The sequence below is a fragment of the Acomys russatus genome, chromosome X (genome assembly GCF_903995435.1).
Source record: "Acomys russatus chromosome X, mAcoRus1.1, whole genome shotgun sequence".
Taxonomy (NCBI): Eukaryota; Metazoa; Chordata; class Mammalia; order Rodentia; family Muridae; genus Acomys; species Acomys russatus.
The window spans coordinates 52,289,290-52,425,660 of record NC_067169.1 but is presented as its reverse complement, the minus strand read 5'-3'; the positions used below and the strand labels follow the sequence as shown (position 1 = coordinate 52,425,660).

At 43.1% G+C, this 136,371-nt stretch overlaps 1 protein-coding gene and 1 pseudogene across 1 annotated transcript; both read right to left on the bottom strand.

Moving 5' to 3' along the window:
• Positions 1-35,832: 35,832 nt before the first annotated feature.
• Positions 35,833-36,728, bottom strand: LOC127185710 (microfibrillar-associated protein 1-like; annotated as a pseudogene).
• Positions 36,729-42,520: 5,792 nt separating this feature from the next.
• Positions 42,521-114,091, bottom strand: Taf1 (TATA-box binding protein associated factor 1). The gene is made up of 38 exons (XM_051141998.1): positions 113,886-114,091; positions 113,093-113,207; positions 112,832-112,948; positions 106,638-106,757; positions 104,798-105,039; positions 102,740-102,955; positions 102,118-102,336; positions 100,837-101,044; positions 96,954-97,130; positions 95,824-95,951; positions 95,623-95,730; positions 95,358-95,531; positions 94,729-94,902; positions 94,173-94,277; positions 89,347-89,547; positions 89,065-89,206; positions 88,590-88,720; positions 86,805-86,885; positions 85,297-85,446; positions 84,998-85,117; positions 84,572-84,747; positions 82,961-83,139; positions 82,427-82,640; positions 81,751-81,916; positions 79,780-79,991; positions 73,815-73,923; positions 72,802-72,900; positions 71,045-71,222; positions 64,986-65,053; positions 62,474-62,596; positions 61,054-61,146; positions 60,700-60,784; positions 54,538-54,605; positions 53,976-54,092; positions 49,898-50,020; positions 48,257-48,413; positions 47,088-47,265; positions 42,521-43,025 (listed from the first exon to the last, which is right to left on the bottom strand). The coding sequence occupies exons 1-38, from the start codon at positions 114,063-114,065 to the stop codon at positions 42,809-42,811; spliced, it is 5,670 nt and encodes a 1,889-aa protein (XP_050997955.1). The 5' UTR covers positions 114,066-114,091; the 3' UTR covers positions 42,521-42,808.
• Between the last annotated feature and the right edge of the window lie 22,280 nt (positions 114,092-136,371).

The window sequence follows — 136,371 nt, the reverse complement described above, 5'->3', positions numbered from 1 at the left end:
AGAGGCCCCTTGGATTTTGTAGCCAGTCACAATGAAGAAAACTGGTCTTTGAAGCCTTCCAGAAAGAAAGGGGAAAAAAAAAAAACTTCCAGAAATCTTTTTACATGTATTTATTATTGTTGTGTGTGTGCATGACGTGTGTGGGTGAGTGTGCCACAGTGTGCACACAATGTTATTCGTGTGGAAGTCAAAGGAAAACTTGATGGAATTCTCTCCACATTTGGTGATTGAACTCAGGCCACCAGGCTGCAGAGCAAGCATCTTCACCTGCTGAACCATCTCACTAGCCTCCCCCATATTTTTTTAAATTGGAATAAGATTAAAGAAAACCAAAACTGGTTTTGTGGTTATATAACACCATTAGCCAGTGAACTTGTGAAATGATCACTTCTTTTTTTTTCTTTTTCTTTTTTTTCTTTTCTTTTTTTTTAAATTTTTTTTTTTTTTTTTAATCATTTCTTATTTGCTGGGTGCTGTGATGAAAACAGTGACCAGCTGGAAAAACAACACAGCTGTAACCATGAAAGCCTTAGGAATACATTATGAAAGATAACTTTCTGCAAAACAAAAGCAGAAAAGCCTAGGGCAGGCACCCTGCTGAGTTCTACCCAGTAGTCTTTAAAGATGTGAGAAACAGTAAGATATTAGGGTTCAAGGACCTGGCAGGTCCACTTACCTCTTCAGTCATCACTTGATCTATAAACTAGTTAGTTTATCATAGTTTATCAAAATAAAGGCAATTTTGAACCTGATCACGGTCCTTCAGGCCTGGAATCTCAGCACTTAGGAGGTTGAGGAGAAGCTCCTACCCAGGGATGCATGAATGAATTCCAGGTTATTCTGTATTACAGTGTGGGACTCGGCTCAAAAACAAAACAAAACAAATAGCAGCCCAGCATGGTGGCGCAGGCCTTTAATCCCAGCACTCAGGGAGGCAGAGGCAGGCGGATCTATGTAAGTTCAAGACCAGCCTCATCTACAGATCCATTTCCAGGATAGCCAAGGCTACACAAAGAAGCCCTGTCTCAAAGAAGGAAAAAAAAGTCCAAAACAAAAAGCGATAGCCCAGGGGAGCTGGAGAGATGGCTCAGCCGTTGAGAGCACTGTCTGCTCCTCCAGAGGTCCTGGGTTCAATTCCCAGCAACCACATGGTGGCTCACAACCATCTATAATCACCTGCAGGTGTTACATACAGGCAGAACACTGTATACATAATAATAAATAAAGCTTTTAGAAAAAGAAGAAGAAGAAAAGTAAGAGCCCAGAACCTTGGTTCATCCTTCCAATCCAAGTCTACCATGTAATGTTGTCCAAAAAGATGTTCACAGTGTACAGCCTGAAACCATGTGCAAAGAGAGAATAAATAAATAAATAAATAAATAAAGCAAGCCACTGAGGAGCTCAGAATATCAAAGTAGAGACTTGCATCTTCTCCTTATGGCTATGTGCCTGTGGTACTATTTTCTGTGCTTGTAGCTAAGAGGTTATTGTCTGCTCAGTTCTCTTCCTGATTCTTTTCAAGTGGGAGCAAACTCTTCCCTAAAGAAGAGAATCACGGTTTATTTATTGGCACTAACAAGACTTTCACTGCAGAGGAGGCCTGGAGTGAGTCATGCCGCCCCACTAGTTTACCCAGTGCGGCAGAACAATGAAATCCAAAGGATCTCTAAGGGCTCTCCAGCCCGGAGGCTATGTGACTGACAGTGTGTGCTGTCCTTTAGATTTTGGGCCTGACTCTCTTCCTGTGGTTTCAGCAGACAGTGCTGATCATACGGTCCTGAGAAGCCTTCCAGACGGGCTTGCAGAGGACAAGGAAGAGAGTGGAGACAAATCACGCTAGAAGACAGATGGAAGAATAGCACAGGTGCTAGATAATTCTTTTGTTGTTTTTACTGGGTGGCTCTGAGGACCATTTTTTTTTTTTTTAACTGGAGCTTTCCTGTCCATGGTAGGCACTTCACGGTAGAACTGAACACTTAAATGGCAGATTTGGCTTTTCTGAACAACCAGATGTAGGACAATTGGCTGATCTAATTGAGCATTCTGGAAATGGAGCTCTTTGTTATTCAAAATCTACTTTGTCTGAATGTGCAATTTCCTCTGTTAGATTGACCAATCCAATATCACAGTGCATGTGCCATTTGCATTATGTCAGCATATCCTAATAGATTTCTTTCCAAAAGTACCTTACCAAAAAAGTGAAGATTTTCTAGTATTGCTGAGAGATTATGAAAACACTGCACCTTGCATTTTGTCACCAAGAAAAAGAGTTTTGAAGCACAGTTAACAAATTCTCAATGCTATAGAATTTTTTGGGCTGCTGTAACTATTTCAGTTATGTATTTGAAATTTTAATCACTTTCTCAGCAAGGGGGGTGGCATATTGCCTTGATATGTTTTTGGTTCTTTGTTTGGAGGCAGGGTTTCTCTTTGTAGCCCTGGCTGTTCTCGAATCACTCTGTAGACCAGGCTGGCCTCGAACTCACAAAGATCCTCCTGCCTCTGCCTCCTGAGTGCTGGGATTAAAGGCGTGTGCCACCATGCCCAGCTGGCTGTTTTGGTTTTTAAGAAGGAAACTCTAGCCAGGAATGGCGTTGAGTCTAGGCCACCCAAGGCCACACAGACAAACCCTGTCTCAGGAAAAAAAAATTTTCATGAGTACCCAAACAAAAGTTGAATTAAGTTTTTTTTTTTTTTTTTTTGGTTTTGGTTTTGGTTTTGGTTTTGGTTTTTCAAGACAGGGTTTCTCTGTGTATCCTTGGCTGTCTTGGACTCACTTTGTAGACCAGGCTGGCCTCATACTTACATAGTTCTGCCTGCCTCTGCCTCCCAAGTGCTGGGATTAAAGGCGTGTGCCACCTTGCCCAGCTGAATAAAGTTTTTTAAACTAGACATTGTCTCTTTTAAGTAGCCTATATTTGTTTATTTTGAGACAGGGTTTCCTGGCTGTTCTGGAACTTGCTATGTACACCTGACTTGCCTGAAACTCACAGAGATCTTCCCCAGTATTGAGATTGAAGATTTATGCCACCACAATAGGCCGTAGCATGTTTTTGTTGTTGTTGTTGTTTGTTTCTTTGTTTTAGAAAGGGTTTCTTTGTGCAGCTCTGGCTGTCTGAGAACTCACTCTGTAGATCAGGCTGGCCTCAAACTCCCAGAGATCCATCTGTTTCTGCCTCCCGACCTGTTTCTAATAAACCATGTAGCCAGGCAGTGGTGGAACATGCCTTTATTAATCACAGCTCTCAGAAGGCAAAGGCAGGTGGATCTCTGCAAGTTTGAGGCCAGCCTGGTCTACAGAGTAAGTTCTACCTAGGACAGCCAGGGCTACATGAAGAAAACCCTGTCTCGGAAAACCAAAATAAATAAAGAGAGCATGGTAGTAACCGCCTGTAATCCTAGTACTTAAGAGACAGAGGCAGGAGGATCAGGAGTTCAAGGCCAGCTTTGGCTATGAAGAGAGTTGGATGCCGTCGTGGCTACACAGTCAGATCCGGTCTCAAAAATAAATAAACCCACCCTGAGAAGCTGGATTTTTCTGTTGCTTTCATTTTCATCGATGTTTTGTACATTTTAAAAATATTTCATTTATTTATTTTATGTATAGGAGCGTTCTACCTGCATGTACACCTGCATGACAAAAAAAAGGCCATCAGATTCCTTTGTAGATGGTCGTGAGGCATGATGTGGTTGCTGGGAATTGAACTCAGGGCCTCTAGAAGAGCAGCCAGTGCTCTAAACCACTGAGCCATCTCTCCAGGCCCTGTTTTGTGTGTTTTTAAAAGTAGCTTTGTGGGCTGGAGAGATGGCTTAGTGGTTCCAAGCACCAGCTGCTCTTCCTTAGGTCCTGAGTTCAATTCCCAGCAACAACAGGGTGGCTCACAGCCATCTGTAATGTGATCTGATGCCCTCTTCTGGCCTGCAGATGTACATGCAGGCAGAGCATTGTATACATAATAAATAAATTTTTTTTTAAGTAGCTTTACATTTTTAAAAATCTTGCCAGCCAGGCGTTGTCTCGGAAAAAAAAAAAAAAAAGAAAGAAAGAAAGAAAGAAAGAAAGAAATTTTTAAAAATCAAAAAAGTAAATACATACATACATTAAAATTTGTTTTTTAGGGTTTTTTTTTTTTGTTTCTTTCTTTCTTTCTTTTTTTGTTTTTCGAGACAGGGTTTCTCTGTGTAGCCTTGGCTGTCCTGGCCTCACTTTGTAGACCAGGCTGGCCTCGAACTCACAGTGATCCACCTGCCTCTGTCTCCCAAGTGCTGGGATTAAAGGCCTGTGCCACCATGCCCAGCTCCTTGTTCCTTTTAATCTAGTAATTTGGGGTCATTTTTCCTCTGAATCAGTCATCAGGAGGACAATCAGCCCAGCAGTTGTTATTTTCAAAAGTGCAGCCTTGCAATTTGGCACTTCAGGAGGCCTTGCCCAATTTGAAAGAAAAATGTTTCCTTTTTACATGGGAAAAAAAAAAAAAAAACCCAAAAAACAAAAAACCAACTCTGAGATACTTGTTTCCATCCTTCTCCCTGTCCAATTCCTCTTTCCCACCCCCTCCTCCACCCCCCCCAAACAAATCCTAACAAAAAAAGACTGCGAAGAGGCTGGCTTCCATGAAATCGGATAAAAATAATAATAATAATTGAAAGTAAAAGCGCAGCACTGTGGGTTCTGCTTTCTTCTCCAGCAATTCCTCAGTGTGAGGACAAGCAGATGCTGCAGCTGCACGGCCATGGCTGATTTTTCCATGGCTGTTTAGTATTCTGAGCAATTAATTTGGATAGCCCTTAAGTGAAGAGTGTGAAACACACTCAGGTGGTCCTATTTACTGGCAACAAAAGGACTTTTCTACCAGAAGCCTACTTCTCCTTTCATTGTCGTCTGTCTCTTCTAATACTTTAATTGTACATCTGACAATGCTGCCTCTTTTATGTTGTGCTTGGAAATTAATCCACTTACAAAATTAAGATTGAATAGCCAAGCTTGAATTCTAGCTTTACAACCAAATGTGAATTTCAGTTTTCATATATTTATTCTTTCCACACCTTAGCTAGGAGGAAAGGGGGTTCATTATGTCTCCTGCAGTTAATCTCTGGTTATTTAAACAAAAAGGTTCAGGTTTGTCTTTGGTGTATTTGTAACTTTTAATTTTTAGAATGTCTCAAGGATCCCAATGCTTGTTCTTTAGGTTTGTTTGCGTAAAAACCAGCCCACCATCTTATCATTTCTTGGGAGAGGGCCATGCAAAGTTTCAAAAAAAAAAAAAAAAAAAAAGGTAAACAATAAAAATAGAAAAAAAAATTAAAACAGAAAAATTACCATCCTAACCATTTTAAAAATATTTTTTAAGATTTAGTTTTATTTTAAGTGTGTGTGTTACAGGTGCTTATGAGCCACTTTGTGGGTGATCAGAATCAAACCTGGATCCCTCTGAACGCCAGTCCTCTCAAGAGCACTTTGTGCTCTCTATTAACTGCTGAGTATTTTCCACACCCAAAGCAAACTTTTAAAAAAATTTTTTTTATGCAGGGTCTCACCATGTAGCCCTGGCTGTCCTAGAACTCACTATGTAGACCTGGCTGGTCTTGAACTCATAGACATCAGCCTGCTTCTGCTTCCTAAGTGATGGGATGAAAGGAGTGTACCACCACACCCGCCTTAACCATTTTAAATTACATCTTTAATTTTTTACGGGGGGAAAGGGGTCACATGTGTCACAGTATGCTTGTGTAGGTCAGAGAACAACTTTGAGGAGTTGGTTCTCTCCCTTTACCATGTGAATCCCCCAGGGAATGAAATTCAAACCATGGGTTTAGCCAAAACAGCCTTTACTACCTGAGCCCTCTTACTGGACTGTCTTAATCAGTTTTTTTTTTTCTTGTATTTTGAGACAGGGTCTCATTATGTAATCCTGGCTGGCTTAGAGCTCACTAAGTAGACCAGGCTGACCTTGAACACATAGAGGTCTGCCTGCCTCTGCTTTCTGAGTGCTGGGATTAAAGGCATGTGCCACCACACCTGGCATTTTAACCTTTTAAAGTGTTACAGTTCAGGACCTGAGAAATAGCTCATTTGGGTAAAAGTAGTTCCTATGCAAATCTGATGGCCAGGATTGGGTCCCCGGGACCCACAGTGAAAAAAGAGAATTGAGGCCAGGTGTGCTAGTGCACGCCTTTAATCTCAGCACTGGGGAGGTAGAGGCAAGCAGATCTCTGTGTGTTTGAGGCCAGCCTGGTCTACAAAGTGAGTCCAGGACAGCCAGAGATGTTACACAGAGAAACTCTGTCTCAGAGAGAGAGAGAGAGAGAGAGAGAGAGAGAGAGAGAGAGAGAGAGAGAGAGAGAGAGAGAATGAGAACTGAGTCTCACAAATTACAAATTACCCAGGCCTCTGTCCCTCACCCAATTGTAGCCCCCAACAAACACATACATACTGAAGGTCCTGTCTAGACCAGTTTCCAGGTTGTTAACCTTTTATCCAAAAAACTGAAAATAAGAACTCACACAGACTTGCATAAGAAACATAATAATCTTTTAAAAGACTTATTTATTCATTATATATACAGTGCTCTGCCTGCATGACAGAAGAGGGCATTAGATCACATCATAGATGGTTGTGAGCCACCATGTGGTTGCTGGGAATTGAACTCAGGACCTCTGGAAGAGCAGTCAGTGCTCTTAACCTCTGAGCCATCTCTCCAGCCCCAAAACATAATAATTTTATTCAGAGCAAAACTATAGTGCAGATTATAGAGGGCCACCAAGTGCAAGAGCTCCAAGTCTGGAGTCTCTTTTTCTGAGGTGTAAAGAAAAGAGGGGCTGGTTACTGGGGAGGGGGTGCAGTTTGGGTTGTTGTCTACCTTGATATGCATGCCCAACTATGCATGGGCAGAAGATAACGTGATAGGTTTGTCAACTTGACACAACCTAGAATCACCTAGAAAGAATCTCCCGGCTAGGCATACACTCTTAACAACTGAGTTATCCCCAGCCCCAGCATTTATATGTTTATGTATTTCTGGCCCCATCCTATAACTCACCCAGGTTGAGGCTTAGCAATTAAAAGCTCCAGCTGCTCCTCCAGAAGACCTGGAACTCGACTCCCAGCACCCACACGGGAGCTCACAAGCATCTATCTATAAGTCCAGTTCTAGGGGGTTCTGATACCTTCTAGCCTCAGCAGTCACCAGGCGCACAAGTAATACACAACCATACATGCATACTCCATACACATAAAACAGGTTTAAAGTCATCTGATTGACTTCCTTGATGCCTTCTACACCATTCCTTCATGGCAGCTCCTTCATCGGTGTTTTGAGTAAGTTCCTGGGAGAATATATGTGTGCCCAGACTGGGTGCGAACACTGGGTACTGTCCTAGAAGTCTGCCTACTCATAAATGACAATAAGTGCCGGATGGTAGTGGCGCACGCCTTTAATCCTAGCAATTAGAAGGCAAAGGCAGGTGGATCACTGTGAGTTCGAGGCCAGCCTGGTCTACAAAGTGAGTCCAGGACAGCAAGGCTACACAGAGAAATCCTGTCTCGGAAAAAAAAAGGCAATAAGTAACCCTGAAAATAGAGGGAGAGTGCCTACCAGGGTGGCGAAAGGCTGTCATGTAGTGTCATATACTAAGCTCAACTTTCTTTTCTATTATGTTTGTTTGTTTGTTTGTTTATTATAAGGTTTTTTTAAAAGATGTATTTATTTATACAGTGTTCTGCCCACATGTGCTCCTGCCCACCACAAGAAGGCACCAGATCTCATTACAGATGGTTGTGAGCCACAATGTGGCTGCTGAGAATTGAACTTGAGACCTTTGGAAGAGCAGCCAGTGCTTTTAACTCCTGAGCCGTCTCTCCAGCCCTAAGTTTGTTTTTTTAATTTATTAATTTTACATCTGGATTGTAGCTCCTTTCCTTGTCTCCTCCTGGTCCAACCCTCTCTCCCTCATCCCCCCTCCCCCTCCCCTAGTCCTCAGAAAGAGGAGCCCTTCTCCCCTACCATATGACCTCAGCCTAGCAAGTCTCATCTGGACTGCCTGCATCCTCTTCCTCTGTGGCCTGGCAAGGCTGTCCCACCAGGGGGAAGTAATCAATGAGTGAGCACCAGAGTCCATGTCAGAGGCAGCCCCTACTCCCCTTATTATGGGACTGAGATGCCTAGCAACTACATCTGAGCAGAGGGTCTAGGTCTTCCCCATGCGTGGTCTTTGCTTGGTGCATCAGTCTCTGCAGCGCACGCACGCACGCGCGCGCACACACACACGAACGCATGCACGCTCACATACACCCTGCCCAGATTTGTTGGCTCCATTGGTCTCTTGTAGAGCTCCTGACCCCTCCAGGTCCTTCTATTCCCCATCTCTTCCCTAAGACTCCCTGTGCTCCACCCCTTAGTTTGGCTGTGTCTCAGCATCTGCTTTGATCCCCTGCTGAGTGGAGTCATAGGCTCCCTTCCTGTTCCTCTCTTCAAGCACTATTACTTTATGTGATCATGGCACCTGCATGTACGAGGGTCAGGGCAGAGGACATGTCCATGCCAGGACATACCTGCAAAGGTCAAAGGACAACCTGGACAGTCAGCTCTCTCCTTCCACCATGTGAATCTAAGGGATCCAATTCAGCCCATCAACCCACTAACCTATTCACGACATGTGGAACTTGTATTTATTTACTCATTTATTTATTGTTGAGACAGTGTCTCTCTACATAGTCCTGGCTGTCCTGGAACTCACTATGTAGACCAGGCTGGTCTCCAATTCAGAAAGCTGCCTGCCCCTGCCTCTGCCTCCCAAGTGCTGGGATTAAAGGTGTGCACCACCACCCAGCCCTAGAACTTTTAGTTAATTGGTTTTTTCTTTTTACATGTATGGGTGTTTTTTTCACTACATGTATGTATGTATGCACCTGGTGCCTATGGAATCCAGAAAAAGGTATCAGATCTCTTGAAACTGGAGTTACAGATGATTGTGACCCACTATGTAGGTGCTGGGAATCAAACATGGGCCTTCTGGAAGAGCAGCCAGTGTTTGTAACCATTGAGCCAACTTTCCAGCCCCCATATATGAGACTTTAGGTATAATATAGCACTAAAAAATATCAGAATGCACACCTGTAATCCCAGAACTAAGGATACAGAGGCAGGTATATCTCTGTAAGTTCGAGACCAGCCTGGTCTACAAAGCAAGTCCGGGACAGCCAGGGCTACACAGACAAACCCTGTCTTGGATTTTAAAAAAGTCAGAACAGCTTGGTTCTATATTATTCGGGACTTTGTGCTCCTAACTGAAGGATTTAAAAGAGGGAAACAAGCAAGTTCAGAAAGCTAATTTTATCTGGCACCTGAAGCCCTTTTTGCTTTTGTTTCTTTTCTTTCTGATTTTTCAAGACAGTGTTTCTCTGTGTGTCCCTAGCTGTCTTGGAACTCACTCTGTAGACCAAGCTAGCCTTGAACTCAAAGAACAGCTTGCCTCTGCCTCCAAGTGCTGGGTTTAATCTCCTGTGCCACTACTACCCAGATGGTACCTGAAGAAAAATTTTTTTAAAAAATTTATTATTATTATTATCATTATCATTATTATTATTAGTTTTTTGGGACAGGTTTCTCTTTGTAGACCAGGCTGGCCTTGAACTCACAGAGACCCACCTACCTCTGACTCCTGAGTGCTGGGAATACAGGCATGTGATACCATGTCTGGCTGCCCCTGAAATTCTTTGATTATTTGTCTTTACATGTACAGACAGGATATATTAGTAATAGAGACCCCATTCCCAAAGATCCTACCAGCTACTTCTGGGTTGAAGAACTGGACCATAAAATAGCATCAGTGGAAAGGAAAAACACACCAGGCCTTATATTGCATGCTGAAAATAGGTGAAAGGGTGTGGGACCAGAAGAACACATATGAGATACCAAATTAGCTCTGGAATTCAGTCTGGACCTCCACCTCAGTGCTGCTCCCTGCGGTCAACTACAACTGCTCTCTATGGCTGGGCACTAGTATCACCTGACTGGTCTTCCACACTTGAACTTAGGCCACTGCAGATGCAAGCCAGAATGAAGCCAGTACCCTGCATAAAAGGCCTCGGTGGTCTTATGTCATCTAGTTTCCTGCACAAGGCCCTCCATATGTCAGCTCCCTGTACTAACAACAGCCACATCTGCTGCCATTTCTCTAAAAAGATCAGCCTACTTCACACATCCAGCTCTGCCTTTCCCTATCTCCTCCTCAAGCCAGAATGCCCATCCCCACCATCCTTGACTGCTTAACAAATTCTTTTATTTCATTTATTTTTTTAATGTTTTTTGAGACATGATTTCCATGGACCCCAAGCTAGCTTCAAACCTGATGGCTTTGAACTCCTGATTCTTCTGCCTGTATCTCCCTAGTTCTTGCATTATAGGTGTTGATAGTCATTTGATTTTTGATTTAGTTAGATTTTCTTATTTTGTAGGTATGGGTGCTTATACATCTGTACACAATATGTATGCAATGTCCCTAGATGCCAGAAAAGGGCATCACATACCCTGGGACTGGAGTTACAGAGCTGCATGTAGACGCTGGGAACTCAACCTGGGTCTTCTGCAGAGTAGTCAGTGTTCTGTTTTTGTTTTTTGTTTTTGTTTGTTTGTTTGCTTGCTTTTCGAGACAGGGTCTCTCTGTGTAGCCTTGGCTGTCCTGGACTTGCTTTGTAGACCAGGCTGGCCTTGAACTCACAGCGATTCTCACAAAGATTCACCTGCCCATGGCTCCTCAGGTGCTGAGATTAGAGGAATGTGCTGCCATGCCTGGGTAAAGTAGAAGCTTGGGTTTGAACCCAGCACCTCCAGACTTAAGTCTGGAGTCTTGCCAACTGTGCCATCTGAGGTCTCTAGCACTGTTTTTCTTTCTTTCTTTCTTTCTTTCTTTCTTTCTTTCTTTCTTTCTTTCCTTTTCTTCTTCTTCTTTTTTCTTTTTTTCTTTTCGTTCTTTCTTTCTTCCTTCTTTCCTTCCTTCCTTTCTTTATTTCTATTTCTGCCACTGTTTTATTTGTTTTGGTTTTGTTTTCATTTTTTTGAGACAGGGTTTCTCTGTGTAGCCCTGGCTGCCCTGGACTCACTTTGTAGACCAGGTGGGCTTTGAACTCACAGCGATCCACCTGCCTCTGCCTCCTGAGTGCTGGGATTACAGGGATGTGCCACCACTGCCTGGCTCTCCTCTGTTTGGTTTTGTGTTTATTTGTTTATTTTTCAAGACAGGGTTTGTCTGTGTAGCCCTGGCTGTCCTGGAACTCACTTTGTACACCAGGCTGGCCTCGAACTCACAGAGATCCTCCTGCTTCTGCCTCCGAAGTGCTGGGATGACAGGCGTGCGCCAGCACACCTGACTTTTCCTATGTTCCCTTCTTTCTTTTATTTTTCTTTCTTTCTTTTTATTTTATTTTATTTTAGGTTTTTCGAGACAGGGTTTCTCTGTGTAGCCTTGGATGTCCTGGACTTGCTTTGTAGACCAGACTGGCCTAGAACTCACAGAGATCCACCTGCCTCTGCCTCCCTGAGTGCTAGGATTACAGGTGTGTGCCATCATGCCCAGGTGAAGTAGAACTTTGGGTTTGAACCCAGGACCTCCAGACTTAAAGTTTGGTGTCTTGCCAACTGAGCCATCTGAAGTCTCTGCTACTGTTTTTCTTTTTTTTTTTTTCCTACCACTGTTTTGTGTGTGTGTGTGAGTGTGTGTGTGTGTGAGTGTGTGTGTGTGTGTGTTTTGTTTTTTGAGACAGGGTTTCTCTGTGTAGCCTTGGTTGTCCTGGAACTCCCTTTGTAGACCAGGCTGGCTTTGAACTCACAAAGATCTGCCTGCCTCTGCCTCCCAAGTGCTGGGATTAAAGATGTGTGCCACCATGCCCAGCTCAATATCTTAGTGTCAATAATTTACAAACAAAATATTTGTATTTAAATGATCCAGTAGTGTTATATAACAATGTTTTAATACTTTAGATATCAATTTATGCAATTTTTTCCTAGTAAAAATATTTTAGAAAATGCTCCATAATAATCAAGAAACAAAGATCACAGGCAACATTTTTTTTTCAAGACAGGGTTTCTCTGTGTAGCCCTGGCTGTCCTGGACTCGCTTTGTAGACCAGGCTGGCCTCGAACTCACAGAGATCCACCTGCCTCTGCCTCCCGAGTACTGGAATTAAAGAAGTGTGCCACCACCTCCCAGCCAACATTTTTTTCTTTTTTAAAAATTTATTTATTTATTTTATGTATATGAGTGTTCTATCTGCATGTACACCTGCAGGCCAGAAGAAGGCATCAGATCACATTATAGATGGTTGTGAGTCACCATGTGGTTGCTGAGCATTGAACTCAGGACCTCTGGAAGAGCAGACATGCTCTTAAGCCCCAACATGTTTTTTTTTCTTAAGAGGAAACTAAAGATATTTATGCCCAAAATTAATTGCATTGGAAAAATCCTATTCTAAAATTTAAAAAGTACTGCATGGATTGATATTAAGAAGCAGAGAGCCGGGCATGGTGGTGCACGCCTTTAATCCCAGCACTTGGGAGGCAGAGGCAGGCGGATCACTGTGAGTTCGAGGCCAGCCTAGTCTACAAAGTGAGTCCAAGACAGCCAAGGCTACACAGAGAAACCCTGTCTCAAAAAAACAAAAAAAGAAAAAAGAAAAAAAGGAAAGAAACAGAGGAAGTTGGGCATGATGGAATTAAGGGTATGTGCCACCACCTCCCTCCCAGCTTCTAGTTTGCTTTTTATTGCTGTAATAAAACACTAAGTTGGGAAAGAAAGAATTCCTGTGATTACAGTCCATCATCAAGGTAAACCAGGGCAGGAACCTGGAGGCAGGAACTGAAGCAGGAACCATGGAGGAATGCTGCTCACCAACACAGCCTGCTTTCTTACATAATCAAGGACTACCAATCACAATAGGCTGGGCCCTCTCACGTTCATCATTAGTCAAGAAAATGTCTCATAGACGTGCCCACACTGCCAATCTGATGGAGGCAGTTCCTCAGTTGACATTCTTCCCAGGTATCTCTAGTTCATGTCAAGTTGACAAGCATATGTATGTATTTAGTATGTCTATCTTCATGTGTGTATGCACATTGTCATGTGTACGGGTACAAGTGTGTGCGTGCCGGTGCACATGGGGGTGTGTCTATATGTGCATAGAGCCAAGATTGATGTCAGGTGTCTTCCTCCATTACTCTCCACCTTGTTCTGGGGATCATGGTTTCACTTCCCCCACACTGGGATGATGGGTGACCATGCCCACCTGGCTTTTACATGGGTTCTGGAGATCTGTATCCAGTCTTCACACTTGCAGAGCAAACACTTTACCCATTGAGCCATCTCTTTGATTTGAGAGAGGGTCTCATGTCACCTAGGCTGGCCTTGAATTCCTATCAACCTGCCTCGATTTCCCCGGTGCGGGGATTACAGGTGTGCACCACCACTCTTCATGTTTGTGATATTGGGAATCAAACACCAGCCTTTGTGTATGTCAGGTCAACTAAGCTTCATCGCTAGCTCTCTTTGTCCTTTTAGTATTTAGTCTGGGACCCCATCCTGTGGGACAAGTCCTGCCCACATTCACAAAGAGTCCTTTTTTTCCCTCTGTCAAATCTCTCTGACAACAAATTCAAGGCAAGCCCAGATGTGTCACCTCGATGATTCTTTCTTTTAAAATTATTTTATATATAAGTGTGTGTGCATGTCTACACATGCTCACTTGTATGAATGCAGCTGCTCAGGAGTCCAGCAGAGGATACTGGATGCCCTGGAGTTGGAGTAACACAAAGCCGTGAGCTGCCTCATATGGGTACTAGGAATCCAAACTGAGTCCTCTGCAAAACCAGTATGTACTCTTAGCTGCTAAGCTACTGTCCAGCCTCTAGTAGGGGCATCTAAATCCAGACAAGTGAACAATAAAGGTTAACCATCACAGCTAAACATTTGCTTATTTATTTATTTAGTTAGTTTTTTTTAAGACAGGGTTTCTCTGTAGCCTTGGCTGTCCTGGACTCACTCTGTAGACCAGGCTGGCCTTGAACTCACAGAGATCCTCTGGAGGGCTGGGATTAAAGGCCTGTGCCACCACGTCCCGCCCATAGCTACCCCTTTAGATCTGATCAAATTAACAAAAACACGACTAGAGATGTTGTTCCCGTTGTTTTTGAAAATGAAGCAGGCCTAGAGATATTGTTCTTTTAGGTGTATAAAAAGTGAAATGTAGCTAGGGAAAGTGAAAGAAAACCTTCTCTAGATTAAGCACGTAAGCAAGTAAGGCTTTTTACAGGGGCATGGAAAATTCCAGGCAAGTTTTTCTCCCCGGACTCAGGATTCTCTTTTCTGTCTTCCCATCCCACCTCACAGTCTTGCCCTAACTGCTACCTGAATGCTAAGAATGTCAGATGCCCTGGCACCTGCTAGACATCTGTATTAGGTCTCCAGACACCGGAAAGAGTACATGCTTCAAATGGAAACACACACACACACACACACACACACACACAAATACAAGGAAAGCGCTCTGTGTGGAGCTTCTTCTGCCCTCCTCATTCCCCCTCTCCTTTTATCTTCCTCAGCCAGGGAATTTCCAGTGGTCTCAAGGCTGACTTCTTGCAGCAATGAAAGCAGTTTCCTGCTGTCTTCTGTGTGGGCGAATGTGTGTCACTCAGTCTTCCTGGAAGCTGAGCCTCCAACAGGCTTCTCCACATCTCCCTGCATTCTGAAAGGCCACTCTTGGGGAAAAAAAGTCTTTTCTGCCCAGTCAGCCTTTGTCATTGTTGTTGTCAATAAATAGCTGTGACAAATGTAGACTTCATCAGGAAACAGGAATCTGAACTCATTCTCGACTCTCCAGAGACACATGTAACCAGTCAGTCCTGGAGTCCTGTTATTTTTATCTTCCAGTCATTTGATTCTTGTCCTTCCTGTTTATGCTAATTACCACTTCCCTGCCGTTTTTTTCAGTACAGGGGAATCAATGTAGGTCATTGGGCATACTAAGGAAGCTCTCTACCACTAGGCAACATTCCTTTTCTTATTTTTATTGTGTTTATGTGTGCTGTATGTGCGTGTACATGCATGTGCATATGCGTGAGTATGTGTGTGCATATGTGTGAGTATGCACATGCCATGATGCATATGCATAAGTCAAAGGACCACGTGCAGGAATTGGTTCTCTCCTTCCTCCGTACGAGTCCCAGGAAATGGACCCAAATCATTAGGTACATTGATAACTTTTCTATTGCTGTGATAAAGCAGCGTGACCATAGCAACTTATAGAAAGAAGGGTTCAGGGGCTGAGCATGATGACGCACACCTTTAATCCCAGCACTTGGGAGGCAGAGGCAGGTGGATCTCTATGAGTTCGAGGCCAGCATGGTGTAGAAAGGAAGTCTGGGACAGGGAGGGCTGTTACACAAAGAAACCCTGCCTCAAAACAAAATAAAATCAAAAGAAAGAAAGTGAAAGAGAGAGAGAGAGAGAGAGAGAGAGAGAGAGAGAGAGATATGGAGGGGGTGGAAGGAAAGGTTTATTTGGGGCTCATAGTTTCGAAGGACAGAAGTCATTCAGGGAGCACACATCAGCCAGGCAGGCATGGTACTGGAGCAGCAGCCGAGAACTCACATTCCGATCCACAAATGGGAAGCAGAGAGAAGGTTGGAAACAGCTCATTTCTTCTGAAACGTCAAAGCTCCACTCCCAAACCCCAGATCCAATTCCAGGGGATCTGAAATTGGACTTACAGATGGTTGTGAGCTATTATGTGGGTGCTGGGAATCCAAACCAGGTCCTCCGCCGAAAACACGGCCAGTGTTCTTATCCCTGAGCCATCTCTCCAGCCTATAGAGTTGCGCGTGTGCTCTTTGCATCTGAGTTCAGGTCAACCGACTCAGGTCTCATTTACTTTTTGACTCATCTCCCCAGCCCAGGTAGTCTTTCTCACAGAATTCCAAGGAATTTCCGTACTGCTCTCTACAGAGGCGACATCTTCTGACACTCTTATGAGGGCTTTCATTTCTCCACATCCTCACTCACTCTCGTTAGTGTTCCTTTCTCTTCCTTCTGATTGTTTTTGTTTGTTTGGTTGGTTTGGTTTTTCGAGACAGAGTTTCTCTATGTAACCTTGGCTGTCCTAGACTCACTTTGTAGACCAGGTTGGCCTCAAACTCACAGCGATCCACCTGCCTCTGCCTCCCCGAATGCTGGGATTACAGGTGTGCACCACCACACCCAGCCCTCCTGTTTGTTTTTTTGCTTTGTTTGCTATGTAGCCAAATTCAAACACTTGACAATTCTGCTGTCTCAGCCTCCTGAATGATTCTTTTAAAATTAAGTTTTAAGACAGTTGCAGTGACACATGCCTGGAATCCCAGCAGCAGGCAGCGGCAGGCAGATTGCTGTGAATTTGAGGCCAGCCTGGTCTATAATTTATTTTAATTTTATGTGCATTGGTGTATTGTCTGCATGTATGTCTGTGCAAGGGTGTCAGATCTTACAGATAGTTCTGAACTGCCATGTGGTTGCTGGGAATTGTACCTGGGTCATCTGGAAGAGCAGCCTTACCTCCTGAGCCATCTCTGTTGTTAAATTACCAGTACAGCCTAATATTGTTTATTATCAGGCTTATAATTATTATTACAGCAGTATAACCCACTAGCAATCAATCAAGACACAGCACCTGTTATATTTTTTGTTTGTTTGTTTATTTTGAGACAGGGTCTCTCTGTGTAGCCTTCGCTGTCCTGGACTCACTTTGTAGACCAGGCTGGCCTCGTCTCACAGCAATCTGCCTGCCTCTGCCTCCCGAGTGCTGGGATTATGCGAGTGCACCACCATGCCCGGCCCAAAATAGAATTTGATAGGAGAGTTTGATTCTGTAGAAGGATAGGATAACTGTATTCTATAACCATTTTGGCTATATTTGAAAAAATATCAAAAACAGTCTGGTGTGGTGTGATAGGGCTCACTTGCAATGCCAGCACTTGAGAGGTTGAGATGGAATTATTGTGGAAAGTTTACAGATGGCCTGGGCTGTCTAGTGAGTTTCAGGCCAGCCAGGGATACATAAGAAGATGCTGTCTTGGGCTGGAGAGATGGCTCAGAGGTTAAGAGCACTGGCTGCTCTTCCAAAGTTCCTGAGTTCAATTCCCAGCAACCACATGGTGGCTCACAGCCTTCCATAATGAGATCTGGTGTCCTCTTCTGGTGTGCAGGCAGAATGCTGTATACAAAATAAATAAATCTTTGAAGAAGAAGAAGAAGAAGAAGAAGAAGAAGAAGAAGAAGAAGAAGAAAGAGAAGAAGAAGAAGAATAAGAAGCAGAAGACGAAGAGAAGAAGAAGAGAGAAGAAGAAGAAGAAGAAGAAGAAGAAGAAGAAGAAGAAGAAGAAGAAGAAGAAGAAGAAGAAGAAGAAGAAGAAGAAGAAGATGCTGTCTTTAAAAAGAGGCAGAGGGAGAAGAAGCTGTGTCTGGTTGCAGAAGACTGTACTTCTAGCACTTGGGATATAAAGGCAAGGACCAGACGGTCAAGACTAGCCTCAATTATATAAAAGCATGTTGTCAGGATGGCTCAGAGGATAAAGGCTCTTGCCTACATGGCAGAAAGGAAAGATCTGCTACCTACAAACTGTCTTCTGACGGCCACAAACACTGTGGCACATGTGTGGTCCCCACACACTAATAAATAAATGTAACATTCAAAAACAAAACCTCGGGCAGGCAGTGGTGGCGCACGCCTTTAATCTCAGCACTCGGGAGGTAGAGGAAGGCGGATCGCTGTGAGTTCGAGGGAGGCGGATCACTGTGAATTCGAGGCCAGCCTGGTCTACAAAGCGAGTGCCTGAAGAGGTCAAAAGAGAGTGTCAGATCTCCTCGTACTGGAGTTACAGATGTTTGTGAGCCACTATGTAGGTGGCGGGAACCAAAGCCAGGTTTTCTGCAAGAGAAGCCAGTGCTCTTACTTGCTGAGCCATCTCTCCAGCCCCAATAAATAACTTTTAGTGGTGGTGATGGGAGTTTCTCTGCCATAAAATAAAGTACTATTTTAAAGGAAGTCACAGTGTGCAGCTTATACCTAATGATTAGAGAGTACTAGCCATCTCCTTAAAGTCAGCATCTAGTCCCCACAATTACTTGGAATGCCTCTCACATGAAGACTGTGTCTTTTCTTTCTTTGTTTATCTAGTTATTTGATCACTATTTCTATTAGTATGGACTCAGATGTATATACTTTTTAGCTATTTTTACTCTCATCAACCAAGCAGCAATATAGTGTTTTTCTATGACAGTGCTGGCACACTGCTCCTGACACTGGGAAACCCTTCTATGGGGCTAGGCATATGGATACCACCTCCTACACACACCCCCTCCTGCATGTGTTTGGAAAAAAAATGTTTTGTTTTTCTTTTTCGGGGGTGGGGGGTTCGAAACAGGGTCTTTCTGTGTAGCCGTGGCTGTCCTGAGACTCACTTTGTAGACTAGGCTGGCTTCGACCTCACAGAGACCCACCTGCCTTTGCCTCTGGAATGCTGGGATTAAAGGCACATGCCACCACCATCCACTCTGGAAAAAAAGTTGGGTTTTTTTTTCCTGAATAAAAAAAGATTTGGGGGCTGGAAAGATGGCTAAGAGGTTAACAGCACTGTCTGCTCTTCCAAAGGGTCTGAGTTCAATTCCCAGCAACCACATGGTGGCTCACAGCCATCTATAATGAGATCTGGTGTCCCCTTCTGGCCTGCAGGCAGAATATTGTTTCATAATAAATAAATCTTCAAAAAATTAAACAACTTATTAGCTGGGCATGGTGGCGAATGCCTTTAATCCCAGCACTTGGGAGGGAGAGGCAGGAGGATCACTGTGAATTCGAGGCCAGCCTGGTCTACAGAGCAAGTCCAGGCTAGCTAAGGCTACACGGAGAAACCCTGTCTTGAAACAAACAAACAAACAAACAAACAACAAAAAAGATTTGGGGCTGGAGAGATGGCTAAGAGGTTAAGGGCACTGTCTGCTCTTCCAGAGGTCCTGAGTTCAATTCCCAGCAACCACATGGTGGCTCACAACCACCTATAATGTGATCTGATGTCTTCCTCTGGCCTGCAGGTGTTATGTGCAGGCAGAGCACTGTGTACATAATAATAAAAAATTTAAAAATCTTAAAAGAAGAGATTCTATTAACAACAACAAAATGAAACCAAAAAGTACCACAAAAGGAGAAGGTGAGTAAGGGGAGGAAAGTAAAGAGAAAATGTGTAGGCAGAAGAGAAAAAGGAAAAAGAAGAAAGGGAAGAGGAAGGTACCTGGGAGGAGGTTGGGCAAGAATCAGGGTGAGGACTAGTACAAGAACCCCTGAATTTGAACAGTGCACAACACACAAAGCATTCTCTGTAAAGCGTTCGTACAGACCCACTAGACAAGATGCTGATCACACTGCTGCCGGGGAAGCGCTAGCTGCAAGTGTATGGCTTGTGACAATGAGACCACTGGAGAGGCTGAAGAGGTGGCTCATCCAGGAAGAGCACTTACTGCTGTTGCAGAGGAAATGGGCTGGGTTTCTAGCACCCACGTGCTGGCTCACATGTATCCATAATTCCAGTTCCAGAAAATCTAATGGCTTCTTCTGCCAGCACTCAGCACAAACATGCTACAAAGACATACAAGCAGGCAAAACCACTTATTCACACAAAATCATATATATATATATATATATGTCAACACTTTATATATATATGTATATGTATGTATATATATATATATATATATACACATACAGACACAGACACACACACACAAAGACATACAAGCAGGCAAAACCACTTATTCACACAAAATTTTTTATATATATATATATATATATATATATATATATATATATTTGGTACTGGAGAGCTGGTTCAGCAGTTAAGAGCTTTTGTTGTTGTAGCAGACCCAAGTTTTTTGTTTGTTTGTTTGTTTTGTTTTGAGGCAGGATTCCCATAATTTTGAGGCTAGCTGGAGTTGCACACTGAGTTTTATATTTACATGATGAGTTTCTTTTTCTTTTTCTTTTCTTTCTTTTTTTGGTTTTTCGAAACAGAGTTTCTCTGTGTAGCTTTAGCTGTCCTGGACTCGCTTTGTAGACCAGGCTGGCCTAGAACTCACAGTGATCCACCTGCCTCTGCTTCCTCAGTGGAGTTTCTTAATTATTTATTAGCATGTGAACATGTTGTGTACATGAGGAGGTTAGAGGACAAGTTTACAATGTTAATTCCAGGGACTGAACTCAGGTCATTAGGCCTTTGAGGCAAGTGTCCATACCCACTGAACCATCTCACCGGCCTTCAGGCAACTATCAAAAGTGACCATTGAGCCAGGCGTGGTGGTGCGCGCCTTTAATCCCAGCACTTGGGAGGCAGAGGCAGGCGGATCACTGTGAGTTCGAGGCCAGCCTGGTCTACAAAGTGAGTCCAGGACAGCCAAGGCTACACAGAGAAACCCTGTCTCAGAAAAAAAATAGTGACCATTGAACAGTGTGGTGGTGGCAGCACATGACTTTACTCCCAGCACTCGGGAGGCAGAGGCAAACTGATTTCTGTGAGTGTGAGGCCAGCCTGGTCTACAAAGTGGATTCCAGGACACCCATGGCTGTTACACAGAGAAACCCTGCCTCAGAAAACTGTGACCATATGGAGGCTGAAGAGATGGCTTAGCAGTTAAGAGCACTGACTTCTGCAGAGCATCTGGTTTCTATCCCTAACACCAAATGGTGGCTCCCAACCATCTGTAACTCTAGTTTCAGGGGATCAAAAGGCATCTTAGGGCCTCCTTGGATACTATACTTAGGAGATACATTTAGGGTAATATCCACACATGGAAACTTGTTTTTGAGACAAGGCCTCACTACATAGCCTTGGTTAACCTGAAGCTTCCTGTACAGACTGAGCTGGCCTTGAACTCACCTTCCTATGCCTCACAAGTAAATGCCTGGTTGAAAGAGGGGTTTTTGTTGTTGTTGTTTTGTTTTGTTTTTTTGTTTTCATGCAGCACAAGCTGTCTTTGAGCTCAAAGTAGTCCTCCGGTCTTAGGCTTCAGAGTTCTGGGATTATACATGTGCACAGTAACACTGGGTCACTTGGGAAGCTTTTTTTTGTTTTGTTTTGTTTTGTTGAGACAGAGTTTCCCTGTGTAGCCTTGGCTGTCCTGGACTCACTTTGCAGACCAGGCTGGCCTCGAACGCACATGGTTCAGCCTGCCTCTGCCTCACTGAGTGCTGGGATTAAAGGTGTGCGCCACTATGCCTGGCTGGGAAGCTTTTAATACTAGTTTCTGGACAGGTGAGAGGGCTCACAGGGTAAAGATGCTTGCTACCAAAGCCTGTTGATCTGAACCCAGGCCCCAGAATTTACTTTGTGGAAGGAGGGAACTAACTCCCAAAAGCCTTCCTTAGACCCCTACAAGTGTGACACTGAATGCTGTATGCCCCCACGGAATCAGTCAGTGGAAAACGTTTCTAAGACTCCATCGGAAGTGGCTGTGGTATCTATCTTATAGTGACACTAAAAGGGGAGGCAAATTGTAAGACTTATAAAATTATTATTGTAGAGAGAAAGTGTGTGTGTGTGTGTGTGTGTGTGTGAAACATACTTGGTTCTGGTATTCTCTAAAACGCCCAACTCCACTCTGATAATAACAAACAGTATGAGACAAATGTATAAAATACTACGGATTCGCTGGGCAGTGGTGGCACACACCTTTAATCCCAGCACTTGGGAGGCAGAGGCAGGAGGACCTCCATAAGTTTGAGGCCAGCCTGGACTAGAGAGAGTTCCAAGACAGCCAGAGCCATTACACAAAGAAACCTTGTCTGGAAAAACCAAAACCGGAAAGAGAGAGAGAGAGAGAGAGAGAGAGAGAGAGAGAGAGAGAGAGAGAGAGAGAGAGAGAGAGAGAAATACTATGGACTCTTCCAAGATAAACTAGTCATAAAAGGCACAATATCTAGATGTAATATGAGATCCCAGATTGGATCCTGCAATAGAAAAGATGACAGTACAAAAAAGCAGAAAAACTTGAACAAATGAACATAGCTCCTGAAACTGTGCTACTGCTCACTTCCTGGTATTATTTTTTTTTTAAAAGATTTATTTACTTATTATGTATACAGTTCTCTGCATGCATGTAATATCTGCAGGCCAGAAGAGGGCACCAGATCACACTATAGATGGTTGTGAGCCACCATGTGGTTGCTGGGAATTGAACTCAGGACCTTTAGAAGAGCAGTCAATGCTCTCAATCTCTGAGCCATCTCTCCAGCCCTCTTCCTGGTTTTAGTACCTGGATCATGATGGGTGCTGGTGTAAAGGAAGGCAAGAAAGGGGCTATATAGCAACTCTCTGCTGTCTCTACAATTCCTCTGTGAGCTTGGTGCACACCTATAATCCTGGCACTTCGGAGGTGGAGGCAGGAGGATCAAGATTTTAAATCACCCTTAGCTACTTAGGAGTTTGAGGCCAGCCAGGACTATATGAAACCATGTATCAAATGAACAAGAAAAGAAAAACTTCCCTGTGAGTCTAAAATTCTTTAAAAAGTAAAATTTACATTTTTGTTGTTGTTGGTTTTAAGACAGGGTTTCTCTGTGTAACAGCCCTGGGTGTCCTGGAACTTGCTTTGTAGGCCAGGCTGGCCTCAAACTCACAGAGATCCACCTGCCTCTACCTCTCAAGAACTGGGTTGAAGCTGGGCGGGGTGGCACATGCCTTTAATCTCAGCACTCGGGAGGCAGAGGCAGGTGAATCGCTATGAGTTCGAGGCCAGCCTAGTCTACAAAGCGAGTCCAGGACGGCCAAGGCTATACAGAGAGACTCTGTCTCAAAAACCAAAAAATAAACAAACAAATAAATAAACAAACTGGGTTGAAGCCGGGTGGTGGTGACGCATGCCTTTAATCCCAGCACTTGGGAGGCAGAGGCAGGTGGATCTCTGTGAGTTCCAGGCCACCCTGGTCTACAAAGTGAGTCCAGGACAGTCAGAGCTGTTACACAGAGAAACCCTGTCTCGAAAAACAAAAAAACAGCCGGGCATGGTGGTGCACGCCTTTAATCCCAGCACTCGGGAGGCAGAGGCAGGCAGATCGCTGTGAGTTTGAGGCCAGCCTGGTCTACAAAGTGAGTCCAGGATGGCCAAGGCTACACAGAGAAACCCTGTCTCGAAAAACCAAAAAAAAAAAAAAAAAAAAAAAAAAGAAAAACAAAAAACAAACACACACAAAAAAATAAAAAACAAAAAAACAACAACAACAAAAAAAAAAAAAAAGAAAGAAAAAGAAAAAGAACTGGGTTGAAAGGCTTGTGCCACCACACCAGCTTAAAATTACTTTTCTTTCAATAAAACTATTGAAGAAAAGTGATTTATCTAAGCTAGGCAGTGGGTACATTCAGTTTTTTAAAATTCTGTTCTAGGTGTGGGGTTTATTGATAAAGTATACGTTTAGTATATGCAAAGGCCAAAACACATAAAAGCAATAGATACCAGTTTAAACTCCCACCAGGACTGTATAAGAGTACACACTGGGGATAGCTCAGAGGTAGACCATATTCTTAGTGTGCAAGACATCCTGGGCTCTGTCCCCAAGCTTGTATATGAACAGGCTCGCACACATACACACACGCATACACTCATTCTTCACTGTGAAGCAAACGTTAATCTAAGCACTGCAGGATGGATTTTTTTCTTTTTTCCTTTTTGAGACAAGGTCACCCATGCTGCCTAGGCTGGCCTCATCCTCTCTCACTCAGCCTTTCAGATAGCTGAGACTACAGACACTCAGCAAAGTGCTTTGGACGCTCATGTTTACAATGATCTTATCGCCTTACATCTACAGAAGATAAACTAAAGCCCAGAGGATTTGCCCAGAAGGTCAGAATGTGAGCAGAGCAGCTTCCCTCCAGCTTCCCTCTAGGGACATGCCGGAAGGCAGAGCACGCTCCAGGAATTTTTTTTTTTTTTTTCTGCTTTTCGAGACAGGGTTTCTCTGTGTTGCCGTGGCTGTCCTGGACTCATTTTGTAGACCAGGCTGGCCTCAAACTCACAGTGATCCACCTGCCTCTGCCTCCCGGAGTGCTGGGATTAAAGGTGTGCATGCACTACCACACCTGGCTTTCCAGGGATGTTTTTAAAGTTGTTTTTGGCTTTGGGGTTTGTTGTTGTTGTTTTTGGTTTTCTTTGTAATTTGACTCAAAACTTACCCTGCCTACAAGACATGCAGGGATAAAGATAGAACAGATTGAGAAGACAATAAGGGAAATGTCCAACCAAAGCCTGGCCCAACCCAAGACACCCCTACCCCACCTCCCCATGGAAGAGAGCCAACTCCTGCTTGCAGACAGGAGCTTAGCAGAGTTGTCAACTGAGAGGCTCTACTCAGTAATGGTTAGAAACAGATGCTAAGACTCACAGGCAAACATTGGGCAAAACAAAGGGAGTCTTGTGGAAAAGTAGAGGCAAGGATAGAAGGACCTAGAGGTGACGGAAGCTTCACAAGAAGGGCAGCAGAGCCAACTAACCAGGGCCCAGAGGGGCCTGTGGCGTCTGAGCACCAACCAAGGACCTTGCATGGACTGGACCTAGGCCTCTACGTAGATGTAGCCGATGGGCAGCTCAGGCTTCATGTGGGTCCTCTAGTAATGGGAGCGGGCTGTCTCTGACATGGACTCTGTTGCCTGCTCTTCGATCACTTCCCCCTGGTGGGACTGCCATTGCCAGGCCACAGGGGAAGAGGACACTCTCAGTTCTGATATTACTTAACGAGCTGGGGTAGATAAGAAGAGGGGACTCCCCTTTTCTGAGGAATAGGGGAGAGAGGATGAGGGAGGGTGGGACAGGGAGGGTGGGACAGGGAGGGTGGGACAGGGAGGAGAGGAGGGAGGGGGCTATAACTGTGATGTAAAAAATTAATTACAAAACAGGTATCTTTTGTTGTTGATGTTGTTGCTCACTTTTTGGAGACAGGCTCTCTCCTGGCTGGCCTGTAACTCACAAGAAACTGCCAGCCTCTGCCTCCCCCAAACTCCTATTAAAATAAGGACTGTGAGGAGTGCTAGGATTAAAGGCATGTGTTACTACACTTGGCTATATTTTATATGTTTAAGTGTTTTGCTTGTATGTATATATGTGCAGTGCATTCTTGTCTTGTGCCCATGGAGGCCAGACGGTGTCAGATCTCCTGGAACTAGAATTAGAGTCACCTTTGAGTTGCTGTGTGGGTGCTGGGAACCAAACCTAAGTCCTGTTCTTAACCTTCTTTCCCCCCTTTTCTTTTATCTTTTCTTCCTTCCTTTCTCTTTTTTAATTTTTTTGTTTTGTTTTGTTTTTTGTTTTAAATATTTATTATTATTATGTACACAGTGCTCTGCCTGCATGTACACCTGCAGGCCAGAAAAGGGCATCAGTTCACATTATAGATGGTTGAGAACCACCATGTAGTTGCTGGGAATTGAACTCAGGACCTCTGGAAGAGCAGCCAGCGTAACCTCTGAGCCAACATCTCTCTAGGCCTTGTTTTGTTTTTCGAGACGGGGTTTCTCTGTGTAGCCTTGGCTGTCATGGACTCATTTTTTAGACCAGGCCGGCCTTGAACTCACAGAGATCTGTCTGCCTCTGCCTCCTGGGTGCTGGGATTAAAGGCATGCACCACCATGCCTGGCTCTCATTTTTCTTATTGTATTGGGTTTTTTGTTTTTGTTTGTTTGTTTGTTTTGAGACAAAGTCTCTCTTTGTAGTCCTGGCTGACCTGAAAGTTACTATGTGGCCTTAAACCCAGAGTCCACTTGTCTTTGCCTCCTGGGTGCAGGGTATGCAATAATCACTGACTTAAAATAAATAAATCTTTAAAAAAGATTTCATGTTGAGAATAAAATAACTCCAAGCCAGGCATTATAGTATACAACTGTCATCATAGCACTTGGAAGGTCAAAGCAGGAGGATCAGGAGTTCAAGGCCAGCTTCAGCTGTAAGAGCTTCTCTCTCAAACAAAACAACATGGAAAAACAAGAAAAGAATAACTCCAACTACTCTGGGTGTATGAGCTGCTTATTCTGAAAAGATGATTAGTGTTGACAATCACTAGATGCTTATTATTTGCCATTGCCCTAATAAAATGCACAAAGTTACAGTATTTTTCCAGCATATAAGATGACTTTTTAACCCCCCCCCCCGCAAAGTCAGGTACCTGCAAATAGACATATGCCCAAGTCTGCTGCACAGGGTGTGCATTGGAAGAGGAGTAGTCTTATACAGTGAGTATATTCCAAGTTCTATTAGTAATGCTAATATTATATCACTTGTCTTCTATGCCCAGTTGTCTTGTATACCAGAAAATGTGGTACATAGTTTTCAAGGAAAACAAGTTTATTTAGCTTTTGTTTCGGAAGAAAGCTCAAACTTGGGTAACCCCATCAACTAAGCCTCTGGTGAGATCTCCTTGGATGTGTCACATTATAAAAGATGGCATCATGTGAGAGTTAGAGGTTATGAGGTGAGATAGAGAGTGAGGAGGCGTTACTCTTATGGTCTTGTTCTTATAATGATTCACCATCTAAGGTTCTGGCTAGACTTCCAGATAGTATTTGACTCTCATTTCAGGGCAGCACCCCTAATGAAGTAATGAGCCTCAGTGAGAATGCCACAACCTCCTAACCATGGCACACTGAGAAGAAAGCTGACCACATGTGGGGCACACTCAAGCAAATCACAGCAGCCACATGCTTTAATGACAAAATCACCCCTGAGGAATGCAACCTGAACAAACTGTTCAAGGTCACCAACAGTGAAAGCCACTCCGCATAACAAAGACTGCAACAGCACACCTCACATTACAATCCTAAGACACTTGGGTCTGAAATGTGGAGTTTTTAAAAAAAAGATTTATTATTATTATGTATACAGAGCTCTGCCTGCACGCACATCTGCAGGCCAGCGGAGGGCACCAGATCTCATTACAGATGGCTGTGAGCCACCATGTAGTTGCTGGGAATTGAACTCAGGACCTCTAGAAGAGAAGACAATGCTCTTAACCACTGAGCCATCTCTCCAGCCCTGAAATGTGGAGTTTTGCTAAAATGTTTTCTTCCTTCTGGTCCAGATAGCACTTGAGCTAGAACCTGGAGCCCCAGCTGGCATTTCACTTAGAAGGCTGGAGGAGGTAGAACAAATGGAAAGTTTACTTCAAGCAAGAAAAATACGTTGGCCTAAATAATTGCCTACTATAAATCAGAAAACCCAGCCTGCAAATTGCCTATGACTCTTAATCTCAAAATACAAAACTATTTAACTATAGATGTGTATTTCTGTTTTCATGGTCACCTAGAACATTATTCTTTTTTTTTTTTTTTTTTTTTTTTTTTGGTTTGTTCGTTTGTTTGGTTTGAGACAGAATTTCTTTGTGTAGTTTGTAGCTTTGGCTGTCCTGGAACTAGTTCTGTAGACCAGGCTAGTCTGGAACTTAGAGATCTGCCTGCCTTTTCCTCCTAAGTGCTGGGATTAAAGGTGTGTGCCACTACAACCTGGCAGAACACTTGTTTTTTATTTTTTATAATACTTGAACAATATTAAGACTTCTGAAAAAAATTTCTCTTTTTAAAAATACTCTTGGGGTTGGGGATTTAGCACAGTGGTAGAGCAAGGCCCTGGGTTTGGTCCTCAGACTGAAGCAGCAAGCACGGGGCCTCTACTAGGTCCTCTGCATATACATTATGGCTTTCCGTTTAGTCCTTTTGGGGCGGGGGGTTTGAGAAAACGGTTTCTCTGTGTGTAGTCCTGGCTGTCCTAGACTCGCTGTGTAGACCAGGCTGGCCTCGAACTCACAAAGATCCATCTGCCTCTGCCTCTCGAGTGCCGTTTTGTCCTTTTATGGGACTCCTGAAGGTGTGAACATCTGATTCTTGTGCCTTCCCTTCGGGCTCTTTGATTTTTCTGTTGGCTTGTCCTGTCCAACTCCAGTATAATGGCTTCTGCTTTATATTATTTTAAAAATAAATTTAGGGGCCAGAAGATGGCTCAGTGGTTAAGAGCACTGCCTGCTCTTCCAAAGGTCCTGAGTTCAATTCCCAGCAACCACATGGTGGCTCACAACCATCTGTAATCAGATCTGGTGCCCTCTTCTGGCCTGTGGACAGAACATTGTATACATAATAATAAATAAATCTTTAAAAAATTATCTGGGGAGGGAAAAATGGGAGGAAACAGGGGAAGGGCTAACAATCGAGATGTAATATGAATAAATTAATAAAAAAATTATCTGAACACCTAGTCACGGAAAAAAAGTATAGCAGCTGCTTATTTTATTATTAGAGTTATTAACTAGCTGGGCAGTGGTGGTGCACACCTTTAATCCCAGAACGCACTTAGAAGGCAGAGACAGAGAAACTCATTCTCACCCCTTGCCCCCGACATAAAGAACTAGCAACTATTTTTTTGAGAATTGTGTTGCCCAGGCTAGCCTTGAACTCATGGGTTTTAGTTGCCAGTGATCCTCCCAACTCAATCTAACAATGTGGGGCCACAGACAATATGACATTCAGATTATATTTAGCAAATATTGTACTGTGGTTTCTAAGATCCCCAAACCTAAGAAAAAACTTAAGCTACAAATAGAAGTGACCTTCTTAGTTTTATTTTTTTCAGACAAGGTTTCTCTGTGTTAGCCTTGGCTGTCCTGGAACTCACTATGTAGACCAAGCTGGCCTCCAACTCAGAGATTCGCCTGCCTCTGCCTCCCTGAGTGCTGGGATTAAAGGTGTGCGCCATCACACCCAGGTATTTTAATTTTTTTAAAAAATGATTTTTTTAATGCGCGCTGGTCTTCTTCCTGCATGTATGTCTGTATGAGGGCACTGGATCCCCTGGAACTGGAGTTACAGACAGTTGTGAGCTGCCATGTGGGTGTTGGGAACTGAGCCTGGGCCCTCTGCAAGAGCAGCCAGTGCTCTTATCCACAGAGCCAACTCTCCAGCCCTTGCCTTTGGGGGGGGTGGTTCGAGACAGGGTTTCTCTGTGTAGCCTTGGCTGTCCTGGACTCACTTTGTAGACCAGGCTGGCCTTGAACTCACAGCGATCTACCTGCTTCAACCTCCCTGAGTGATGGGATTAAAGGTGTGCGCCACTACCACCCGGCTCTTGCCTATTTTCTTTAAAAAAAAAAAAAAATCTCCTTTTAAATTGTGCGTGTGGGTGGGGAGTTATATGCAAGAAGGCATGTGCCTGCAGAACTAGTTACAAAGAGTTGTGAGCTGCCGTGCTGGGGAATCAAACTCTAGTCTTCTCTAAGAGCAGAATATTCTTTTTTGTTCCCTGTATTGGTGGTTTTATCTAAACACAAATAAAAAACACAAGCCATCCACTCATTTTCTTCGCTGCGCAGGCTGGTGTTGGAATTGGTTTCTCTGATGGCCAGCACTGATCTTTTTATGATGGCTTTTTGCTTCTGGAGGAAACGTTATGGGCTATCAAAGTACAGCAGCGTTTCCAGCTCCTTGACATTGTGGATAAGAAACTTCCAGAAGCTGCCAGGCAGCATGTCCTTGGTTTTCTTGTTGTTCGTATAAGAATGTTGGGCATCAGGATCCGGCCCTTGAATCTTCTCCACACCCTGTTGTCCATACTTCTGGGTGCCCCTCCCTGTGTCACTTGATTTTGTCCTATCGGTCTCACTGGAGCCTGATGAGCTTCTTGGTCCTCTTTTGATGAATTTGGGCTTCACCAGAGGCTGCAGGGCAGCCACGATGCCACAAGAGTCGGCAGCCACCTCGCACCTCAGGAAGAAACACAGAATATTCTTTTAACCCAAGCCCAACCTAGTCAGTTCACACTGAATTGCCAACACAACGTAAAGGTCACTTTTCCAGGCTCTATGTCACTCCTACTGGTTTACCCTTCCTTACTTTTAGGAGAAAAACAAATCTTACTAGGATTCACAATGACCAGGGAGAAGAGTTTGTTTCTTTCCTAGTTTTTTGTTGTTGTTGTTGGTTTTTGTTTTTGTTTTGTTGTTCTTTTTTTTTTTTTCTTCGAGACAGGGTTTCTCTGTGTAACCTTGGCCATCCTGGACTCACTTTGTAGACCAGGCTGGCCTTGAACTCACAGCGATCCACCTGCCTCTGCCTCCCGAGTGCTGGGATTAAAGGCGTGCGCCACCACGCCCGGCTCTTGTTTTGTTTTTCAAGACAGGGTTTCTCTTGTGTAGCCTTGGCTGTCCTGGATTCACTTTGTAGATCAGGCTGGCCTTGGACTCACAGCGATCCACCTGCCTCTGCCTCCCCGTGTGCTACCATGTCCGGCCTCTTTCCTAGTGTTTGTAATGAATGAGTGTCTCTGTCTCTCTCTTTATCTCATTCTCTCTGTCTGTCTCTTTCATACACACTAAATGAATAAGTCCTTTTTAAAAAAAAGTAATCTTCCAACCCAAGGCTAATTATTTCTCCTTGTGTGAACATAAACACGTTTCCTCATTTTTAAAACTGAAATAGCTACTTTCCTAAAAAGTTCAGGGTTGGACAAGATCAAGGAAAGAACATACCCAAACCAGCGCCTGGAAATGATGCTGACTTCTACAAGCTACTTGCCTTCTACTTTCTGCATTCACCATTGCCAAGAACCCGATTTTCCCAGGCTCCTCAATTTCCACATCCAAATCACAACACTCAGGTCTTCTGTGTCTGGCCATTCATAAATATAGGAAATTGACGAGCACTCTGTCCTTTGAAAGACTCTCTGTAGGCTTTGAACTTTCCCAAACCTACTTTATTTGGGGTTCTTTAGAGCTTATAGTTCCCTTCCAACCCACCTATCCTAGAAAGGAGAGAAAAGAGGTTAATGGGAACACAAGTAGACCTTTTTAGACTAGCTACTTGGCGTGACTCCACTAATTGTCCACAGGACTCCAGCAGACTCGTTAAACAGCAAACCAGCAACTCAGCAAAGTTGACTGCAACCGCAGTAGCCAAAGACCAGAGCAGCACCCAGGACTCAGAACCTCGAAGTGTTCTCTGGAGCTGTTCTCTCCCAAGAGCGTCTTGAAGTGGAGCGATGAACAGCCAAATAATTGGAAATGGTGCCAAGACCAAAAGGTACAGCCTCTTGTTTTGGACTCATATATATACACATATCTCCTCTCAAAGTACATACTAGGATGTTTTTCAGCTGGCAAAGCCCATGCCCCCGAAAGAGAACATCACCTGTTCTCTCACAAGTCTGTTTTACATCCCACACTTGGAATCAAAACAAAAACATGTTTCTATCCACTCCAGCTCTTCCTTTTGCTTTCCTCATACTTCTCTGGCCAATTTTTTTTTTTTTTTTTTTTTTTTTTTTGGTTTTTTGAGACAGTCTCTGGTCAATTTTTTTGTTTGTTTTTTTGTTTTTTCAAGACAGGGTTTCTCTGTGTAACCTCGGCTGTCCTGGACTCACTTTGTAGACCAGGCTGGCCTCGAATTCACAGCGATCTGCCTGCTTCTGCCTCCTGAGTTTTGGGATTAAAAGCGTATGCCACCACAGCCGGCGCCAATTTTTGAGAGTTTTTTTTTTTTCTGGGCGTGGTGGCACACGCCTTTAATCCCAGTACCTGGGAAGGCAGAGGCGGTCAGATCGCTGTGAGTTCGAGGCCAGCCTGGTCTACAAAGAGTTCTAGGACAGCCAAGGCTACACAGAAAAATCCTGTCTTAAAAAAAAAAGTATGGCCAGGTGTAGTGGCACACACCTTTAATCCCAGCACTCGGGAAGCAGAGGCAGGTTGATCACTGTGAGTTCAAGGCCAGCTTGGTCCACAAAGCTAGTCCAGGACAGGGAAGGCTACACAGAGAAACTCTGTCTCAAAATACCAAAAAACAAAACAAAACAAAAAGTATTTTTTTCATTGCTTCTCATAAATTCAAAAGCTGTTTTCCCAGTGCTGGAGATGGGATGCAGGGTTTCACACACACTAAGAAAGCCTTCTATGGGTGGCCATTGGACTACACCAGCCCTACATCTCCTAATTGTAAAAAAGTGCTTTAATTTTGCCAATGTAAGCTGCACAGCAAAGCCTGCTCTGACCATTAACCTAGCACCTACATCTCACATTCTTCACAACACTTTTGAAAAGATGTTTTGGGGGCCAGACTTGGTGACACATGCCTTCAATCCCAGCACTCGGGAAGCAGAGACAGGTGGATCGCTGTGAGTTCAAGGCCAGCCTGGTCTACAGAGTGAGTCCGAGACAGCCAAGGCTACACAGAGAAACCCTGTTTCTAAAAACCAAATAAAAGAAAATCTATTTTGTGGAGTGAGGTCAGCAACATGGTTCAGCAGCCAAGCCTGACAACTTGAGTGGGATTCTTGGACCCATATGATAGGAGAGACTCCTGCAAGTTGTCCTTACACACACACACACACACACACATACACACACACACACAAACACAGGAGCACACACACCATAATGTCTATATACAATTACATAAAGCATAAAAAATTACTCTTTAAAAATTGAGGTGCCGGGCAGTGGTGGCGCATGCCTTTAATCCTAGCACATTGGAGGCAGAGGCAGGTGGATTGCTGGGAGTTCAAGGGCCAGCCTGATCTTCAAAGGGAGTCCAGGACAGTCAAAGCTACATAGAGAAACCCTGTCCCGAAAAACCAAAAATAAAAAATAAAAATTGAGGTAGGGTATTGCTTGCTAATATAGCCCAGCATGGCGCTGAAACTGCCATTACAGGACTGGAGCGATGGCTCAGTGGTTAAGAGAATTTATTGCTCTTGTAGAAGGCCTTGGTTTGGTTCCCATCACCCACATGGTGGCTTACAAGCATCCGTAACTCCACTTACAGGGGATCAGATACCCTCTCCTGTCCTCTGCAGGCACCAAGTACACTTTAAATACATACAGACAAAATACTAATATATAAATGAAATAAATTTGGTGCACTCCTTTAATCCCAGGCAGAGGCAGGTAGCTCTCTGTGAGTTGGAGGCCAGCCTGGTCTACATAGTGAGCCTTAGGACAGCCAGAGCTACACAGTGAGATCGTATCTTTAAAAAAAAAGGGGGGCAAAACAAAAAGTAAAATTGTAAACTTCTCGCCTCAGATAACCTTCCAAGTGCTGAATTAAGGCAGGAGCCACCATGGAGCTTTGTGACCAACCTATTTCTTATAACCAGGTCCCCTGTGTGTGTGTGGCAGAGAGAGAGTCATATTATTTAACCCTGGTCTAGCACAAAATGTATTTTCTCCTTCTATACCCTAACAACTGTGTTGCTAAGAACATCTGGAGAAAAAAAAGGGACAAATAAATTGGTACCATCTACAACGAACACTGATCTGACTGACCATAGTGGCAAACATCTGTAATTCTAGCACTTGAGAAGCTGGGGCAGGAGGGTCATTGAGAGTGCAAGGCCAGCCTTGACTGCTTAGTGTGTTCCAGGATAGCCAAGGTCTATAAACCAAGTTCCTACCTCTCCTCAAGCCCAAAGACACAAAAACAAAAGGAAACAGTACTTCTCCTGTATATTAAACGCACAGTAACTCTTTGATGGAGCTCTCGTCAGCTCTAGCTCCCGCTCATCCTTGGTGACCATTAGGGAAATAGCAACAAGAAAACCAGTAAGATGACAAGATGGCTCAGGGGCTAAAACAGTTTATGAGCAAGCCGGGCAACCTGAGTTCATTCTCCAGGGCCCACGTAAAGGTAGGAGAGAAACAACTCCCTGCACAAACTTGTTCTCTGACCTTCACACAGCTCTGGTATGCTTGTGCGTGCGCGCGTGCGGGCGCACACACACACACTGTTGCTACCTGTGGAGGCACAGACCTTTAATCCCAGCACTTGAGAGAGAAAGATCTGAGTTCAAGGCTAGCTTGGTCTACAGAGCAAGTTCCTGGACTACACAGTTCCAGGGCTATACAGAGAAACCCTCTTTCAAAAAATAAAATAAAATAAAATTAAATTGAAAAACTAACAGCCGGGTGTGGTGGCCCACACCTTTAATCCCAGCACTTGGGAAGCAGATCTCTGTGAGTTCAAAGCCAGTCTGGCTGACAGAGCGAGTCCAGGACAACCAGAGCTACACAGAGAAACCCTGTCTGGAAAAACTAAAAAACTAAAAAACAAAACAAAAAACAAAAACCTCCACAACAACAAGAAAACTAAAAACAAAAACTAAGGCATGGTGGCACAGGCCTTTGATCCCAGCACTTAGGAGACAAAGGCAGGTCGATCTCTGTGAGTTTGAGGTCAGCCAAGGCTACCCAGGGAAACCATGTCTCAAAAAACAACCAACCAACCAAAAACCTGACAACTACAGGACAAGAACAAAACCAAACCGGACTAGCCTGGACTACAAGTTGGAAGCCAGCCTGGGTTACCCAGTAAACATTTCTCTTAAAAACAAAAACAAAAACAAAAACAAAAAATCAAAGAAAGAAACAAACACAACAGTGCAGGGCAATAGCTGTGGCAGTAAAGCATCTGCCTCACAATCCTGAGGACCTGGGTTTGGATGCCCATAGCGCACGTTTATCTCACTAGTGTTCGTTCCTGCTCATGTCTGAATGCGCATGCGTGCTACACCATGCATGTGGAGGTCGGAAACATCTTTCAGGAGCCCTTTTCTCCTACCACGTGGGTGTCAGAGATTGAATTTAGGTCTTCAGGCTTGGCAGCAAGCACTTTCACCCTCTGATCATCTGACCGGTCCAGGAACCCATGTAAAAAGCCAGGCACTGTGGTGTGCGCCTTTAACTGAGGTGATGGTGAAGAATCGGGTAGGTGAGCCGGGCGTGGCGGCGCACGCCTTTAATCCCAGCACTCGGGAGGCAAAGGCAGGCAGATTGCTGTGAGTTCGAGGCCAGCCTGGTCTACAAAGTGAGCCCAGGATGGCCAAGGCTACACAGAGAAACCCTGTCTCGAAAAACCAAAAAAAAAAAAAAAAAAAAAAAAAAAGGAATCGGGTAGGCACAGGAAGAGCTCTGAGTGTTTTGGCCAGCTAGTCTAGCCAAATCAGTGAGCCTCCAGGTCACTGAGGCACCTTGTCTCAGAACAGAACAGCGGTGGAGCATGATTAGGTAAAGGCATCTGGCATTACCTTCTGGCCTCCACATGAGTTTGTACCTACACGTACATTTACACACACACACACACACACACACACACACACGCACGCACGCACGCACGCACGCACGCACGCACGCACGCACGCACGCACGCACACCCTGCCCATTTCAGCTCAATCTGAGGTGTCAACAGTTCAAAGGGCATCTTGTTCAGTACTTTTTATACTAAGTACATAAGCATAGACTAAAATCCTCCTTTGTTCAAAAGAAATCGAACCCTGCCTATTTTATGACTTCAAGATATCACTCCATACTAGCAGGTCATATACTTTCTTCTTTTTTTCCCTGTTTTTCTTTTTGCCTTTTCAAGACAGGGTCTCTCTGTGTTAGGCTTGGCTGTCCTGGACTCACTTTCCAGGCCAGGATGGCCTTGAACTCACAGGGATCCACCTGCCTCTGCCCCGCCCCTTCCCAGTGCTGGGATTAAAGGCGCGTGCCACCACCGCCCAGCTTATACTTTCCTTATTAACAGCTATATAGTTTTCCACTGAATGTAGGGAGAAGCTTCCTCCCACGGCAGAGGGAAACACAGAGATCCACAGGCAGACATTACACATATACATGACAAGAAGCGCCTTTCAACACAAGTTATGGCAGCAAGTCCAGAAGGCTTCATCTAAGAACTACGAAAATAATGGCTAAAGAAAATTGAGGACCAGATCTCCTTGTGACCCACAGTTGGAATAAGCAGTTGAAGCCTAAGTAGTTTTCCTCTTCTTGGCAGATGGTGCCTCAAGTACATTCTGTATCCCAGCTGCCTTTTGTTTAAAGAACTCTGTGTGCTGGGCACTCTATTGGCCCTACGCAGAGTCAAAGGAAGTGGTATCTTGATCCACAAGGTGGGTGTACTTGGTGTGGCCACAATGTCCAACCTTCTTGACCTGCGTGACCTTTGGAAGCACGGGTTTTGTTCAAATGGTCCTCCAGAGTTAGGTGCACTCCTTCACCCTCATCCATGAAGAAGGCACCCCGGTGATGATACTTTAGTAAGAACTTGTACTTGCCTTTAATAGCCGTGTTGGTAATGACTTTGCCATTTGCCCGAAGTTCGGCCTGCCTTTCTTTCTTCCTCACTCAGGTTTCGTATGTGTTCCATTTCGGCTTTCGCCTTTCGCCTTTGCGAGAGTTTCTCCGTCTTCTCTGTCTCTCTTGACTCTTGAGCTCTCGGACTGTCCACGCCTCCAAGTCCTCCTCGTTGTTTTCGTCGTTGGTATTGAGTGAGTCCAGGGCGGCGAGGGGCCTCTTGTTCTCTTTAGCTCTTTCTGGGTCTCTTCCTCTACAATCTTTAGTGTGCACTTGTGCTGCTCCCCAGCCATGTGCTTTGCTAGCTGCTCTAGCGCCTTCTGTTTCAACGCGTTTGTCATTCTGGAACTGTCACTCTGTCCTCCTTCCGAATGAAGACAGGCGTCAGTCGAGGCTCCGTTTCATCTTCACTGTCTGTCTCCTCCTCATCCTCTGACTGTGACTCTGACTCCTCCGCAGAGCGGCCTCCATCTATCATTTCCATGAATTCTTCTGTCTCTTCATTTCTCCTCCCGTACATCATGCCATGGCGCCGCTCTATTTCCTTGTCCTTAATTTCTTCTTCTTCACTGCTATCTTCTAGTTTTGTTTGTTTGAGACAGGGTTTCTCTGTGTAGCCTTGGCTGTCCTGGACTCACTTTGTAGACCAGGCTAGCCTTGAACTCACAGGGATCCGCCTGCCTCTGCCTCCCAGGTGCTGGGATTAAAGGCATGCATTACCACCACTGCCCGGCTGGACACTTGATTTTTGACAAAGGAGCGAAAACCATATACAATGGCAGAAAAAAAAATACAGCATCTTCAACAAATGGTGCTGGTCTAACTGGATGTTTACATGTAGAAAAGTGCAAATAGATCCCTATTTTATTACCCCACACAAAACTCAAGTCCAAGTGGATCAAGACCTCAACATAAAACCGGACACACTAAATCTGTTAGAAGAGAAAGTAGGAAATAGCCTTGAACTCATTGGCACAGGAGACACCTTCCTGAACAGAATACCAATAGCTCAGGTTCTAAGATCAACAACTAATAAATAAAACTCCATGAGGGGCTGGAGAGATGGCTCAGAGGTTAGGAGCACTGGCTTTTCTTCCAAAGGTCCTGAGTTCAATTCTCAGCAGCCACATGGTGGCTTACAACCATCTATAATGAAATCTGGTGCCCTCTTCTGGTGGGCAGGTGTACATGCAGCCAGAACATTTTAAGTATAATAAATAAATCTTTTAAAAATAAAAATAAAATAAAATAAATAAAAACTTCCCAGTCGCCCCCGCCAGGCACGGTGGCATATGCCTTTAATCCCAGTACACGGGAGACAGAGGCAAGTGGATCGCTGTGAGTTCGAGGCCAACCTGGTCTACAAAGCGAGCCCAGGACAGGCAAAGTTACACAGAGAAACCCTGTCTCGAAAAACAAAAAAAAAAAAAAAACAAAAAAAAAAAAAAAAAAAAAAAAAAAAATGGGACCCCATGAAACTGAGAAGCTTTTGTAAGGTAGAGGACATTGTCAATAGAACAAAACAATACTTTACAGATTGGGAAAAGATCTTCACCAACCCTACATCAAACAAAGGGTTAATATCCTAACTATATAAAGAACTCAAAACATTAAACACCAACAAACAAAATAATCCAATCAAAAAATGGGGCACTTAATCTCAGCACTCGGGAGGCAGAGGCAGGTGGATCCCTGTGAGTTTGAGGCCAGCCTGGTCTACAAAGCGAGTCCAGGACAGCCAACGGTACACAGAGAAACCCTGTCTCGAAAAACAAAACAAAATAAAATGGGGCACAGAGCTAAACAGAATTCTCAACAGAGAAATCTCAAATGGCTGAGAAGCACTTAAAAAATGCTCAATGTCCTTAGTCATCAGGGAAATGCAAATCATAACAATTCTGAGATTCCATCTTACATCCATCAGAACGGCTAAGATCAAAAACTCCAGTGACAGCACATGCTGACAAGGATGTAGAGAAAGGGGAACACTCCTCCATTGCTGGTGGGAGTGCAAACTTGTAAAACCACTTTGAAAATCAATCTGGCGTTTTCTCAGAATATTGGAAATAGCTCTACCTCTCCTATTTCACTCCTGGGCATATACCTGAAAGATGCTCCACCATACCACAAGGAAACTTCCTTGATCAACTATGTTCATAGCAGCTTTATTTGTAATAGCCAGATTCTAAAAACAACCTAAATGTCCCTCAACCGAAGAATGGATAAAGAAAATGTGGTACATTTACATAGTGGAATACTACTCAGCTATTAAAAATATGGAAATCTTAAAATTTACAGGCAAGAGCTGGAGAGTTGGTTCAGTGGTTAAGGGCACTGTCTGCTCTTCCAAAGGTCCTGGGTTCAATTTCCAGTGCCCACATGGCAGCTCACAACTGTCTGTAACTCCAAGATCTGATATCCTCACACCAATGCACATAAATTAAAATTAAAAAAAAAAAAAAAAGAAATTTGCAGGCAAATGGATAGAACTAGAAAAGATTATCCTGAGTAGGATAACCAAAACCTAGAAAGACAGAAGGATTGTAGAGAAAAGAGAAACTGTGGTGGGGGAATCTCTATGACAAGCTGGAGACCCAATTCAGGGTCCGTGTCGGGGAGGATATGGGAGTGACTTTGGCAGACTCCTAGTAGAAGGGGCCACAGAAACTGAAGAGGACACTCTCCAAGAAGGAGGGGAACACCAACCCACCCACAAAAACTTCAACCCAAAACTCACCCTGCCTACAATATATGCAGGGATAAAGATAGAGCAGATAGCCGGGTGGTGGTGGTGGCCCACGCCTTTAATCCCAGCACTCGGGAGGCAGAGGCAGGGGGATTGCTGTGAGTTCGAGGCCAGCCTGATCTACAAAGTGAGTCCAGGACAGCCAAGACTACACAGAGAAACCCTGTCTCAAAAAACCAAAAAGAAGAAGAAGAAGGAAAAAAAAAAAAAAAAAGAGCAAATACAGTAAAGACTGAGGAAATGCCCAATCAATGACTGGCCTAACCAGAGACCCACCCCATGGGAGAGAGCCAACCCCAGACACTGTTAATAGTACTCTGCTATGCTTGCAGACAGGAGCCTAGCAGAGTTCGTCTTTGAGAGGCTCCACCTAGCAGCAATTCAAAACACGCTGAGACTCACAGGCAAAGTTTGGGCAATGCATAGAGTCTTGTGGAAAATTGGTGATGGTGGTGGTGGGGGCAGGCAGAGAAAAATGTCTTGGAGACAGGAACTTCACAAGAAGACCAACAGAGCCAAGTAACCAGGGCCCAGAGGGGCCTTCTGAGACTGAACCACCAAGGACCTCGCATACACTGGAGGTAGGCTCCTTAGACAAATGTAGCAGATGGGCAGCTCAGGCTTTACATAGGTCCTCTAGTAAGGCGAGCGGGGGCTGTCTCTGACATGGACTCTGTTGTTTGCTTTTGGATCACTTCCCCCTGGCAGGACTGCTTTGCCAGATCACAGGGGAAGATGACAGGCTCAGTCTTGATGCAACTTGATGGGCTAAGGTGGATGGGAAGTGGGGCTGCCTTTTTCTGAGGAGTAGGGGAGGGTGGGAGGGTACGACTGGGAGGTGAGGAGGGATGGGACCAGGAGGGTGCAAAGGGAATTAAAAAAAATTACATTCTAAATTTCCCAGATCAAGAGCAGGCCACATCAGCCAGAAGAACTAAGAGCCAGGAGCCTAGAACCTAGCCAAATCATCATCAGGGAGGCTTCATCCAACAACCAATGGGAGTAGATGCCAAACACTATGCAGAGGTTGAAGAACACCAAGGAAGATGGGGAGGAAGGAGTGTAGGAGTCAGAATCAACTAAGTAGGGCTCATAGGGACTCACAGAGACTGAAGTGACAATCACAGAGGAGGAGCCTGCATGTGTCTGCGCTAGGTCCTCTGCATGTATGTGATGGTTGTGTAGCTTGGTGTTCTTGTGGGACTCCTAACAGTGGGAGTGGGGATGTCTCTGACTCTTACACCTATTCCTAGGACCATTTTACTCCTACCGGGCTGCCTCATCCAGCCTTGATATGAGGATTTGTACCTAGTCTTGTTATAACTTGCTATGCTGGGTTCTGTTGACACACCTGGGATACCTGCTCTTTAATGAAGGGAAATGGAGGGAGAGGGGAAAATAAAAGCTTACTTTCTAGGAATTCACTTAATAACTAGTACCCATTAGGAGTTTAGGCATTGGTAAGTAACTGGTCATTGATAGCAAATGGTGGCAATCAACCACAGCCTATCCCTTTCCTTTCTTGCTATGTGACCATTGCCAAATCCTTTAATGGTCATTGTGCTGTTTTGCTTTCATTGTAAATTTGACACAACCTTCTTAAGAAGAAATAGCCCTGTGGGCATGTCTTTGGGGGATGTCATGATCATGAATCTATGTAGGAAGACCCAGCCCATTATGGGTATCACCATTCCCTAGGCAAAGAGTCCTTAGTACATAAGACAACAGGAAACTAGATGAGAACCAATAGGCAGCAAGGATTCATTTCTTTCTGCTCTTGACTGTAAATTACATGTGGCTGGCTAGATGTGGTTCTTGCCTTGACTTCACTTCAGTGATGTACTGTAATATGGAATTGTAAGCCAAATAAACTCTTCTCCTATGTTAAAAAAAATTATAGAAACCCTTGCCAGTCTTCCTTTTTCATCCCAAGTGCCAACTGGTAATTTAGTCCTGCTGATCACACTCCTTTCTGAAGATGTCTCAATGCCGCCCCACTTATCCCTCATTCCAATGGCATCACTATACTTTAGGTTCCATGCCCCTTAGCTTGAATTACATTTGCTTACCCCTCCAAACCACTCTTCACACTGTTGTCAAAATTTTTTAAGTTTTATTATAAAAATAACATGTACTATAAAATTCAAATGATACAGAAATAAAAGCAGAATACCTACCTACTGGTACACAAACCAAATAAACCACCTCCTCTCCACTCCCATGCCCCAGAGGTTATCACTGTGAACAATTTTACGTTATTCTTTCACATCTTTTCATTTGCACATACAAGTACATACAAACATATCATATACACCTGATTTTTTTACTCTTAGCACAAATGTGATCATACATGTCATTATTTGACTCAATTTCTGTCTTCAATCAAGATTCAGAAAATTTCTGAAACAAAACTTCATTTCTTTAAATATAACAGTTAATTCACTGGTATCCAATGCAAATCTCTCTCTCTCTCTCCCTCCTTTTTGTTGGGGGGGGGGGGTTTGTTTGGTTTTGGTTTTTCAAGACAGGGCTTCTCTCTGTAGCCTTGGCTGTCCCGGACTCACTTTGTAGACCAGGCTGGCCTTGAACCCACAGTGATCTACTGCCTCTGCCTCCCGAGTGCTGGGATTAAAAGCGTGCACCACCACGCCCGGCACTTTTTTTTTTAGTGTTTTTGAGACACATTTTCTCAGTTTAACAGCCCTGTCCTGGAACTCACTTTGTAGACCAGGCTGGCCTCGAACTCAGAGATTCACCTGCCTCTGCCTCTCGAGTGCTGGGACTAAAGGCGTGCACCACCATGTCTGGCTCAAGTGCAAAGCTCTTGAAGATATGCTTCCTGTTCGTCTTTCAGTGTCATGTCTAGTCACTCCAGCATCCTTTCTGAAACGAGGCAGGTACAAACAAACAAGGAACATGTTCTGTCATATCTGGACTGTGACCGTTCCCCTTCATGGTAACATGCTGCCTGGACTTGAGAGCTGGTACACTCCTACCAGTAACTTCTCATCAACTTCCAGGTGGAAGACTTCCCTGCTTTTCCACACATGATCTCTTCTCTATTTTTTCCTTATACTTTTTTTTCCCCTTATACTTTACAGCTAGCTTAATTGTACTCATCTAAGAGTTCTATGATTTATCAACAAGGTTTGAATTCCACCCTCCCTGCCCCAACTTGATGGTGCGCTCTTATTTAACATTTGCACTTCAGGGATCTGACAGAGAGCTTGGCATGGAATAGATACACAGTAACATATCTGTTGGGATTTCATGATTTTAAGAACATTTACTGAGTGGCTATTTTGCATGGAACCATATCCTAAGCATAAAAAGAAACAAAAAAGACAGTCTTTGCCCAAAGGAACTTACCATTTTCCTATAATTTTTCTTAGGGTGGGGGAGAGCACATTCACATGGCCACCTATCATTTTGGATACACAGGCTGTTTCAGAGATTTACAGCCATGCCCCTGTAATCTATTTAAGAACGAGGTATTGTATATCCAAGCGAGTACTACATGAATAAACCATTTGTCCAATAGGTTTGTATTTTAAGTGTGCTATAGAGCCAGCCCATCAGTACCTAATTCTCTATTCTAGCAGAGGAGTTTTCATCTATTCTAGCCTGCAAGTTAGAAAGAGAAATGGTGCCATGTCTATACACCAGAAATAATAAATGGCACTAAAGGAGTGTAGTGGGGAAGAGTGAGTCTGCTCTCTCTTCTTGATAGTGGCTAGGGGAAAGAACTTGCTACTCCAGGATCTGGAGAGGTGATTATTATTTTACTCATTACTAAAGCTAAGGTATTAATCTGGTAATATCATTATTAGCCACTATACACAAACAAACAAGCTGAGGGAAAGGTAATCGACCTAGGCTGACTGAAGAGGCTTAGTTAGGAAGCCTCATTCATCAGAGTCCAAGTCACTGTCTCCAGCAATGGAGTGGAAATCCTCACTGTCCTCCTCATCCTCTGACAGGTGGACCTGGCTTAGTACGCTGGGCCCAGAGCGCTGCTCTTCCTCATCTTCTTCCTCCTCTGATACCTCATACCCACCGATGCTGCTGAAGCTTGTATCCTGGGTGTTGGACTTGGGATCAGGCTCCTCATAGCTCCCATAACTGAGAAGAGAAAACAACATCTCTCAAGCTTGGGCACCAGCCCCTGGCTGATCATTTGCATGCTTTGTACTGTCAAGGGATCAGGCCATCTCACCTCCCCTGGACACTAAAATAATGGGCTCTCGACTGTTTCATGTGCCCCTAAGGAGAAATGATACATTCAAAAACATCAACTTGCTGGGCGGTGGTGGTGCACGCCTGTAATCCCAGCGCTCGGGAGGCAGAGGCAGGCAGATCACTATGAATTCGAGGCCAGCCTGGTCTACAAAGTGAGTCTAGGACAGTTAAGGCTACACAGAGAAACCCTGTCTTGAAAAACCAAACAAAACCAAAAACAAACAAACAAACCAAAAAAAAAAAAAAAAACCAACAACAACCAAAAACATTAGCTTGTTGACTTTATATACATGAGAACCTGAAATAAACTTCCACACTGACCAAAACTCGCTACTGGCTACCATGACCCCAGATGCTATCAAGCCCCAAAGTTTCATATTAAATATTTTATATTTAAAAATAAAATGCTTGCCAGGAGTAGTGGCACATGTCTTTAATCTCAGCCCTTGGGAGGCAGAGGCAGGCGGATCTCCAAGTTTGAGACTAGCCTGGTCCACATAGTGAATTCAAAGATAGCCAGCATTTCATATTGAAACCTGTCTTGAAATAAACAAAAAATTATAAAAAGATTTTAAAAATAAAAATAAGGCTGGGTGTGGTGGTGCATGCCTTTAGGGCATGGTGGCACACACCTTTAATCCCAGCCCTTGGGAGGCAGAGGCAGACGGATCACTGTGAGTTCGAGGCCAGTCTGGTCTACAAAATGAGTCTAGGACAGCCAAGGCTAATACAGAGAAACTCTGTCTTGGGAAAAAAAAAACACAAACAAAAATATGCTTATTCTTCAGAAATTTGCTTTTTTCAATAATGACTACAATAAACATCCTTCTGTGTCAATACAGTCTACAGCATAATTCTCTGGGTGGTTTTCTGAGCCAGTCTTAGGATTTAGTTCAGTCTAGCCTGAACTTTGTGATTCTTCTGTCTCTTCCTCCTAAGTGCAAGGATTACAGTGTGCCAGACTTAATAATAGCTGCATGGTATTCTGGTATATATATGGCTATAACATGATTTACTTAAGAGTCTCTCAATAGTAGGTTAGCTGTTTCTGATTTATTTCACCATTAGAAACAATGGCCTGTGATAAAATCTTTGTACATTTTCTGTTTGTTTGTTTGCTTGTTTGAGACAGGATCTTACTATGTGCCTCTGGCTGTCCTGAAACTGGCTCTGTAGACCAGGCTGTCCCAGACCTCATAGTGACTGGCCTCACACTGTGCTGGGATAGAGGGTGTTCACATAGGACAATTTCCTAGATGTGGTATTTTAGAACCAAAGGGGGTACATATTTAATTTTTTATTTATAGTGAAAAAACTGTTGTATTTCTCTCCCACTCACTCTATTTACATATTATTACCAGCCATTTGGGAATGTCTTTTTTTCCCTCATACTCTTTCAAAAAATGATCACCAAATTGACAGGTAAGAAGCTACATCACATTGTTTTATCGTACTTATTTGATTAGAGAAGCTATAAGATAAAGTTCTTGGCCATTTGAATTTGTGACTTTCTTAGTTCACATCTTTTATTCTCTGCTCTTTAGGACACAGAGCAATCGTTCTAAAATACAAAGCAGATCATACCGTTCTCACTCAATGCTGTCGCATAACATTTGAATCCTTCACAATTTGGTTCTTACTTCTTCTTCTTTTTTTTTTTTTTAAATCTTAACTACTTCTATGAATAATTTCTACCACATGGATTAATCTAAAGCTCTGGCCTACTTATAATCTTTAACGTGTCCCATAGGGGCTCACAGAGACTGAACCAACAACCAGGGAGCCTATATGGGACTGACTTGGGCCCTCTGCACATGTATAACAGTTGTGTAGCTTGGTCTTCAAGCGGGACTCATAACAGCAGGAGCAGGGCCTGTCTCTGACCCTGTTGCCTGCCTTTGGGAAGCATTTCCCTGTATTGGGCTGCCTCATAAGCCTCAAGAGGAGAGGATGAGCTTAGAATTACTGCAACTTCATAAGCCAGGGCTGGTTGGTATCCATGGGAGACCTCCCCTTTTCTGATGGAAAACAATAGACAGGGTGAAGGAAGACTGGAGGAAGAGGACAGAGGGCAAACTGTGGTCAGGATGTAAAGTAAATAAATTTTTTTTTTGAGACAGGGTCTCTCTTTCTGTGTAGCCTTCGCTGTCCTAGACTCACTTTGTAGACCAGGCTGGCCTCAAACTCACAGCGATGCTCCTGCCTCTGCCTCCTGAGTGCTGGGATTAAAGGCGTGAGCCACCAATGCCCAGCTAATTAAAAAAAAAAGTGTCTCGTGCCTCTGGGTTTTCACAACGCCATTCTGAGTCTCTGGGATACCTTATGCTTCTTACCCTATAAAACTACCAGTCATATTTGACTCAGTTTCCTTCTCTAATCACTTCCCTCGCCACCCTCCTGCATGCCCCAAAAAAACACCTGGGATTGCCTGTCATGTCTTTCATGTCACTCTGCTACATAATCCTGATAAGCAGAACTCCTTAAAGGAAGGAATCCCGTGTCTTACTTGTGTTTTCATTTATGATAAATACTTGCCAGATAAATAAATAAAAGACTTTATCTACTTGCTGGCAAGATGGATTGCTTGTGCAACATAAATCCAACATATTTGAAGGCAAAATCATTTTCCCATCCTTTGTTTTTCTTCTTTCCTCAATAAAATCTCTTTATTTATCAGGCTTAATTCCCAAATTCAAACTCAATACTGCTGTTATCTGTCCCATATGCCATAAAAGTTATCTAACATAAACAGCTGATGTTCCTTTCTCTTCCTTTTGTTGTGTATGTTTGTTTGTGAGACAGTGTCTCTCTCATGTAGCCCTGGCTTGCTTTGAACTCACCCTGTAGCTGAGGATTATCTTTAATCCCTATCTTCCTACGGCTAGTTTATAAATGTGCATAGGTGAGCAACGCCACACCCGGATAGTTTTGTTTTTAGATAGCACTTCAATACTTAGCCCATGTTTAGGGTTTTCTTTTTTCTTCCTTTTTCTTTGGAGGAGGAGGACACAGGATTTTACTGGCTTGGACTTCACACTATATACCTGGCTGGCCTTAAATTCAGAGACCCACCTGCCTATTCTTAGGCATGCACCACCACATCTGGCTAGCCTTGAATTTAGGATCCTCCCATTTCATACCTTGAGTACTGAGATTATAGAATGTGCCAGCAACTTCCTTTTCCTAAAAGTACAGACTCCTAACAGAACAAAATCCAAATGCCTTGGCATGCCACTTGGGGTCCTCCATATTATAGTCTCTTACTATTTCAAAAGTCTTTTTAAAAATATTTATTTATTTATTGTTACATATACAGTGCTCTGCTTGCATGTACACCTGCAGGCCAGAAGAGGGCAATCAGATCCCAGTATAGATGGTTGTGAGCCATCATGTGGTTTCTGGGAAATTGAACTCAGCACCTCTGGAAGAACAAGTCAGTGCTCTTAACCTCTGAGCCATCTCTCCAGACCTATTTCAAAAGTCTTAATTCTCCACCCACCTCCCTTTTCTCTTGAACATACTTTATGCTATATTTCTATGCCTCTGACATATTTCATCTGTAAAGATCCCTCCCTCTTGCTGTCATTGCATATGTTTAGCAGACTCCTATCTATCCTTTAAGCATAAGTTAAATGCTTCTACATGAAATTTGCCCTGATTACTTCAAAGCAGAGTAAGTCACTCCCTAGGAATACCTCGGCACTTTATACTTACTTGTGCTTAGGTACTTAGGACATCGTACCTATAATGATTTGTGTCAATCTCTTCCACTACAAGTGCTCCTCAAGGGCAGGTTATACTTTCTTCCTATGTGTATTCCCAGGGCCTGCCCAAGCAGAGGAGCTCAGGGAATGTTTGACAAATGAAAGCTTTCTTATGCTAGGCCCTTTGTCACCACAGCTGGGAACTGATGCCACCGCCCCGTAGTATATTGCTGTCTATTACCTCATGTTGCTATCCTCCAAACCGTGGGACACCTCCCCACCATCTCCCTCATAGGACATCATGCTTTCTTCATTTTCCATGTCCATTCTTGTATTCTCCTGAAGCACGCGGGGCTGTTTGGGTCTTATACTGCCAGATCCCACATCAGAGTCGCTTCCACTTTCACTGAGCTGAAGACCTGTAAAAATAGATTGTGGTTCATTAAGAGATAAGCTTGATGGACTAAGGGAATGGCTCACTGCTACAGTGCTTGCTTAGCATGTACAAGATAGTTATGTTTATTTTTATTAAAGATTTATTTATATTTATACAGTACTCTGCCCACACGTGTGCCTGCCCACCACAAGAAGAAGACAGCAGATCTCATTACAGGTGGTTGTAAGCCACCATGTGGTTGCTGGGAATTGAACTCTGGACCTTTGGAAGAGCAGACGGTGCTCTTAACCTCTGAGCCATCGCTCTAGCCCTCTAGATAGTTATGTTTAAAACAACAAAGACAAAATAAGAGCTAGCGAACAGAAAAGGAAATTCTTGTCAGAATTAGCATCTTTACCTAGTATTTTAAAATTAGTCTATATGGACTTCGAGTATATGGTCCTCACTTCTCAAGCACGCATCTCTTTTAACTACCAAAGGTCAATAGTGGCAAGATATATAGTTTAGAACAACTAACTTGTTTCCTCTATTTTAGTCTAATATACCTGTTTTCTATCATCTCCAATATTTTACTTTCTTTTTTTGTTTGTTTGTTTTTTTTAAAAACAGGGTCTCTCTGTGTAGCCTTGGCTGTCCTGGACTTGCTTTGTACACCAGGCTGGCCTCGAACTCTACCTGCCTCTGGGATTACAAGTATGTACCGCTGCACCAGGCTCATCTCCAATACTTTTTTTACCTTACCATTTCTATTATTTTGCTTACTTTTCCTTTCCTATTCCCAAATACAACCCTTCAAAGCTGCTACTTGGGCACTGACTTTTCCACTGTTACCTTTGTGCCTCCTGTGTCTGTTAATCTTCACTCCTCTGAGTGTGGGTTCAGTACTCTCAGGTCCACTAATAGGACTCCAATAAAAGAGATAGCTTTTTTATACAAGCATAGAGTAAGAAGCAAAGACTTTCCTATTCAGTCCCGAGGTACAACAGAAACAGAAGCAAAGGAGCAAGACTCACCAGAGAACGGGTTATCTCCTTCTTCATCACTCCCAGCATCTTCCTCATCATCCTCTCCTTCAGACATAAGCAAATCCTCATACAGGACACTGGCTTGGGGCTGTTGTACAGTTCCTTCCTCTTCATCTGCAAGATCACCTTCTCTGTCTTCACCTTCCTAAACAAGTCCGGGTGGCAGTCTCATCAATGACTAAAAGCCCAGCACACCTTCTCCCCGCCCCCCGCCCCACAACCCATTTGCTGCCTCACAAGAACTTAAATAATTATAGTGGATGGATTTGTCTAGCTTGTTTCAAGAATCCTAAGGCTGACTATGGAAAGACTCCAAGATGTCACCTTGGGATTTGGCCTGCCCCGCATGACTGGGGCTCCTCCTATCATATAAATGTAGAATGTAACCATAAGGTTTCTGTAAGCATACTCACTGGGGCTGGAGTCTTAGGTTTCCCATCCTCCTCCTCATCATACCCTTCAATATCTACACCAGAGTCTTCCTCGCCCAGCCTACCTCGGCCCTGGCGAATCTGAGTAAGGAACACAAGTAGCACACCATTGAAGATGTGCCTGTAGGAGTTAAGCAATGGTTCTTTATCTAGGACAGATGTGCTTCCCTGATTACCCAGCCAACCCCACTGCTAGTGGAGGCTGTTTACACAGCTCAAGGCACGTGTATTTTCCCCAGTCATTCTTTGGAAACAACAGACAGGGCAAGAAAAACCAAAGAACAAGGAAGGTTTTGGTCCCCTCTTAACTGTCATCAGAAGGGATGTTTCCTTTCTAACCTAAATTTTTTGAGATAAAAAAAATCCTTCTGGGTTTTGTACTCTCTTATGGAGCCTTGAGAATGGGTACAGTGTTAGATGAGAATTGTGGGTTTTTTGGTTTTTTTTTTTTTTTTTTTTTGGTTTTTTGAGACAGGGTTTCTCTGTGTAGCCTTGGCTGTCCTGGACTCACTTTGTAGACCAGGCTGGCCTCGAACTCACAGCAATCCGCCTGCCTCTGCCTCCTGAGTGCTGGGATTATAGGCGTGCGCCACCACGCCCGATGAGAATGTTTTGATGCCTCTGGCAAAGGCCAGTATACATAGTTAGAGCTGGGCGTGCTACCTCATGCCTGTAATCCCATAGAAACCCTGTCTCAAAACACCAGAGAAAACACACACACACACACACACACACACACACACACACACACATTTTAATTTGATTTATAACTTTTTTTTTCCCCGAGAAAAAGTCTCTCTGTATTAGCTCGGGCTGTCCTGGACTCACTTTGTAGACCAGGCTGGCCTCGAATTCACAGAGATCCTCCTGCCTCTGCCTCCCAAGTGCTGGGATTAAAGGCGTGTTCCAACACCCCAGCACCAGTTTATAAATTTTAAGAGACACAAAACAGTACACCAATTGTTGTGAACTGAACTCTGTCTCTGAATGCAGCTGGTCTTTCTAGTCAGTCACCTATTAGGCTGCTCTGATGCCACAAATATTTTCCCTGAAGGTTTGCTGTGCTTAAATCACATTTCAAAGCCTTGTTTTCAGGGCCAAAGGATGCAGCCATCCTTCATGTATGCATGGTATCAGTCCAGCCCTCCACAATCACCTACCAGGCCGACCACCAATCTCACAAGAAATAACATCCTACCTGTGCTAGCTGCTTTTCTGAAGTAGCACCGGGAATATCCAAGACAGACATATTGCTTTCATCTTGATATACAGAAGCATCTCGAGAAACACCGAGGGACGTGCTGTTATACAAATCAGGAGGCTGTGGTATAAAACGTAAAACTTAGTGTCTACCAAGGCATCAGCTAGAAGAAATACAAAGAATTCTCCTTTACAACATTTACTGAAGAAAAAGGACATGCAGGACAACCTAGAGGAAACACAGCCTGGACCAACTTTCTAGACACATTTTTAGAATCCCATGATTAACAGCCACTCGGGCAGACTGGCATCTAGAGTGTATGTTCAAAAACTAAAGCAGAATTGCATAAAGCTTAGGGACAAGTTTGTGTATTAATAGCCTCTCTGCTCAGTAGCCTACTTTCTTCTTCTAAGCCTTGCCTTGATGTTTTAGGCTCAGGGACTCACATTAGTTATAGTTTCATTGACTTAAGAGACATGTAAGGAAATTGGATAAAGGAATTTTAACTTCAACAAGAGCATGGAATGGTTTGATAGTTCATGAACTTGTGGACAATGCTTTACAATGGTATGGGGTGTCTGTCTGTCTGTCTGTCTGTCTGTCTCTCTCTCTCTCTCTCTCTCTCTCTCTCTCTCTCTCTCTCTCTCTCTCTCTCTCACACACACACACACACACACACACACACACACACACACACACACACACACGGCTTTGGAGTAAACAGACCTGGGATTGAGTCTCGGCTCTACCATAATTAAGCCCCCCTTCTCTCCCCCGCCTCTTCCTCAACTGTAAAATATCTACCTCACATGGTTGTAGTTAGAATTAAGAGCTATGTGTACTCATACTCAATAAATGGTAGCTTCCCTCTTATCATCCCTGAAAAGAGCAGAGATTTAGCAAATGGATTCCAGTCAATAATAAGAGGGACTAGATAAAATATTCATAAAGTGAATAAGAAAAAATATCAATTTCACTTTTTGGGTTTTTGGTTTTATTTTGTTTTGCTTTTTTGAGATAGGGTCTCTCTAGGTTAGTCTTGGCTGTCCTGGACTCGATTTGTAGAACAGGCTGGCCTTGAACACAAGCAATCCACCTGCCTCTGCCTCCTGAGTGCTGGGATTAAAGGCGGGCACCACCATGCCCAGAACTCAATTTCACTTTTTAAAGTATATTTACAGACATAAACACACATACCACAGATATGAAAAGCCTCAAAATAGTCACTGGTGGATGTTATAAAAGATAGAATTGATAAACACACCTCTTATTTGTATGTTCCAATTTTCTTTTTAAAAAGATTTTATAGCCGGGGGCAGTGGCATAGGCCTATAATCCCATCAGTCAGGAGGCAGAGGCAGGAGGGTCTCTGTGATTTCAAGGCCAGCCTGGTCTACAGAGGGAGTTCCAGGACAGCTGAGGGTACAAGGAGAAACCCTGCCTTGAAAAAACAACAACAACAAAAAATATGTATATATGTGAATGTCTGAGTGTGGGTTTGTGCAAGTGCAGTATCTGTAGAAGACAGAAGAAGGTGTCAGAATCTCCAGATGTGAAGTTAAAACAGCAAGCCATGGATGAGTGCTGGCAGCCAAAGTGAGGTCTTCCGCGAGATTAGCAAGCACTCTTAACTGGCTGAGCCATTTCTCTAGCCCCATCTTCTAATATTTCCCAATCATAGCATTACTTTCGATGAATATAAAACTTGCTTATGAGCAAAGAGTAGTGGTACAAGCCTATAGACCTAGCACCAGAAAAGTTCAATCAAGAAGATCACAAACTTGAGGCCAGTCTGAACCACACAGCCAGACACTGTCTCAAACAAACAAATGTACAGCCACACATGTGTTGCTCTGTAAACAGGCAAGCAAACAAGATTGAGAAGACTTGAGTTTCCAAAATAGAGGCGGCAAAACAGATTCCATAACATTAGCACACAGATAAACTTTTTACAAATGTTAAAATGTAGTATGAAAATAGAGGCTTATGGAAAGTTTTAAAATAAATAATTTCAAAGTATTGATCTTGCTGGGTGGTAGTGGTGGTGCACGCCTTTAATCCTAGCACTCAGGAAGAGGCAAGTGGATCTCTGTGAGTTCGAGGCCAGCCTGGTCTACAAAGTGAGTCCAGGACAGGGACACAGGACACAGAGAAACCCTATCTCGAAAAAAACAGAAACAAAAAACAAAGTATTGAGCTCAATGCAAGCTCAGTAGAAATCTACAGATGCAAATACATTATTGACTGCCACCATTTAGAAGTTGGAAATAACACTATTACTGCTGTGCTTCTTCTGTATAATCAAAACTGTATTATGTATCCAGGCGCAGCGGGCACATGCCTGTAATCCCAGCACTTGGGGAGGTAGAGGCCAGCCTGGTCTACAAAGTGAGTCCAGGACAGCCAAGGCCCCACAGAGAAACCTTGTCTCAAAACAAACAAACAAATAAGCAAACAACCCTGTATTATGACAGATTAATTTCATATAGATACTTCCTGGGCAATATCACTCGCCCAAGCCCAATTGACCCAATTTGCCCATAGAACTCTAAGAGCCTGTCCTTATTCTGGACCTTGAAGAAGTATCTGAGGGTTCTCTTTACCTGGCCCCTCTGTAACCTATGTTTTGGGATGAAAGAGAGAGTAAAAGATACATAGATAAAGTGTATGAATGAGACACAGAGACAGCAAAAATCCAACAGAGAGCATGTATGTGGCATTTAAGTTCAGACTGAAACCTGGGTAGAATGAAAAATAATACCTTAAGAATTGGAAGAATTGTGCATTCAAGTATTCAGTTAAATTTGAAAGAGCAGGGCTGGAGAGATGGCTCAGAGAGGTTAAGAGCACTCTCTGCTCTTCCAGAGGTCCTGAGTTCAAGTTATGACAACCACATGGTGGTTGTTCCACAAGGTACTTTCTGGTAAGTTAAAGCTTGGGTATTAGCCATCATTCTCCAGAAGAATCTAACCACCAAGTGGCATGTGCTTTCCTCAGGTCCTAGTCCATTGGTGAATCAAAGCTCTGTCCCTCCTGAGCATAGCTGCTTTGGTATACTCAGTGAGCTTCCTTTGGAGAGTGCGGTGTGGATAGTGCCGCTTCATTCTTTTCAGCTCACTAGAATGTGATCTAGTCCCCTCTTCTGGCATGCTGGCTGGTGTTTATGTAGATAGAGCACTTATACATAAAATAAACAAATCTTTAAAAATATTTGAAAGAGCCTCTGGGAACTTTACAAAAAAAATCCTTCACACATAGAAGAAAATACCTACTGGATGCCTACTATGTACCATACAAATTAACTCATTTAATGCTGGAAACAATCTTAGAGAAACAGGAGTAGAAATGTTAATTTCCCGATATCATAAAACTAGACAGTAGCAGAGCTAAGACTCACATCCATGCCTGTTTTACATCAAACCTCATATCCTTTCCATTCCAACACTGTCTCCAATAATAGAAACCAAGGACCTGTTAATATTCCATTTAAAGTTCATTCTTCGAATATGCCAATATACTCAAAAAGGTTCAGCCAGACCAGAAAAAACTAAAAATGTCTTATTTACCCGCTTTCTAGTTTTCTAACATATGAACTTAAAACAGCCTTCATTCAGTAGGAAAGGGAATTAATCCTGGACCTTGAGTGGTGAGAGCTATGCTGACATACTTCTAAAGTAATGGGTGGTCTGGTATCTAGAAGGCAGAAAAACAACACGCCCCATGTGTAACTGAGCAGCCTACATTCTAGGGATGTCTTAGGACCCCAAAATTTACCAATGAGACAACTGGAGACCTAGAGGATGCCTCTGCCTATAATAGTAGGAATCTGGTATCCTCACACACTGACAACCACCCCGCTCATTCATCCCATAGTTGCCTCTTCTGGATTCAACAAGGCCACGAAGACCCATGGCCCTCACTCACCTTAGCCTTTGAGAAGACAAGAAAGCACACGAAAGGCATATGAAGAGGAAGGACAGAGAAGAACGGTATCTCAGTAAACATATCTATTAACATGCTCCCAACTTCCCAAACCGTGAGAAAATTGTGGGATATTCCTAATCCTTTGGCTTACCTGAGGTGTATAAGGTCCTGGAGTCATAGGATCCAGGCTTTCTAATTCTGCTTCCTCCAGAGCTGCTTCTTTGGCTGTACAGATATCTTTCTCAAGTTGAGTCAAATGTTCATCATACTGAGAAGTAAATAAAAATAATGAATTCATTCAACATTTAGGTACTGGCATACAAAAACAAACAATTCAGGGCTGGAGAAAGGGCTCAACGATAAAAAGCACTGGCTGCTCTTCCAGAGATCCCGAGTTCAATTCCCAGCAACCACATGGTAGCTCACGACAATCAGTAATGGGATCTGATGCTTTCTTCTGGTATACTTGAAGACAAAGCACTCCTATAAAGTACATGAATAAATATATCTTTCTTTAAAGAATCGGTTTTCATAGTGGTCCTATACTAATAGCAGGACATAGCTGATAACCTAAACAAAGCAGAGAAAGAAATGACGGAATGAGGGTAGGAGGTGGAATACTACAGTTGAAAGCAAACAGGGTAGTCAGGGAAAGCTTCAAACTCAAGGATACCGCAGAAAGGTTTCAGGGAGCCCGATCTTCTGTTACCTACCTCAGTTAATGTCTGGTAACAAACGTTCACAATCTCCTGAGCAGTCTTAGTATACTGACTCTCAGGCCCTATGAAACAAGTAAAATGCCATTATCTTTGTAATGTCAAGAACTTTACATTTCTCCAACAACTGATTTAATACATTATTTATTAAAATAATTATTAATTTTATTTATTTTTGAGACAGTGTTTCTTTGTGCAGCCCTGGCTGTCCTCGAACTAGCTATATAGATAGGCTGACCTCAAACTCACAGAGATCTGCCTGCCTCTGAAGTGCTGAGATTAAAAAGTGTTAAAAAATAAAAAACACCACATGGCTAAATTTTATTTTTATGTTATATAGGTGGGTGCTTTGCCCCTGTATATTTCTACACACAACATGCATGCCTGGTGCCCAAAGAGGCCAGAAGAGGATGTTGAACTGAAGTCACAAATGGTTTGGGGCTGCCATGTACATGCTGCCAAGGTCAACCTAGGACCTCCGGAAGAGCACCAAGTGTTCTTAATCACTGAACAATCTCTCCATCCACATACACTGCAATTTAAAAACAAGGATTTTAAATTTTGTTACCCAATAGTATATGATTATTTTATTTTTTTATTTTTTTTGAGACAGGGTTTCTCTGTGTAGCCCTGGCTGTCCTGGACTCGCTTTGTAGACCACACTGGCCTTGAACTCACGGCGATCCACCTGCCTCTGCCTCCCGAGTGCAGGGATTAAAGGTGTGCGCCACCATCGCCCGCCTAGTATATCACTATTTAAGATTCAGAAAACTTGTGTTTAATCTTTAACTTAACCTTCTGCTTTACTTTTGTAAATGAAAATTGTCATTTGATTTTTGGATTCCTTTTATCTTTGTTTTTTGAGGGTCTCACTGTGTAGCTCTGGCTGTCCTGGAACTCATTAGAGACTAGGCTGGCCTCAAACTCACAAGAGATCTGCCTGCCTCTGCCACCACACCTAGCTGTAAGTGGAAAAAATTTAAACATACAAAATCAGATTAATTAGTGCCCCAATTAACCAGCTTTAACAATTATCAACACATGGTTAATCTTGTTTTATTTATATTCCCACTTTCTGGACTCTTCTCAAATTATTTTGGATACAAGATCTCATTGTATGTTCTAGACTGGCTTCAAGCTCATGATCCCCTTGACCTCCACCTCCTGAGTGCTAGGATGGGAGGCATGCACCACTCTATGTCCCTTTCCATAATAAGCTCTAAGTTCCCCTGGGATACATAAAGAGCCCCTACCTCAAATAAACAAACAAGAACCCTATGTAAACTACAGTTGCAGGGGGGGATATGGAGTGTCAATGGAGGCTCATCCTTTTTTTTTCCCCCAAGAAAGGGTCTCTCTGTGAAGCCTTGGCTGTCCTGGACTTGCTTTGTAGACCAGGCTGGCCTTGAACTCACAGAGATCTGCCTCCCCCTGTGCTGGGATTAAAAGTGTGTGCCACATGTGTTGGCACGTGTCTTTAATTGCAAAACTCTAGAGGTAAAGGCAGGTGGATCTCGGAGGATCGCTGTGAGTTCGAGGCCAGCCTGGTCTACAAAGTGAGTCCAGGATGGCCAAGGCTACACAGAGAGACCCTGTCTCGAAGGAAAAAACAAACAAACAAACAAACAAACAAACAAACAACAACAAAAAACAAAAAAACAAAAAAAAAAAAGGCAGGTGGATCTCTGTAAATTCAAGGTCAGTTTGGCTTACATAGTTCCAGGCCAGCCAGGGCTACATAGTGAGACTTTGTCATAATAACAAACAAACAAATGAAATGAATGAATGAGTAAATAAATAAATATTTATTTAAGATAAATAGCCTCTAGACAATGTTCAAATTACAGGCCTGTACCACCATGCCCAGCTGATGTTTTCCTAGTGATTGAACCCAGAGCTTTATGCATACTAAGCAAACACTCTATGAACTAAGACACATCTCCAGTTCCTATATGCATTTTTTGTTGTTGTTTTTCGAGACAGGGTTTCTCTATGTAGCCTTGGCTGTCCTGGACTTGTTCTGTAGACCAGGCTGGCCTCGAACTCACAGAGATCCACCTGCCTCTGCCTCCTGAGTGCTGGGATTACAGGTGTGTGGCAATGCACTTGGCTTCCTATATGCATTTTTTGATAAGTTACATCTCAATGAAAATGTAAAAACAGTAATTAACATACCACATTTATTACAAGATTTCAGGTAAGAACCCAATGGTTGATATTCCTTAAAAATTAAAAGCTAGGTTAATGACCAGGCATTGCAGCCCACACCTGTAACCCAAGCACTTAGGAGGCAGAGGCAGGAAGACATGTAGTGCATTCCAGGCCACCCAACAAAAATTAAGATGTGGCAAAAGAAAGGGTCAGCATCTTCCAGCACACCAATGACCTGGAACTGAGTAGCAGCTCCTCTTTTTTGTCAGTACTAGAAAGGTCGAGGCAGGAGGCCAGTACAATCTATAATAGCAAGATACTGTCTCACCTACCTACCTCCCAACACACACAAAGAAAAGAACAGCTACAGCTTGTTTCAGAATTTTTGTTTTGTTTTGTTTTGTTTTGTTGAGACAGGGTTTCGCTGTGTAGCCTGGGCTGTCCTGGACTCACTTTGTAGACCAGGCTGGCCTCGAACTCACAGTGATCCGCCTGCCTGTCTCCTGAGTGCTAGGATTAAAGGCGTGCACCACCACCGCCCGGCTGTTTCAGAATTTTTGATCTCCTAGTTCTAGTTGACCAGTAGCTTGAGACTCAAAATACTGATGGAAAGGAGACTACACAGGTCCTCAGGCAAGCCAGACATGGTGGCTCATTTCTGTAATCCAGCACTCGGGAAGTTGAGGCAGGAGGATTGTTACAAGTTCCTGCCCAGCCTAAACAGTGAGACTTTTTTTTTCTCCCCAAGATAGGGTTTCTCTGTGTACCCCTGGCTGTCCTGGAACTTACTCTGTAGACAAGGATGGTCTCAAGCTCACAGAGATCTGCCCGCCTCTGCCTCCAGAACGCTGGGGTTAAAGATGTGCAGCACCACCACCACCTGGTGAGACTCTATCTTAGTAAAATTTTATTGCAGGGGCTGGAGAGATAGCTCAGTGGTTTAGAGCACCGCCTGCTCTTCCAGAGGTCCTGAGTTCAATTCCCAGCAACCACATGGTGGCTCACAACCATCTATAATGTGATCTGATGCCCTCTTCTGCAGATAAAGCGCTCATATACAATAAATAATAAATAAATAAATCTTTAAAAAAAAAAGAAAACTTATTAGAAAAATTTTATTGCAGACTCAGAGAGATGGCTCAGTGGTTAAGAGTATTTGTTCTGCAGTACATACATAATTAGCTGGATATCCCCTCTAATACCTGTAACCCCAGATCTGAGCAGAACAGAGACAGGAGGATTGCTGGGGCTTGCTGGCTTCATGCCCAGCGAGACCAAGTTGCAGGTTTAAGAAGAGATCCTGCCTCAAAGGAATATGCAGAGAATAAGAGAAAAGGACATTCAATGCCTTCTAGTCTCTTTGCCTGCACATATGCACATGAATACACACACACACACACACACACACACACACACACAATTTTAGTGTGAACTTAAAACGATCAAGCTTTCATGTGGTGATTATGTAATGATACAGATAAATCAAGGTGGCAGATAGACTACAGGCCTCCTTAGATTAAACTAATATAACACCAGTTTCAGTATATGGCTCTTATGCCTTACAAGGACAGGGTTAGGAATTCAGTCTTTATTCTACTTCAGCTTCAACCTGTTAACACAGATCAACTTCTCAGCATGTCACTTATAATAAAAGGGCAGTTTGTTTGTTTGTTTTTTGAGACAAGGTTTCTCTGTGCAGCCTTGGCTGTCCTGGACTCACTTTGTAGATCAGGCCGGCCTCGAACTCACAGCAATCCACCTGCCCCTGCCTCCCGGAGTGCTGGGATTAAAGGCGTGCGCCACCACCGCCCGGCTGGCAATTAGTTTTATATGTTTGCAATGCTTCTCTCAGGAAATCACTTTGAAAAGATCTCTTCCTTTCCTACTTCCTTTGAGACAAACACCTCTAAAGAAATAATTACTAACAATGCCTCTAAAATATAATGCCTCTAAAATATAAAATTAATTTACAAGTGATATCTCTTGCCTGTTTTTATCACTAGCTGTTTGTAACTGCTGCTAGTTTTAGACAGCCCATGTTCAAGAGTTACAGGGTTTCCACCTATTTAATTCCATCATAATACTATAAGAAAAGTAGCAGCAAACATGCTAGAGTTGGTAAACTACTGTTGAGGTAAGTGGATAAAAATACCCGGACATATTCTTGCTGTTAGCTATAGCAGCAGTTCTTGAATGAAGAAGAAAGAAGCAAAGAGATTCACACACTTCCTGAACAAAATTCTGTATGTAATGTATCTTTCTCTGGGTAGAATAAAATCAGCAAAAGGTTCCTATCCACCTCCATAAAGCTAAAAATACTATTGTATATCTTGAAATACACCAAGAGCTTACTAAAAGTAGATGATCAGCTGTAGGTTTTATAGCTTTGGAAAAAAGATAAAGAGACACAAGGGTTACAGGGCCCCTCTGGGAACAATGAAAGTGTTAAGGCTACTGGGAGGGAGAATTAAAGTGAAATCTAGGAAAACACACACACACACAAACACACACACACACACACACACACACACACACACACACACACACACACGGGGGAGAGAGGGGGGCGGAGAGAGGAGAGAGACCAGTTGTTTGCAGACTGGTGCCACAATTACCAAGAAAGGTAAGATAAATTATCACTCTACCCAATAGATCAAGTGACTCACTAACAAAAAAGAACTGTTAGAGTGTATTTCACTTTTGTATTAAATCATGACCAAAGGAATTTCAAATGCCTTACAGAAAAAAACTGTATTTACTTAGAGTTTCTCAAATTAAATAATGGCTGGGCATGGTAGTGCACACCTTTAATCCCAGCACTTGGGAGGCAGATTGCTGAGTTCGAGGCCAGCCTGGTCTACAAAGTGAGTCCAGGACAGCCAAGGCTACACAGAGAAACCCTGTCTTGAAAAACCAAAAACCAAAAAACCTAGAGAATCACATGCAATTCACACTCACACCTTCTTTTTCTTTTTCTTTTTTTCCTTCAAGGTCAGACTAGGATAAACAAGACCATGTCTCAAAAACAACAACAAAACCAATTTTAACTTTTACTAGTTTATGAAGCCTTCCCTAACCCTCAGGTTAAATTTGTTTTCTAATCGACTTCTTTTTGGTTTTGTTTTTATTTTTTTGAGACAGGGCTTCTCTGTGTAGCCTTGGCTGTCCTGGACTTGCTTTGTAGACCAGGCTGGCCTTGAACTCACACTGGTCTACCTGCCTCTGCCTCCCGAGTGCTGGGGTTAAAGGTGTGTGCTACCACGCCCAGCTTCTAATGGACTTTCTATATCCTTCTATTATAGGCCTTGTCAAGCTACTATTAGCTGAAACATGAAGTACTTGAACACAGAGACCATCCTTCCTATTAGAAAATTAAACAGCTATCCTAGAGTTTAGCACATACTGCTCCATCAGTTCAGGTGCTGAGCAATATTCCATACACCAAAGTTGGCCATGGTCTATAGCCAGCTCAACATTTCAGCCTCAGATCCATGTAGGGTTAAGATGTAACTTTTCAAATCTTACAGTAATACAATGATGACCCAAAGGACAGGAAACATCCATTTGATTGTTATTAATGCCTCATTTTCCCATGCTTTCCACAATTTCAAAAGTAAGGACAGATTGACTTCCATGATTAAAAGTTTAATAGTGATTCTTACAACATACACACACCAAAATATGCACCTACTTAAAAAAAAAAAAAAAACTGAGCAGATGAAATGTATCAGCACCAAACCCGACAACCTAGGTTCAGTCCTGGGAACCCACATGGTGGAACAGACAACCCCCTCTCCAAGTTGTCCTCTAACTTCCAAAAGCAGACCTGAGCAGCATTCCCACCCTTGCGACAAATAGAATTTATAAATATATAAATGAAACTTAGTAAGTAAACTAAGTTACTTGATTTACCTATCACTGCTCAAAGTTGCTTACGCCTGAAAATTTTAATAATGCAAATAAATGCTGGATAGATAAGACTAATGAAAGAGGGAAAAAAATACCTACCATTGTACTTAATGCTGTTGGCCAGAATCAGGTTTACATCATCTAGAAAGCTCTCTCGACTCTGGTATTTGTGTTTGGAAATATTCTATGATAAAAAACAATCAGGGACTCAGATATATACAAGAAGAAACTGATTATTAAAAGGTATTGATTTGATTATTTTTTGTTTTGTTTTGTTTTTCGAGACAAGGTTTCTCTGTGTAGCCTTGGCTATCCTGGACTCGCTTTGTAGACCAGTCTGGCCTCGAACTCACAGAGATCCGCCTGCCTCTGCCTCTGCCTACTGAGGGCTGGGATTAAAGGCGTGCGCCACCACTGCCTGGCTGATTTGATTATTTTTTAAAAATCACTTACCTTACGTATAGTCTCCAAATCCATTGGACTGACAATCACTTTGTAATAATCTGGAACAAACTTCTTATTAACTGGGTGATGAAATGGCCATGACTAGTGAAAAGAAAGCATGGGAAGTCAAATGAAAATCACCACTTATACCAGAGGGTCACAATTTTCACTGAGTTACAAATATGTCTGATGAAAACTATAAGCTTTTTTCATAGAAGTACATATCCTCACACAAAATTGTTTGTAATTTAAGGCTCTCATTAAGAAATCTTATACCCTGACAAAGTAATAATTCCTCCTCTAAACTTATAATTAAAATCTTATTTGTATGTTAAGGACTAACTTTTGCAAAAGAAGAATAAAATTCCTTAGTCCAAAGTTGCATCTAGAAATTTTATAACACTGTAGACAGACAGTATACCTATATGCAACAGAAAACTTAATTTAGAATTTCTGAGGGGACTAATATAGTAAAACAGCCCACAGAACCAGCATGCATGATAGATGATAGCCTTGCCATAAAAACTTGAAGGAAAAAAGAGAAAACAAAAGGACAACAAATATTGAGTAATTATTAAAGTGTTTTCTGTGAACGGACAAGATGGCTTACCAACAAGCCCAATGACATGAATTTAATTTCTGGATAGAAGGTTTTTTGTTTTCTATTTTTTTAAAAAGATTTATTTTATACACACACACACACACACACACACACACACACACACATATATGTTCTGCCTGCATGTGTGCCTGCCCACCAGAATGGGGCACCAGATCTCATTATATATGGTTATTAGCCACAATGTGGTTGCTGGGAATTGAACTCAGGACCTCTGGAAAAGCAAATAATACTCTTCATCTCTGAGCCATCTCTCCAGCCCTTGTTTTTGCTTTGTTTTGGTTTGTTTGTTCTTTTCAAGGCAGGGTCCTTTTGTGTAGCCCTGGCTTACCTTGAATTCACAAAATTCTACCTGCTTCTGCCTCCCAAGTTCTGGGATGAAAGGTTGTACCACCACACCTAACCAGGTTGTTCTGCCCACACACAAACCATGACTTATGCCCTCCTCCCCCACATACACAAATAAATACATGTAATAAAAATGTTTAAAGTGTCATTTTTCTAGGAACAGTTCTAAATCAAGAACCTACTATTAGTTTCTAGTTCTTTCCTGGGCTATTCAAGAGTATCCAAATACTAAATAAGGATAAAAGGAAGTCAGAACCTCTAAATATTCAAAGACATTTGGCATCTTTGCTTTCATGTTAGTGAATTTATACAGTAAACAGTTGATATTTAAATTACATACCAGTTCTTTTGGACCTATGTACATCACTACACAGAATCTCTTAATGCACATATGCTTACCCTATATAAGTCTTTCCATCCCTGAGTACTATCCTCACAAAATTTGGCATGAAAATTACTTACATCTGGAACTGCCATCATTTTCTGAGTGACAATGTTATCCAGAATAAAAGAAAACGCAACTTGGTCATCATCGTCAAGCAGGGGGTTGATAGCTTTCTCTAAACGTGCCAACTTATCCTCTTTCTGAAATAAAGCAAAGCAAAATGAAGGCAGTTTTCCTGAACTGTGATCACCACAGAAACACTGAAGCTAATTTAAAGTCCTGCTAGCTGTCTATGACTTTAGTCCCCAAAAACTTACTTATCTACTGTTAGCTACTATTCAGTTTCAGGCCAACCTAGTTAAAAGATACTTTAATAAAGGATCACAAAGGAAAATGTCAGCAAATCCTGGGTTTTTCCAGACAGGGTTTCTCTATGTAGCCCCTGGCTGTCCTAGAACTTGCTCTGTAGATCAGGCTGGCCTTGAACTCACAGAGTTCTGCTTGCCTCTGTCTCCTGAGTGCTGGAATTAAAGGCGTGCACCACCACCACCCGGCTTCTACATCCCATTTTTGTATAGTACCGAGAGTAGAAGGCTCAAGACAACACTAGTTGAGCTACAACAAGAATATCTTTGGGGGCCTGGAGAGATGGCTCAGTGGTTAAGAGCACTGACTGCTCTTCCAGAGGCTCTGAGTTCAATTCCCAGCACCCACATGGTGGCTCACAACCATCTATCATGTGATCTGGTGCCCTCTTCTGGCCTGCAGGTGAACATCCAGGTAAAGCATGCATACATTAAATAAATGAATAAATCTTTAATAAAGAGTATCTTTGCCAAATTGCACTTTTATAACATTGTCTTTTTTATAAAATGAATGATGAGAATATAGAACAACATAATCATTAGTTAATGGCTCTTTTTGTTTTGCTAATAAATAGGTATCCTATTTATTCCAGGCTGGCTTCACATTCAATGTATAATCCCAACTTGATTAGTGACTTATATAAGGAAACTTAATCCAGCAAATTCACTTCAGCCTGCTTACTATGAAAACCTCTGTAGTCTCATTGCCTCTATCCTCAGTCCTTAGTCTCGGGAGCCTTATTAAAAAAAAATATTTATTTATCAATATGCATACAGTTCTCTACCTGCAGGCCAGAAGAGGGCACCAGATCACATTATAGATGGTTGTGAGCCACCATGTGGTTGCTGGGAAATGAACTCAGGACCTCTGGAAGAATAGTCAGTGCTCTTAACCTCTGAGCCATCTCTCCAGCCCACTTTCCCCCCATTTTTTAGACAGGTTCTCCTAACCTTGAACTTGAAATGTTGCCATAATTACCTTGAATTTCTGAATCTCTTACCTCCACCTCTCCTGTGTACCAATACTGAATTTTCATACCGAATTCAGGACTTTAGCCTTCTAACAGATACAAAGAGGAATCTAATTGGTTTGTTTTTGTTTTTGTTTTGTTTTTCTCTGTGTAGCCTTGGCTATCCTGGACTCACTTTGTAGTCCAGGTTGGCCTCAAACTCACAGAGATCCACCTGCCTCTGCCCCAAGGGTGTTTAGTTTGTTATTTTGAGACAGGGTCTGGTCCAGAACTTGTATTCATCCTGCTTCTGACTCTTAAGTGTAAGTGCTACAATTACACTTATGGATTACAATGCTCAACTAACTGTGGCTTAAACATAAAATTTATGTCCACCAAGTTGAGAAAATTTTCCATGTTCAATTATGTTCTCTTTTGTAAATTATCTATGTCAGTATCAAGCTTCATTGTTGCCTGTGCTTTTTTTTTAAAAAATTATTTACTTTTATTTTATGTGGTGTTTTGCCTGCCTGTATGTCTATGTGAGAGTGTTAAATCTTGGAGTTGCAGACAGTTGTGAGCTGCCATGTGGGTGCTGGGATTTGAACCCAGGTCTCTGGAAGAGCAGTCAGTGCCCTTAACCCTGGAGCCATCTCTCCAGCCCCTTACCTGTGCTTTTATAAACTTATAAGGTAACACAATCTTCTTTAGTAAGAACAGAAGTTCATAGAGAGCTTGAGGCTATAAGTTAGTGATAAAATGCTTACTTAGTAAGACAAGAACCTGGTTCAGCTTCCAGTACAGAGGGAAAGAAAAAAAAAAAAAAAAACAGCACAAAGCCGGGTGTGGTGGTGGCATACGTGTTTAATACCAGCACTCAGGAGGCAGAGTCAGGTGAATTGCTTTGAGTTCAAGGCCAGCCTGGTCTACAAAGTGAGTCCAGGACAGCCAGGGCTACACAAAGAAACCCTGTCTTGAAAAACCTAAAAAAAAAAAAAAAAAGAAAAGAAAAAAGAAAGAAAGAAAAAAAAACTCAACCAGCACAAAATATTATCCTTTAATTTTTTTTTAGATTACTTTTTAAAAATTAAATTGTCAGTGAGGCATGGGCGTTGTGGCGCCCGCCTGTAATCCCAGCCCAGCACTCTTGAGGCAGAGACAGGTGGATTACTGTGAGTTTGAGGCCAGCCTGATCCACAGAGCTGTCTAGGACAGCCACGGCTGTATAGGTGTATGTCACTATACCTATTATTTGCCTTATCTTTAATTCTTACCTCTTTGAGTTTTTCATCACAGAGATCCAGCATTGATTGAGAAATCTGAGTCAGTGAGTGTTTTGGCCCTACAGAGGAATAAGAAATGGCCATTATAAACGGGAATTCAAAGTTGCCACACACTTCCAACACTTAACACATTTACTAAAGAACCTAAAAGGTCCCAGGTACCAGCCTAGTAACTAAGTTAGGCAGACACACCAGTCTTTCTTTCTTTCTTTCTTTCTTTTTTTTTTTTTATCTTTCTAAGACAGACTACCACGTATCCCAGGCTGGTCTAGAACTCGCTATGTAGCTGAGAATGACCTTCAACTTCAAATCCTACCTCACCTCCTTGGGACTACAGGTGTGTGCTACCACACCAGGTACAGACACCACCAGTCTTTACTCCATTTTCCAATGCCTAAAATATAATGGGTAAACAATATGATCGAAAATGAATTTTAACTGTTCTTTAAGTCCACACATTCTTGTATTACAACTAGGTTTTTTTTTTTTTTTTGGTTTGGTTTGGCTTGTTTTTTTGAGATAGGGTTTCTCTGTGTGTAGCTTTGGCTGTCCTGGAACTCGCTTTGTAGACCAGGCTGGCCTTGAACTCACAGCGATCCGCCTGCCTCTGCCTCCCTGAGCGCTGGGATTAAAGGCGTGCGCCAGCACAGCGCTGGATCTACCGAGCATTTCTGACCACTTCTTTTCAGTTATCATTTACTAGATTATTTTCTGCCATCTGACTCTGCTTAGTGTCCCCACAGAGCCTTAACCCCAACCCTATCATTTTTTTTCAGCATTTGGTTATTCACTCAAATGTTTTATGCCTTGTCTAAGACACAGTCAATGATAGGAACATAAGGATAACTAAGGGCTCCTATTATAGAAAGTTCTGGATTAGTCAAAGAAAATGACTTGAAAATAAATCATTGCAGGACAGTGTAATCCTATTAAATATCTATAGATGAAATAATACACTGCCAGAAAATACATAATAACCTAGAATCACCACAAACTGACAAATTGTTAAAGTAGGTGAGTAGGTACAGTAAAGTTTATCCCTCTTACAAATTTCCATAATAAAGTATAAAAATTTCTATCAGTATAAATTAAATACACTGGTTGTACATAAATCATATTCTATATAAGTGTATACCAAATCTGCTCATTGGAAACCAAGACTGGTGGTATTGGCTGGTAATTTTAGCTCCTTGGGAGGCTGAGGCATAGATTACAAGTTCAAAATCAGGCTAGACTACAAAAAAGTTCAGGCTAGCCTGTACAACTTAGCAAGACCTCATTCCAAAACAAAAAGTAAAAGAGAGGCTGGGATATAGCTAAGAGTTAGAGCATTTGCCTAGCATGCTGAATACTTTGAGTTTAATCTTTTTTGTTTTTAAGATTTATTTATTTATTATGGATACAGTGTTTTGCCTGGTACACCTGCATACCAAAAGAGGACACCAGATCCCATTATAGATGGTTGTGAGCCCCCATGAGGTTGCTGGGAATTGAACTTAGGACCTTTGGAAGAGCAGACAGTGTTCTTAACCTCTGAGCCATCTCTCCAGCCCTTTGGGTTCAATCTTTACTGCAATAAAAATAAAGGAAAATAATCTGCTTTGGTGGGGAGTAGGTAAGTCTTATTTAGGTAGTCATTAGAGAATAAAAGTCCAACAGGCAAACAATAGGAAAGGACATGTCAGAAAAGGAAACATATACAAAGACAGAAGGGAAAGTCAGAAGGGACCACATTAGAAGATCTTGTAAGTACTAGAAAGCTACTGAGTATTTATTTTATTGGTTTTTCGAGACAGGGTTTCTCTGTGTAGCCTTGGCCATCCTGGACTCACTTTGTAGATCAGGTTGGCCTCGAACTCACAGAGATCCGCCTGCCTTTGCCTCCCGAGTGCTGGGATTAGAGGCGTGTGCCACAGCACCCAGCTATGGTGCTTCTTTTCTTTGTTCATTTTTTGCGGTACTTAGGTAGCAAACATGCTAGCCAAGTGCTCTACCTCTGAGCTATACCCCTCAGGCTAAGACAGTAATTTCCTAAATTTGAGTTCTAGGGTAGAATTGCCACCCTGTCAACAATAGGAAGAACTAAGGCAAAAACAATGTTTGGAAGCCACTACAAGAGGTTAAACAAGAGACAGCAAGAGCTTCAATTAACAAAGTAGCAATGATGACAAAAAGTAAAGGGACAAGTTTCAAAGAAAATGCCGATAGTATACTTTATAGGACTTAGTTATGAGTGTGAGAGAAAGAGTGTGGGATCAATTGTGACTAAAATTTCTAGGTTGTATAACTAGGCACCTGGCAAAACCGTTTATCTACAACTGGCAATCAGATAATGAATTGCCAGCAGGACAATGAGAAGGGTCCTGTCTAGCAAGCAACTGGAAGCAAAGATATGAAGCCTTGACTAGACGGAGAGACAGAAGATAGGGGCATCAGTGGACATACAGTAGTTGAAGTAGTAAGAAAAAAGTAAAAGGCTACTCACTGATTAAAAGTGTGTACTGCTCTGGCAGTTCAGTTCCCAGCACCCACACCAGGTAGCTCACTACTGCTTTTAACTCTAGTGCCAGGGTGATTCAAAGCCTCTGGTCACTGTAGATACTTGCAATCACATGCATACATCAAAACACATACAAATAATTAAAATAATAAAGTAAATCTTTTTTAGAAGTAGAAAATAAAAAGTGCTACACAGAACACTCCTGGAGGGCTGGAGAGATGGCTCAGCGGTTAAGAGCACTGGCTGTTCTTCCAGAGGTCCTGAGTTCAATTCCCAGGAACTACATGGTGGCTCACAGCCATCTGTAATGAGATCTGGTGCCCTCTTCTGGCCTGCAGGCATAGAGTCAGGCAAAACACTGTATACATAAATCTTAAAACAAATCTTTAAAAAATACTCCCGGAAAGGAGAGAAGAGAGTATCAAGAAGGAAAGGGGGGGGGGGCACCATCCCAAGTACATGAAAAGATCCTCAGTACCATCAAGGACACATAAACACACACGATATGCTACTTCCCACGCACTAGGATGACAAGTGGGGGTGAGGGTGAGGAGAAAGCAGAATGTGTATAAAATATATGTTCCATTTCTAGTAGAACTGCAAAATGATACAGCTATTCTAGAAACTGGGAATGTATCAGGTTTTCAGAATGCTAGTCACAGCGACCCTCCCTATAAACTTATGGCTTCCTCTCCTATGCATATACCAAAGAAAACTGAAAGCAAATGTCCAAACAAAAGTTTAAACATAAATATTTACAGATGCACTGTTTATAGTAGTTTAGAAGTGGAAAAGTCTCACACAAACTCTGGTCCCCATATTTGACCACGTCCCCTGGATAGGGAGGCCTGGTGGCACTCAGAGGAAGGATAGCAGGCTACCAAGAAGAGACTTGATACCCTATGAGCATATACAGGGGGAGGAAGTCCCCCTCAGTCACAGTCATAGGGGAGGGGAGTAAGGGGAAAATGGGAGGGAGGGAGGAATGGGAGGAATGAGAGGATACAAGGAATGGGATAACTATTGAGATATAATATGAATGAATTAATAAAATATAATTTTAAAAAAAGAAGTAGAAAAATCCAAAATGTTTAATTTGTTAAAAAAAAACAAAATTTGTTACTATCTATATATTAAGTTGTAATAAAAAGGAAATAAGTTAGGTATGATGGTATGTTTCTATAGTTAAAGAAATCTAGAGACTGAAACACTTAGATAGCAAGTCTGCGGCCAGTCTGGACTTAACAGCAAGTTCAAGACCAGCCATGGTATTTAAAGATCCTGTCTCAAAGAGAGGGATGGTGGGATCAAAGAACAAGCAATAGCTGCATTATTGAGGGGAAGGGAAGAAAGGGAAGGGAGGGAGGGAAAGAAGGAAAGGAGGAAGGCAGGCAATCAAGTCAAAACATTTCATGCCATTGTTACCACCATCAACACTGACACATGAGGAAGGATACAAAGTTGGGAGAATCTTGTTTTATTTTATTTTATTTTATTTTATTTATTTATTGCCACTGCTGGGGACTGAACCTAGGATCTCCTGGGTGCTGGTTAAGTGCTTTATCAAAGAGTTACATCCTCCAGTGGGGCTTTATTTCTCTTTATCTTTCTTTCGTTTTTATTACACTGGCAATGGGGGGGGGGCGGGTAGGGGGAGTGCGTGTGCAAATGTAGATACATAAGCCATGGCACGTATGTGGTCAGGACAGCGTTCAAGAGTCAGTTCCCTCCTCCCACTGTAGCTTCTGGGGTTGAACTCAGGTGCTTTTCTCTGTTGAGCCACCTGGCTGGCTTTATTTGTTATTTTTGAGACAGAGGCTTATGTAGCCCAAGCTGGCCTTGAACTTGCTATGCAGCCATCAAGGATGACTTTGAAATCCTGATCCTCCTGCCCCTACTTCCCAAGCGTTGGGATTATAGGCACGTGCCACCATACCCAACCGCCTTATTCTTCCCTTTTATACAATTTGGCATGCTGCTTGGCTCTGGGAACTATAAACATAAATAATAGTATCTCTAACAAGTCACAAACTGGCCAGATATATAAATAATTATGGGATAAGAGCTTTAAGGTTAATTTCATTGTGCTCAGAAACACAGAGGATAAAAAAAAAAAAAAAAAAAAAAAAAAAAAAAAAAAAAAAAAAAAGCTTTTTTTGTTCTTGTTTTTGTTTTTTGATCAATCTGATAGTCAGTCTTTTGGAAAAGATAATATGACTTAATCTGGAATTATGAATGGCAATTCACCATTGAGGGGAAGAAAGTGAAGAAAAGACTGTAAAGACACGGAAGTACCATGGGATATTCAAGTGAAATATAAAGGTGGGCGTGGTTAAGTGGACACAGAAGCTAGTCATTGGAGAGGAAATTTGATAAATAAGTTGGACTGGCTTGTGGAATGTTTCAGAATCAGGCATCATTTTTTCCTGTTTATACATAAGGAAACAGAAGAGGTTATGAGATAATAACTAGCATAATCATCATAGCTCTGTTGGTATTATCTATTCTCTGGATGTCAGCATTTATATATGACTTAATGTACACTGATTTCTTCCTCCTTGCCTTTCTGGGTTTTTCTTTTTTTTTAACAAAATGGACATCTAACCCTGTAACCAAAATGCAGACGGAGTTAAAACACACAAAATAAATACGGCTCCAGGAACATCCTTTGTAGAGTCTACCCACACTCAATGCCTCTTCAACTTACCTAGCTTTACTTTTTTGTCTCCCTACTCATCCCAATTGTTTCAACAGAAACACTTCAATTTCCCCAGAGAATACATTAAAAATGAAATAGTGGGAGGCTGGCTGTGGTAGAACATAGCTTTAATTGCAGGATTCATTTGAGAGAAAGGGGCCAAAGTACTTCTGTGATTTTTAAGGCCAGTTTGGTCTGTACAGTTAGTTCCATGCCAGCCTACTTATTGAGAACATGTCACTCACAAACAACAAACAAATAAACAGGTTAAATAGTGGAAGTAAAAAGAAGTAACACTTATTATATGATTGAAATGTGCGTTACCTGGTGCTCATACTTAAGAATGTACATTATGGCCGGGCGTGGTGGCGCACGCCTTTAATCCCAGCACTCGGGAGGCAGAGGCAGGCAGATTGCTGTGAGTTCGAGGCCAGCCTGGTCTACAAAGTGAGTCTAGGATAGCCAGGGCTGCACAGAGAGACCCTGTCTCGAAAAACCAAAAAGAAAAAAAAAAGGCTGGAGAGATGGCTCAGAGGTTAAGAGCACTGACTGCTCTTCCAAAGGTCCTGAGTTCAATTCCCAGCACCCACACGGTGGCTCACAACCATCTATAATGTGATCTGGTGCCCTCTTCTGGCCTGCAGGTGTAACGCAGGCAGAGCACTGTATACATAATAAATTGTGAAAGAAAGATCATCCTTGGCTACATAATAAGTCTGCTGTCTTAGAAAAAAAAAAAAGAATGCACATTATAGTGTTTTCATCCATTCTAATCTACTCTGAATTTAGAACCAGCAAGAGGGTAAGAATCTGAAAGGTGACCTTTACAGTCAAGGAACAAGGGACTGTTACCATTATAGGTTGCACTATTTTTCACAATCAGTTCCAAATGTTCTCTGAATTCTTCCCGAGATGGATAGAGGCGTTTGCGCACATTTTCACGGAGTGTCTGTAGATCCATTGGCCGAGTGATGATTTTGTAGTAGTCCTTCACGACCTTTGCGTTAACTGGGGTATGGAAAGGGTATGTCTGTGGAAACAGAGAGCCAGCATCATTTGTGAGCAAAGAACACCTGACAGAGCCAATTACATCTTACTGGTTTACCAACTCTCAAAGGGGTTTTTCGGATGTAGTAAGTCTGTTTCTTGCATTAAACCATTTTCTTCTTTTCCTCTTTCTTTCTTTCCTTCCTTCCTTTCTTTCTGGTTTTTCAAGACAGGGTTTCTTTGTGCAGCCTTGGCTGTCCTAGAACTAGCTATGTAGATCATACTGGTCTCCTGTCAGGAGCCATAGGACCTTGCCTGACTTGCCCCAGTGGCTGAGAGGCCCTGCTGGCTGAAAGCCACAGCTGTCTGCATACTTGAGATAATTATTCTGCCTGGCTACCACAAAGATCCAGCCTGACCTTGAGAAAGAGAACATTCGGTGTATCGAGACTTCTGTATAGTCGCCCCACTCCACACCTGCTGTCCTTGGGCCTGGCCCAGAAGATTTTGTAACTTTCTACTGCATTCCTTCTCACCCCCGCCCTTTCAGAAGCTTATTATAAATTTGGATACCCCCTTATAATAAACAGCTCTCGATAAGCAAAGTTTTTCCTGGGCTCGTGCCTTTCTCTCACCTTATTCTTTATTCACAGGTCGCGACCCTCCTCGCCACTCCACAATAACTGAACCCGCGGGTCGGGAACAGTCTCCAACTCACAGAGCGCCACCCGCCTCTGCCTCCCAACTGCTGGGATGAAAGGTACACCACAACACCTAGCAAGGTATTGAATTTTTTGGAGCTAGAGTTATACATGGCCGTGAGCCACCTAACACGGGTGCTGGTAACCAAGTATGATTTATTTTTATTAGTTTATGTGTGAGTGTTTTACATACATGTAGGCCTGTGCACCACATGTGTGTCTGGTGTCTGAGGAGGTGGTGAGTTTCCATGTGGGTGCTGGGAATCGAATCTGAGTCCATTGCAACAAGTGCCTGTCACTACTGAGCCAACTCTCCAGCCCCAGCAGTATGTATTGTAAATCGGTGGGCTGTCTTTCTAGCTCCATATATCTTAGACACTTATGGAATGCAAAAATTGGTCTTGTAAGTCATACAAGTTTGAGGCTGGAGAGGTAGCTCAGTGCTTGTAATAGCACAGTATGAGCCTCCAGAGGACCTAAGTTTAGTTTCTAGTTCCCATGCCTGGGGACTCACGATCTCTTGTAACTTTGGTTCAAGGTGATCCAATGCCTCTGGCCCCCAAGGACACTTGCATATGCATACAGAGACATAGATAGATGGATGGATGGATAGATAGATAATTTTTAAAAATGAATCTTGCTACTGCAATTCCCAGAGAGTTGAATTCACATATCATAAAAAAAGAAAAATTGAATGGAAACTAGAAAAATATTTTCTTATAACTCATGTGTCCTTCTGCCTACATTCTGTCCTACTTTATCACCTAATAGTCTATTAAATAATTTAAAAACAGACAAAAGCTCAAAGATTTAGAAGTTCCAGATACACACATATACACACTACTGCCATCTAGTGGAAGTAACAGGAAACACAAAGAGCCTTGGTTTTCCTATTCTATACATTTAACGTAACGAACTCACATTTGGAAGATCTCTCATGTCATTGATGATAGACTCTAAGATGGAAGACAGTGTCACCATAGGGTCTGTCCGGCGCCGGTGGATGGATTTATGAGGTCTCTAGAAAGAACAACAACAACAAAAACCAACCACACATACAAACAAGATATCAGAATGCTTTAAACAAACAAAAAACCCCAAACCCCCACAAAAACAAACAAACAAAAAAATCATTTTCCAAATACACAGATACATTTTATAAATCTTCAGTAAAGCCAGACTTGTAGGGCTTAAGCCTATAATCCCAGCAATTGGGAGGCTGAGGTAGGAGGATTGCTGCAAGCTCAAAGCCAGCATAGATTGCATAGTAAATTCCAGACTAGCCTGGACTAGAGGGAAAAAGCAAAGTCGCAGGGGAGCGGGTAAGCTGGAGAAGTGGCTCAGTGGTTAAGAATCCTTGTTGCTTTTGCAGAGGACCTGGGTTAAGGTTTCTAGTACCCACATAGTTGTTTCCAACTAACTCCACAATGCACTCTCTTCAGGCTCTGCTGGCACCAGGCATGCATGTAGTGCACTTACACACATGCAGGCAAAGCACTCATGCACATCAAAAAGAGGGGTGGGCAGTAAGATGGCTCAGTGGATAACGGCACTTGTCATACAAATAGTGACCATAATTTGATCTCTAGCCTCCATGTAAAGGAGAGTAACCCAGTACTAGGGAGGCAGAGACAGGCAGATTTCTGAGTCTGAGACTAGCCTGGTCAACAGAACGAGTTCCATGCAAGTCCTGGAGCTACACAAAAAAAACACTAACTCAAAAACAACCACCACCACCAAAAAAAAAAAACAAAAAAAACAAAAAAACAACAAAAAAAAAACCCACATAGATTTTAATAAATTATATAATAAAAAGTACACAAAATTCTCAATGAATAGACATAGGGAACATTGGACACCAACAGAGCCATGTCACAGAAAGCTGACGGAATCAATGAGAACCTATCTGATAAGAAGAAAGTACAGATACTCACATTCAAATAGTCACAGTGAACAGTGGTTCCAACCCGCCGTTTTTTCTTGGGAGGAAGTTGTTGTTTAGGGAACTTCAGGACCAGAGATTTTCTGCGAACTTCATCTGCACTACAATCAATAACATTAACATATGTGTTATTTGCAGTAGTTCCCAAAAATAATAGTGGAGAGATGGATCAGTAGTTAATGTACTTGCTACTCTTACAGAGAGGACCAGCTCCCAGCACCTACATGGTAGCTCACAACTAGACAGTCAGTTTCAGGGGATCCGATACTCTCTCTGACCTCTATGGGTACCCGGCACACACAATGGTGTACTTACATACATGCAGGCAAAACGTTCATACACATAAAATAGATCATATAACTCAAATATATTTTTATAGTTCCCAGACATAAAACAACTACAATGAAAGGCCCAAAGTACCTACATGTGAGCACAGGATGGTAAGTCAAAGAAACCAAAGGGCAAACATTCATCTTCTATACCTCAGATTGCACAAGGCCTGAGGACCTCCACATTAGTAAAGAAGGAAGTTTTGTCTCAGTTCCCTATTTAGAAAATGAGGGAACTAGGCTAAAGGCATATCAAGATTCCTTCTACTTCTAATATTCTATCTTGGGGTTCAAAAGCTAGAACATTGACTCATTCAGAATCTAAAAGAAGCCGGGTGGTAGTGGCGCATGTCTTTAATCCCAGCACTAAGGAGGCAGAGACAGGCAGATCTCTGTGAGTTCGAGGCCAGCCTGATTTACAGAGTGAGTTCTAGGACAGCCAGGGCTGTTAACACAGGGAAACCCTATGTCCAATAAACCAACCAACAAACAAAAAAATCAGAACATATGTGAGTCTGGACATGTTGGCATACCAGTGAGGCAGAGGCAGGCAGATCTCTGTTAGTTTGAGGCTAGCTTGGGGCATTGGAGAGATGGCTCAGAGGTTAAGAGCACTGTCTGCTCTTCCAAGGGTCCTGAGTTCAATTCCCAGCAACCACATGGTGGCTCACAGCCATCTACAATGTGATCTAATGCCCTCTTCTGGCATACAGGTGCACATGCAGGCAAAATACTATATTAAATAATAAGTAAATCTTTTAAAAATATATCATGGCTCACATATGTTGATAAATAAAGGATGGTCAAACCTAAATTGAATGCAAAAGGAAATATAGTAACTGGCTGGGTGTGGTGGCGCACGCCTTTAATTCCAGCACTTGGGAGGCAAAGGCAGGCGGATCACTGTGAGTTCGATGCCAGCCTGGTCTACAAAGTGAGTCCAGGACAGCCACAGCTATACAGAGAAACCTTGTCTCCAAAAAATAAAAAACATTGTTAACTGTACCAAATTGAAGTTTAAAATTATATGCAGAAAGAGTAAATCTAGGGCCTTGCCATACTAAGCACAAGATCTACAGATGGGCTATTAACATATTCCTACCCGTCCTTTCACTTTAAAAAAGACATTTTTATTTTGTGTGTATGAATGCTTTGCTTGCATGTATGTATGTGTGCAGTATGTGTGTGTCTGGTGCCTGTGAGACCAGAAGAGGTGTAGGATATCCTGTTTAGAAGTGGAGTTACAGATCATTGCGAGCTGCCATATAAGCGCTGGAAACTGAATCCAGATCTTAGGCAAGAGCAGCAAGTGTTCTTAACCACTGAACCATCTCTCCAGCGCTTATATTGTTTTTTGTGTTTTTTAAAAGATTCTTTATTATGTATACAATGCTCTGCCTGCACATGTGTCTGCCTGCCAAAAGAAGGCACCAGATCGCATTATAGATGGTTATGAGCCACCATGTGGTTGCTGGGAATTGAACTCAGGACGTCTGGGAGAGCAGTGAGTGCTCTTAACTGCTGAGCCATCTCTTCAGTCCTGTATCACAGGTTGGATATTTGTTTGTTTTTGAGACAGAGTCTCTCAATGTAGTCCTGGGTATCCTGAAACATTTTGTTGTCGTTGTGTTTTATTTTTTTGGTTTTTCGAGACAGGGTTTCTCTGTGTAACAGTCTTGGCTGTCCTGGACTCACTTTGTAGACCTTGCTGGCCTCGAACTCACAGAGATCCGCCTGCCTCTGCCTCCCGAGTGCCGGGATCAAAGGCGTGCGCCACCACGTCCAGCCAGTTACTAGATTTCCTTTTGCATTCAAATTAGGTTTGACCATCCTTTTCTGATCTATTCTCTTAAGTTAGCACATACCGTAATGGGTTTCATCGCGGCATTTCATACGCACATGTCATTTTACTTTTTTCTCGCTCACTCCTTCCACACTAGCCTCCCTCATGCCCCAACCCTTGCTGGCTCCCTGCCTCTCCTCCAACACTTTCCCTTCAGCCTTCATCAGCACATGTATTCCGTTAATCCTTTTTACCTCCCATCCCCATCCCAGTCCTTGAACTCACTTTGTAGCCCAGGCTGCTCTGGAACTTTCGATCCTACTGGCTCAGCTTCCCAGGCAGCTGGGATTACATGCCTGTACAACTAGGCCCAGCTCAAATGTTCTGAACTTAATACCTCACTGAACATCTTCAGCTGCATAGGCAGAAAACAAACTCCAAAAATCCTGCACCAACTTTGTAGGGTTTTTGTTGTGGTTGCTGCTAATAACTGTATAGTAATTCTGAAACAATTTTCTTACTAGCCAGAAAAAGGAGACAAAGTTGGGTAGTGGTGGCGCACTACCCATATGCCTACACGTAGGTATGTATACATGAGCATAGGAGCCTGCAGGCCAGAGGCATTGGATCTCCTGGAGCTGGAATTATAGATGGTTGTGAGCCACCTGGTGTGGGTGCCAGGGACCTGACTTAGGTCTTCTGAAGAGAAGCAACTGCTCTTAATTGTTAAGCTGTCTCTCAGTCCTATTTTTGTTTGTTTCAGGTTTTTCTTTTTCTTTTCTTATTTGGTTTTTCAAGACAGGGTCTCTCTGTGTAGCCTTGGCTGTCCTGGACTCACTTTGTAGACCAGGCTGGCTTCGAACTCACAGTGATCTGCCTGTCTCTGCCTCCCCACTGCTGGGATTAAAGGCCTGCACCACCACGCTCAGCCTGTTTTAGTTTTTTGAGACAAGAGACTCACCATACAGCCCAGGCTGTCTTCACATTTGTTAATCCCCTTTCCTCTGCCTCCTAAATGCTAGGATTACAGGCATGCACCACAATGCCCATCAAGTTACCGGTTTCTAAATCATTTGCTAATGAAAGGAGCCTGGACACCACAGAGAAATGGCCAAATCTAGGTCTGAAACAAGGAACGCTTTTAATAACTTATACCAGAAGCAAATGATTTCTCAAAGATTTATAGGATCACTTCAAAACCACAGATTAGAGGGGCCTGAGAGATGGCTCAGCAGTTCTTTCAAAGAACCCGAGTTCAGTTCCCAACACCTCTATGGCAGCTCTCATAATGATTTGTAACTCTAGTTATAGGGGATCCAACTCTCTCCTCTGGCCTCTGTGGACACCAGGCATCTGTGTGGTATACATATGTAAGACTGGAATACTAATAAAATGAAAATAAATATTTTAAATACACCACAGGATCTAGCTTAAAAGAGCCAAATTGAGATATAAAATAATTAAATTTATAAAGGAAGAATTTCAGAATCCATAGTAATGTATTAAAATCGAAAGAATGATGCTTACCTTACCAAAAAAACAAAAAACAAACAAAAAAACCCAAAACCAAACAAAAAAATCCAGCTAGAATAGAGAATTCTAGAATTAGAAAAACCATCACTTTATAAGTCCCAATAAAATAACTTCATAATGATCATCAATGCGCTAAAAGCCAGTAAAGCTGTTAAGGTTGGAACAGGATATCAGTTCTTATGTTAATCGCAAAATGAAAACTACCCTCTTCCTACCATATCTGGGGATAGCTACTTTAGGAAAATGATCAAGAGGTCTAGAGACACAGGCCAGTGGTAGAGTACTTGAGTACTTGCCTAGCAAGCACAAGGACCCAGGTTCAATCCCCAGTCCCAGAAAGATGATCAAAATAGTGGGGAAACCTGACATTATGTACTCACTGATACGGTAAATACATAATATGAACCAGGTAGGCTATTAAATGTGTAGTCAAAAATATTTAATATGAGTCCAGTCAGTAGAAAATAAGGCAGGTAATACCCCCTTGGAGCCCCTTATACTCTTGAGTTCTCATTTTTTAAAAACAAATCTTTGTATTACTTAAAACAAGATCTAGAAAGCAGGGTATTTTGTGAAACAATTGGTTTGATGGCTGCAAAAATGTCAATGTCACAAAACATAGTGAGGACAGTTTTAAATTAAGACAGATTCAAAATACACTAATATTTAAACTGGTATTGAGAGCTACAAAATGAGCCAATAAAAGACAATGAGATGACTTGGATAAATTGGATAAAATGCCTGAGCATTACATAGTACTAAATTAATGCTAATTTCTTAGTTGTAAAAATAGTACCATGTACTGCATCCCAATTCTTAGAAAATGTTTGTTTATAGTGAACTGTCATGATACCTGTAATTTACTTGTCAATGGTTCAAATTACAAACATTTTAGGTATACAAAGGTTAAGCAAAAAGGTCAACGGGTAAGTCTGGAATACGTCAATAGGTTTATATTTTGTGTGCAGGGTGGGGGGCCAAGTTGAGAGAGGGTTTCCTTGTATAGATAGTCCTAGCTGTCTCGGAACTCGCGCTATAGATAAGGCTGGCCCTGGACTCAGAGATATGCCTGCCTCTGTCTCCTAAGTGCTGGGATTAAAGTGAATGCCAGCACAGCCCAGCTTGGTTTATATGTTTTTTAAAAGATTTATTTCTTTGTTATGTATACATGGTTCTGCCTACATATACACCTGCAGGCCAGAAGAGGGCACCAGATCTCATTATAGATGGTTGTGAGCCACCATGTGGTTGCTGGGAATTGAACTCGGGACCTTTGGAATAGTAGTCAGTGATCTTAACCACTGAGCCATCTCTCCAGCCTGGTTTATAATTTTTAAAAAAGATTTTATTTATTTATTCTACATATATGAGTGCTCTGTATGCATGTGTACCTGCACACCAGAAGAGAGCATCAGATCTTAGTGTAGATGGTTGTGAGCCACCATGTGGTTGTGGGAATTGAACTCAGGACCTTTGGAAGTACAGACAATGCTCTTAACCCCTGAGCCATGTCTCCAGCCCCTTTGGTTTATAGTTTTTAAAATGGGAAAATTTCTAGCATCTCCATTTTTATCTATTAAATTCTCTAAGGGCAAGAAGGTTGGGCATAAGCATAGTTTGCTTTATAGTCTCTCATTTTACCTTAACTATCCTCATGCCAGCTCTGTGGTGCTCCATGCCTGTAATCCTAACTCTGTGGGAACTGAGACAGAGAGGGCGAAAGTTTGAGGCAACATGGGTAATTGAGCAAAACCTGAAAAAACTTGTGCAAGGGTTTGAGACCACAGCTCAGTGATAGACTACTTGGTCACCTACTGTGCCTGCCAGTACCACAAGAAACAAGCAAAACAAAACAGAACAAAAACCCACTCCGGTAAGGGTACTTATATAAATACAAAAACTACCAAGGCTTGATGGCACATGCCTTTAATCCTAGCACTCCACAGGCAGAAGCAGGTGGATATCTGAGTTCAAGGCAAGCCTGTTCTACAGAGTCAGTTCCAGGACAGCCAGGGCTATGGAGAGACCCTGTATCCAAAACGAAACGAACAAAACCAGAAAACAAAAAACAAACAAACAAAAAAACAAAACCAGAAAAAAATTCCAACACTCAGAAAACAGCATAAAGGCAAGCAGTAAGCCCTAATGATCGTGTAGTTTTCAATACTAATCAACATTGCTGGTGATAATCCCAAGTTCCTATAACCCCTAGTTCCACTTCAAATAACAATCACATCATATTTGCCCTGCCACCCACCACCATCAACCTTGAACAGATCTTTGCTTTGGCACTCCCTGCCTGCTATCCTTACCTCTCAATCAGCTGTTTTCCCAAAACGATCTTGGTCCCTTCAACCTTTATAAGTTCTTCATTATCATTAGGAATGACTGTCTTTTCCAGCTCCTCCTCCTGTTCCTCTGTCATGGCAACAGGGTTAGAAGGTGGAGCATTTGTTTGATAATAAAGGGGGCAGAATTTATTTGTCCTCATGTGCCCAATGGCACCACATGCTCCACATTTCAGCTGTAACAGGAAAAAAAAAAATCAACATGTTAAAGGTAAACAGGGTGAAACATGTCAGGAAGAAACGTATATACGCCAAGGGAGAAACAAGAACAGACATCATATTTGGGCGCGAGCGGGGAGGGGGGCAGCGGGGGTGGCGAGGTCGAGACAGACTTTCTCTGTGTGGGCCTGGCTGTCCGGGAACTCACACTGTAGACCAGGCTGGCCTCACTCTCAGAGAACAGCCTGCTTCTGCCACGCCCACCCCCACCCCCACCCGAGTTCTGGGGTGAAAGGAGTGTGCCACCACCTTCCAGTGAACTACTTGATAGAAAACTGGCTTGGAAAGGTTCAGGTCACAGAGCGGCAGAGCCAGATCTTCTGTACCCAAGTTCACAGTTCTTTCCATTGCAGCAGTTACCTTCTCTTACTGTGTACATTACATGGAATCTTTAACCTAAGTGATGCAAAACAACCTGGATGCTAGGTCTTCTTGTCCATCCTTTTAAGACGTTTTTGTGTGTATGTGTAGTGGTTTGTATACGTGTGCGCGCGAGTGTGTGCACAGGTAACTACTGAGGCCAGAAGGGAGGGGCTAGATCCCTTGAAGCTGGAGTTACAGGTGTTTCTCAGCCCCCTCTGACTCAGTAAGCACTTTTAACCCCCGAGCCGTCTCTCCAGCCCCTTCTTTTAGTAAGTTACCATTTAAAAAAAAAAGGATTGTGAGGCTAGGGAAATAGCTTAGCAGTGCCCAATGCATCAGGTCCTGGGTCTGATGCCCAATAACAAAGGTGTATGAGGGCTGGAGAGATGGCTCAGTGGTTAAGAACAGAGCCTGCTCTTCCAAAGGTCCTGAGTTCAATTCCCAGCAACCACATGGTGGCTCACAACCATCTGTAATGAGATCTGATGTCCTCTTCTGGCTTGCAGGAACACATGCAAGCAGAGCACTGTATACCTAATAATAAATAAATAGATCTTTAAAAAAAAAAAACAAAGGTGTATGAATATAAATAAAATATACCAAAGATACTCAACTCCTATAGGAAAGTGAGTCCATATGTTTTCTTTCTGAGGCCCTCATGTAGCCCAGAGGAGCCTGAATTTGCTATGCTGCTTTGCTCTTGGATCCTCTGCTTCAGCTCCCCTAGCGCTGGGGTTGCAGGTATTGTTACACGTATATTATCAAATAATATAATCTAACATTCCACAACATTGCTTCATTTCCAGTAACCAAAGATGACAAAAGCTGGGGGATAAAGATATCCTTTCTTCATTTCCTTTCTTAGCTGTGGTCACATCATGAAACATTTTTTTTTTTCTTTTTCTTTTCTTTTTGAGACAGGGTCTCTGTGTTTCCAAGTCACAATCCTAAACCAGGTGTGGTGGCGTACACCTTTAATCCCAGCATTCGAGAGGCAGAGAGGCAGGCGGATCTCTGTGAGTTCAAGGCCAGCCTTGTGTATGAAGCGAGTCCAGGACAGTCAAGGCTACACAGAGAAACCCTGTCTCCAAAAGCCAAAACCAAAAACCTCACAATCCTGCCTCAGCCTATCAGGTGCTAGGATTACACTGTGTCCCACTGCACCTCGCTACAATATACATGTTTTTTTGTTTGTTTGTTTGTTTCAAGGCAGGGTTTCCCTGTCCGACTGTCCTGGAGGTCCCTCTGTAAATCAGGCTGGCCTCGATCTCTCAGAGATCTGCCTTCCTCCTCTGCCTCCCGAGTGCTGGGATTAAAGATGTGTGCCAACCATGCCCGGCTTAATATACTTACTTTTAAATCAGGACGTTCTTTCATTTTTTTGGGCTTTTTCTCAGGAGGACCCTTCAGCTTCTCCTTTTCCTGGTTCCGTTTAAGTCTCCTCAATTGCTCTTGAATCCTCCGCCGTTCTTTTCGCATCTCTTCTCGATGTTGCTCATCAAAAAGAGCAAATTTTCGACTAAACAACAAGAAAAAAATACAGGCCCATAAGCAACCTAAGTTAAGATGACTACCCTGAAATCTCCATCTCAGAATATAATTAATTCATCCAGGCTTCAGTGAAATAACCTGCCTACCATCTTCACTTTCCTTGCTACTGAGTCCCCCATATGTATAGAGTAACATTTCTCAGTCTAAGTCCTGAATAATCATTAATATTTTACTGTTGACTTTTGAGACAATGTTCTGCAAACCAGACTGGTCTAGAATCCCTGTTCATCTTGCCGAATCTCATTATAGGAGTGGCTTTTGGGAAAATTTTGCAGACCCAAACCACCATAATCCAAACATAGCAAACATAGTTACTTTCCCAGTGATTTGGCTCTGTTAAAATCCAAATATCTTAAAGGCAAGATAGAGCAGATTTCCAGGGATGACAGTGTATCCTACCATCACTACAACTCACACACATACCATGTTTCCATCATCATTTTCCCTGCCACTCTCAAAAGCAGCACCTCAAACTCACATGAATTCTTCATCTTTTGTGGTCCGTATGCGCACATAAGCATCAATAACAGCCGGTTTTCGGACTGTCTCACAACGAACATACTCCTTCCCCTCTTCATCTCGAAATGTTCGATAAATCTTGAGACAGCGGCCAGTGGCAGATGAGTTAAGGCTAGTCACCGAAGCTGTGTCATCATCTCTGTGACTGTTCCCTGCTGCTACTGAGCCTGCTGCTGCAAGGTTAAGAAACAAAAACCAGTGTTCAAACATTCCCCCTAACACCTGAATGGCCACTTCTTGGGGTTGAATGGAGATATTCAACACACCACAAAACTACAGTTCTACTAAAAACAGAGTTGCTGCCAGCTACAAGAACAGCCTGATTTGCTCCCCACAGACTGGAGTGCAGTTTGCAGCAATGTTATCACCTCATCCACACGGTTCTCTATACTCAATCCCTGCTTTGTCTCCAGCTTGGACTCGTTTGCATCCTGCACCTGCCCAAGCTCTGTCTTTGATCCTTTTCTTTTCTTGTCTAAGAACCCCCCCTCACCCAGCAGCATCCGCTGGAGTTCCTTCCGCTCCTGCTCCTCCCGCTCGTGAGATAGCTGAGAGCTGGTTTTCTTGTTCTGCAGCATGTTCTCGATGTTCTTTCCCATTTCCTCAAAGTCACTGTCTTCAGCTGAGCTGCTGTCAGTGTCTGTTGATAAGACTTCAGCTGACGACAAAACCCTAACAAGAGAGGGAAAAAGTTAAAGGCCAGGGGAAACCCAAGTATACAAAGAAAGAGGATTAGGTAGAAAGGTAAGAAGTCAACCTTAAAAAGATATACTCAGAATGGGTATATCCACAAAGACGTGAAACCCATAACAGAAAAATTATCTTTCTAGACATTTCACAAAATTTTAAAATTGCAGTAACTTTCTCAGAACTCCTGGAAAAAAGCTAGCACCCAAACCACATTTGTCTTTCTTGAAAGAGACTCTCACTGTTTGCTTTCTCTCCCCCGACTACAAGTATGTCTTTAATTGTTTATCCTTCCTGCCTCAGCCTCCCAAGCACTGCTCAGTTCTCCAGTACACCATCACATTTACACGCATGGATCATTTAAATAGCACATTACAATTCTTTCCTAACTAAGTCACTATAGGAAAAAAAATATGCCCATTACCACACTTAAAACTACTAAGCCCAGCAGCAACTAGGCCACAGGAACTGTCACAGAACCAAGAGAGACCAAGCTCAGCATTTTGTAACATTCAAACTTTTTGCTGAATTACTTTGAAAACAGTAGGTTCATCAGATGTGGTGGCACATGCTTATAATCCCAGCACTCAGGAGGCAAAGGCAAATTGACTACCAAAGGCTTGAAACCAATATGGGTGACATGACAAAACCCTGTCTCAACCACAACAAAAAAGCTTTTTAAAAAAGTTGTGTATGGTGGTACACGCCTTTAATCCCAGCACTCAGGAGGCAAAAGATAGGTGATGGGTTCAAGGCCAGCTGTGTCTCCATAGTGAGTTCCAGATCAGCCAGAACTAAATAGTGAAACCTTGACTTCAAAAAACAGTATCAGAAAAAAAACAAAAAAACAAAAAAAACAAAAACAACCCAGTATCAGGCACTGTTCTTCTAGAGGCCCTGAGTTCAATTCCCAGCAACCACATGGTGGCTCACAACCATCTATAATGTGATCAGATGCCCTCTTCTGACATGCAGGTGTATATACAGACAGAGCATTCATATACATAAAATAAATAAATCTTTAAAAAAACTTTATCAGGTACTCTGGCAGTATTACTACAGACAGTGACTGATATTTCAGATACCCAATACCACCTAGTTACATTTTTCAGGTGACCTCCTCTTCATTGTACAGGATCTGGCAGAGCACGGATGTCTGTAGCCCAGAATTTAGGAGATGGATACAGGAGCATCATCAAACACTTGAGGCCAGCCTATCCTACACAGCAACTTCCAGATCAGCAGGGCTACATAAGACCTCATCCCCAAATAGAAAAAATACTATCTGGGAGCTGGAGACAGAGTTTATTGAAAAAGTGCTTGTCTTCCATGTACAAGACCATTAGTCTAAAACAAAACATGTCCAGGGAACCTCCCCTTTCCAGCTTATACTTTCTACACTACTGAATCTACATACTTGTTCTGTAGGTCAAAGATGCGCTGACATTCCTCTTTGTAACGCTCTTGATGCTCAGCCACAGAAAACCTTGATCCACGGGCAAATTTACTCATGGGGCCCTCTCCAGAGCGAGCCTGTTCTGTTGACATTGTGCGTACTACATCAATAACTTCCCAGCGGGACAACTTTTTAATCTGAGAAAAACACAGAATTACATACATACATTTATATCTATAATTCAAGGATGTAAAAAGGATAAACCAGGCCCATGATGAGAAACATAGACAAGAAAGCAAAATCCAAATGAACTTTAGAAAGTTTTAGGAAAGTATTTAGTATGATCTACACCCCATAAAAACCCCAGATGGCTCTTTACAACACCGTCCTAGCCTTTTTATCTGCATACAAAGCCTGTTACTTGGAGTTTCCCTCTTATATACCCACCTCTTCCTCAGGCACACCAAATTTACGAAGAAGTTGCTTGGCATTTTTCAGAGACAGACGACGAAGGTCTGCATCTGTTCCTGTAACTGTCTTCTTCACTGGCTGAGGCTCCTTATCATCCTGTCTCAAACAAACAAACAAACAAACAAACAGGTGAGACTATGAAGCGGAACTGCTAACAGTAAGCATCCATGCCGTTCTGACAAAGGAAGTATTTCCAGGCCCTCCACTCTATTCATCTCTCCTGCCCAAACCTCATTCCTTCCTCTTTTGATTTCTAGAAACCCAGAGACTCTCACCTTCTGCTGTGTTGGTTTGTTTGGAATCTTCACATAGGAGAACCCTTCACCACAGCCTGTGGGATCTGCTACTCCAGTCACCTCCAGGAGACATTTGCCCTTCATGGCAGCAATGAAAGCCCTTGTAGTATTCCAAGGAGCTGTACGAACCTGAGATAAAGAAAAGGATTCTCGGAGTTGTGGAAAACATTGTTCCACGACTAGCCACTACACTAAAAATGGTAGAAGAATTACCCTGATCATTTTCATGGTTTCCTAAATTATCCAAATATCAAGTGAAATATAGCAGCTATCCAAAGCTCAGCTCTCTTCTCTGGTACTTAAATCATGATATTAAATAGAGAGTCAGAGTGCAACCAAGGACAGAAATATGCGGAACAGTGATACTCTTCAGTCCATCATCCCTAGAACTTCAGTAGGCAGTGTTGTAGCCACATTCATGATGCTCAGCGTTACGTGGACAACTGCATTTGACGGCCCAATTATTCAAATGGATTCCTTATTTTGATTTTTTACAGTAGGGTCTCTAGCCTAGGTTGGTCTAAAACTCCCTGTGCTTAACTTTGAATATCTGGTCCTCTGGCTTCCAGAGGGGTAAGATTACAGATGTGTGCCATCTCACCAGCCCAAAACCTTCTTTTTAAGAGATAATGAGAAGCACTGATAAAAATGAGTGTTGAGGGCCGGGAGAGATTGCTCTATGACTTTTAAGCATTTGCTGTACAACCATAAGGACTGGGGAAACTGGATCCAAGCACCCACCTAACAAGCCCCATGTCCACAAATGGCTGTAACTACAGCTCTAAGGGATCTATGTGATCCCCTCTTTTGGACTGCATACAAATAAATAAAAGTCTTCTTTGAATTAAGAAAAAATACAGAGCACCTGGGAGGCAGAGGCAGGCAGATCTTTATGAGCTCTAGGTCAGCCTCATCTACTTAGTGAGCTCCAGAACAGCAAGAAAAAAAGAAAGAAAGAAAGAAAGAAAGAGAAGAAATATTGAAATATTACAAATGGGGGGGCTGGAGAGATGGCTCAGAGGTTAAGAGCACTGACTATTTTTCCAAAGGTCCTGAGTTCAATTCCCAACAACCACATGGTGGCTCACGACCATCTATAGTGAGATTTGGTGCCCTCTCTAGGTGTGCAGGTGTACATGAAGGCAGAACACTGTATACATAATAATAAAGAAATAAATCTTTTTTTAAAAAAATAACAATTGGGGCCGGGCGGTGGTGGCGCACACCTTTAATCCCAGCACTTGGGAGGCAGAGGCAGGTGGATTGCTGTGAGCTCGAGGCCAGCTTGGTCTACAAAGGGAGTCCAGGACAGCCAGGGCTACACAGAGAAACCCTGTCTCGGAAAAAAAAAATACAAGTGGTTCTAGTGATGTGTTTCTACTCTCAACACTTGGGACACAAAGGTAGGAAGATTTAAAGTTCCAGGCCAGACCTGGTTACAAAGCAAGGTTCAGTCGCAGAGAAACACATAGTTTGTAAAGTCATACTTCATCATCAATCTTCATCTGGAAATCTTCTTCATTTTCTTCCTCGGGGGCAAAGAACGACTTCTCTCCATAGCCAGCATCCTGAAAGAGGGCAATTCTATGCATAAGTAAAGTCAGCTGAAAAAAACACAAGTTTTTTTTTTTTCTGAAAACAGTTTTACTGAATATCAAATATATCAAAAAACCAAACCACACTGTGCATAGAACATGGATTCTATAATTGTTAGTGTATGTATTACTGTTGTGCATCCTTGAGACCCTTGAGCTACTAGAAGAGGAGCCGAATTCCAAGGAATTTTGGTGGACTAGGGATTGCTTAGCATGCAACAAGGGCCTGGGTTCAAACAAGTCTTTTTTCTAGAATCTCTTTTTAAATAATTTATTCTTACTTTATGTGCACTGGTGTTTTGCCTACATGTGTATGTCTGTGTGGTGGTGTTGGATCCAATGGAACTGGAGTTACAGACAGCTGAGAGCTGCCACGTGGGTGCCGGGAATTGAACTTGGGTGCTTTGGAAGAGCAGTCAGTGCTCTTAACCACTGAGCCATCTCTCCAGCCACCATACAAAAAGGTTTCCAAAGAACCTATGTGGACATGTGGATAGCTAGGGCCCATTTAAAAAAACAAACAAACTAAAGAAAAGAGAAATTCTAACTTGTACCTTTTCCGTTTTGGCCTTTGTAGTAGTTTCAATGAAAACAGCCTCCATAGGCTCATGGGGAGTGGCACTATTGGGAGATGTGGCCTTGTTAGAGTGGGTGTGGCCTTGTTAGAGGAAGTGTGCCACTGAGGGTGGGCTTTGAGGTCCCAAATGCTGAAGGTCACACCAGTGTCACTCTCTCTTCCTACTGCCTGATAATCTAGATGTAGAACTGGCCACCTCTCCAGCACCATGTCTGCCTGTGCGCTGCCATCCTTCGTCACGATGGTAATGGACCTCTGAACTCTAAGAGCCCCAATTTAATGTTTTTCTTTATAAAAGTTTCTATGGTCATGGTGTCTCTTCACAGCAATAGAAACCCTAACTAAGGCAGCCTTGTATGTCGTGCATCTCTAAGCCACTTTTCCAGCTACTATCATCTCTACCTACCTGGGAATCTGAAAAAGTCTTTTTCCTGCTTCTTTTACAAAAAAACATACCACTCAAATTAGTAAGCTATCATTTCTTTTTTTAAATATATATTTTATTAATTTATTCATATTACATCTCAATGGTCATCCCATCCCTTGTATCCTCCCATTCCTCCCTCCCTCCCATCTTCCCCTTACTCCCCTCCCCTATGACTGTGACTGAGGGGGACCTCCTCCCCCTGTATATGCTCATAGGGTATCAAGTCTCTTCTTGGTAGCCTGCTATCCTTCCTCTGGGCCTCCCCATCCCCACAGTTGACTGGAGAGTGGGGTCTGACTTTCATAAGCTATCATTTCTAAGCCAAGGCAGAATGACTGAAGTCCCTCACTGAGCCCCACATTGACAGTGAGCTACACTGCAGCTTTCCTTAGAATCCATACTCACAGAAAGAACCTCGTCCAGTTTAAATTATTGACTAACTGGTAATGATGTAGTAACTATCGTCTCTACAGTACTCTCTTCTATTTCTCTGAAAAGAAATATAGGCATAGCCGGGTGGTGGCGGCGGCGGCGCATGCCTTTAATCTCAGCACTCAGGAGACAGAGGCAGTCTACAAAGTCAGTCCAGGATGGCCAAAGCTACACAGAGAAACTCTGTCTCCATAATGAAAACAAAAAACAAAACAAAACAAAAACCTAAGGAGAGGCTCACCTTTAGTCTCTGCTCTGCAGCTACCATGCTATAATAAGCACAGCACTGTTCTGGTGATACCATGGCTCTGATCTCCTCTTCCGTTGGTAAACGAAAATCAGACTTCAGCACCCACCAGTTTGAATCCATCCCTGGAAAAGATACAGGGAAATTGTTCTGAATTCTAAAGACCCAAAAGCAACAGTATGGTAAACAGACAGTGAGCCAAGAAATGCCCTAGATATGACAAAACCCCTGCTGCCAGGTTTCTTACATCTTATGTAAGACATGCAAATACTCACATGGACTTTACTAGCAACCAATCACCATCAAATCATCCAAAAAGCAACCAAAGCCTCTAGTTACAAGAGTTGGTACCTTCTTATTTTGATAGCCATCAATTTCTACTCTATTAGCTATGATTTCTCTTAACTTAAAGTCATAATTCTTTGGGATTATGTGAGCCTCAGAGAAGGCAAGTAGTCACACTGATGACCTGTCCGTTTGAAGTCAGCACAGAGCTTTAGCCTCTTCCGGATGCTGCTTTCTGAATGTGAAGGAAAGGCTTTCTTTATATCTTCCATCCGGATCCTCCGTGGCCGATCTTTACTCTTCCAAAAGAGGCGGTAAATAAAAACCTGTTCAATAAGACAAATACATTTTATTAGATAAAGGATAAAAGTCCTCACCAGGGTCCCTTCCCCAACTATGCTCTGATGTGTTTTCACCTTTCTATTAGCATGTGCGTCTTAGCCCAACTCCCACACTCCCACCTTACCTGAAGAAAGTCTCGGATGTGCGTATTGGCCCTTTTGGAGTTAGGACCCGGAACTTCAAACAAGGGACACTGTTGGCCCACCACAAAAATATCCACTAATTCTCGAACATAATAACCCTGCCGTGTTCGAATGATCAGGAAGTCAGTCTCTGGCATCTTATGAAGATAAATTGGAGCCCGAAAGAGGTTGTTCTCAAATGCCTAATGAAAATAAACCACAAAAGTTATTTACAGAGAAGCTCTAGAAAATTCCGGCAACTATTGAAACAGGAGAGAATTTACTTCAATCTCTATCTTTGGTCTAAAGTTATACAATAAAATAAGCAGCTGGGCAGGTGGCACATGCCTTTAATCCCAACAGAGGCGGGCAGATTGCTGTGATTTGGAGGCCAGCCTGGTCTACAAAGGGAGTCCAGGACAGCCAAGGCTACACAGAGAAACCCTGTCTCAGAAACAAGCAAGCAAACAAACCAAACAAAACCCCCAAAAAGCCCAAAAATATAGAAAACAAAACAAAAAAAGAAAACCAGGAAGATTAAGATTCAAGGCCTGCTGGTTGTATGAGGACCCTCCCTCCCCTGAAAAAGAAAAATGGGGCTGAGAAATGGTTCGGTGGGTCAAAATGCTTGTGGCCCAAGTATGAGAACATGAGTCTGGATCCCCAGGACTCACATAAAAAGGGGAGCACAGAGGGCTATGTCTACAATCCCAGTGGGGGAAGTGAGAGGAACAGTGGAAACAAGAATCTATAAGCTTGCTGGCATGCTAGTCTAGGCAAAAGTGTGAACTCTAGGATCTATGGCAGATAGTTTTATCTCAAAAAATAAGGTAGCAAGTAGTAGAGAAAGACAACCAACACTGACCTCTAGCTCTGGCTTCCACGCATACATATAAAGCACTCACGCACACACTCACGCACGCACTCACGCACGCAATTACCCATAATCCCAGCACCTGCAAAGTAGAGGTGAGAGGATCAGAAGTTCAAGATCATCCTTGGTGGCGACATAGGAAGTTTGAAGGTATAACACAGGCTATTTGAGACCTTGACTCAAAAACAGAAATTATACTGTTTAGAGTCAGAAGAAAACAGCCTTTGTCAGTCACTGTATGAAGTCACACAAAGTCAAAGTTTCTGAGCTTAAGTTTCCTTAGTGGCAAAATGCAGGACACTTCAAATGCCTATACTCCATAGGATTGCTATGAAGAGTTCCATAAATTACCACAGTAATACATTCCTAACCTAAAGACACACACAAGAGATGATGACAAAATAATTTAGGGGGATAAGGTCTCACAGAAGGCCAAGGAGGCCTCAAAAATAAGGCAATCCCCCTGTATCAGACTGTTGAGTACTAGGATTACACGTATGCTGCCACCATAATCTGGCTTCAGAATATATTTTATAAATTAGCTAATTTATTAAAAATAAACTAAAACAATGAAGCTAAGTATGCTAAGAGGACATAATAAGCACAACTGTACAGAAATATTTGATGGAGAAGTAAGATGCCAGATAGGGATCTACTATTAAAAGTTTTGAATCAAGCTGGGCGGCAGCTGCGCACGCACGCCTTTAATCTCAGCACTCGGGAGGCAGAGGCAGGAGTATCGCTGTGAGTTCAAGGCCAGCCTGGTCTACAAGGTGAATTCAGGACAGCCAAGGCTACACAGAGAAACCCTGTCTCGAAAAGCAAAAACAAACAAACAAACAAAACAAAAAACCTTTGAATCAAAAAGTATGGGAGTCAGGAAGAAAAAAAAGGAAAGAAAGAAAAGTACCCCCCCCACACACACACACACACACATCCTAACTTCCTCAGAGAGGTAAAGAAATGGCTAAGCAGTTAAAAGTTCTTGCTACTCTATGGTGAGGCCTGAAGTTCTAATTTCAGAACCCACATCTGACAGCTAACAAATACCCGTAACTTTAGATTCAAGGAACCAGACACATTCTCTTCCAACTCCACAGGTGAATTCACATGTACGCACACAAATAATAATTTGTTTGTTTTCCAGACAGGAATTCTCTGTGTAACAGCCCTGGCTGTCCTGGGACTCACTTGGTAGACCAGGCTGGCCTCGAACTCACAGAGATCCATCTGCCTCTGCCTTCTGAATGTTGGGGTTAAAGGTGTGAGCCACCACTGCCCAGCTTAAAAGTCAATTGTTTTAAAATCCTAATGAGTGTTGGAGAGATGGCTCAGTGGTTAAGAGCACTTGCTGATTTTCCAGAGGACCCAAGTTCAATTCCCAGCACCCACATGGTAACTTACAGCTAGCTGTCTGCTACTCCAGTGCTAGGGGATCCAGTGCTTTCACACAGGCACAACAACAAATACAGGAAAGATTTTTTTTTTAAATCATTTTTTAGAAACCCTAATAATGACCCGGACATAGTAGCACAGGCCTTTAATCCCAGCACTCGGGAAGCAGAGGCAGGTGGATCGCTGTGAGTTTGAGGCCAGCCTCGTCTACAAAGCGAGTCCAGGACAGCCAAAGTTACACAGAGAAACCGTGTCTCTAAAAACCAAAACCAACCAACCAAACAAACAAACCCCTAATACTGAACACTAAAAAGAAAACTTCTACATTGGTGGAAAATTGAAATTCATTTTTTGGGGAGGTGGTTTTGAGACAAGGTTTCAATTGCTTTGCATAAGCAAGGCTCCAGGTTTAATCCTCCAGCACTGCCTACCCACACAAACCTAGAAGGAAATGACTAAAAAGGGCACTCTGCAGGTACATGAGCTGGCAATAGTAACAGTGAAGTAAATCAGATGCAAGAATAAAGGAGTACCTTATTAAGACTGCTATGACACTGTCACACACCTGTAATTCTGACACTTGAGAGACAGAGCTAGGAGGATTGCTACAAATTCAAGGCCAGACTTGTCTATATACCAAGTTCGAGGCCACTTCTGGACTACAGAGAAAGTCCCTGTCTCAAAAAAAAAGAGGAGAAAAGAAAAGATTAGCATGGGGAATGAAATGGGGGGAAGATAAGCAGTTCTGGACACTGTCCCACAGCATTTGTGCACCTCCATTATTCTTTTTAAAAAGCTATAACCAGCCCGGCGTGCTGACACATACCTTTAATCCCTGCACTTGGGAGGCAGAGGCAGGTGGATTGCTGTGAGTTTGAGGACAGCCTGGGCTACAAAGTGAGTCCAGGACAGCCAGGGTAGCACAGAGAAAACTCTGTCTTCGAAAAGCCAAAAAAGAAAACAAAAACAAAAGCTATTCCCAATGGACCTCACTATAACCTTCAGAAGAAGACACAAAAAGCAGCACTTTACTCTGGCAAGACTGTAACGTTCAAGTATGATGGTTCAGTATCATGCCAACATACCACTTTTTGCAGTAGACACAAGCCCAGGGCCTTAAACAAGCTAGGTAGTATTCTACTACTGAGCCACACCACTAGCCCCTCAAGCATAGTAATTCCACACAAAGAATTTCAAACACTCATAACTTATATTAATTCCTGGTGTGTTGTTGTTTGCTTTTTTTTTTTTTTTTTTTTTTGAGACATGACTTTGCTCTATTGCTGGGGCTCACTTCAAACTTGTAAGCCTGTGACTTCCTAGTACTGAGATTACAAGTACATACCACTCACAGCAGCCTTGGCTGTCCTGGAACTCACTCTGTAGACCAGGCTGACCTTGAACTCAGAGCTCCACCTGCCTCTGCCTCCCAAGTGCAGGCATTAAAGGCGTGTGCTAGCACTGCCACCACCACAGCCAGTATGTATTTTCAAAAGCTGTTTTATACTAGCTCATATTTGCAATATCAGCACTCATAAAACTGAGGATTGTCCCAAAGCTTGAGGTCTAGGCTACAGAGTAAATTTCAGGCCAGCTTGTGCTGTAAAGTAAGATCCCAGCTCAAAAAAGCCACACAGAGACACAACCCCCACAGATCAATAAAACAAACAAACCAAAAACTTCAGTATCCTATATTTAGACTAAAAATTCTGAAAATAACAGAGAATTATTTTTAAATAGGTTTTTACATAGAAAAAAGCTTGTCTTAAATTTTAAATTATACTAATCCTTTTTTGATTTGCTGGGTTTGGGGGTGTTTTGTTTTTTAAGACAAAGTCTCCTATATATCTACCAGACTGCCTTCAAACTAGCTACATAGCCAAGGAGGACCTTGAACTCCTCCTAATCCTCCTACCCTTCATGTCCAGTGAGCATGAAGGGTATTAATATTTTATATTAATAAAATACTAATATTTTATTTTTAATTCTTCTTTTGTATTTTTAAATGTGTATGGGTGTTTTGCCTTCATCCATGTCTGTGCACCACATGGATGAAGTACCCAAGGAGGCTAGAAGAAGGTTCAGGTCTCCTGAAATTAGAGTTATAGATGTTTGTGAGCTGCCATGTAGGTGCTAGGAAATCAAACTCAAGTCAGTCCTCTGAGAAGCCAGGGTTCTTAACCGCTGAGTCATCTCTCCAGATCCCTCTCGTTGCTGGGCGTGGTGGTGCACACCTTTAATCCCAGAGGCAGAGGCAGGTGGATCACTGTGGCAGCCTGGTCTACAAAGCAAGTCCAGGACAGCCAAGGCTACACAGAAAAACCCTGTCTCGAAAAACCCCTTTTATGAGGTATGGTCTTACTACATAGGATGATCTGGAACTCAATATGTAGACCAGGCTGGTCTCAAGTTTTGCCTCCCAAGTGCTGAGATTAAAGGTGTGCACACCACACCCACCATCACCCCCAGTGGATTATACTACCTCATACCTAATACACAAACAGTACCTCAGTCAACCAAAATTTCTTTAGGAGAGAAAGACAGGAAAGAATTCTTCACCTGCAGTAACTGGCCAGGATGAAGAGAGCCCAGGAAAGGAGAGGTGTGGCAATAAACAGTTTCTCCATATTTGCAATCTGGGGCTCCAGGATCTTTTCCAGGTTTCTAGGAGAAACATAGCAAACTCAGTTAGACTCACAGAATAAATTACAGACATGTAAACTTCTATAAGCATAGCATTTGCTATTAACAAGAGACACCACTCCTTTCTTCCAAGAAATATATATGGCAAAATACATGTTCACATATTATTACCTAATTAGTTATATGGATAACAAAAATTTCAGGGCCTGGAGAGATGGCCCCATGGTTAAGGACACTTGTTCTTACAGAGGACCCAGGTTTGGTTCTCAGCATTCATATAGGGTCTTATAACTATCCACACTTCCAGTTGCAGGGGATTTGACACACTCTTCTGGCCCCCAGCACCGGGAGCACATATGTAGTGTACATACATTTGTGCAGCAAAACACTCGTACACATACAATAAATGAGTATTTTCTAAAAATACACATATAGAAAAAAACATTAAAAAATTCCTCGACAATAGTCTCACCCGTTTATAGTAGTTTTTTATCTTGGTTGCCATGCCAACTTGCATCATTAATGGTCCATTTTCCTCACTGTATTCTGCAAGAATAAGGTCGCCATCTTTGCCTGTGAGGTCTTGAGGTGTGCGCATGAAAAACATCTCTCCACCGCCTGAGGCTTGCCTCTCTTGTTCTCTCATCTGTCGAGAAGGAAGATAATACAGCCTATTTCCAACAGGAAGATAAACTACACACATTGGTATCATCCACTCTGAGAAAACACCAAAGTGTTCTTTACATGTTATTTGTTTCCACTTTGTTGTGAAAACGTTCAAACATACCATTAAAATGGAAGGACTAGTACTCTGAATATCTTTTCTCTCACTACTTAAACATTTTCCCTATTTATCTGTAAATTTTCTACAAATCTAAAATTAACCAGTTCCGAAAGCTGCAATTGTTTAGCCGTGTGTGTGTGTGTGCGCGTGCGTGCGCGCACGCGTGAATAAGGACATTATTCTGAAAAAACAAAACAAAACTGTATCACATCTGAGAAAATAATTCCCTAATATAATGTTAATATCCATTATAGTCTCCCAATTTGTACCCCCAATTGTCTTCTAGAACTCTTCTTCTACCCAGGATTCAATTATACCTTTGCCTTCTTTTTGATGTGCTTCAGCAAAGGCTGGACCGAGTGTGGACCTGGCTGAGATAGTGCCCCGAAGGAGTACTTTTTTAGAGGTGGGCGGTGGAACTGCCGGAGTTTGATGGGTCCCATGTGGGTGGGGAAGAAGGGCTGCCTTAATTCTACAGCTGGAATTGAGTGCTAAACAGGGAACAGAAGAGTTAAAAGTAAATACTAACTCCTTCCCAGGCAACAGGTACCCCCTCCCCCAAAACACAGCAGCCATTTGTACCTGGATAATATTCCCTCCGAAAGTACCCCGAAGACCCTGTTGCTTGGGATAATAATACTCATCATTGGAGAGATTCCACGGATCTTTCACTTCTGGCTGAGACATGTTCTAATGACAAATCAAATAAGCAGCAGTCACACTACCATTTCCTAATACCTTTCTGTGTTCTTCTAAATATCAAGTCCTTTTCTTTTCACAAACCTGCTGTGGCTCTTCCTTGATGACCCCTGTTTTTCCTAAGAGAATTCGACTCTTCTTCAGAGATGATTCTTTCTTACTCTCCTTGGAAGGGGAATTAGAAGTAGCTTCTTCCTTCTCATCAGGGATCTCTGAGGATGTAAGAAGAAATTACCTTGGAATTGCTATCTCGAAATGCTCGTTTTCTTTCTTTCCTCCTCTTCCTTCTCCCCACCCTCTTACCCATCCCTCTGTGTAATACTAATAATTGAAACGAAGGTATTACATTGGCTGGACAAGGACTCTACAACTGATCTATATCTCCAGCCCTCTTGACCTCTTTTGCATTTTTTTGTTTTTTTAGATAGAATCTCATTAAGTTTTCAAAGCTGACCTGGAAAACACTCTGTAGCCCAGACAGACCTTGATATTAGTCTTCTGGCCTTGGCCTCCCAAGTAACTGGGATCTATGTTACCAGGTCCAGCTATAATTCATTGCTATTTTTCGAGTTTCTAAGAAGATCTCTCACTCCACTTCCAGACCACTTTTACTTGGTAATTTGCTCCAACTAAACTACATGTCTGGTGTCTTTTGTTTGGCTGGTTGGTTTTGAAACAGTTTCTCTATGTAACCCTGGCTGTCCTGGAACTCACCCTGTAGACCAGGCTAGCCTTAAACTCTGCCTCTGCCTCCCAAGTGCTGGGATTAAAGGTGTGTACCACCACTGCCCAGCCATGTCTGATGCTGTCTTAAAAGATATAATTTTCAGCATTCCTACATGACTTTTTCCTAAACAATACCCAAACACTGGAAACTGGCAGCTACAACTGCTTTTTTTTTGTTTTTTGTTTTTGTTTTGTTTTGTTTTTGTTTGTTTTTCAAGACAGGGTTTCTCTGTGTTAGCCTTGGCTGTCCTGGACTTGCTTTGTAGACCAGGCTGGCCTCGAACTCACAGTGATCCACCTGCCTCTGCCTCCCAAGTGCTGGGATTAAAGGCGTGCGCCACCACGCCCAGCTTCGACTGCTTTTTATAAGTCATCACCTAGCAGTTTCTAGTTTTTGACTTCTCTAACATTTTTTATTTCCTCTTGCCCTTTGACATTAATAGTAAGATGTCAACGATAGAGAATATTGGTTTCTGCCATCAACATACCCAAAATCAAGTTCTCATCATTGGGATCTAGTGTCAAGACAGGAGGCTCCAAAATCCTAGGCATGGCCTGAGCATCCCAAATGATATTGTCCTCCCAACGTCCATATACCAGATCTTCATTATCAATGGGGAAAATGGAGTACCAAGGTTTATCATCATCCAATGTAGCTGCAAAACCTGGCCAAAACAAGAAAACAGTTAACAAAACATTAATACTCCTTTCAGGCATGATTCTAGCAAACAGAAAAAGAACAAATATTAGGTACTCATATGACTATTCAAAAGAACCCTACTAGAGGTCATGTATATCTCACTGTGCCAGAAAACACTGCTGACAAAATGTTCATTACAATATTGTTTATAATAATTAAAACTTAAATAGCTGTTGGGCGCTGCATATGCCTGTAATTCCAGCACTCAGGAAGGCAGAGGCAGGCAGATCTCTGTGAGTTTGAGGCCAGCCTGGTCTACAAAGTGAGTCCAGGACAGCTAAGGCTACACAGAGAAACCCTGTCTCGAAAAACTGAAGAAAAAAACAAACTCAAGCCCTTAAACAGCCTACTTACTAAGGGACTAGCTAAATAATTATGGCTCAGCAGGTAAGAGCACTGTCTGCTTTCCAGAGGAACCAGGTTCAATTCACAGCACCCACATGGTAGCTTACAAATTAACTCTAGTTCCAAGGGATCTGACTCCCTCAAAAAGACACAGACACACCCTCAAACAGGCGAAATGCTAATGCACAAAAATTAAAAATAAATAAGTCATTTAAAAATTATGGTGTGAGCACAGCACTAAGGAGGCAAGAAGCAGGAGGATTGATATGAGTTCGAGGCCAGTCTGGTCTACAAAGTAACTCCAGGACAGCTAAGGCTTACAAAGCGAGTCCAGGACAGCCAAGGCTACACAGAGAAACCCTGTTTTGAAAAAAAACAAAACAAAAATTATGGTGTGTAATATTGGTATTAAACTATGTTACCAAATAAAGCAATTATTGGAAAATAAGGAAAAAGCACTTCTAGAAACACTGTGCACAAAATATGAGACTGCAAGAAGGACTGTGAGCTTGAGGCCTGACTGGCTACACATCAAGATCTTCTATCAAAAGTACTACTTAGCTGACTTCGGTATGGTAGCACTCTCCTATAATCCCAGAGCTTGGGAAGCAGAGATACGAGGAGACCAGCCAGGGATGTACAGCAAGACTTTGTCTCAATAAAACAATAGAGAAACTATGCAACCTATCAAGTATTTAACTAGAACTAAAGAGAAAAACCTTTTCACAAAACTTTAAAATTTTAAGGCATTTTTCAGCCAGGCCATGGTGGCGAATGCCTTTAATCCTAGGACTTGGGAGGCAGAGGCAAGTGGATCTCTATAAGTTTGAGGTCAGCCTGGTCTACAGAGAGATTTCACGACAGCCAGGGTTACACAGAGAAATCCAAAGCAAAACTAATGCATGTTTTGAGTTGGCTGTGGTGGTGTGTTTGTATAATCCCAACAGTCAAGAGGTAAGTAAGGACCAAGGATAGTGAATTCCAGGACAGCCTGAGATACACACACACACACACACACACACACACACACACATATATATACACATACATACACACACATATATATTACTCAAAACAAAATAAAACAAAAAACAAACTACTAATGGTGGGGTGATGGTGGTGGAGTGTGGCCTGAATTATACATTGAATCCAGGGTAACTGACAAAATGTAGGGATTAGAGAATGACAGAAAAAAAACTGATGAAACTGACAGCGCAAATGCTTTAGAATATTTTTTAGTCAGATTTTTGTTTACTGTTCTATGTTTTTCATTTTTACCAGTGAATACCAAATATCCCATTTCATATCTTGGTTTTTTTCCATTTTAAATGTTTCCTGCTTTTGTTTTTGTTTCTTGCTTTTTCAGACAGGGTTTTTCTGTGTAGCCTTGGCTGTCCTGGACTTGCTTTGTAAACTAGGCTGGCCTCGAACTCACTGTAATCACAGTATTCAAGAGGCTAAGGTAGAAAAGAAAGAAAAAGGTAAGCCTGGAGTACACATATGGCAAGCACTAGGCCAGCAAGAGATACAGGGTGAAACCAATCTCAAATATCCAATAAATCAAGTTGACTTTTTTATTTTGTTTTTTGCAGTTTTGGGGTTTTTTTGTTTGCTTTTTTTTGTTTTTGTTTTTTGAGACAGGGTTTCTCTGTGTAGCCTTAGCTGTCCTGGATTCACTTTGTATACCAGGGTGGCCTCAAACTCATAGAGATCCACCTGCCTCTGCCTCCCAAGTGCTGGGATTAAGGTGTCGCCACCATCACCTGGCTTTGTTTTGTTTTTGTTTTTGTTTGTTTGTTCGTTTTTTGAGACAGGGTTTCTCTGTGTGTGGCCTGGCTGTCCTGGACTCACTTTGTAGACCAGACTGGCCTCGGACTCCTATCGATCCTCCTGCCTCTGCCTCCCAAGTGCTAGGATTTAAGTCGTGTGCCACCAGGGCTCAGCTCAAGGTGACTTTTTAATATGCCCCTCTGATCTCAGTGTTGGTCAAAGGGTTATCAAGATCACCAAGAATAATTTAGAGACTGTCAAGGACTTCTTTAAAAGTGCTTTCAAGCCAGGCATGTTGGTGCATGTCTTTAATTCCAGCAGAAGCAGGCGGGTTTCTGTGAGTTCGAGGCCAGCCTCTTCTACAGAGTGGAGTTCCAGTTCAGCCAGTGCTACACAGAGAAATCCTGTCTTGAAAAACCAAACCAAAATAAAACAAAACAAAAAACATCTTAAAAGTTCCTTCAAGGGCCAGGCATGGTAGCGCACACCTTTAATCCCAACACTAGGGAGGTTCAGGTTGAGACCATCCTGGTTTACAAAAAGTGAGTCCAGGCCAGCCAGGACTACAGAGAAACTCTGTCTCGAAAAACCAAAAAAAGAAAAAAAGAAAAAAAAAATTTCAAGTCTGACTCACAGCTGCTCTGGCATAAATAGATAAGATGGAGATATTTAAAACCACTTTTCTTCTAAAAATTCATAATATTTCCCACATCATTAACATTTTATATACACGACTTTGAAAACCTACATATAAAAGTATATTAAGAGCAAACTAGCCAGGCATGGTGGCACATGCCTGTAATCCCAGCACTGAAGAGGCAGAGGCAGGTGGATCACTGTGAGTACAAGGCCAGCCTGGTCTACAAAGTGAGTCTAGGACAGCCAGGGCTACACGGAGAAATTCTGTCTCGAAACACCAAAACAAAAAAGAGCATTACAGCAGGGAACTCAAACCAAGCATGGCAACAAACACCTGTAATCATAGCACTTGGGGAGCTTGAATTAGGAAGACGGTGAGCTTAAGTACAGCCTGGGCTACACAGTGAGCTCCAGGTTAGCTTCAGGTATTAAACAACACCTTATCTCAACATTAATCAATTAACGATGCTTAATCATATAGATGCAGAAAACAAAACATCAGAAAGTTATTATAACTAATAATCTTTAAAATATCAGAATTTTCCTTTGTAACACTGTTTTCATACTGTTAAGCACAGTTTTTGTGGGTTTGGGTTTGGTTGGTTGGCCCCAGCTGTCCCAGGACTCACTCTACAGACCCGGCTGGGCTCAAACTCATAGAGATCAGCCTGCCGCTGCCTCCCAAGTGCTGGCAGCAAAGGTGTGTGCCACCACTGCCTGGCTAAGCACAGTAGTTTTTATTTTAACTGGGTTGAGAAAAAAAGTACAAAACTTTAAAAATGCCTTTATAAACAAAAAGATTTTTAAATTCTAAATTTAAAAGCATTTCACTATCCCTCGGCTGCCTACAAGACCATATAACTAGGATTCCTGAAATGAAGAACTGTGTTCTAGATACTGCTAGCACAGAAACACACCTTGCTGAACATTGTAAGCCATAGCATTCCTAGTCATACTGGAAGGAAGCCAGCCTGCCAAACTTGCACGCTGAGGTTTTGTTCCTTTGTGTTTGACATCCTCCCCATCCCAGATGATATCATCTTCCCAATGCAGTTGTGTCACCATTAAGAAGTTTTCATCTGCCAGGAGATCAATGCCATTGCTTTCCTCAAGTTTCCTTAATTTCTGTACAAGTAGAAAGAATAATCAATCACTCAGTACTGGCCATGAGATATCACAAGTGGTGCTTTTACAGGCTTAGTGTCAAATACCTACCTGTAATCCTAGTACTTGGGAGACTGAAACGAAGATTTCCAAGTTTGAGGTCAGCCCAGGATACACAATGAAACCTTATTTTTCTAAAAAGATTTATTTATTTATTATTATATATACAGTGCTCTGGCTGCATGTACATCTGCAGGCCAGAAGAGGGCATCAGAACACATTATAGATGATTGTGAGCCACCAACCATGTGGTTGCTGGGAATTGAACTTAGGACCTCTGGAGGAGCAGTCAGCGCCCTTAACCTCTGAGCCATCTCTCCAGCCCTGAAACCAAAGCCAAAGATTGGCCATGCATGGTGGTACAAGCCTTTGATCCCAGCACTTGAGAGGCAAAAGCAGGAGGATCTCTGTGAGTCCGAGGCCAGCTCAGCCTACAATGCAAGTCCAGGACAGCCAAGGCTACACAGAGAAACCCTGTTTCAAAAAAGAAAAAGCCAAAGATTGGGGGGGGGGGGGCTGGTGAGATGGCTCAGAGGTTAAGGGAACTGATTACTCTTCCAGAGGTCCTGAGTTCAATTCCCAGAAACCACATGGTGACTCAAAACCATCTATAACGTGATCTAATGCCCTCTTCTGGCATGCAGGCATACATGCAGGCAAGCACTGTATACATAATAAATAAACCTTAAAAAAATAAAAAAACAAGGATTGGGAACGTAGCTCAGAGGTAGAGTGCTTGCCCAGCACATGCAAAACTCTGGGATCAATCTCCAGCACACACAAAAAATGTTTTTTATGCAAATTGCCTGATAGTGAAAAAATAACTGCCTCCTCTCCAACTCCTACTTTCCAATAGCACCCACATTTCAAAAGTAGAATCCTTAAAATAGGGCCTAGTTAAAGATGATATGCCCTACTACATGAATAAATCTCCTGCTAAAGGTTCTACCCAAGAATTTCCCAGCTGAGAATCTTGTAAACCTGCTAGAACCCTAAGCACACTGAGTCCTCTCTGATGCACCAGAGTTGCTTACCTGCATCATGTTGCATTTTGTTGTAGGTTCCTGCTCAGTCTTCCTCATTTTGAAGCCATAGTCAAACCCACTGCCATCTTCAGGGACACCTAGCATATCGTACCACAGCCGGGCAGGCCCATAACGCCACTCTGCCACTCTTGGTTTAGTATCCATCACTTTATCTGTGTCTCCAGTTGACTGGGAAAACTTTGACTCCACAGGTGCCATCATTGTGATCTGGAACAGAGTCAAAGATGTAGAGGTTACCCATTCCAAATGACTTAAGGCTACAGAGAACTAACAATTATAAGGTGACTTCGGGGAGCCACAAGGATGATTCCTGAACAGGAATTTTTACCTGGAGTTAGGACATGAAAAAAAAAAAACAAAACCAGAGGTATATCATGGCATGCTCTGTCCATGAGTCAAAGTTTTATATTTAGCCACGTACCACCATCTACCCTGCCTTGCCCTACCCACCAAATATCTTTCTGTTACAACAGGGATTCAACTCATAATTATTCATTGATGGGTAGCAAAGAATCATAACGCTAAAGCGTCAGTTCCAACTTTGACACACACTAGACAGCTTTCTTCATGCCCCCTTGTGGACTTTGAATCCCATGTCTACTTTGCCTACTTCATCATCAGAGAGACACTGCTCTGGAGGTGGTGGTGGAGCATAGTCATAGTTCCACAGAGATTTCTGGTTGACTTCTAATCCTACTGAGCAGTCCTCCTGGATCTGCTCTTCCTGTACAAGTTCACGGTGCTTCTTTTTCCTCTTTCTCCGAGCACTCCTCCAAACAGATGGGACATTCTTTCCTGGCCCAAAAAGTCGCAAAAAGCGTAACACCTAGAACACAGAACAAGATTTAGTGTCTGAAAAACTTTCAAGTGATCTATTCAATTACAGAGCAAAAAAATGAAGGAGTGCTAAGTTCAGACCACAAAACTTTTGTCCCTGAATAGGACAGTTTCTTCTTTTCTTTTTTCTTTTTCTTTTTCTTTCTTTCTCTCTTTTTCTTTCTTTCGTTGTGGTGCTGGGATTTGAACCTAGGCACTTGCATTCCATCGATGAGCTCCATTCTCGATCTTTAGCTTTGTTTTACTTTTCTTTTGTACGACAGGGTCTTGCTATGCAGCCATGGCCTAGAACTCTCTACAAAGAGCATGCTGGCCTCAAACCCGGAGATCTACTTGCCTCTGCCTGGGTTTACAGGCATGCACCACCATACCTGGCTAGTCTTCAGTTTCTTGAGACAGGGTCTCACTAAGCTGCCCAGGTTGCTCTTGAACTCACGCTCAAGCCCAGGAAGCCTTGAACTTATGATCCTCCCTAGTAGCTGGGGCCAAAAATCTACGCTACTAGGTTGGATGTGGTGCTTTGAAAGAGAATGGCCCCCACAGACTCATCTATTTTTTTTAAGGTTTTGTTCCCAGTTAGTGCAACTGTTTAGGGAGGATTAAGGGGTATGGGGGTATGGCTTTATTGGAGAAAGTGTGTAACTGGGGGTGGGCTTTGAGGTTCCAAAAGCCCAGGCCAGATCCAGTCTCAACCTCTCTCTGCCTGTAGATCCAGATGGAAGCTCTCAGCTACTGCTTAGATGCCATGCCTGCCACTGTGCTCTCTGTCATAATATTCATGGATTAACCTTCTGAAACTATAAAAAAGCATCCAATTAAATAAGTTGCACTGTTCATGGTATCTCTTCATAGCAATGGAACAATAACTAAGATACTTGGTCTACTTTTTATTCTAACTGGAATTTTACTTTTTTAGCCATGTATTTCTCTTTCTCTCTCTCTCTCTCTCTCTCTCTCTCTCTCTCTCTCTCTCTCTCTCTCTCTCTCTCTCTCTCTCTCTCTCTCTCTCTGTGTGTGTGTGTGTGTGTGTGTGGTGTGTGTGTGTACATTGCCATAATGCATGTGTGGTATGTGTGGAGGTCAGAGGACAAGTCTAAGGAGTTGGTTCTCTCCAACATGTGTGTGTGTGTGTGTGTGTGTGTGTGTGTGTGTGTGTGTGTGTGTGTGGTGTGTGTGTATACATGCCATAATGCATGTGTGGTATGTGTGGAGGTCAGAGGATAAGTCTAAGGAGTTGGTTCTCTCCAAAGTGTGTGTGTGTGCGCGCGCGCGCGCGCGCGCGCGCGCGTGTGTGTGTGTGTGTGTGTGTATACATGCCATAATGCATGTGTGGTGGTCAGAGGACACATCTTAGGAGTTGGTTCTCTCCAACCAATTTGTGGGATACAGGGAGCAAACTCAGATTCTCAGGCATGCATGCAAGTGCCTCTACTCAATGAATCATCTCACCAGACACTAACAACCTCAGTTACTATTGGTTTTTGAGAGAGGTCTCTTTACATAGCCTTGGCTGTCCTGGAACTCCTTATGTAGACCACAGTGGCCCTCATGTCTCCACCTCCAAGTTAGGATTAAAGGCGTGCACAACCACATTTGGCAACAGGACAGTTTTTAATGCAAACATTCTAAGCCACATTCCCTATGAATACATACAGCTTCAAAAAAAAAAAAAAGATCTAATACAGCACGAAAAGTTCCTACAAAAACAATCATCTGCCACTGAATAAGAACACGATTACATCTCACGCACTGTACATTCAGCGTTATAACAACAGAACTTGGAATCTGGAAAAAGTCAGTTTTCACTATGGACATTCTCCATACAAAGTACCTTTCCAGGCCTAAATTCTGGAAAAAGTTCTGTGACACTTGGCAACAGCTTGGTGGCATCATGCTGCATAATCCCGGCCAATGGTAGAGTTAGCTTTCCATCCTTAGATTCTGCCTGTGTTGCTTCCTGAGGTCCCACCTCAGATTCTGAGTCAGAGGAACTACTGAAGTCCACTTTCTCTGAGGCCAAAGAGGAAGGGGCAATGATGGAGGGCAAGATGATGCCTTCTCCATCTTCAGACACTGCAACAAGGAAGAGAAACCCCTTTGACATGTAACTGTAAACACACTTCCTCAAAATCAGCCAACACCCTCTTCTCAGCTAATATGCACAGTTCTGTGGCAGGGGATACAGTCCCAAGCACCCAGATTACTAGTATGCAGGCCAGAAAACGCATTCAGCTTATTATTTCCCACCATCCCCAACTCACCTTGGACCTGGTACCCTAGGGTTGTGATGAGAGAAAATAAACACTATTACTACATTTACTACTTTCCATAAATGACTAATACTGTGCCCAGTATTGTGATGAATAGCAAAATTATATTAATACTTCAAGTTAATCAGGCCCTGTTATGTTCCAGTTCAGAGATCTACATGACAGAGAATTGTTAAAAGCCCACAGAATAAACACTAAATTCTACACACAAAGTTAAATAACATTTACCCTGTAAACTAAAGAAAATAGCTCAAAGCTTCACCTGGAGGAATTTAGGTTAATACAGCCTCAAAATATAGAAGGCCAAGACTGGGCATGGTGACATACACCTTTGATCGTAGCACTCAGAAAGCAGAGGCAAGCAAATCTCTGTTGAGTTCAAGGCCGGCCTGGTTTACATAGACTTCCAGGCCAGCCAGGGATACACAGTGGCACCCTGTTTAAAAAAAAAAAAAAAAGATGCTGTTCTTTCCCTATTGTCTAAGCTATGACAGGATTAATACTGTTACAGGGATAAGAATGGTGAAATGACAACTCAAGACTGTTATCAATCTTTGAAAATCTCAGAATACAGGTGATGTCACATTCCAGTAGATGGTTTGATTTCTCAGACAGTGCCTTGTTACATAGTCCTAGCTAGCCTCAAACTAGCAGTCACCCTCCTGCCTTCAGAGTACTGGGAACATACTTAAGTGTACACTACCATGCTCTGATTAAAAGGTTTTTTAAAACACGTAATTTCCAAACATAAGTATATAATTCAGTTATGTCAGACACTCCTGGAGGGACAAAGAATGTGGCAGCTCATACATGTAATCCCAGCACTAAGGAGGCAGAACACAAGAATGCTGCAGGTTGGAAGGCAGTCTGGCCTATTATTGAAAACTCCAACAAGGGGCTTCGTAGTGAGACCCTGTCTTTAAAAAAAGTTCTTAGAAAACTCTTCTGCATTGAACACTCCAAAAGAATTAGGTATCTAGGTAATTGTGATGGGCAGCCTAATTTAAGAAGCACTGAGTTAAATTTCTTTTCTTTTCCTTTCTCTTTCTTTCTTCCTTCCTTTCTTTCTTGTTTTTCTGTGTAGCCTTGGCTGTCCTAGACTTGCTTTGTAGACCAGGCTGGCCTGAAACTCACAGAGATCCACCTGCCTCTGCCTCCAGAGTGCTGGGATTAAAGGTGTGCGATATCACACCCAGCTAAATTACTATTTCTTGACTGTATGCTATTGAACATTTTTTAAAATTTCTTTTCAATATCAATTTTTGACAGTATATAAAATTTCTTCTAGAAGTGCCATCCTTTTGTAACAGATATTTTCTAAAAGCTCCTTAAACCTGCCAAAAGCCTGGTTTTATGAATAGAAACTCTTTCCTAAAAGGAAAGTAGACTATTTTTACTTACCACCAGTAATACCATCTTGGTCCTTCTCTTTCTTCACTGGTCCTAGGGGTGGAGGTGGAGGAGGCATCAACTTGCAATCAATATCTTCACAATCAGCATCATAGTCATCTTCATCATAATCTGGTAAACCCAAGGAGATCTCCTTAGTATAAAGACTGCTATACAATACCCTTGAGCTCCCTTCAACTCTCAAGAATTTAAAGTACCACAGAAGTACTACATACCTTTTAAAAATACACAAGTCTTGTGTGTGTGTGTGTGTGTGTGTGAGAGAGAGAGAGAGAGAGAGAGAGAGAGACAGAGAGACAGAGAGACAGAGACATGCCTTTAATCTCAGCACTCAAGAGGCAGAAGCAGGTAGATCTCAGTTTTGAGGCCAACCAGGGATACATAGTAAGAACCTATATGAAAAAACAGGGAACAAAACACAGTAGCTTCTTCCTTCAGAAAGATATGGTATAAGACAAATGTTCATCTCTCACATGGGGTCGTATGAGAGCTTCCAGGAATTGTTTGAAACCTTCCCCCTATCATGCTAGGTTTAGTTTTCCACCTTATTCCATCTCCTAATTGAATATTCTTCCCAACTTAAAATAAAATTTAAAAAACAAGCGGGGTGTGGTGGCACATAATACCTGTAATCCCAGCACTTGGGAGGCAGAGGCAGGTGGATCTCTGTGAGTTCAAGGCCAGCCTGGTCTACAAAGCGAGTCTAGGACAACCAGGGCTACACAGAGAAACCCTGTCTCAGAAAAAAATTAAACAAACTAGATTTTCTTCACAGTTCCTAAATCCTTGTTACATCTTTTCTGCCTCTATTTTGGCAACTGGTTGTTCTTTTCAGTTGTTTTGTTTTGCTTTGTTTTTTCGAGACAGGGTCTCTCTTGTAATCCTTGCTGTCCTTCACCCGCTTTGTAGACCAGGATGGCCTCGAATTCACAGAGATCTATGGCCTCTGCCTCCCCTAGTGCTGGGATTACAGGCTATGCCACCACGACCACGACCGGCTCTTCAGTGTTTTTTAACTATTGGCAATACTCAATAATTGGTCCTGAGCAATTTTGGTTTGGTTTGGTTTGGTTTGGTTTTTCAAGACAAGGTTTCTGTGTAGTCCTGGCTGTCTTGGAACTTGCTCTGTATATGAGGCTGGCCTTGAACTCAGAGAACAACCTGCCTCTGTCTCCCAAATTCTGGGATTAAAGGTGAGCACTACCACGACTGGCTAAAGGTCAGTCGTGTATTTTATGTATATGGACACTTTGTCTTTATGTGCATCTATACACCAGAAGATGGCATTGGATCCCATTATAGATGGTTGTAAATTGCCATGTGGTTGCTGGAAATTAAAACTTAAGACCTCTGGAAGAGCTCTTAACTGTTGGGGCATCTCTCCAGGCCTCCATATGTTGTTTTCAATGTTCTGACACAAGGTCTCATGCACCCTATGTATTGCCATTACAGGTGTGCACTACCTCACCTACACAAGCATTCTTTTGTTGGCCCTTACCAGCTAGTATGGCGGCACATGCTTGTAACCTCAACACTTGGGAGTCAGAGGCTAGATGCTTAGGTGGTCTTAACTACATACCAAGTTCAAGGCTGGTCTGCAATATATGACAGCCTGCCTCAAGACAGCAACAAGAAAGCCCCCAAAGGAGCTAACAAGATGTCTCAGTGGGTACCATTAACCCTAACAAGCTGAATTTGAAACCCAGGGCCCACAAGGTAGAAGGAATGAACTGTTAGATCTTGTGCTTCTACACACAAAATAAATAAATGTAATTTTAAAAATAAACAAAAAGAGGCTAGAAAAAGCAACTACTGTTCTTACAGAAAACCCATCGCAGCTCACCATCTTCCATAGCTCCAGTTCCAGGGGATCTGAAATATTCGTTTAACTTCCAAGAGAACCAGGCATACATGGTACACATACATACAATGCAGGCAAAACACCCAGACCCACACAGATAAGTATTATCTTTTCAAAACATGATAAAGAGGGACTGAAGGGATGGCTCAGTGGTTAACAGCACTGGCTGTTCTTGCAGAGGTCCTGAGTTCAATTCCCAGCAATGACATGGTGGCTCATAGCCATCTATAATGCGGTCTGATTCCTTCTTCTGGTGTACATAAGAACGGAACACTCGCTGGGCGTGGTGGCACACGCCTTTAATCCCAGCACTCGGGAGGCAGAGGCAGGCGGATCGCTGTGAGTTCGAGGCTAGCCTGGTCTACAAAGTGAGTCCAGGATGGCCAAGGCTACACAGAAAAACCCTGTCTCGAAAAACAAACAAACAAACAAAAAAAGAACGGAACACTCAGGGCGGTGGTGGCGCCCGCCTTTAATCCCAGCACTCAGGAGGCAGAGGTAGGCGGATCGAAAAACCAAAAATAAGCAAATAAATAAATAAATAAATAAAATTAAAAACAAAACAAACAAAATAGGGGCTGGAGAGATGGCTCAGCGGTTAAGAGCACTGACCGCTCTTCCAGAGGTCCTGAGTTCAATTCCCAGCAACCACATGGTGGCTCACAACCATCTATAATGAAAACTGATGCCCTCTACTGGCCTTCAAGTGTCCATGCAGGCAGAGCACTGTATACAAAATATGGAATTCTGTATACAAGAATGGAACACTCATAAAGTAAATACATCTTTAAAAAAATAATTAAGGACCCAACTCATTTAAAAAGGTGGGGGGGGGACTGGAGAGATGGCTCATTAAGACCACTGGATTACTATTTCAGACAACCTGAATTTGATTTTCAGCACCCTCATGGTGGCTCACAACCACCTGTAGGTTTAGTTGTAGCCTAAAATCATGACATCCTATTTTTTAAAAAAGGACAAAACACTGGGCATGGTGATGCACACATTTAATCACTTAGGAAGCAGAGAAAGGCATACCTCTTTGAGGTCAAGGACATCCTGGTCTACATAGTTAGTCCCAGGCTAGCCAGGGTTACATTATGAAACTGTCTTAGTCACTGTTTTAATGTTGTGATGAGACACCATGACCAAGGCAATGCTTATGAAAGATGCATTTAGGGGGCTTGCTTGCAGTTTCAGAGGCTTAGGTCATTATCATCATGGCAGGAAGCATGGCAGCACACATGGAGACAGAATGCTGGTTAAACAGCTGAGAGGTTTACATCCCGATCCTCAGTCATGAGGCAGAGAGGGAGAAAGTCTGGTGTGGGCTCTTTGGAACCTCAAAGCCCATCTCCAGCAATATACTTCTTCCAACAAGGCCACACCTCCTCATTCTTCTAATCCATCTCAAAAAGTGCCACTCCCTAGTGACTAAGCATTCTTAAAAAAGAGCCTATCGGGGGCCATTCATATTCAAACAACCACAGACACACAGTCTCAAAAAAAAGAGTTTGCTAAAAATTCACTTCCTAGAAGTCACCCTTAATCACCTGCATCCCTTTTCAATTATTACAAAGTACATTTGTAAATCAAGCCTTGTGAAGGGATCAATGCCAAGGAAGATGGGACCTCATAGAAGAAGGAACCCCTAAAGGACAAGACAACCTGGAAACAAGCATGCCAGGGTACTGACATTCTCTCTAATATAGCTCCCATTTCTAGGAAGTTAACTCAGAAAGCAGGAAGTTAGGAATCTGCCTCCATCCACCCTCTTCTTTACCTTCCCTAGTCAAGACCTGACAACTCTCACTGAAAACCAGAGATGGACCACCTGCCCTTAGCCTAAGTCAGGATGCTCAAAAATAACAGCTATGTTGTCTAACACTCATTAAAACTTATTATGACAGTCTACACAGAAGTGTGGGCTTATAATTTGGTTTATGGCTTAACAGAAGTAACGGCTTTTCTTTTGTTTCATGAATTACTACTGCTGCATGCAATGGCTCTATAAGAGAAGCATTTACCAAAAGACATGACACATACCCATAGTCCCAGCTATTCGTGAGGAGATGGCTGAGTGACAGAGACCTAGTCTCAAAAAGGGGTTAGAGAGAGAACAGGGAGGAAGTAACACTCAAATCCATTAACTGGTTCTCAAAAGTTAAGTTGAAAAGTGGGTGTTTTTATGAGATTTCTGAGACAGAGTTCCAGGTAGCTCAAGCTGATCTTGAACTCATAGCTGAAGACCCAATTTATTTCAGCTCATCCTGCCTCTACCTCCCAAGTGTGCTATGATTACAGGCCTACATTATCATGTCCTGAGCTAATTAACTATAAAGGTTTGTTGTTGTTGTTGTTGTTGTTTGGTTTTTCAAGACAGTTTCTCTGTGTAACAGCTCTGGCTGTCCTGGAACTCACTCTGTAGACGAGGCTGGCCTCGAACTCACAGAGATCTACCTCCCTCTGCCTCGCAAGTGCTGGGATTAAAGGCATGTGCCACCACCGCACTGCTATGAAGTGTTTTAATCTACAACTCAACAGCCTAAAGTCTAAAACTGGAATGGTAAACAATGAACATCATCATCTAAGTTTTGAGCAGTGAAGTACCACAGGACAATTCAAAGAATCAACTGTAACCGACAACTAGAGGGGACTCTAAAATTCAGAAAACAGACGTTCCCTTATGGCACCACACTGTTTATCAAAGTTTATCAGAAATGCCAAATGGTCCATCAGTGTCCTACGAACTGACTTAAATCAGTCAAGTTCTGCTAACCGCAGAACATCTAAAAAGTTCTACACCTTTTCAAAGTTCTCCAGAGTTCAAGTTATCTTTATCTCATAGGTGGTTAAGAAATAATAAAGTCAAGTCAGGTGGTGATGATGCATGCCTTTAATCCTAGCACTTAGGCAGACACAGACGGATTTCTGAGTTCAAGGCCACACTCTGATATAAAGTGTTCCATAACAGCCAGGGCTACAGGAAGAAACCCTGTCTCAAACCCTGTGCCAAAACACATTTCCTCATTGACATGAGATTGTAAATTTAATCCTTCTTAATCTATAAACTCTTTGATGGCAAAAACTGGGCTTGTTTTAATCCCTAACTTTGAAGAGAATCTCAAACCTACAGGCACTTAAATATACCAGACAAGAAATCATCACCTCCCTTGTCATTAATCAACAATTTGAGACTGAATATTACAAAAATAAATGTCTGAGTTTGGTTAAAAAAAAAAGAAAAAAAGAAAGCTGGGTGGTGGTGGTACACGCCTTTAATCCCAGCATTCAGGAGGCAGAGACCAGCCTGGTCTACAAAGCGAGTCCAGGACAACCAAGGCTACACAGAGAAATCCTGTCTCAAAAAACCAAAACCAAAACCAAACCAAACCAAAACATACACCCCCCCCCCAAAAAAAAAGCAAGCACCCTACTTGGAACTGAACTGACAATGGGAATAGCAGACAGAGCAAACATATAGGCAGTCAAGAACAATGGCAGAAATCATGTATAAAAGTCAGAGTCCAAGCAGGGTGTGGTGGTGCACACCTTTAATCCAAGCAGAGGCAGGCAGGTCACTGTGAGTTCAAGGCCAAGACAGCCAAGGATACACAGAGAAACCCTGCCTCAAAAATCAAAACAAACAAATTCAGAGCCCCAAACACTTATAGAAGAAGAAAATGCACTACACTACATAGGACACTGATGAACCATTTGGCATTTGTGATAAACTTTGATAAACAGTGTGGTGCCATAAGGTAACATCTGTTTTCTGAATTTTAGAGTCTGTCGTCTGGAACAGCTGTGGGTTACAGTTTATTCTTTGAATTATCCTGTGGTACTTCACTGCTCAAAACTTAAATGATATGCTCAAAGGAGCATCACATTCAAGAACTGTAGAGGAAATCCACTAAACTCCATATAGACACAGGTCCCACGCTTTGGAGCCATTCCAGATCAGCCAAAACTAGAAAAAGCAGGGTTCCAAGAATCCTACACAGCAGTAGTTCTGATCACTTTACTAGGTTTAACTATTATTTTTCCAACCAACAGTAAAGAATGCCGATCATAATAGAGATTGTCTTTATTTTTATTTATTTATTTTTTATTTTTATTTATTTTTTATTTTTTATTTTTTATTTTTTTTTTTGGTTATTCGAGATCATCTTTAAATAAAGAAATCATCTGTAATCCCAACACTTGGGAAACAGGCAGGTGGCTCTCTATGAGTTCAAGACCATCTCACATACATAGTGAGTTCCAGAACAGGCAGGGCTATGTTGAGAGACCCTGTCTCTGAAAAACAAAAACAAAGAATCACCTTCATGGCAAAGGGGTTGCAAGCTCCCCATTGTCTGCTGGTATCTTCGGCTTTCATCTTCTGCCACCTCATTGATGTCTGAATAGTCCACAGCATCTTCTCTACTCCTAATCCATCCTATGGACCAAAAAAAAAAAAAAAAAAAAAAAAAAAAAGGCAAGTAATTATTACTTCCTTAGATAATCCACACTTAAAAGTAGGTATGTGGTAGCTAGCCCCCTCCCCTGAGGCACTCGACAGTCCCCATGGCCCACACTTCACCTTCATCAGTTACCAAGGTACCGTCAGCCCCAGCCAGTTCTTCATTTGCCGTGAGTTCAGTGATCAGGCTGCCCAGACCCAAAGCCCCCAGGCCTGCAAGATGCTTCTTACACTCCTGAAAAAGGGACAGCATGAAGAGTCGAAAGTAACAACTAAACCGGAAGATCCAACAGTTATTTATTTCCCTTGCTCATAACAAAGTCACAAATACATTTGAGAAATGATTCCACAATGTGCTCAAAGGAACATCACATTCAAGAACTGTATAGGAAATCCACTAAACTCCATATAGAGCAGAGGCAAAGGACACAGGTTCCATGTACAGATCAGCCAAAGCCAAAACAGCAACGTTCCAAGACAGCGTGGTTCACAAAGCAAGTCCAGGACAGCCAAGGCTAACACAGAGAGAGACCCTGTCTTGAAAAACCAACCAGCCAAACAAACAAAAAGAACCTTCAAGAAGGATCCTACACAGCAGCGATTCTGATCACTTTACTAGGTTTAATTATAGTTTTTCCAACTAGGGCAAGTAGAATGCTAGTGACAGCCACTTAACTGTTCTCCTGTTTTCTCTCCAGACTTCATCAGACTTGAGCCGCCCCCCCCCCCCGCCTCCACTATTCCCCAAACCCAGGACAAGGAGAGGTGTTCCTCTGCATCCCCAGAACGGGCTGTAACGCCCTTTATTGCCGGTTCCTAAAAAGCCTCCACTCCTCCACCACCAGCTCTCCCCAGCCTCACCGCCCTCCGTCTCGGGCCCCTGCCCACGCCTCCGCCCATGCCCATGCCTCACATCATCCAAGACGCTTTCGCCCTCCAGCTGCCCTGCTCCGTTGATGTTGCCGAACAGGAACCCGGTTAGAGAAAATGGGCCTCCTCCAGCGGAATCTTCATCGCTGTCTGTGTCTGACATGATGGCGGCACGTCTGCCGGCATCGGTCGCCGGCAGCAGTACAGAACAGCCTGGCCCCATGGGCCGGAAACAAACACGTCAGTAGTCTGTCGCACAGTAGTGACTAGCCGAGCTTGACCCTCCCAGTCCGGAAGTTGAGAAGAAGAAAACCGGAAAGACCTGGCTGGCTCACGAAATCAGCGTCTAAGGAGGACTTCTTCATTAACTGTTTTTGATTGGTCCAACCAAGATCAGGAGGCTGGGTAAATGGAAGGTGGTTGGTTAAAAAAAAATAAACCGCTCAGTCCCGCCCGTCAACGGGCGGCTAGGGTAAGAGCGGCATATTTTCCTCCAATAAAAAGTTCTGAGGCCACATGACCTATGCCGCCCAGGAATTGGGGGTCACCGATTCAATACAAGGAAGTAAGGATTCGAGCCGGTTTTTCCGGTTTGAGCCGATCCCCAAAGGGCCGTAAATTTACATCTTCCCAAAGCAAAGTGTGAAGCTTAGTAAAAATGAGCAACCAGAACATCGAGATTCACAACGTTTAACATATTCGTAGTTTTTTGGTTTATTAGGGCACTTGTGGACAAGACCCTAGGGTTCATAACCAGCGCCAAAATATATGAATAATGAAAAACTGGAGGAGAGAAGAGAAACGGGAGAGGGGCAGAGAGACAGTGAAAGGGAGAAAGTATAAAAGGCTGGAGAGCTGGGCGGTGGTGGTGCACGCCTTTAATCCCAACACTCCGGAGGCAGAGAAGCAGGCTGATTGCTGTGAATTCGAGGCCAGCCAGGTCTACAAAGTGAGTCCAGGACAGCCAAAGCTACACAAAAATAAAACAAAACAATAATAAAGAAAACATACAAAAGTAGACATTTTATGTTTCAGCCCTCCACAAAGTGGCACACAAAGAGTCCTTGGAATTGGAGCATCTTCTTTTGTTTCCAAACCGGGGATTTATTCAAGGTTCCTACTTTGGATTATTTGTGCAGGTTTCCTTGTTCTTGTTTTGTTTGTTTTGTGACAGGGTCACATTTAATTTTCCTGGCCTTGAGTTTTCCATTCTCTTGCCTCAGCTTCCCAAGAACTGAGATGACGATGACAGGCCTTTGACACCAAGTTCAGCCCTGCAATTACATTTGATCTCTTTCTTTTAGTGTATGCTGGGGAAGGTTTTTTTTTTTTTTTTTAAAGATTTTTTTTTTTAATTTAGCTGTGCATGTGTGTATGAGTAGAAGCTTCTGGAGTGCCGTTGTCTACAGAGACTAGAGATGACTGCCCCTGGAGTTGGAGATCCAGGTAGTTGTGCGCTGCTTGATTGTGAGTACCAAGAACTGAATTCAGGGCCTCAGGAAGAGTAGCAAGCACTCACTCGCCTTATTCTATGTGCATTGGTGTGAGGGTGTCAGATCCCCAGGAACTGGAGCTGCAGACAGTTGTGAGCTGCCATGTGGCTGCTGGGAATTGAACCCCGTCTCAAAAAACAAAATAACAACAATGACGATGATAGATTGAAACTCATACTGTGCTCCTCCATAACATGCTTTAAAAAAAAAGATTTACTTATGTTACTTAATGCATGTGAGGGTGTTGTCTGCATGTATGTATGTGCACTGTGTGCATGCCTGATGGCTTCAGGGGTCAGAGGAGGACATTTGATTTCCTGTAACTGGAGTTAAAGACAGATGTGAGTTGTCATGTGGGTACTGGAAAGTGAAATTGGGTCTTCTACAAGACCAGCAAGTGCTCTTAACCACTGAACCATCTCTCCAGCCTTTTATTTTCCTTTGTTTGTTTTCTTTTGGTTAGGTTTTGCCACAGGGGGTTTCTCTGTGTAGCCCTGGCTGTCCTGGCCTCACTCTGTAGACCAGGCTGGCCTAGAACTCAAGAGATCTGCCTGCCTCTGCCTTCCAAGGGCTGGGATTAAAGGCGTGCCGCCGCAGCCGCCGCTGCCACCACCACCACCTGGCTGTTTTATTCTTGTGAAGACTTTTTTCATTTTTAGTTTTACATAAACATGTGTATCAAAAGCATATAGGACCCCACAGAGGCCAGAAGATGTCAGATCCCATGGAACAGGAGTTATAGGAAATAAACCAGCACGTGGGTCCTGGGTAGTGATTCTGGGCCCCGGGCCAGATCTTCAGGAGTAAGCATTCTTGAGCAGTGAGCCATCTTTCCAGTCCCTAGTTTTCCTTATTTAAAAGTACACACAAAGTCGGGCATGGTGGGTCACGCCTTTAATCCCAGCCCTTGGGAGGCAGAGGCAGATGGATCACTGTGATATTGAGGCCAGCCTGATCTACAAAGTGAGTCCAGGACAGCCAAGACTACACAGAGAAACCCTGTCTCAAAAACCCAAAGATAAATAAATAAAATTACACATAAACAGTATTTTTATGTGTATATGTGTGCACACTGAAGAAGCCAAAAAGGGCAATTAATCCCCCCAGAACTGGAGTCACAGATAGTTGTGAAAAGATGGTTGGGACCCACACTCAGGTCCTCTGCAGGAGCAGCAAGTGCTTTTTCTTTTCTGGTTCCTTTTTTTTTTTTTCCTCAGCAAGTGCTCTTAACTACTGAGTTACCTCTCTAGTTCCTGGGATGACTTTTTGTTTGTTTTTTTTAGATAGGGTTTCTCTGTGTAGCCTTCGCTGTCCTGGAACTCTCTTTGTAGACCAGGCCTGCCTCTGCCTCCCAAGTGCTGGGGTTAAAAGCATGTGCCACCACCACCCGGCCATATTGGTAATTTTAATAAAATTGAAAACCCAAGCTGGGCAAGGTGACTTACACATATAACCCCAGAATATTGGGAGCTAAAGCAGGAGGACTGCCAAGAGTTGTTTTTGACCTGAGCTGCAGATTGAGACCCTGTTTCTAAAAACAGTAGAAACTGAAATGTCTGTTATTTGCGAAGTCAATAAGCAAACATGAGACAACTGTGCAGTGCAATATTCAACATTTGAAAGAATGACACATTGGGCATTGGTGGCGCACGCCTTTAATGCCAGCACTTGGGAGGCAGAGGCAGGTGGATCTCTGGGAGTTTTAGGCCAGCCTGGTCTACAAAGTGAGTTCCAGGACAGCCAGGACTACACAGAGAAACCCTGTCTCAAAAGGCCAGAAAATGGAGAAAGTATACACTATAGCTTTCAGGTTAGTGCTTTTATGGGACTCCCTAATGTGTGAACAAGGGGTCTCTGATTCTCGTGCCTTCTCTTGGTCTCACTTATTTTTCTGTTGTCTTGTCATGTCCAACTTCAGAATAACGTTTTTTAATTTTATGTTATTGTTTGAAATTAAAATCCACTGAACAATTAGTTATGGAAAAAATCAAAATAGTTGCTTGTTTGATTGTTTGATTTAGCAACTTGCTGGGCTGTGGTGGTGCACACCTTTGATCCTAGCATACACTCGGGAGGCAGAGACAGAGAAGCTCTACCTTAATACTACCCCCCTCCCGACATCCCCACCCCACCCTGCCACCTCGTTGCGTGTGTGAGAATTATGTTGCCCAGGCTAGGCTTGAACTCATAGGTTTTAGTTGCCAAGTGATCCTCCCAGATTATATTTAGAAAGCATTGTACTGTGCTTGCAATGAGCCCCCAGGCCTACGGAAAAAACCTTAAGCTACAAATAGATATAATCTTTTTGTTGTTGTTGTTTTGAGACAGGGTTTCTCTGTGTAGCCTTGGCTGTCCTGGACTCACTCTGTAGACCAGGCTGACCTCGAACTCACAGCGATCCGCCTGCCTCTGCCTCCCAAGTGCTGGGATTAAAGGCGTGCATCACCATGCCCAGCGGAATAGATATAATCTTAAAACTATAAATAGAAACAATTGGTTGAGCCTTGCTCAGTGGCCCAGGCCTTTATTCTCAGCACTTGGGAAGCAGAGACAGGCAGATCTCTATGAGTTCAAAGCCAGCCTTGTCTAAAAAGCGAGCCCAGAACAGTTAGGCCTATACAGAGGAACCCTACCTCAAAAAAAAAAAAAAAAAACCAGAAAGAAAGAAAAGAAAAAAAAAGAAATGATTGGTTTTGTTTGTTTCTGAGATGGAATCTCACTGTGTAGCTCTGGCTGTCCTGGAACTCACTATGTACACCAGGCCGGCCTCCAACTCAAATATCCACCCGCTTCTCCCTCCTAAGTGCTGGGATTAAACATATGCCCCAACATGCCTACCTAGCATGTGTGTGTGTGTGTATGTGTGTGTGTTACAGACAGTTGTAAGCTGCCATGTGGGTGCTGGGAACTGAGCCTGGGCCCTCTGCAAGAGCAGCCAGTGCTCTTAACCACAGAGCTAACTCTCCAGCCCTTGCCTAGTTTCTTAAAATAAAAAAATTTCTCCTTTTAAATTGTGCTTGTGGGTGGGTGGGAAGTTATATGCAAGAAGGCATGTGCCTGAAGAGCCAGTTACTCTGTGCGTGCGTGCGTGCGTGCGTGCGTGCGTGTGTGTGTGTGTGTGTGTGTGTGTGTGTGTAAATGTACGTGTAGGTACAAATTCATGTGGAGGCCAGAAGGTAATGCCAGATGCCTTTACCTAATCATGCTCCACCGCTGTTCTGTTCTGAGACAAGGTGCCTCAGTGACCTGGAGGCTCACTGATTTAGCTAGACTAGCTGGCCAAAACACTCAGAGCTCTTCCTGTGCCTACCCGATTCTTCACCATCACCTCAGTTAAAGGCGCACACCACAGTGCCTGGCTTTTTACATGGGTTCCTGGACCGGTCAGATGATCAGAGGGTGAAAGTGCTTGCTGCCAAGCCTGAACACCTAAATTCAATCTCTGACACCCACGTGGTAGGAGAAAAGGGCTCCTGCAAGATGTTTCCGACCTCCACATGCATGGTGTAGCACGCATGCGCATTCAGACATGAGCAGGAACGAACACTAGTGAGATAAACGTGCGCTATGGGCATCCAAACCCAGGTCCTCAGGATTGTGAGGCAGATGCTTTACTGCCACAGCTATCGCCCCTGCACTGTTGTGTTTGTTTCTTTCTTTGATTTTTTGTTTTTGTTTTTGTTTTTTTTTTAAGAGAAATGTTTACTGGGTAACCCAGGCTGGCTTCCAACTTGTAGTCCAGGCTAGTCCGGTTTGGTTTTGTTCTTGTTCTGTAGTCCTTAGGCTGGAACAGGGGTGACACAAGTATGGGAGTACACAAGGGAGCAAGTAACCACATGTGTGTCCCACAGCATGTCAAACTGCCCCTGCAACGATGCAGTTTGCAGATTCAAATTCAAAATGCCATACCGTATCATAGAATTCAAATGATTCTGAGTAGCCAAAGCATTGGAAGCTTCCCTTGACAACTTGTCCACAGTATTGACAACGGTTACTGATTGAGAAATGGCAATTCCTGCCACTGCGCCAGCAGTTGCTGCCAATGAAACGGCAAGGACAATAGCTACGGTGATACCAAAGTCTCGTTTCAAGGGAAAGGCACAATCCCAGGGACTCGAACAACAGCTGTTTCTTCATTAGTCCAACAGCTGCAGGGATGGCATGTCTGCAGGGAGCAATTACTTCTCTGTGATCTGGTATCGCTGCCTTCCCCAGGTTTTCTTTAACTTTCCTATCTTCGCTAAGTAAAGTGTCTCTCACTAACCTCCAGAGAGGAAAAAGTAGCTATAGGAATCGTCTCCTGGCCTTCCTTATGTAAGGCCTTTTGCACATCTGACTTCACCTGGTCCCAGTCAGAAAGACTTAGGCCCCCAGAGACTAAAAACCATGGGCTGCTTTGTTCCACAATTTGGATAAAATCTCTTGTCTTATACTTAATCTCAGTGCCTTGTTCCCTAAGTAGTTTCACTAGTTGCCCCATCAGAACCATGGAAGAGCTAGCGGCACCCATCCCAATACGGCACCCATCCCAATACGGTACCCATCCCAATACGGTACCCATCCCAATACGGCACCCATCCCAATACGGTACCCATCCCAATACGGTACCCATCCCAATACGGCACCCATCCCAATACGGTACCCATCCCAATACGGTACCCATCCCAATACGGTACCCATCCCAATACGGTACCCATCCCAATACGGCACCCATCCCAATACGGCACCCATCCCAATACACCCATGTCTTACCTCCAAGAGAGGCGCTGGCGATCAGTCAGACTTCCCCTGCTTTCAGCATGCAGGGCCCACGCTGCTTGTCTAGGCTACAGCAAGGGTCTGCAGCTCGAAAAGCTGATACAACAATGGGTCATTGGTGCTAACAGAGCTGCTTATATAGGGGAGGAACCAGCAGTCAAACAGCACTGTGGAAAGTCCCCAAGAGTGAGCAAACCAAGGCCCAAATACTGAGACTCAAAACAAAGAAAATGAAGGCAACCGGTGGAGCACAATGTTTCAACTGCAGAGAAAAACAAGTAATGTTTCAACTGCAGACAAAAACAAGTAAAGTTTCAACTGCAGGCAAAAACAAGTAATGGTCAGTACCAGCGCAGCAGCGGTTCCCCCACAAGGCTTGGCTGCTGAGTCATCTTGCAGACTTCACTCCACAAAAGATATTTTCTTTTCTTTGGTTTTTAGAGACAGGGTTTTTCTGTTGTAGCCTTGGTTGTCCTGGACTCACTTTGTAGACCAGGCTGGCCTCAAACTCACAGCGGTCTGCCAGGTTCTGCCTCCCGAGTGGTGGGATTGAAGGCATGTGTCACCAAGTCTGGCCCTGAAAACATCTTTTCAAAAGTGTTGTAAAGAATGTGAGATGTAGGTGCTAGGTTAATGGTCAGAGCAGGCTTTGCTGTGCAGCTGTCATTGGCAAAATTAAAGCACTTTTTTTACAATTAGGAGATGTAGGGCTGGTGTAGTCCAATGGCCACCCATAGAAGGCTTTCTTAGTGTGTGTGAAGCCCTGCATCCCATCTCCAGCACTGGGAAAACAGCTTTTGAATTTATGAGAGGCAGTGAAAAAAATACTCTTAAAAATGGCCAGATGGAGTCTAGGACAGCCAAGGCTACACAGAGAAACCCTGTCTTGAAAAAAAAAAAAAACAAAAACAAACAAAAAAAAAATTGGCCAGATGAATTCAGGCATGATGGCGCATGCCTTTAATCCCAGCATTTAGGAGGCAGAGGCAGGTGGATTGCTGTGAGTTTGAGGCCAGCCTGGTCTACAAAGTGAGTCCAGGATAACCAAGGCTACACAGAGAAACCCTGTCTCAGAAAAACAAAAAACAAATCCCAAAAACCAAGTTTATGTGGGTGTGGTAGAACACAGCTTTAAGCTCAGTGTGTAAGAGGAAGAGGCAGGAGGATCTCTGCATCCTTGAGGCCAGCCTGGATTCCGTATGAGTTTCAGACCAGCCAGGGCTACACATAGAGACCTTTTCTCAAAAATAATAACGTTTATGAGGCTGCAGAGGGTGGTCGGCCGTTAAAAACATTCAGCATAGGCAGGAGATGTGGCACACGCCTGTAATCCCAGCACTTAGGAGGCAGAGGCAGGCGGATCGCTGTGAGTTCGAGGCCAGCCTGGTCTACAAAGTGAGTCCAGAACAGCCAGGGCTACACAGCGAGACCATGTCTGGGGGGGGGGGACAAAACCAAAAATAAAATAAAGACGTCATCATTCTTGCAGAAGACCCAGGTTCCATTCCCAGCACACACTTGGTGGCTTACAACTGTCCATAACTCCACTTCCAAAGGGTCCAATGGTTTCTTCTGACATCCCTTAGAACATCCAAACCTGCCTATTTTTAGTTGCTCCATGTTCCTATCTCCAGGTGCAGACAATTCTTTCTGGTTCCTGTAAATGTGTCATTTCTGGACACTTAAATTGATACCACCTGTAGTGAGTCTAGTTCTTTCCCCCCCTAAAGTCATCCTGTTTGTTTGTTGGTTGGTTTGAGAGGGTTGGAGGGTGGGTTGGGTTTTGATTTTTGGAGACAGGGTTTTTCCGTACAGCCCTGGCTGTCGGGGAACTCACTCTGCAGACCAGGCTGTACTCCACTGATCTCAGAGGTCATCCTCCCTCTGCCTCCCAAGTGCTGAGATTAAAGTCCTGTGCCACCATCACCCAGCAGGTAACTCCATGCTGAACCAAGTCACCAGACAACCATTTTATGCGCCAGACTTCAGTACAACTGCTCAGTGTTTGCTGAATTTAGAGATGTCCCACATCAGGACAAAAATGGCGTGTACAGAAAGATAATGTTCCCAGAGTCGGCTCTCAAGCCTGTAGGCACCTCTGCTATGGAAACACTAGGTGGCGCTCTAAACCCACATTTGTTAATTCTGCTGGCGCCTTAGTGCCATAAAGCATAGGAGGCTGAGAGGCAGGAAGTTAGCAACTTTGGGAAAATGCAACTGCCCACATTGGTCCTTCCATCTGTAAGACTTTCTAATACACTCTTCTTCCTCTTTGAGGCTAACCCAGGGCCTTGCAATGCTTGGTGAGCACTCCTTCAGTACGTGCTATGTCCAGCCCTGCAGCCTCTATTATTAAAGATGCACTGGTATGGGGCGTTCATGGTTCGGAGTCAGAAATGGGCTCTTCTTGGCCTTTTGACTAAAATCATGTGTGGAGTCAGATGTTAATTTATATCTCCCTGGCATAGGCTCACATGGGTATGTCATCTTTTGTGGTCCCTTAAGGTTATCCGTCTTACAGAGTACATCAGTATTTTATATACTTTAATACCTAACTACATTTCTTTGTGGTTTTTTTGTTTTTGTTTTGTTTTGTTTTTCGAGACAGGATCTCTCTGTGTTAGGCTTCACTGTCCTGGACTTGTTTTATAGACCAGGCTGGCCTCGAACTCACAGCGATCTGCCTGCCTCTATGGGCTGGAGAGATGGCTCAGTGGTTAAGAGCACTGCCTGCTCTTTCAAAGGACCCAGGTTCAATTCCCAGCAACCACATGGCAGCTCACAACTGTCTGTAACTCCAAGATCTGACACTCTCACACCAATGGAGATAAATTAAAATTAAATAAACTATTTTAAAGAAATAAATAAATTCATCTTATTACTTTCAATTATGTGTAGGTGTGCATGTCTGTATGTGAGTATATGTGCACATAAGTGCTAGGGCCTTAGGGTTCCTGGGAGTTGGTCTTACTGATGGTTGTGAACCACCTGAAGTTGGGTCTAGAAATTGAATTTGGGTGTGGGAGAGCAGCCAGCGCTCTTATCTACTGAGCCACCTCTTCTGTCCCTTCTTTTATGTTTCATTTTCCCTTCATTTTGCATTTTCCTTTTTGTTTATTTTCTTTTAATTTGTTGCTTTTCATTTTTGGTGATTTATTTGTATTTTTTGTTTCTTGGTTTTAAAATATTTAATTTACACCTATGTGTGTGTGTGTGTGTGTGTGTGTGTGTGTGTGTCTGTCTGTCTGTTGGAGTACATGTCTTTGATATGTGATGGCTTTGCAGGCCAGGAGGAGGTATCTGATCTTTTGGAGCTGGAGTTACAAGAAGGTGTGGACTGGCCAGCGTGGGTGCCTGGAACCACACCTGGACCCCATCTTACACTCTTAGCCACTGAGCCAACTCTCCAGCCCCTTGTTTACTAATTTTCCTCAGTATGATTATGAGACGTATGCATCAGGATTGGGAGCATCAATATTTCCTTCATTTTAGTTGCCTGGTAGTCATCAATCACATGAATACATTTTAAAAAATTGTTTCTGTTTCAGCCACTATAAAGCTGTTATGAATGTGTGTCTCTCTTTAGTTTTTTTGGGGGGGGCTTGGTTTTTCGAGACAGGGGTTCTCTTGTAGTTCTGGCTGTCCTGGACTCACTTTGTAGACCTGGCTGGCCTTGAACTCCACTGGTCTTCATCTCTGCTATTCTAGTGGACACATAGTCATAGTTCACTGTAGTTTTTATTTGCATTACCTGATAACTAATTACCTGAGTATTTTCTCATTTAGCTGTAGTTATTGATATGTGTTCCTCTGTGGTATGTTCCTTTTTATAATTTTTTGTCATTTATTTTTGAGATGGTCTCACTATGTAATCCAGGCTAGCCTCAAACTCATATTAACCTTCCTGCCTCAACCTCCTGAGTGCCTGGAGACTTGAGGAACTATACTTGGAAACCTGGTGTCATCCTGATGTTGTTGTCATTGTTAAATCCCATGTTGCCTTGGCTTGTCCTGAGCTTGCAGTGTAGACCAGGCTGGTTTTGATCTTGTGGTGATCTTCTTCTCTCTGCCCACCAGGTGCTCAAATTATAGGTGCATATAACCATTCTCAGCTCCCTTCAAACTGTTTATTTCATTTTATTACTTTAGTGTACCTGGGGGTGTAGCCGAGGGCAGAACTTTTGCCCAGCAGGCACAAGGCCCTGGCCCAAATTCCCAAAATTACAGAGAAAACAAAGGATGCTATCCTAAGCTTAAATGGTAGCTAAATTATAATTGGGTTTCAGGGAATAAGAGGAAGACTACCAACCAGGCATGGTGGCGTATGCTTTTAATCCCAGTATTTGGGAGACAGAGGCAGGCGGATCTCTATGAGTTTGAGGCCAGCCATGGCTTCATAGTGAGAACCTGTCTCAAAAAACTCAAAAACACATAACAATAAAAGATACCATGAAAGTTAGTGATGGCACTTGGGAGGGAAAGGCAGGCAGATCTCTGAGTTTGGGGACAGCCAGGGCTATACAGAGAAACCTTGTCTCAAGAGGAGGAGGAGAAAGAAAAGGAAGAAAGCAGAAAGAAGGCAGGCAGGAAGAAGAGAGAGAGAGAGACAGAGACAGAGAGAGACAGAGACACACACAGAGAGAGACAGAGAGAAGGAAGCTTTTTCTAATGATAGATCTGACATGCTAACTTTTATTCATAAAAATACACTACTGTATTTGTGTTGAACAGCCCCCACACCACAGTCAAATGTGGGATTGTAGCACACTTAGGTGTGTGTATATGGAAGACTCTCCAAGGATTTCGCTAAATGAGATTGCCTTTGCAGTCAGGAGAGTGTTTACTGCACTGACCTATGAATGGAGAGAATTGTATTCCGTGTGAAACAAGACATTATTTGAAGGCAGTTTCTAAACACCAAACAGCCTTTTTATTAATTTTTTCGTGTGTGTGTGTGTGTGTGTGTGTGTGTGTGTGTTGTAGGGAGAGGGAGAGCATGCAAATATGTAAGTGCCACAGCACAGGCATGACAAAAGGATCTTGGGTTCTGTTCTCAGAACCCACATCAGGCAGCTCACAACTGCAAGTATGTCCAGCTCCACAGGCCAGTCTTCTGGCCTCTGTTGGAGGAAGGTCTAACTGTGTTTTCAAATGCTGATTTCAGTGCCTTGAGATCTGCTTACTGCCCTGCCACGGGCATTGCTATGAATGTTGAGCTAGCTCCTGTAACCATGTGATGATAAGGAGTGTTCCCCAATTATCATTGATTGGCTAAATAAAGATGCTGAAGCCTATGACTGGGTAGAAGAGAGGTGTGGGGGGGTGTATTTAGTTGCCTGGCTTGGCTTCAACAGGGAGAACACAGCAGAGCAGCAGGAGAGGAAGCCAGAGAAAAAGAAGATGGCACTGAGCTCTTGGCTGGCTGTAGGTACAGACTGATGGGACAGAACCCGCCTGGGAATCATCAAATGGGCAAGTGATTGGTTTTTATGTGGGTTTTAAAGGTACTAGGATTACAGTAGTCCAGATTCTGCCCAGCATAGTGCTTACAGCTTAACAATAAATCATAGTTTCTCTGTGTCTGTCATTGGGGATCTAGCTGATTAAAAAAACTATAGCCTTGGGCCAGGCTTGGTGGCACACACCTTTAATCCCAGCACTGAGAAGGCAGAGGCAGGGGGATCGCTGTGAGTTCGAGGCCAGCCTGGTCTACAAAGCAAGTCTAGGACAGCCAAGACTACACAGAGAAACCTTGTCTCAGAAAAAAAAAAAAAAAAGAAAGAAAGAAAAGAAAACTACAGCCTTAATAATTTACTGTATTGATTAATATAAAAAGAATAATTCATCTATCTACAGCAGGCTTCTGCTGGCATCTTCACACATGGCATACACACACAAATACAATATTGTTAATTCCAGCACTCAGGAGGCAGAGGCAAATGGATCTCTGAATTCCAGGCCAACCTGGTCTACAAAGTGAGTCCTGGACAGCCATCCTACACAGAGAAACCCTGTCTCAAAAAACCAAAACCCAACCCAAAACAGAACAAAATCCCACCCCCCCAAAAAAAATCCCACAAAGATAGGGGGTAGAGATTCCATTGTCAATATCCCTCCACCAGCAGAGGCAGGCAGATCGTTGTGAGTTTGAGGCCAACCTGGTCTACAAAGTGAGTCCAAGACAGCCAAGGGTACACAGAGAGAGACCCTGTCTCGAAAAACCAAAAACCAAAATAAATAAATAATAAATATCCCTCCACCAGGTTGTACATGGAGAAGCTGGCCACTGCTTCCAGGAGGCTCCCAATGTCTTCTTCACAACATGAAACTCCCAGGCCTCCAGGCGTTGGTTTCTTTCATTTGAAACTGGGAATTAGACTTATGGGCTCTCACACGTTCTTCCAATGACAGAGTCATACTCTCAGCTCCCAGGCATGTTACCCCAACCCCTACACTGCAGGGAAGGTATTTATTGAAAAAGCTTCATTTAGCCCAGGCTGGACTCAAAAATTCATATGTAACTGAGGATGACCTTGAACTTATGACCCCCTGCTACCACTTCCCAAATTCAGGAACTACAAGGCATGAGCCAACACATCCCATTTATGCAGAGCTGAGGGTTGAACCCAGGACTTCCTGCATGCTGGAGAGGCACTCTACCAACACAGGCCTGGTTGTGACTTTAGCATATTTTTCACATTTATTTGGTGTGTGTGTGTGTGTGTGTGTGTGTGCGTGCGCGCTCTCTCTGTGGAGCATTTGCCGTATGAATGTGACATGGGACAATTTTGGGGAATGAGTTGCCTTCTTCCACTGTGTGTGGTCCAGGGATCTAACACAAGCTTGAGGGCTTGTCTGCAAGTACCTGTGCTTTAGCTGAGCAATTTTTCTGGCCCTTTTGTATAACTATTAATAAACAATTACTAAGGGGCTGGAGAGATGGCTCAGAGGCTAAGAGCGCTGTCTGTTCTTCTAGAGGTCCTGAGTTCAATTCCCAGCAACCACATGGTGGCTCACAGCCATCTACAACGAGATCTGGTGCCCTCTTCTGGGCTGCTGGCATACATGCAGGCAGGATATTGTATAAGTAATAAATAAATCTAAAAAAAAATAAAATAAACGATTACCAAGTCATATATAGGGGCACACGCCTGTAATCATGAGACTCTGGCAGTGGGAACAGATAGATCACCTCTTTGAAGCAAGCCTGACTTAAATAGTGAGCCCTTGTCTCAAACAAACAAACAGCAAGGCTAAGAATGGGCTCCATCCTCGGCAGTGTATAAATTAGGGCCATGGTAGCACATACATCCTTGTAATCCCAGCACTTGAGAGGTGGAGCCAGGAGAATCTTGAGTTCAAGGCCAACCTGGGTTACAAGAGAAATTGTCTCTCACACACAAAAATTAGCTAAGAACTTGCTTTTTAAAATATCTTTAATTGAAAAACAACCATATCACTTTCTTCCTTCCTTTCTTTCCTCCAGCCCCTCCCAGGTACCCTCCTCCAGCCCTTTGTATGCCCTCGCAAGTTGACAACCTCTTTTTGATTTTTGTCACACACACACACACACAAATATGTATAAACACAACCTGCTTAGTCTGTTTTTGTTGTTTGCGTATATATTGTTTTAGGGCTGACAATTCTGCATTGGACAACAACTAAGAAGAGGGCTCATCCCTGGAAGAGTCTAATTCTCTTTTTCCCAGCAGTCATTTTTGTTGCCTGTAGGTCTTTGTCCAGGGGTGGGACCCTGTGACAGTTTCCCCTTCCATGTTAGAATGCCCATTAATATAGTCATTGTCCTGGTCTTGTCTTTGCAGCCATTCCTAGGAGAGACTGGTTCACAGCAGACTCCTGGTATTCAGCCTCTTACAGTCTTCTGCCATGTCTTCTTCAATGTTCCCTGAGGTAAAGACAGGGGAGGCGTGACATAGATGTGCCCGTTACGGCAGGGCGGCAGGGCTCCACACATCAGTTGATCTCTGCATTGTGTCCAGTTGTGGTTTTCTGTGATTTTTCTCCATTTGCTGTAAAGAGAGGCTTCTTTGATGAGGGGTGGCATGTATACATATCAGAGGGTGTAAGGATAAGCTTTAGAATGTAGTAAGTAGGGAACTCTGCTGGCCCAGCAAAGTGGCAGTAGTGGATTCTTCTCTGAGGTCCATGGCCTCACTAGCCCCAGAAACTTGGCTAGGTTTCTAGTTCCAGGCATGATTGCCCTCCTTTTGGGTGGGCCAGTTGGGCAGCTGTTGTTTGTCACCAACATGTGAGTACCACTTACTGCATTGTTACAAATGCCTTACCTTGCTGGCCATCGTCATGGTTCATAGGTGTGGCAGCTGGGTATGACTACTCTGTTGCCTCCTCTGTTGGCTGCGCGCATCATACTTTCCTGTCACTGCGGGAGCTAGAGTGCAGGAAGGAGCTTTCAGATCATCTGAGTCCTCTAAGTGTCTTCAGCAATAGGGGCCACCCTCAACCTGAGAGGCAACCAAGGCCTACATGGATAGTTTAGTTTCGAAGGTCACTTGGGCTATGCTGACCAACCATTCCAAGGGAGGCTTACTATGCCTGGTACCAGGGTTTTTTGTTATCTTTGTCACTACATATCTGCCAGAGCACTAATACCAAGAATATACAAAGAATGTTGAAAAGGTCAAGAAAACAAATGCTTCAATTAAAAATGAGGTGGGAGCCAGGCATGCTGGCACATGCCTGTGATCCAAGCACTCAAGAGGCAGAGGTAGGTAGATTGCTGTGAGTTCAAGGCCAGCCTGGTCTACAAAGCCAGTCAAGGACAGTCAAGGCTGTTACACAGAGAAACCCAGTCTCAAAAAAATGGGAGTGGAGGGCTGGAGAGATGGCTCAGTGGTTAAGAGCACAGCCTGCTCTTCCAAAGGTCCTGGGTTCATTTCCCAGAAACCACATGATGGTTCACAACCATCTGTAATATGATATGATGCCCTCTTCCAGCCTACAGGTGTACATGCAGCCAGAGCACTGTATACATAATAAATAAATAAATAAATCTTTTTTAAAAAATGGAGTGGAGGGCCTATAGAGTTCGCTCAGCAGGTAAGAGCTCTGGCTGCTCTCTCAGAGCACCACGGTTCAATTCCCAGCACCCCACATGGCAGTTCACAAATGTCTGTAACTCTAATTCCAAGGGATCTGACACTGCCTCCACACACACATGCAGGCAAAACACCAAAGTACAGAAAGTAAAAATAAAACCCTAATTTTAAAAAGATTGATTTCATCATTTTTAGTTATGTGGGTGGGGTATGCACATAAGTACACAGATGCCAGAGGCACCAGGTCTCCATCGAACTGGAGTTACAGATGGTTATGAGTCAACTGATGTGGGTGCTAGGAATTGAACTCAGATCCTCTGCAAGAGCAGGATGTGCTCATAACCACTAAACCATCTTTCCAGCCTTAAGAATTTAATTTTGCCAGGCGGTGGTGGCTCACGCCTTTAATCTCAGCACTTGGGAGGCAGAGGCAGGTGGATCTCTGTGAGTTCCAGGCAGCCAGCCTTGTCTACAAAGTGAGTTCCAGGACAGCCAGGACTACACACAGAAAAACCCTGTATTTCAAAAAAATTAATTTTATAAACTTGGAGCCAAAACATCAAAGAATTTTATGAAAACATTATAAATGGAGAAGAAAGTAAAGCCAAAAGTAAAATCAATCACAAGTCTTACCTGGGGAAAGAAAAAGATTATTCTCATTGAATAATTACTATGTACAGGAAATATGTTTAAATATTTATCTTAGTTAGGGTTTCTTTTTTTTTTAAGATTTATTTATTATTATTATGTATACAGTGCTCTGCCTGCATGTACACCTGCATGCCAGAAGAGGGCATCAGATCACATTACAGATGGTTGTGAACCACCATGTGGTTGCTGGGAATTGAACTCAGGACCTTTGGAAGAGCATGTGGTGCTCTTAACCACTGAGTCATCTCTCCAGCCCTTAGTTAGGGTTTCTATTGCTGACCAAAAGGCAAGTTGGAGAGGAAAGGGCTTATTCAGTTTATACTTCCACATTGTAGTTCATCACTGAAGGAAACAAGGACAGGAACTCAAACAGGGCAGGAACCTGAAGGAAGGAGCTGATGCAGAGGCCATGGAGGGGATGCTGCTTAGTGGCTTCTCCTCATGGCTTGCTCAGCCTGCTTTCTTATAGAACCCAGGACCACCTGCCCAAGGATGGCACCATCCATTTCAATCATTATTAATTAAAATGCTCCCAGGCTTGCCTACAGCCTGATCTTGTGGAGGCATTTTTCTCAATTGAGGCTTCCTCTTCTCTGATGACTCTAGCTTTTATCAAATTGACACAAAGTTGACACATAAAACTATCCAGGACAATGGTTTTTTAAAAAAAAGATATAAAGGCAGTAATTTGTTGACTTGGACGGGTGTCTAAAACTAGAGAGGAAAAAGAAGAAAGACAATTTGATCTGTCAAGAAAAAGTCAGGGAACCAATTTTTTAAAAGTCAGAGCATCATACTCAGAAGACATGAGACAGGATGGTAATAAGACCCTTCACTGTGTCTACAAGATGGTCCAGCAGTAAAAGCACTTGCTGCACACGCCTAATTGCCCGAATCCAGCCCTCCAGCCCCGTGTAGTGGACAACTGACTCCTGCACACTGTTCTCTCCACAAGCACATCATGGCATGAGCTCTAACACGCACCTCACACAAATTGTAAATCTAATATTTAAATTAAAACTGTCAGTAGCGGACTGGAGAGATGGCGCAGAGGTTAAAAGCACTGGCTGTCCTTCTAAAGGTCCTGAGTTCAACTCCCAGCAACCACATGGTGCCTCACAACCAACTATAATGACATGTGGTGCCCTCTTCTATCATGCAAGTTTACATGCAGGCAGAGCACTGTATACGTAATAACAAAAAAACCTGTCAGTAGCAACACATAACAAGGAATATAGACTGCAAATGTAGCTTATAACAGTGACAAACAGATGGCTGTAACCTTCAACAAACAAAATCCACTAATTGTTGGAGAGTTAGCTTTCCAGAGCTACCATAATAGAATACTTGCAACACCCAGATTTCAAAAAGAAAAGTGACAAAAAGACAAAAAGGAAAGCATGGCTCGATCACGGAGAAAAGATATGCCAGGATCTATATCAGAGGTGGCGCAGTCATAAAAATTACAGTGCAACCTGTCAAATCAGCTGTCTTCAAAGTGTTTAGTGAGCAGAAAGAAGCAATTGGATAAAGGATACCAGCCAGGGGTGGCGGTGACTCCATAATCCTAGCACTTGCAAGAGCTGGGGAGGGAGGCCAGCTACAGAGCCAGAGGAGGTGGAGAGGACATGAGACAGATGGCAACGGAAAAGGAAGAAGAGAGGCATGGTCATGCAAGCCTGTAAGCCCAGCCTCAGGAAGTACAAACAGAAGGATCGAGTCAAGGCAACCTTTTTGAGTTAATAGTTTGGGGTCCGCTTGAACTACTACAGAAGACTGTCTCAAAAACCACAAAGACAAAATCATGAATATGAGAATATCACTAAAGAGAAATTGAGCAGAGACACTGTGAAGCCTGGAGACTCAGCCTGGCACGCTTGCTGTCATAAAGAACACTGCCAGGGAGCCTGGGATCTTGCTCATTGTCGATTTTGCCTTCCTGGAACAAACCATCTGGAGATCTGCCAGGTGCGGGAATGGACCCAACTGCAGTGGGAGCACAGGTACACTGCTGCTCATAGACAGGATTTCCTATATAGATAATATAGACAGGGTTTCTCTGTGTGTAGCCTTGGCTGTCCTGGCCTTGCTTGGTGGACCAGGCTGGCCTCGAACTCACAGAGATATACCTGTCTCTGCCTTATGAGTGCTGAGATTAAAGGCGTGCACCACCACCGTTGCCACTACCCGACCGGATTTCCTATTTTCTAAGTGTTTTTTTATTTCAATTTTGAAAAAGCACATGCATGCATGTGTACAGGTAAGTGTACGTGCCTGTGACAGAAGCGTTAGAAGAGATTGTGGACTGAGGCCATGAGGGTTCTGGAAAGTGAACCCAGGTCCTCAGCAAGAGTAGTAAGTACTTTTATTTTAAAACAAAGCCTCATCATGTAGCCCTAGCTGTTCTGGAACTCTCTATGTAGACTTGACTGGCCTCAAACTCAGAAATCCACTTGCCTCTGTCTCCCAACTGCTGGGAATAAAAACGTACATACCACATCTGGCCAGTGGTATGTGCTCTTAATAGCCACGCCAGTCATTTTCCTAGCTCCACAAATATTTAGATTTATTTTATTTATTTATATGCATGTCTCTGTGCATGTGAGTGCAGTGCAGTGCCTCAGAGGCCAGAAAAGGGCATCAGCTCCCCTTGGAGCTGGAGGCACAGGCTGCTGTGTGTTCCCTGATTCAGGCACTGGATTCCAAACTCAGGTCCTCTGGAAGAGCAGTATGTGCTCTTAACAACCAAGCCAGCTCTGCAGCCCCAGGGATTTTCTTTCTTCACTGGGACCCCAGAGACTGTGTGGCCCTACCTGAGGACACATAGCAATCCCTCCAGAGCCAAGACCAGAGTCCAGTTACCCTCACACTACAACATGGCAGTTGTGCTTGGGGATAGCCTGTCCCTTTCACTAATGAGCACTTCAACAGAACCCTCACAAGATTTTAGCTGAAAAGCCGTAAAATGTCTGTTTTAATATGCCGGTGGATCAGCCTAGACATAGTTATATTTAGAACAATCTAGAAGGGTAGGGGATGGGAAAGGAGGAGGAATACATCAGTCGCTTATGTTTTTTGTGTAAGGGGTGCTGAGTACCAGAACCCAGGGCTTTGTACATGCTAGGCTACTTTCCTAGCCCATTTTCTTTCTTTGCTTCTCTTTTGAGGCAAAGCCTCCTTTAGCCTAGGTTGGCCTCAAATGCCCTTATATAGCTAAGGATGACCTTGAATTTTGCTCGAGGCCTGGGATTATAGACACACACCGCCACACCCAATATATGAGGCACTGGGGATGGACCCCAGGGCTTTGGGCATGCTAGGCAAGCACTCTACAAAGAGAGTCCATTTCTTGTTTTACTTTCTCACTATGCAGCCCTGGATGGCTTTGAACTCACAGACATCTGTCTGCCTCTGCATCCCAAGAGCGCTGGGATTGTAGGTGTGTACCACTTTGCTTAGCCACCTTTGATTTGCCCTTCTGTTTCTTCTTCTGTGGAGGCCAGAAGAGGGTAGTGGATCCCCTGGATGTAGAATTACAGATGGTTGTGAGCCATCATGTGGTTAGGTGCTGGGAACTGGTCCTGAGTCCTCTGCAAGAATAACACATGTCCTTAACCACTGAGCCATCTCTCTAGCCCGATCTCAGTTTTGTTTTGAGACACGGTCTCACCATATAGAGCAGCCAGGCCGCCCCCAAAACTCAGGGACCCACCTCTTGGCTGCCTCTGCCTGCTCCCCAACCCCTGCCCACATGAGTGCTAGGCTTAAAAGTATGTACCATCATGCCTACCCAATCTTTGTTTTTTGTTGTTTTTGTGGGTTTTATTACTTTATGTTGTGTGTATGTTTTGCCTGTTTATATGACTGTACACCATGTGTGCCTGGTGCACATGGAGATCAGAAGAGGGCATCAGGCTGGACATGGTGGCTTGTGCCTTTAATCACTGCCCTCGGGGTGCAGAGACAGTTGGATCTCTGTGAATTCGGGTCAGGCTGCTCTATACAATGAGCTCCAGGACAGCCAGGGCTGCACAGAGAAAGCCTGTCTCCAGAAGAAAAAGAGGAGAAAGGAGCGGGAAGAGGAAGGAGCGGGAAGAAGGGAGCAGCATGGGTTCCCGTGGAGCTGGAGTTATACATGAATGGCTGTGAGCCATCATGTCAGTGCTGGGACTTGAACCTGGATTCTCTGCAAAATGTACAAAGTGCTTTTAACCTCTGAGCCATCTTTCCAGAACCCCTTGTTTTCTTAAGATATGGATGGTCTCATCATGTAGCTTATATTGACCTCAAACTTGCTATGTCACCCTAGTTAGCCTTAAACTCTGCTTTCTTCTGATGAATTAATTGCAATATATTTTCTTTTTTAAAAATATTTTATTTAATTTTTAATTTATGTGCATTGGTGTGAGGGTGTCAGATCTTAGAGTTACAGACAGTTGTGAGCTGCCATGTGGGTGCTGGGAATTGAACTCGGGTCCTTTGGAAGAGCAGGCAGTGCTCTTAACCAGTGAGCCATCTCCCTAGCCCTGCAATATATTTTCAAGAGAACCTTTTGTTACTTTGAACATTTTTTTTTTTTAGCATTTTAAAGATTTTCCATGGACATGGTGGCAGAGGCGCTGTCTCAAAATAAAAAAAATAAAAAAAAAAGAAAGACAGAAAGAAAATTTCTAAATAACAGTATTTCCCAGGCCCATTTAATTTCGACCTCATTGTCATTCTCTGCTGCCATGTGCCAGAGCCTCTTAGTTCTCATAAGCTCTGCATTGCCTTAAGATGGCCACCAGAGGGAGCAGGCTCTCAGCCTTCCTGGAAAGCTGGCTTTAGGCTGAATTTTGGCAGAGGGAAGCAAGTAGCAGGAGACTGGCAGGCAAGAGGAAGGAAAAGCAGGGTACTCCTCCCTTCCTTTTTCCTCCCTCCCCCTCTCCAGCTGCAGACAAGGTTGCTCTGTGGTGCCAGCTCTTTTGTTAATCCTTAGGTTGATTCACAATCTCCTGTTGGGCTGCTCAGTGCCTGCCATTGAGTCACTACTATTTTCCTATTTTAGAAACCTAAGCGCTATTTCTAGTGTTGTACCAGAAACTTACTAGATATTATTTCTTTTGAAGTAGATTGTATTGCCCATATTTTAAAGAAGTTACTGTGTGTGTGTGTGTGTGTGTGAGAGAGAGAGAGAGAGAGAGAGAGAGAGAGAGAGAGAGAGAGAGAGAGAGAGAGAAAGAGAGAGAGAGAGAGAGAGATGGACAGCTCACAGGAGTCAGTCCACTCCTTCTATCATGTGTGTCCCAACACTCAAACTCAGGTCATTAGGCTTGGCAGCAAGTGAATTTTACCTGCTAAGCCATCTTACCAGCCCTTTGCTCATATTTTATGAAACAAAATGCTGAGAGTTAGGTTAGATGACTAGCCAGGTGCTGTGGCGCATGCCAGTAACCCCCACTACATGGAAGGGTGAAACAGAGGGCTGGCAAGGTCAACGTCAGCTTAGACATCATGATAGACCCTACACCCACAAGCCAGGGTTATATTACTCACTCAGGATGAAGGAACAAGAACTTACCTTATCAAATCTAAGATGAATCAGACACAGTAGAATATAGGCATGTGAGTTTACACCATGGTTCAAAGCATCCATAGCTCTAATCCCAGAGGAGCCAATGTTTCTCTCCTGACCTCTGAGGTCATCAAGGCTGATGCAGTGTGTGCACATATTAAGGCAAAACACTACACACAAGAAATAAAATGAATAAATCTAATTTAATTTTAAAAATTAATAATATATCTCCTCTTTCTTTGAGACAGGGTTTTACTATGTAGCTCCAGCTGTGCCGGAATTCACTATGTAGACCAGGTTGGCCTTGAACTCACAAGTATCTGCCTGCCTCTGCCTCCTGAGGCTAGCTCCAGGCTCAGTGACAGACTTTGTTTACAGGGAGTAAGTGAAAAGTGGTAGAGCAGGACAACCAATGACAAAGCACAAACATGGGTACATGCATAGACAAATAACAACAACAATAATAAAGAGAATAGGGTTAGCAAAATGGCTAAGCTGCTGCTTCACTGCCAAGCTTTTCTCACCCCAAACCCCATGACCCATATGATAGAAGGAGGGAACTGACTCCTACAGGTTGTCTTGTGACTTTCTCTTTACATAGTGTGGTAGACACGCACCTACCCACCCATTCTCTCTCTGTTTCTGTCTCTCTCATGCACACACACACACACAATGATGAATGAATGAATGAATGAATGAATGAATGAATGTACGTGAAACACAACAATGGGCTGGAAGGATGGCTCATTCCCAGAACCCACATAGTTGCTCACAACCATCTGTAACTCCTGTCTCAGGGGATCTGGCATCCTTTTCCGGCTTCCACAGGCATGCACTCACACGGTGCACAGTTATACATGCAGGCAAAACACCTGAATCCATACAAACCAAATAAAAAAGTTAAGACCTAGGTTCAACCCCCAGAAGTCCACTGATAGCAACAGAAATTAACCACAGGCCAGTTGCAGTAGCCTGTACCTGCCACACCACTCAGGA

Coding starts and splice junctions, on each gene's coding strand:
- Taf1 (XM_051141998.1), bottom strand. CDS start 114,065: ATGGGGCCAGGCTGTTCTGTACTGCTGCCGGCGACCGATGCCGGCAGA. Junction 86,886..88,589: donor CTGCAGAGCAGAGACTAAAG/GTGAGCCTCTCC, acceptor GCCCTCTTTCAG/GATGCTGGCTATGGAGAGAA. Junction 82,641..82,960: donor ACTCCAGCGGATGCTGCTGG/GTGAGGGGGGGT, acceptor TTAACCTTGCAG/CAGCAGGCTCAGTAGCAGCA.